Source organism: Lissotriton vulgaris, chromosome 2_1 (assembly GCF_964263255.1).
Source record: "Lissotriton vulgaris chromosome 2_1, aLisVul1.2, whole genome shotgun sequence".
NCBI classification, from domain to species: Eukaryota; Metazoa; Chordata; class Amphibia; order Caudata; family Salamandridae; genus Lissotriton; species Lissotriton vulgaris.
In genome coordinates this window covers 1,238,208,285-1,238,352,463 of record NC_141687.1, presented here as the reverse complement: position 1 = coordinate 1,238,352,463, position 144,179 = coordinate 1,238,208,285, and positions in this window count along the sequence as shown.

The following is a 144,179-nucleotide window of genomic DNA, read 5'->3' as shown; positions in this document are numbered from 1 at the left end:
GACCTGCACTAGTAAGGTGCTGTGTCTTAGTCCTGTTTATTAAGGTATCCACTGCATGTGGGACCATCACAATCAACGTATTATCCAATACCAGACCAGCAGACTGTTGGATAGAAACAGCAGCGGCCGCTGTAGCTCTCAGACAACTTGGCAACGCTCTAGCTACCGGATCTAACGTTGATGAAAAATACGCACATGGACGCTGCTTGTCCCCAAATGGTTGTGTCAACACTGACAATGCACAACCTTCTCTCTTGTGCATGTACAACGTGAAAGGCTTACTATAGTCTGGAATACCCAACACAGGAGCCGAACACAATGCATCGCGTAGTTCAGAAAAACTTTTCTGACATTCATCAGACCAAGGGAGAGGATGCGGAGTATCTTTCAGAGTCAATGCTAACAAAGGTTTCGCCAACAGTGAAAAATTGGGAATCCACTGTCTACAATACGATGTAATACCTAAAAAGGCACGCACTTCTCTCTGTGTGGATGGCACACTCATTTGCTCAATTGCTTGAATTCATTCTGGGGTCAAAATCCTTCCCTGCTTCGACAAGAGATGACCTAAGTAGGTCACTTCTTGGCGACAATATTGCAACTTTGAAGGTGACACTTTATGATGAAGGTCAGACAAATACCACAACAAAGAAAGAGTAGCCTCTTTACAAATCTTTTCATCATCAGCAGTGATCAACAAATCATCGACGTACTGAATAAGAGTAGCACCAACAGGTAACACAAAACCGTCAAGCTGAGTTTTCAACGCTTGACTATAGATGGAGGGACTTTCACAATAACCTTGGGGAGCTCTCTTAAACCGGAAGCTTCAGCCTCCTAATGAGAAGAAGCCAAAAATATCCCTGCTCTCCTCAGCAATAGGAATACTAAAGAAAGCATTCTTCAAATTGATAACAGAAAACCAAGCTGCCGAAGCAGGAATCAAAGTCAACAAAGCAGTGATATCAGGTACCACAGGAAACTGTGGCACGACAATCTTGTTGACCTCTCGAAGGTCAATCACAAACCGGTACACAGGTGGCTGAGAAGCATCAGTACGTTTAAGGACAGGCACAACCGGACTGTTACACACATTACCTCTAGTTTCCTCAACTACACCCTTCTCAACCAGATCATAGGCAACCGCTAAAAGCGCTCTCTCACCATCGCTCGAGGTCTTGTATTGTGGAATACGAGGCAGCCTAGCATTCGACTTAAGGGTAACAACATACGGAGGAATCTGCAAAAGACCAACATCATTTGGACCTGTATCCCAAAGTGTATCAGGAAACGAACGCAATTCCAGTGGCAGACAATCCTTAGACAAATACATTGGAGAAATCACTTTCCTACCCAGGGTAAGCTGTACTCCTGAAGGAGAACAATGCAATGTTGCATACAATCTTTTCAGCAAGTACAAACCCAACAGATTCTCACCACAACCAGTCGTTAGAATAAGTGGAGCTTCCAATTCACAAGGACCAATGGAAAGGGACAAAGGACTAGAAACCGGGTTACGAACTGGGGCGCCAGAAAATCCTACTAAAACATTGGTCAAGCCAGACAAAGGTGCGCCAGGAAGTTTAGAGTGCATAATAGAACTCTTCGTCGCACCAGTATCCAAAAGAAAAGGTTCTACCACACCTGATGTAATCACTTCAACATAAGGTCCACTCTGATCTACTGGAACTCACACTACTCCCTCACTTTGTCCTTGGCTGTCCTAGTTATCATTATAACCAGAACTCTCACCTTCGACATAGTAATCCTCAACATAATAGTGGGCAAACTGACCACTCGGAACATTCTGTTTGTCAAAATAATTCGCAGAATTCTGTAGGGAAGAGGAATGCTCATTTTGGGGATCACACCACGTCCCCTACCCCTAGGTGTCTGCTGAAAACTACCACAACCTCTCTGACCAGATAGACCATTTGCACGCTGTAACAAAGCCGGGCAACTATTCTTATAATGACCCTCCTCTCTGCAATAAGCACACTGATTAGGGCCAGGAAAGAATCGCGGAGCATAGGGCTCAGGCTTCTGTAACAATCTCTGAAATTGTGGAGGTTGCTGAAACTGAGGCTGATTCTGACGAGGCGGATAAGCTTGCTGCAAAAGAACTTTCGTCTTTAACTCTTTAGTTTTCTTCTCTACTTTATCCTTCTCATCTTTATCGCTATTCTCATCATATTGCGCAGTAGCCAATATCTGGGCCGACGAAGAAACAGCCCATGAACTCTCAGAGTCCTTTAACTTATTAGAAAGTTCGGGAAGCAAATTAAAGACAAATTTATCCACAAACAACCTTTGGCCACCTTCCGTACTCATATCCTGACCACTGTGATCAATAAACGTCTCTTCAAACCTAGTGAAGAAATCAGAGACACTCTCGTCTTTCTTCTGCTTACATGCTGCTAACTTATCCCAATTCACTCGTAAAGCGGGCATCATCGTTTTCATCAAATTAATAATTCTAACTGGTAATTCTGAAACTAAAGGTTCAGGTTTAGCACCTCCCTCCTGTCTACCATCTGCAGCAACAATATTCATCCAGGTATCACCTAATTCAGCAGCATGATTCTCATGACGAATCTTCGCCCACAAAGGTTGAGGGACGACATTACTCATCAACATATCGATGTCAGCTAAATTCATAATACACGCTTCAACTGTCTGGGACAACTCCTTGTAATAACCAGCAGGATTCTTACGAGGGTCAGGTAAGGTCTGCTTAAGAGCCAAGACCTCTGCTCTCTTCCAAGGGACATGTACCCATACTCGCTGAAAATGAGCCGGAGCCGCAACAATACCCTGATTTACATTAGCCTGAACTGCTTCTTTCCATACAGGAGGAACTTCTCTCATAGGGTACTGTTTCACTTTCCTCCTAACAGAGGAATCAGGTTCATACAATGTCTGAAGCGAAAGCCTGGATCTGAAAGCAAGTATCGTCTCTACGGTATCTGTAACATCAGATTCCACTATCATCCCTTTAGCAAACTCTGACTAAGCATCGAGCACATCCTGAGAAATCGGACCCACCTCATTATCTTCCCATTCCTGACGCAGAAAAGTACACATTACATCAAAACATACCTTTGCTTAGGCGGTTCCCACTGAAAGAAAACATCCATAATCGCTGGCAAATCATACCTCGGAGCATTTAAAATCCACCTACGAGCCAACAAATCCAACACTGTCCGTTCCTTGGAACTAGGAAGCTGACTACGACTCTGTTTGCGTTCCGAAACAGGGGTCATATTCAGTGACCCAAACAAAGGTGACAACAAATTAACAACAGTCTCGTTCATTCATTTTCGAGCAAAAGGGGAAGAAGTAGACATAAGAACAGGAGAATAAGTATTCTGAGGCAAAGAAGGTGTAGGAACAAGAACAGTAGAAGTCAAAGATGCAGAAGCAGAAAGCAAAGGAGTTTGAGGCAAAGCTGGTAGCAAAGCTGGCGACCCTAGAATGGGTTGCGCAGGAGGAGGCAAAACCATCTGTGGAGCACCGTTTGGCTGAACAACAGCAGGAAGTTGAACAACAAAGGGTGGAACAACCGGGGGTAATGGAGGTGCAGTAGCACCCTGCACATAGGGGGGTGGCAATCTCAGTAAATGAGAGATCAAAGGATCTTTTTCAGGGTCTTCATTCACTTTTGGAATGGAAGGCGGCAAGGCCGGATAACATTTATCGATAGCCATGCAACGCTGTCTATCTAAGACTTCACTCACACGTTCTTCTCCATCTTCCTTAAACTGCCTAGCAGCTTGTAATACTGACATATTTTTATCTTTCCGATCTCTTTTTGCTTGTTTCATTTCTCTCTGTTAGGCTTCCTTTCGCCAAAGGCGGAAAGAGTCAAACATTGCCGGCAGGGCTTTCTTCTTGAGCAGCACAACTTCTAGGTTATCTAAAATATTTGATTTGAAACTACCATGTTGGGGTGATCGTAAGACACCATCTTTCCTAGTATAGCGGATCCATATTTCATTATACGTAATGGGACCCACTCCGTGTTTTGAATAGCTCATAAGTTGGAGTTCCAACCGGAGGTATCGGACACAAATCCTCCAAACGGGAATCCTTGTTGCAACCACAACTAAACCATTTCCTAATTTTGATAAGACTAGGCATCTTATAGCTCACTAATCTAGCTTCAAACTTCAAGGGGTTATCAACTATCGATACTCTGACAAATATACGAGCCCCTCGGCTTCGATTACTGCAGTAGCCGAATCAAACTAAACCAAGATTCAAACCAAGAACCAAACAAAGAACCAAACAAAGAACCAAACAAAGAACCAAACAAAGTCGTGAGAGCGACTCACTTATACTTAACCAAAATATCTGTCACGCCACCAGAAACCGTCTATCGTCTTGCTCTACAAAGCATCTATCGAGGGTTCACGACAGGGCGACAGTCAGGGCAGCAGTCCTTCGTAGCCGTCGGAAAGCGGGAAGCCTCGCAGAAAATACCTTCGGTCCACGTCGACATGCAGGGGTCGATGAAGTGGCGGCCTTCCTCCAGAAAATGAGGTCCTCTTGTGTCCAGAGGATGTCAGGACTAATGTGGACTTCATCCCCCAAGCAGGAGGGCACCAGGAGGTGCGTTTGCAGAGTGGTGTAAAAAGGGGCGTTGAAGAACCGGGTTTTTAGAACCCAGCGGCGCCAGGGACACGCCCAAATTCTAAAGTGAAGGAACCACTCCGGCCGCAAGCGAAGAGTTAATTACATCCTGAATAACTGGAGAAACAGTCTCTGTGACACATTTAAGAATCGAGGGGGGGCGCGACATCGGCCCTGGATCCGGACTTAAGATTTCCTAGGAGACGCAATGCGTTGGATAAGGAGAGGGGGGTAAAAATCTCCAGCCTGGCGTATGGGAGAGGGGGAGAGGGTTGTACATCAACCTCCAGTTGTGGAAATAGTGAATAGATATTAGCGACCTTAGTCTTTGCAATTTCGTCACATCGCTTTTGTGCATTCGGGTCAGGAAGAGAACTAGGAGGGGTAAGATTTTAAAAATTTCCCTCAGAGAATTAGACACCAACCCAATCTTTTCCTGGTAGTAACTGGATTGAGCCGCTTTTATTTTGTTCTTGTACAACCTAAGTGCAACTCTATAGTCCGCCTTACTAGAATCAGAGAAATCCTTCCTCCATTTCCGGTCGGACTGCTTGCAAGATTGCTTGAGCACTCTGAGCTCCAGAGTATACCATGCTTTCTTGTTGTATCCAGCACAATGAGAAAATTCTTTCTTAGGAAGGATAGGATCCAAAGAGGATTCCAACCAACTATTGACATCATTGTTGGCTTTGATGGGATTAGGGCAAGGTACGGGGATGCAGTTATTAAGATTGATTGCCCATTCGTCCACTGGAAGTTTAGACCAATTCCGACCCAGTTTTTTTAGATTTAGAAGAGAGTTGTGGCAAATCACGAGGGGTCCAGATACAAGATAGTAGTGAGTGGTCTGACCAAGGGACAAAAATGTTTTCCTTCAAGATAATATTGTCCAGGTTAGTAAAGAAAGGATCAAGCAGATGACCACATTTATGGATAGGACCAGTTACAATTTGTCTAAATTGAAAGGCTTCAAGGCCTGCTACAAAATCTTGCAAATAGGTGGAATCTAGGTCGTCCAGGTGAATATTAAAGTCACCAAGAATTGAAAAATTTGGGGCAAATCTAGTCAGATTTACGGCAATACCTGGAAGATCATTACAAAAATTAGCATGTCCCCCTGGAGGGCGATATAGAAGGATTCCAGAGAGAGTACAGGTGGGAGAGAAGCCAATGGCAAAGGAGAAGCTCTCACAATCCAACACAGAGCACTTAGCCAATCTACAACTATAAATAGTTTTAAGAATAATAGCAATTCCCCCTCCGCGACCACCCTCTCGATCCTGTCTGACCATGGTGTAGTTAGATGGAAGAGCTTGGACTACATCAGGATCAGAAGCCATGTACGTCCAGGTCTCTGTAAGAAAGAGAACATCAGGACATCTCTCTTCAAGCAGCAGATGGATTTTGCTTGCATGCTTGGGCAGGGATCTACAATTGAGATGTAGAAGGGAAAAGGGTTTAGCTTCACTCGTATGTAAGGGAGGAGGCTCAGAAGGCATAAGTGCGAAAGTACAGTGAGGACAGTGATTAGCTTCAACCTCAAATGAAATGGGATGCGTACAAATATCCCCCAATGTATCTCTGACCCCCAAAAGCAGGTCCCTGCTATAGCAGATGCTGCCCGGGAAAATTCAGCCAGGGGTTCTAGCCCCTAGCCCCGTCCTGGCGCGGATGGGCGCAGACGGGCTTGCCTCTGGCGCACCCGCTGCGTGCGCTGCACGCTTGCATTTCTCTTGATAAATACACTACCAGAGAGCCCTGCCCAGCCACTAGAGTGCCTCCCAAAATGGCGCTGACTAATGGGCGAGTGCCTGACCTTTCCTCATCCAAAATGGCGCAGCCAAAGTGTAGGCTGTGATTGATCCCGCTTGAGCAGCGGGTGCAAGATGTAATTTTTACAGTGCGGGTAAGTGGGCGTATTAAGTTTTGCAAATCAGGTGAAATACAAAAAGATTCAAATGAGCAGACCGCTCGTCTGGAGCAATCCATCAGTCTGGGGCTTACTAGCGATAACAGGAGGACTAAATGGCCCCCAAGGACCCACAGGAGGCAAACGGACTTCATCTCCCAACCAGGAGCATGCTGGGAGGCGTGTTTTGCAGAGTGGTGGAGAAAGGGGGCATGGCCTGTGTCCACCTCTCAGCAATCCCACTGTGTGGGGCTTACTGGAGGCAACAGGTAGGCTAGTTGGCCCCTAAGGACAGCTACAAGCAAAAGGGACTTTGTTCCCCAACCAAGAGCGTGCCTGGAGGTGTGTTTGCAAAGTGGTGGGCAAAGGGGGTGTGGCCTGCTATTAGAACTTAGCAAACCTGTTGTGGGACTTACTGGAGGTAATAGGATGGGTAGTTGCCCCCACAGATGTCCTTGGGGGCCAACTACCCTTCCTGTTACCTCCATAAGTCCCACACAGAGGTATTGCTGAGAGTTCTTCGGAGGTCACGTCCCCTTTTCTCCTCCACTCTGCAAACGCACATCCTGGCACACTACTGGTTGGGGGATGAAGTCCACATTACTACTGAGGGACTTTGGGGGCAAGAAGCCCTCTTGGCGTAAGTCGTATGCAGTGGAATTCCTGAGAGCTGGTTGGAGACCCATACCTCTTTTTCCACCACTCTGCAAATGTGACTACTAGATAAATAAGCATTTGGAATGTAATAGGTCTCGGATTTGCAAACGTTACAGCTATTGGCGTAAATCTAAATGTTTTTTCCTAATGTGTTTTGGACTGGAGTGGCTATACGGTATATGCAGTGCAATTATGCTGTATCTTGGGCAGTGAAATCATGTTTATAGAAGGATGTGGTATTTAGTGTATAGGAATTATGTAGAGTGAGATTATGTGTTATGGAGAGTAATTATGTGGTATGGTAGTCTGTGTTGTGGAGTGGTAACCTCAGGTTTAGTCTTCCTCATTTCCATAGTAGCTAAACTATAAACTCAATGAGACAAAAAAAAGAAGAAACCACTGAGGAGCACTTATGGACCTAGTCGGAGGTATGAGCAGGGCCACTGGAATTATGCGAATGTACGGCTGCACTAATTATTACATAATGAGGCATTTTCTGCATTTGCCACATAATTCATCATCTGCTGCATCAACTGCAGATTTGAACAAAAAAAATTGGTTCCAGCTCAAATGGCTCAAATGTTACCAAAAATGCAGCATCAAGTGTTACAGCATGATGGAAGGCCCTTTGCAAACCTGGAATGGTCACCTGGTACTTATTGCTAAATGTGGGTGTAAAATAGATACTAATGGTGCACAAACCACTTCTTTGTTCACCTTTCTTCCTTTATCTGTACTTCTTTTACCACTTTCTGCACATCTCTTCCGCTTTCTGTACCTCCCTTATTTCTGCACCTCTTGTGCTTCTTTCTGCACCTCTCTATCTTCCTTCTTCTGCACCTCTCTTGCCTCTTTCTGCAACTTTGTTTCTTCTTTCTGTACCTCTCTAGCATCTTTCTGTACCCCTATTCCGTCGTTCTGTACTTCTCTTCCCTCTCTCTCTGCACCCCTCTTGCCTCTTTATACATCTCACTTTCTTCTTTCTGCACCTCTCGTTCCTCTTTCTGCAACTCTCTAGCCTCTTTATGTACCTCACTTGCCTCTTTCTATGCCTCTCTCGCCTCTTTCTGTGCCTCCCTTGCCTCCTTCTACAATTGACTTGCCTCTTTCTGCATCTCTCTTGAATCTTTCTGCACTTCTCTTCCTTTTCTCTGCACCTTTCTTGTTTCTTTCTGCAACTCTCTTGTCTGTTTCCTAACATCTCTTTATTCTTTCTGCACCTCTATTGCTTCTTTCAGCACTTCTTTTGCCTCTTTCTGCACTTCTTTTGCCTGTTTCTCTTTCTGTACCTCTATTGCTTCTTTCTGCACCGTCTTACCCTTTCCTGCACCACTCTTCCCTCTCTCTTTACCTCTTTCTGCACCCCTACTCCCTTTTTCTGAACCTCTCCTGCCTGTTTCAGCACATCTCATGCCTTTTTCTGCACTTCTCTTGCCTCTTTCTGCACCTCTGTTGCTTCTTTCTGCACTTCTCTTGCCTCTTTCTGCACCGCTCTTGCCTCTCTTTCTGCACCTCTGTTGCTTCTTTCTGCACTTCTCTTGCTTCTTTCTGCACCCCTCTTGCCTCTTTCTGTACCCCTGTTCCCTCTTTCTGCACGTCTCTTCCTTCTTTTTGCACTTCCCTTCCCTGTTTCTGAACCTCTCTTGCCTGTTTCCGTACCTCTCTTGCTTCTTTTCGCACCTCAGTTTGTTCTTTCTGTACTCCTCTTGCCTCTTTCCGCACCCCTCTTGCCTCTTTCTGCACTTCTGGTGATTCTTTCTCCACTTCTCTTGCTTCTTTATATACCTCTCTTGCTTTTTTCTGCACCTGTCTTGCCTCTTTCTACACCCCTCTTCCCTCTTTCTGCACCTCTCTTGCCACTTTCTGTACTTCTACTGTCTCTTTCTACACCACTCCTACCTTTTTCTGCACCCTCTTCCCTCCTTCTGTATGCCTCTTCCCTCTTTCTGTGCCTCTCTTGCCTCTTTCTGGACCTCTGTTTTCTCTTTATCCACCCCTCTTGCCTCTTCCAGTACCCCTGTTCCCTAATTCTGTACCCCTGTTTGCTCTTTCTATACCTCTCTTGCCTCTTTCTGCACTTCTTTTGCATGTTTCTGCAACTCTCTTGTCTCATTCATCACTTCTCTTGCTTCCTTCTGCACATCTGTTGCATCCTTTTGTACCCCTCTTGCCTCTTTCTGCACCCTTGTTTCCTATTTCTGTACCTCTCTTGCCTCTGTCTACACCCCTGTTCCATCTTTCTGCATCTTGTTTGCTTGTTTATGCAACTTTATTCCCTCTTTATGCAGTTCTCCTGCCTCCTTTTGCACCTCTGTTGCTTCTTTGTGCACTAATCTTCCCTCTTTCTGCACCCTTCTTGCTTCACCCGTTTTGCTTTTTTCTGCACTTCTCTTGATTCTTTCTGTACCTCTCTTTCTGCTTTCTGGACACCCTTGCCTCTTTCTGCACCCTCTTCCCTCTTACTGCACCTCTGTTGCCTCTTTCTGCACTTCTCCTGCCTCTTCCTCCATCACTCCTGCCTGTTTTTGCACCTTTCATGCCTCTTTCTGCAGTTCTCTTGCCTCTTTCTGCACTTCTCTTGCTTCTTTCTGTATCTCTCTTGCTGCTTGCTGGACGCCCTTGCCTCTCTCTGTACCCCTCGTCCCTAGTTCTGCACCTCTGTTGCCTCTTTCTGCACTTCTCCTGCCTCTTTCTACACCACTCCTGCCTGTTTTTGCACCTTTCTTTATTCTTTCTGTACTTCTATTGCCTCTTTCTGCAACTGTGTTGATCCTTGCTGCACCCCTTTCCCTCATGCTTCACCTCTCCTGCCACTTTCTGCACTTGTTTTGCATCTTTCTGTACTTCTCTTGCCTCTTTCTGCACCTCTGTTGCTTCTTTCTGCACGTCTGTTTGGTCTGTCTGCACTCCTCCCACTTCTTTTGGCACCTCTCTTGCAAATTTCTGCACCCTTCTTGCCTCTTTCTGCATACTTCTCACCTATTTCTGTACCTCTTTTGCCTCTGTCTACACCCCTGTTCCATCTTTCTGTACCTTGCTTGTTTGTGCAACTTTCTTCCATTCTTCTGCAGTTCTCCTGCTCCTTTTGCACCTCTGTTGCTTCCTTGTGCACTTATCTTACCTCTTTCTGCACCCCTCGTGCTGCAATTATTTTGCTTCTTTTTGCACTTCTCTTGCTACTTTCTGTACCTTTCTTGCTGCTTTTTGGACCCCCTTGCCTTTTCTGTACCCATGTTCCCTCATTCTGTACCCCTGTTGCCTCTTTCTGCACTCCTCCTGCCTCTTTCTGCACCTCTTTTGCTTCTTTCTGCACTTTTCTTGCTTCTTTCTGATCCTGTTTTATGGAAAGGGGTGAGCAACCCAATACACCCTTGCGGGCTTTTGTTTGAAAATTATCAATTACAGCAAGAAAGGGGGACTCCGGTTGAATGGGGTACCCACACTATCATTAGTTAGTAGCTGGATATAATTTCTCAGATATAGTTCAATGAAGTTACCACACTAACACAATAGATTGAAAAAATACAATGAATTGAAAAAATACAATAACCAGGTTGTTGATTCAAAAGATTATTCTTTTCTTTAGAAAAGGAAAATTTAGTCAATGTTAAAAATAGGGTACAGAGAGATGCATTTGGGACATAGAAGGAGTATCTTATATGCTCCAATCAAACATCACAAAATAAGTCTATGCTGCCAATAAATAGAAACACAATGATTTCAAATCAATACAAGAAAATCAATGATAACTGATAAGTAGGGAGCAGGATTAGACTTGGTAGTCGACGTTTCGGTCTTTTGGGAAGTCGTTTCATAAGACCATCATCAGGACAAAGATGTTATGCATTTGTAATTGATGACCCTGCAGGAAAATGAATTGAGGTAAAACAACATACACCTCCAAGAATGGTCAGTGATGCTTGGTGAAATTAATCGAAGTAACAGGGAAACTGCCAATTGTCAGGTCAGAAGTTGGAGCAACACAATTTCTTTGTGCTTAGAAATCTGATACACATTAGAATCATGCAGGTATCAAGAGATGATTTCAGTGGCAGCCGGCGAAGAGTCACAACTTGTATTAACGGAACGGAGCAGCAAAATTCACGACCTCGGCAGCAACAGCGCATGAGTTTGAGTACAGCTTTCTGATCCTGTCTTGCTTCTTTCTGCACCCCTATTGCCTCTTTCTGTACCCCTGTTCTGTATTTCTGCAGTCTCCTCCTACTTTCTGCACTTCCCTTCCCTATTTCTGCACCTCCCTTGCCTGTTTCTGTACCTCATTTGCCTCGTACTACAACTTTCTTGCCCCTTTCTGCACCTCTGTTGGTTCTTTCTGCACTTCCCTTGCCTCTTTCTGCACCCCTCTTGCCTCTTTCTGAAACTCTGGTCATTTTTTCTGCTCTTCTCTTCCTTCTTTCTATACCTCTCTTTTTGTCTGTACCCCTCTTGCTTCTTTGTGCACCCCTCTTTCCTTTTCTCCTGCTTCTCATGCCTATTTCTGCACTCTTGTGCCCTCTTTCTGCACCTTTCTTGCCTCTTTCTGCACACCGGTTCCCTTTATCTTCAGTTCTCTTGCCTCTTTCTGCACCTCTGTCGCTTCTTTCTGCACTTCTGTTAGTTCTTTCTGCACTCCTCTTGCTTCTTTTGGCACCTCTCTTGCAAATTTCTGCACACCTCTTGCCTCTTTCTGCACCCTTCTTCCCTATTTCTGTACCTCTTTTGCCTCTGTCTGCACCCCTAGTCCATCTTCCTGTACGTTGTTTGCTTGTTTGTGCAACTTTCTTCCCTCTTTCTGCAGTTCTCCTGCATCCTTTTATACCTCTATTGCTTCCTTGTGCACGTATCTTCTCTTTCTGCACCCCCCTTGCAGCAACCATTTTGCTTCTTTCTTCACTTCTCTTGCTACTTTCTGTACCTCTCTTGCTGCTTTCAGGACCTCCTTGCCTCCTCTTGCACCCTTTTCCCACTTTCTGCACCCCTCTTCCCTCTTTCTGTATCTCCGTTGCCTCTTTCTGCTCTTCTCCTGCCTCTTTCTGCACCACTCCTGCCTTTTTCTGCAGCTTTCTTTGCCTCTTTCTGCACTTCTCTTGCCTCTTTTTGCATCTGTGTTGCTCTTTGCTGCACCCTTGTTCCTTATTTCTGCACCACTCCTACCAGTTTCTGTACCTGTTTTGCCTCTTTCTGTACTTGTCTTGCCTCTTTCTGTACATCTGGTGCTTCTTTCCTCACCTCTTTTGCCTCTTTCTTTACTCTTGTTCCCTCATTCTGAACCTCTGTTCCCTCTTTCTGCATGTCTGTTCCATCTTTCTGCACTTCTATTCCCTGTTTCTGCACCTCTCTTGCCTGTTTCTGGACCTCTCTTGCCTCTTTCTGCACTTTTCTTGCCTCTTTCGGCACTTGTCTTGCTTCTTTGAGCACCCATTGTGCCTCTTTCTGTATCCCTGTTCCGTCTTTCTGCATGTCTCTTCCATCCTTCTGCACTCCCCTTCCCTCTTTCTGCACCCCTCCTGGCTGTTTATGTACCTCTCTTGCCTCTTTCTGCACCTTTCTTGCCTCTTTCAGCACCTGTTGGTTCTTTCTTCACTTCTCTCGCCTCTTTCTGCACCCCTCTTGCCTCTTTCTGTACCTCTGGTGATTCCTTCTGCATTTTTCTTGCTTTTTTCTACACCTCTCTTGTTTCTATCCTGCACCCCCCTTGCCTCTTTCTGCATCGCTCTTCCCTCTTTCTGTATCCCTCTTCCCTCTTTCTGCACTTCTCTTGCTTCTTTCTAGACCTCTCTTGCTTTTTTCTGTACCCCTCTTGCCTCTTTCTGAAATCCTTTTCCATCTTTCTACACCTCCCTTGCCTGTTTCTGCACACTTGTTCCCTCTTTCTGCACCTCTCTTGCCTCTTTCTGCATACCTGTTCCCCCTTTCTGCAATGTTATGTCCTCTTTCTGCACCTCTGTTGCTTCTTTATGCACTTTTCTTGCTTCTTTCTACACCTCTCTTGTTTATTTCTGCACCCCTCTTGCCTCTGTCAGCATCCCTCTTCCCTCTTTCCACACCTCTCTTGCCTGGTTCTGTACCCTTGTGCCCTCTATCTGCATCTCTCTTGCCTCTTTCTGCGCACCTGTTCCCTCTTTCTGCAGGTCTCTTGCCTCTTTCTGCACCGCTATTGCTTCTTTCTGTACTTCACTTGCTCCTTTCTGCACCTGTCTTGCTTCTTTGTGCACCCCTTTTGCCTCTTTCTGTATCCCTGTTATGTCTTTCTGTAGGTCTCTTCCTTCTTTCTGCACTTCCCTTCACTGTTTCTGCACGTCTCTTGCCTGTTTCTGTATATCTCTTGCCTCTTTCTCTACCTCTCTTACCTCTTTCTGCACCTCTGTTGGTTCTTTCTGTACTTCCCTTGCCTCTTTCTACACCCCTCTTGCCTCTTTCTGAAACTCTGGTGATTCGTTCTGCTCTTCTCTTCCTTCTTTCTATACCTCTCTTTTTGTCTGTACTCCTCTTGCTTCTTTGTGCACCCCTCTTTCTTTTTCTGCAACTCTCATGCCTATTTCTGCACTCTTGCACCCTCTTTCTGTACCTCTCTTGCCTCTTTCTGCACACCTCTTCCCTATATCTGCAGTTCTCCTTCCTCTTTCTGCACCTCTGTTGCTTCTTTCTGCACTTCTGTTAGTTCTTTCTGCACTCCTCTTGCTTCTTTTGGCACCTCTCATGCAAATTTCTGCACACCTCTTGCCTCTTTCTGCACCTTTCTTCCCTATTTCTGTACCTCTTTTGCCTCTGTCTACACCCCTGTTCCATCTTCTTGTACGTTGTTTGCTTGTTTGTGCAACTTTCTTCCCTCTTTATGCAGTTCTCCTGCCTCCTTTTGCACCTCTATTGCTTCCTTATGCATTTATCTACTCTTTTTGCACCCCTCTTGCAGCACCCATTTTGCTTCTTTCTGCACTTCTCTCACTTCTTTCTGTACCTCTCTTGCTGCTTTCAGGACCCCCTTGCCTCCTTTTGCACCCTTTTTCCCTTTTTCTGCACCCCTCTTCCCTCTTTCTGTACCTCCGTTGCCTCTTTCTGCTCTTCTTCTGCCTCTTTCTACACCGCTCCTGCCTTTTTCTTCAGCTTTCTTGCCTCTTTCTGCACTTCTCTTGCCTCTTTCTGCATCTTTGTTGCCCTTTGCTGCACCCCTGTTCCTTATTTCTGCACCGCTCCTACCAGTTTCTGTACCTGTTTTGCCTCTTTCTGTACTTGTCTTGCCTCTTTCTGCACCTCTGGTGCTTCTTTCTGCACCTCATTTGCTTCTTTCTTTTCACTTGTTTCCTCATTCTGTACCCCTGTTCCCTCTTTCTGTATGTCTCTTCCATCTTTCTGCACTTCTCTTCCGTGTTTCTATGCCTCTCTTGCCTGTTTATGGACCTCTCTTGCCTCTTTCTGCACTTCTCTTACCTCTTTCTGCACCTCTGCTGCTTCCTTCTACACTTCTCTTGCTTCTTTCGGCACTTGCCTTGCTTCTTTGTGCACCCATTGTGCCTCTTTCTGTACCCCTGTTCCATCTTTCTGCATGTCTCTTCCTTCCTTCTGCACTTCCCTTCCCTGTTTCTGCACCTCTCTTGCCTGTTTCTGCACCTCTCTTGTCTGTTTCTGCACCCCTCTTGCCTCTTTCTGCACCTCTGTTGATTCCTTCTGCATTTTTCTTGCTTCTTTATACACCTCTCTTGTTTTCTTCCTGCACCCCTTGTCTCTTTCTGCACCCCTCTTCCCTCTTTCTGTATCCCTCTTGCCTCTTTCTGCACTTCTCTTGCTTCTTTCTACACCTCTCTTGTTTTTTTCTGTACCCCTCTTGCCTCTTTCTGAAATCATTCCCCTCTTTCTACACCTCTCTTGCCTGTTTCTGCACATGTGTTCCCTCTTTCTGCACATCCCTTGCCTCTTTCTGCACACCTGTTCCCCCTTTCTGCAGTTCTATTTCCTCTTTCTTCACCTCTGTTACTTCTTTCTGCACTTCTCTTGCTTCTTTCTACACCTCTCTTGTTTATTTCTGCACCCCTCTTGCCACTGTCTGCATCCCTCTTCCCTCTTTTTGCACCTCTCTTGCTTGTTTCTGCACCATTGTGCCCTCTATCTGTATCTCTCTTGCCTCTATCTGTACACCTGTTCACTCTTTCTGCAGTTCACTTGCCTTTTTCTGCACTGCTATTGCTTCTTTCTGTACTTCACTTGCTCCTTTCTACATCTGTCTTGCTTCTTTTTGCACCCCTTCTGCCTCTTTCTGTATCCCTGTTATGTCTTTCTGCAGGTCTCTTCCTTCTTTCTGCACTTCCCTTCACTGTTTCTGCACGTCTCTTGCCTGTTTCTATATATCTCTTGCCTCTTTCTCTACCTCTCTTACCTCTTTCTGCACCTCTGTTAGTTCTTTCTGCACATCCCATGCCTCTTTCTGCACCCCTCTTGCCTCTTTCTGAAACTCTGGTGATTCGTTCTGCTCTTCTCTTCCTTCTTTCGATACCTCTCTTTTTGTCTGTACCCCTCTTGATTCTTTGTGCAGCCCTCTTTCCTTTTCTGCACCTCTCATGCCTATTTCTGTACTCTTGTGCCCTCTTTCTGCACCTCTCTTGCCTCTTTCTGCACACCTGCTCCCTATATCTGCAGTTCTCTTGCCTCTTTCTGCACCTCTGTCGCTTCTATCTACACTTCTGTTAGTTCTTTTTGCACTCCTCTTGCTTCTTTTGGCACATCTCTTGCAAATTTCTGCACACCTCTTGCCTCTTTCAGCACCCTTCTTCGCTATTTCTGTACCTCCTTTGCCTCTGTCTACAACCCTGTTCCATCTTTCTTTACCTTGTTTGCTTGTTTGTGCAACTTTCTTTTCCCTCTTTCTGCAGTTCTCCTGCCCCCTGTTGCTTCCTTATGCACGTATCTTGCCTCTTTCTGCACCCCTCTGGCTGCACCCATTTTGTTTCTTTCTGCACTTCTCTTGCTTCTTTCTGTACCTCTCTTGCTGCTTTCTGGACCCCCTTCCCTCTTCTGTATCCTTTTTCTTCTTTCTGCACCCCTCTTCCCTCTTTCTGCACCTCTCTTGAATCTTTCTGCCCCTTTTCCTGCCTCTTTCTATACCACTGTTGCCTGTTTCTGCACATGTCTTACCTGTTCTTCACTTTTCTTGCCCTTTTTTGTGCCTCACTTGCCTCTTTCTGCAACTCTGTTGCTTCTTTTTGCACCCCTCTTGCCTTTCTGTACCCCTGTTCCCTCAATCTGTATCCCTGTTCCCTCTTTCTGCACGTCTCTTCCCTCTTTCTGCACCCCTCTTGCCTCTTTCTCTGCCTCACTTGCCTCTTTCTGTACCTCTCTTGCCTCTTTCTGCACTTCTTTTGCCTGTTTCTGCAACTCTCTTGTCTCATGCATCACTTCTCTTACTTCCTTGGGCACCTATGTTGCTTCTTACTGTAACCATCTTCCTGTCTTTCTGTACCACTCTTGCCTCTTTCTGCACACCTGTTCCCTCTTTCTGCAGTTCTCTTGCCTCTTTCTGCACCTCTCTTCCTTCTTTCTGCACTTCCCTTCCCTGTTTCTGCACCTCTCTTGCCTGTTTCTGTACCTCTCTTGCCTCGTCTCTTTTTGCACCTCTCTTGATTCTTTCTGCACTTCTGTTGGTTCTTTCTGCACTACTGTTGTTTCTTTTGGCACCTCTCTTGTAAATGTATCCACCCCTCTTGTCTCTTTGCACCCCTAGTCCCTATTTATGCACCTCTCTTGCCTCTGTCTACATCCCTGTTTCATCTTTCTGCACCTTGTTTGCTTGTTTGTGCAACTTTCTTCCCTCTTTCTGCAGTCTCCTGCCTCCTTTTGCACCTCTGTTGCTACATTTTGCACTTATCTTGCCTCTTTCTGCACCTCTCTTGCTTCCTTCTACACTTCTGTTGGTTCTGTTTGCACTCCTCTTGCCTCTTTCTGCACACCTCTTCCCTATATCTGTACCTCTCGGGCCTCTGTCTACACCCCTGTTCCATCTTTCTGCACCTCGTTTATTTCTTTGTGCAACTTTCGTCCCTCTTTTTGCACTATCCCTGCCTCATTTTGTAGAAAATAGAAACCTTCTCAGGGGTCCAACTGATACTTGGTCCTTTTAAAGCAACAAAGAAGAAATTTGCATAGAAGCTGAAATATAAAAAGAACACATGTATTCACCTCAGATGAGGGAGACTGCGTCACACAGAAGGCTTAGCAACTGAATGAGGCAGTCTAAGGAGTACAGAAAACAGGGGCCTTATATATGCTTAGGGTTACATAGTCAGCTTAAGACTAAGGGGCAGTCTTGGCTCATGTAAGCATGCAAAATGCCTATGATGGGCATGCAAGATCTGCTTGCTCAACAAAGTGGGAGGAGGTCTCCATACAGCAGCAAAAATAGCCTGACAGTTATACTAGAGAAGCAGGTACATTCTACTAGCTAGGCCCTTCTGAGCATGTGCGAAGGTCGGAGATGCTAAATATAGTTAGTTTCTAGGCAGATTACAAGAGCAGTCAACACTGAGGGAGGACAGAGCACATGACGAGCATGTGGCAGCACATGGTAAACAAGATGGCTGCCAGAAATACAAAATGGCTTTCAGCTCATGCTAACAAATTCCTGCAATATTTAACAGATGGTCTTTTTAGCATGAGCTAAAGACATTCCTATGAACCAGTAAGAACACAGAAAATATTTGCACATAAATTTTCATAAATTTATCAATATCCAAATTCATTGCTAGGTGGGCATTTCCCATTATAAAAATTTCATTAAGCGGGTATATATAAATTATAAGCAGGAATACAAAGGGAACGGAGCATCGGGTCATCATTAACATACAGATAGCAGGAGAAAGTAATGACCAGTATTACAAATAGAATTATCATTTTTTTAGTCCTAAGCAAAAGCACATTGTAAAACCATCTAGTAAACATTTTCAGGGCGACTTGTCCATTTTCCTTTCATGAGGGCTAGAACATCAATCATAGCTGGGACCAGGAGGACGACATAGGGCCATAGGAATTAGAACGAAGTGCTGCAAAGAAATGCTCATCCTCAAAAATGGGATGACTAAAGGGGTACATCATTAACAAGAAAAAGAAGAAGTCCTTGGGGAAATTGAAGCTGCTGTACAACCAAGCCAGAGAGGAGTCTTCTCCCTATGTCCATTTGAGCCTCACATGCAGGCTCTTGTTGTTTCCACGGTGGGGCTGCACAACTCGCACCTCAAGAATCACAGCCAAGTTTCAAGGAAAAAAAGTCTCTTCTTTCAGGATAGGGCAGTCACCCACCAGGCAAATGCTCTTAGCGATCCGGTCCAGTGTCTCAGGCAGTGCACCAATTTTCTTCACTTCAATCTAACAGGCACCAGAGACACAGCACCTGTACCCTAATCTCAAGTCCTTCCCTAACTTCTATATTGCTCTGCTGGCGCACCGCTCATTCTTTGGACCACACATTGCATCCAGTGTACCCAGGTATCTCTTGACCAGCAAACAAAGAGGCAAACTTGTATTCACTTTGGGACCAGGATTCAGAGGCCTGGTGCTAGGATCTCTGAAGCAACCCTTGTTTCAAAAGGGGTCACCCCAAGCAAAGCCTCCTCGCCATTCTGGTCGGTCTGTGACTCTCAGCTGGGCATGATCCACGATTTCTCCTTTCTGATTTGTGACCCCGTCTTTCTCCCAAGACAGTGGCAGGGGTACACAATTCATTTCAGGGCTTCCGCCTTCACTGAGGTCCTAGTTGCCAGCAATGCCTGTGCTTGTTACCTTTACTTTGGATTCAAGCTGGACTGGTGCTGATGCTGACTCTCCAGGCTGAATCTAATGTTCGGGCCCCTCTAGCAATGGTTGTAAAGCAGCAAATATCTATTGGTGGACAGAACAAAAGGTCTTTAGACAAGGCACAGAAACTGTCTATCAACAGCGAGGATAGTGTCAGAATACTTCCTAGTCTTGGGACACCCCATATATTAGCAGGGCACCCAAGAACCACTTCCATCTATCTATGTGAGAGTAAAAAAAAAACAACAGCTTGGACCTATTAGCAAGTATAAAAGGAATTCTTTGGTGAACTGACAAGAGTAATACATCACCCAATCCCAAGCAGACAAGGAAGTCTGTATTAATTTACTAAACTCAGAGGAAAAAGAGAAAAACAACACAGACATACCCTAAATCCTTACATTGGTGTATTCCTGTGTACTAATCTGAAAACCGTAAAAAAATGAAATGTTCTACACTTTTGCTCATAAACTTTACATTACTTGTACAGAACTGCAGACACTTCTAAAATGATTCTTCTTAATAAATGTTTTAAGAAAAATGGTGAACCCAATATACCCTTGGGCAATAAAATCAATCAAAGTAAAAATGTCTACAAGGGATTTCACTTGTTTTCAAAGTATTTAAAGTTCCAAATTATTTATGAGTCAGTTAAATGGAATCAGACTCCTAGGTGTCCCACTAGGACAACCAAACTAAATATAATTAACGAAGCACAAAATAAAACAAAGCACACAGAAGATCCTAGTCGTAGAAAATGAATTTATCTGATTTTGGCATGTTTTAAAATTGAGAAGGGTACAGTTGAACAAGTAGATATCAGCACATAAAGTTATAACAAAGATGTACAAATGAGTTTGGACACACAATTCATAACATTCTTAATAAAAGCATCTACATTGTACGCCTAGGACCATGCTTTCATATTATAGGAGCAGCAGGAAAATCTAAAACCTCTAATTTAACAGGAGTTTCTTATCTATAAAACAACATTTCCTTCAAAACATTTTTTTTGCTAAGGATCACATGGGCATCTTCCTTGTGTTCTACTTTTCATGATCCAAACTATGCAACATCAGCTCTAATAAGGACTGTCAGTTTATTTACACAGACTAGCTAATAAAAAACTAGCAATGCCCTTACAAAACTATGTAGCATGGAATAACATCCAATAATGGTGTTATCACCTAAGACTTCTAGAACAAAAACCACCCACATCTAGTCCCCCTTAAAGATCAAAATAAGGAAACAACAATCTAGACTACTGATCCTGTCATAATTTCATCCAACAGGATGGGCAGTAACATAACACATATTTTTCTTCATTTTATTAATGATAACAATGTTTAAAACAGTATTACTGAATAGCCAAATAAGTGTCTCATTGCTATTTCACAGACAATTTAGACGGGCTAAAAATAATTTGAGAAAAGGAGAGAGCAACATACATTTTACCTAGCCTTAATTTGTAGAGGAGATAGCCTCCTTCCCCCATTTTGACAGTAGGAAACCTGAAACAGGTTTCACTTCTGTCAACACTATCAACCCCTATTTGTAGCAACTAGGCATAAACAAAGTTATATGAGGTAAATGTTAATTTTGAAGAGGTAAAAAATATGAATACCCAAACCCCAATCCTTTTAGAAAATGTACAAGTGAAACATGAGGGTGAATGAATTCAAACTAAATCCCATTGGCTCAGCCCTAGTAAGCACCAAACTAAAAGCATTAGTGCTGTATATATGGACGAGCTCACATATACAATTGTATTGTGGTATATTCATATGAGTGCATAAAAACTTGCTTTTGCCAACAAAAAATAAGCACAACTCCTCCTTCTTTTCCTGTGCTGCCATCTTGTCTTTCAAAAAGTTTCAGATGTCAAAATGTCAAAGCAGACCTTGCTCTGGTAGCCCTGCCAGGCTTTAAAATATAGAACTGCCTTTTATCTCTTCCCAGCTGTCCTATTCTGTGTGCAAATTTTCCATGCAGCTTCCCCTATTCAAAGTCACCCTGAGAACAGAAAGCTGACCCATTCCCCTGTTTGCCAGTTTAAAAACCTCTGCTTGTTTTTTATACATATTTTCAATTGTAAGCAGTGTGCAATATACTTATCTAACAATATAGAAGTCAGCTATTTGCATTGTACCTAAATGTATGCATTTGCTGAAGCCTAAGGCACTTTAAAAGCTACTCATAATGCAGAATTTTGTTTTTAAATTAGTGAATTTTGCCCAATTTCGACTTTGATATTTGGGGCACTTAAAAATGAATATGCTATAGTTTCTTTGCATAATAGTCATCCTCAGAATGTTCTCTACAAATCCCAGAGATTTGGGCATCAGAAATATAATTTATCCCAGAGCTTTCCAAACTGTGTGTCCTGACACAGTACTGTGTCGCCTGCAAATGGTGGGTGTGTCGAGGGCACTAAGCACATAATTGCTGCTAATTAAGAGGCATTCCTAGACACTCAGCTCTATGGGGGCTGGGCGATACACAACAAAGCCTCATTACAAGTAAATGGTCTTTTAAAGACCTGTGAAGTGCTCTGGTGCGGCTGTGCGTGTGTCCAGGAAGCTGGGGTGAGGTGACAGAGGGTGACAGACAGAGGGAGAAAGACAGAGGGAGAGAGACAGAGGGAGGGGCAGAGTGCAACAGACAGAGGGAGACAGAAAGAGGGAGGAGGGCAACAAAGGGAGGGAAACAGACAGAGGAAGGAGGGTGACAGAGGGAGGGAGACAGAGGGAGGGAAACAGAGGGGGGAGACAGCGGGAGGGAACCAGAGACAGACAGAGGGAGACAGAGAGGGAGAGAGGGAGCGAGGGAGACAGAGGGAAGGAAACAGAGGGAGACAGAGAGGGAGGCAGAAGGTGACAGACAGAGGGAGACAGACAGAGGGAGGAGGGTGACAGAGGAAGGGAGACAGACAGAGGGAGGGAGGGAGATAGAGGGAGACAGAGGGAGGGAGACAGAGAGAGGGAAACCGTGGGATAGAGAGGGAGACAGAGGGAGGGAGACAGAGGGAGGGAATCTGGGATAGACAGAGGGAGGGAGAGGGAGATAGATAGAGGAAGACAGGGAGAGAGGGAGACAGAGAGAGGGGAAGACAGAGAGAGAGGGAGACAAAGAGAAGGAGACAGCGAGAGGGAGGCAGAGGGAGACAGAGGGAGGCAGTCAGGGGAGACAGTGGGATGGAGAGGGAGACAGACAGAGGGAAGGAGACGGAGGGAGGGAGACAGAGGGAGGGAGGGAGATAGAGGGAGGGAGGCAGATAGAGGGAGACAGAGAGAGGGAGACAGATAGAGAGAGAGGGAGACAGAGGGCGACAGACAGAGGGAGAGAGGGAGACATAGGGAGGGAGACAGAGAGAGGGAGAGGGAGGGGGTCAGAGAGAGGGAGATCGAGGGAAGGAGACAGATGGAGAGAGACAGAGTGAAGGAGACAGTGGGAGACAGAGAGAGAGGGAGACTGAGAGAGCGAGATAGAAGGAAGGCGACAGAGGGAGAGAGACAGAGGGAAGGAGACAGAGGGAGACTGCCAGAGAGGGAGACAGAGGGAGGGAGACAGAGGGAGACAGACAGAGGGAGACAGAGGGAGAGTGAGAGCAAGAGGGAGACAGAGGGAGAAAGAGAGGGAGGGAGACAGAGGGAGACAGAGAGAAGGAGACAGAGGCACAGAGACAGAGGGAGGGAGATAGAGGGACGGAAACAGAGGGAGACAGAGAGAGGGGGACAGAGAGAGAGAGACAGAGGGCAACAGACAGGGGGAGACAGACAGAGGGAGACAGACAGAGGGAGACAGACAGAGGGTGACAGACAGAGGGAGGAGGGTGACAAAGGGAGCAAGACAGATAGAGGGAGACAGGGAGGTAGACAGACAGAGGGAGACAGACGGAGACAGACAGAGGAAACCCGAGGGAGGGAGATAGTGGGAAGGAGAGGGAGGGAGACAAAGTGAGAGAGAGGGAGGGAGAGGGCGAGAGAGGGAGGGAGACAGAGAGGGAGACAGTTAGAGAGAGAGAGAGAGAGAGAGTGAGAGACAGATAGACAGAGTGAGTGAGACAGAGGGAGACAGAGAGAGGGAAAGAGAGAGGGAGACAGAGAGAGGGAGGGAGAGATAGAGGGAGGGAAACAGAGAGAGAGCGAGAGAGAGAGAGAAAGATGTGTGTATGCCGGGTCTTGTAGCTCAGTAGATGAAGGCATCCCCTGCAGTGGTCTGTGATCAACCTCATGGTCAAAGTTTTTTTGCTCTAGCACTGACCCCACCCCTACCGGTGCGGCCCTCTGCCACAAACCACACTGTAAATTTGGCCCGAGTGAAAGTTTGTGATTACCCATGCTATAACGCAAGACATGTGCGTAGCTGTTGTGATGGGGTGTCCCTGCCATGGTCAAGCAGTACTCTGTGATAACGCATCACCTCACAGCTGGCTGTGATGAAGTGACACCTGTTTCTAGGAAAGCCGTTTCCCGTGTAAGGCTGGTTTGATATACAGATTCTCGCTTACTTACCTTCCTGATGCGGAGATGACAGGAGGGTGCCAATACACCATCTGAGGCCTGCTGCGAGCTGAGGTTTGTGCCTGCACCAGTGATGGTGGCCAATAGCTGGCCAGCCAATGTCAGCGCCCGGGAGAGCGTCGTGTACCACAGAGGGAAGGGTTGAAGGTAGAACACTGATAGATAAAGAGCAGTCTTATCGCTGGCAGGAAAAGGTGAGCCTGAGCTTCGGCAGGAAATGCTGGCCTTCAGCACCACTAGTGGAAGCTGACCTGAGTCAAAGAAAAAAAACCTATGCACTTAAAGAGAGGCTCCAGTATAGACTGAAGTATCCCTCCCTTTTGCAGCATGTGCCACAGTGTGGAACATTCTGGAAAGGTGCAGAGTAAATGTTTACCCTGTTTAAGTCTATCAGTGCACGCATTTGAACACTGCCAATGAACACTTCCTGTCTGACTTAATGGACAAAGCAGACATCCAAGTACATACGAAATCCGAGGACCATGACTCTTACTTTAAGAATTTATCTTTAACATAACTACAATTGGTTGCGGTAAATACTTTAATAAAAGCCGTCATCGCAGGGAATTAGAATGTCATTCTCAGAGTCATCAAAGATAAGCCCCTCATTTAATCTTGCATAGAAAAGAAAAAATGAAAAGATGTCCCAACCACCGGGTCAAAACTCCTTGGCTTGCCATTTTCACTCAGGACAATCTGATTAGTGATCACTAAAAGTAGCAGGGGGTAAATATTAGAGGTAATATGGGACTCAACATCCAGTCCTCGATTTTGTTTGCTGCAACTGTCAAGTACTAGTGAATGTACATATTCTAACAGAGTATACAACTTGTGAGTTGCTAGAATTTCTTCTTTTGCAGTATGATTCTTACCACCTGTTTGTATGTGCTTGGCACATAGCTGCTCAGGTTGCACAACTTCAAAAAACCAAGCACCAGGAAAAAGCCCCCAGCAAATTTACATTTTGTTTTATTAATGGTGGTTCCCTAAATCCCTGGGGCATGGGCCAATGTGTGCATGATTATATTCTTGCTTCAGGCACAAACCTAAACTTAAACCTAGTTTTGCCAGTCACTGTCTTTGTTAGAACAGATTCACAATTGCTTTATTAACCTTGTTGCGTTCTCAAATGTGCTTAAAAATGCACCATTTGTCCACTTTTTTTTCAAAATTTTCTCCGGGGGGAGAACCCCTTGAACCCCTCTTGGGTGGTTTGGGCTCACTCGCCAACAGGCTGACTTTGTGCATGGTTGAAAGGGTTGGCAGTGCGTGAACCAGCCCTCTTTGTGCCGTAAATCCCTGGGGCATGTGTCAATGTGTGCATGATTATATTCTTGCTTCAGGCACAAACCGAACCTTACACCCAGTTTTGCCAGTCACTGTCTTTGTTAGAACAGATTCGCAATTGGTTTAGTAACCTTCCTGCTTTCTCAAATTTGCTGGAAAATGCACAATTTTCCCACTTTTTTTCAAAATGTTTCTTCTGGGTGGATAATTCCCCCGAACCCCCCTTAGGTGGTTGGGGCTCGCTTGCTACGCTGCCTTACTGTGTCCAACAACATGAAAAGTATGGAAAGCTGTGATTTATACCATTATAAAAATGAGTTTTTTACGCCTGCACTGAGTGAAATTTCATATGCAAATATCCTCATTATGCGGTACAACACAACTTAAATTTAATTTTAATGCTAGGAGGTCACAGTATGAGTATTAAGCTTTATAAATATTAAAAAACAAATTTAAAAGCACTTATTTTTTTTGTAATTTTTTCATAATATTCTTTCTTTTTAATAAACCAATCATTTTGATAATTCCACATAAGAAAAGCAAGCTGCATCTCTTGCCTATCATATTGCCTATCATATTTAGACACATTCATTCATAAGCCTAAGCACAGAAGCCTAACTGGAAACATGAAACATTTTGTGTCACTTTTTTTTAAAACGACAGTCATTATTTAAAATCAGAACCACGGATATGCTTATGTAAAAAGGCTTTAGAAAAGGAAATCCTTACTTTAAATGTTTTCCTGTTATCCAAAATAATGAACCTGATTTTTGTAGCTTTTTTAAACAGCAGTCTGAAATGCCGGGTTTTACACCAGGTTCTGTAGTGACAAAATCCTGACTCAGTCAACATTCCTGTCTCTCCGTGGCCTACAATCAAAGCAACAGCTGCTGCTCAGCAGTTAAAACACAGCTGTTGTGACAGTCTATTTAAAACTGAGGCATTTCTAGTTCTAAAATGTGTGTAGTTCAGCAACATCCAATTTACTCAGATGATGTGTTTGCCTGTTTATATCTAATATAATGTGTCTAAGGAAAATGTTTTATAATTGTTTATGTATTGCAAAACACACAATTTCTTTTTTGAGGCCTATTTTATTCCTATTGAATGTGAATTATAAGTTTATCTTTTAAGCATTATCAGTTTGTACATGTGCATAGTTGCTTACTCTTATCAATTTAATAGTAAAATGCAGTTATTTAGCATATCATATGGTTCATTTCTGGATTTTTATTTAATTTTTATTTAATATTAATTAAATGACATGTTGCATAACAGACTGATGACAGCAAGAAAACACAAACACACACATTGAGCTCATTCCAGACATATACAGAAGGGGTCATACACTCAGAATCACATAATAAAGAACGCTTAAGGCTAGCAATCCTTACACAAAGAGAGCAATCAGTATTTACTTACAGAAGTATCATTAATGTGAAAACCACAAACCACATAGACATTTAAACACACATTTAACCCACAGATATTTACAAGAAGAGCATCTTAATAGTACTCCAAAAGACTTCAAAAAAAAACCAGCCCAACAAACTGTTTTATTTTCAAGAAGCCAAAATACACTCAATTCAGTAGCTTTGTCTGGCAGAACACCAAAAAATCGCTCTGCATATCTCCATTTATAAACGTGCACAGAAAAAGATCCTTGTTTGTATTATGTCCATATTTGAATTCCATGTGGATACAGAATCACAAAGGATGAAATATGTTTTTATACCTAAACCTATTTAGGCATTCCCTCAAGGGAGCCGGCTAATTCACTTCTCATCCCACTATGGTACCTCCAAAAAGCAACACATTCTTCGATGTGTGCTTGAAACAGGCATGCCAAAAATATTGCAAAATATGCTAATATTATAACCAAAGTAGCGCTTAAGGTACGCTTCGTACCTTGCGTCGTTCAAACAAATTCAAACAGAGAAAAATCTCCTCATTACCTGCCTACATAAATTGCAATTTACATATTACATACATACTAATCAAAAGTTGGCCAACGCAAATCTAAGCCACAGTAAGTGTTACTAAACTACCTTACCAATCCAAGAAATCAAAACCAACAGCAAGTGCCTTAGAACGACTCTTACCAATCAAATGGTTGTCCAAATTCTAACTGGCAAGTTCTGAATGACCTAACAGTAGTTTTTTAGAATACTCACGCCAAAAAGGGTCTCAGTCAGGAGTGAAATCATGTGGAGGATCAAAATCAGGAAGACAAGAACTATACTGGGCTGCAGAGACAGAGAATCCCCAGAATCTCTGTGCACAGAGTACCTCCTTAGTAGAGCCCTGATCTGTCCTCCACAGTAGATTTCCGTCTCCTGACAAGATCACTCCTTAGATAGCCACTTCTCTGATGAGCCCCATGTTGGGAGTCATTTGTAGAAAATAGAAACCTTCTCAGGGGTCCCACTGATACTTGGTCCTTTTAAACCAACAAAGAAGAAATTGGCACAGAAGCTGAAATATAAAAATAATATATTTATTCACCTCAGATGAGGGAGACTACGTCACACAGAAGCCTTAGCAACTGAATGAGGCAGTCTAAGGAGTACAGAAAACAGGGGCCTTATATATTCTTAGGGTTACATAGTCAGCATAAGACCAAGGGGCAGTCCTGGCTAATGTAAGCATACAAAATGCCTACGATGAGCATGCAAGATCTGCTTGCTCAACAAAGTGGGAGGAGAGTTACATCTCCATACAGCAGCAAAAATAGCCTGACAGTTATACTAGGGAAGCAGGTGCATTTTACTAGCTAGGCCCTTCTGAGCATGTGCAAAGGTGGAAGATGCTAAATATAGTTTGTTTCTAGGCAGATTACAAGAGCAGTCAACACTGAGGGAGAACAGAGCACATGGCAAGCATGTGGCAGCGGATGTATGACGTTACAATGCATACTTTCACAACGCATGCATTTACAACGCATTTTTAACAACGCAAGTACCATTACTACGCATGTTTTTACAACGAATACCATTAAAACGCGAAATAGTATTAGTGAAGGAAAAATGCTTTTACACAAAAACAAATACAACGCATACCATTATAACGCAAAAAAATACGAATTCTTAAATTATTCTAAAAATATAGAAAAATAAATCCTGGCACGGGATACAGGGAAAGTAGGGGTTTAGGGTGGGGAAGTGTATTAAAAATGTAGAAAGAAACTAAATGTAAATATTAACATTTAACATTAAATTTAGCAAAATTAATACTCAAGTATTAAAATCAGTACTCAGGTATAAAAATAAGTACACGTATTATAAAAAATTAATCAGAAATGTAAGAAAAAAATACATGTCAATAGATTTAAAAGGAAACAAGATAAAAATGTAATAATAAAACACACGTAAAGGTAACACATCTAGAAGAAAATGCACAACAACTACAGATACGCCACTTTAGAAACAAAGGCAAAACTGAGTCCTACAACAGTTTCAATGAAAATAACACCAACTAAACAAAGCAAAATGGTGGACGAAACGCAAATGAAAGTCGTGAATAACACACACATTAAAAGACGTAATTTAAATTATACGTTCTCACAGCAAATAAATCGTTTAAAAAATCAATTTCAAAAGATACTTTTACCAAAAATTCAGGTGAAATATGTAAAAAGCTATAAATACCAGTTAGACACCATTTTGAACTCAGTAGTCATTCTACTACCAGAGAGAGCAGTCGCAAACGATTAACCCTCTGACCTTTTGAGCTTATTGAATACTGATACCAAAAAGAGAGAAATCCAAAACATCAACCAAGTAAGTAATAATGAAAGCAAATAACGGAATAGCATAGAAATAACAAAAGAACTTTTTAGTAAGTCTTCTGAAACATTTTTTTTTACAGAAACGAAAATACATTTCCTTCACTTAAAAACAACGTTTGAAGCACTTTAAGAGTAGGAAAATTTTGTAAGTAAAATTTTTGATATACACATGTTTTAAAAAAAATATATTGATCATGTTACTTTTCAAACGTATTTTTACAACATTTAAAATTAAAACTTACAAACCTCTCTTTAAAAAAGAGATTAGGGGCCAGATGTAGGTGGCCGAAAATAGCCATTTACCGACAGGTAATGGCGGAATTTGGCCTTTACCGACCAGTAAATGGCCATTGACATGTAGGGGCCCTTAAATCTGGCATTTTCGGTAATTTTACCGATTAGCTACATATAGCCAATCGGTAAATTTACCAAATCGGTACTATTTACCGAATCGGTAAAATTACCGAAAATGCAAGATTGAAATGTGAGTAGCCAATTTTCCATTGGCACATGGCTTTCAGAATCAGTATTTTACCATGGAATACAAATCCATGGTAAAATACCGATTCCTGTGTACATGCACATCTGTGCATGTACACATGTGCCATGTTACAGACAGACGTTCCCTTAGGGCATGTCTGTGTGCCACATTGCACACATGTCCATTTTGGGGGTGCTAGAGGGTGTCAGAGTGACACCCCCAGCACCCTTGACAAATTCGGTATTTACCGATTCGGTAAATACCGAATCGGTATTTGAATTGAATCCTATGGGCTTCAAGGTAAAATACCGAATTTAAAGGAATCAGTAAAAAATCCAGATGTTGGTACCTACATCCCATTTACCGATTTTGAAATACCGAATCGGTAAAATTCGGTAATATTCGGTATTTCAAAATCGGTAAATGTGATTTACCTACATTTGGGCCTAGATTGTTTAGTAGCGGAATAAATGAAAGCATATTGGTAAATATACTTTCATTATATTTTTAACAGCAAACTGAATATTCGTAAAAAACGAGACATCATTTCTTAAAAGCATTTTACAAGAACAACCAGCAGAATAAATAATCAAGGAAAATAAGGTAAATAAAGCATACTAGAATATCTTTGATTTTAATAAAATTTGCGGAAATGTAACTTGACTTTGAAATTTACAAAGACATTATATCTATGAAAAGGAATTAAAGTATTTATCATCATTTTAATAAACACAGGTTAAAAACGAAAAAAAATTGAAAAAATAAGAGTAATTTTATTCCTCAGCCAAAAAATAGGGATTTGTTAAACAGTAAATAATATATTATATATATTTCGTACCCTCAACAGATAAAATTTCATATTTTTTTTTATTGAAAGTTCATAGCAATATAGTGTACATTAGGAACAACAGTGTATAATAAATAGATATATATATAAATATATAAATACGCATGATACAGAAATGGAGACAGCTGATAGCATGAAGTATTATTTACAAAGGAAGGAAATTAATGGGGAGAGAGAGAAGAGAGAGTAGAGGTCATAGCAGAGTCAGACAATTGACATAATCTATGAGACCCCACACCTAGACAACCTCCATATAGCCACGGGTGCCCATATCCGTAGCCCCATTTCCCTAGATTTAATTCCCTTCAGATAAAATTTCAATCGCAGAAAAAGAACCAAGCAACAAGACCATCAGAATACCAACAACAAATAACTGAAAAAACGAAGACCAAGAACCAACAGAGTGAATAAGCAAAGAAAATAAGGTAAATAAGCAATAGTAGAATAAGTATAATTTTAAAAAATAAGTGAAACTCTTGCTTGACGTTCACATTTTCCAAGCCATTTTAAAAATCCAAAGCAAAAGAAGAAAAAGTTTTCTTTTTATGAAAACCAGGTTAAAATTCAACAGCATTTTGAAACAACCCGGAAATTTTTCTACTCAACAAAATCATAGGGTTATTGAAAATGGAAAATATCATGAAATATACATTTTGTACCCACCACAGATAAAATATAAAGCACAAACAAAGAAGCAAAGCACTGAAAAATAACAAGAAGCCAAAGACATCGAGCCAAAGAATCATTTCTAAAGGTAACTCTTAATAATTATTTGTAATAAACAAGAAAACCTAACACATGTGTCAGAAAATAAGTGTAAACATTTGTAAAAAAAAGCCAGACAAATTTAAAAGAACTAAAAAAAAGTTTTCATTCTTTTCGTCAAATACAGAACAAAATTTTACAATTGAAAGACAGCAAAGAACATCAAACGAAAAATATCTTCAACCACAGAGAAAACCGAAACCCAAAAAAATAAGGTAAAATTATAATATGTAAACTTATACCTAAAAAGTGTGTAATTTACTACTTCTTCTCCAAAAAAGTGCAGCAGTAATGTAAGTATTAATTAGTGTAAAGTGTAATTTACTAATCAAACTTCAAGAAGATGTAGCAGTAGGATAAGTGTTGGATAATGTAAATGTGTAAATTACTATTCCAACTCCAGGAAGGTGCAGCAGAATGAGAAAGTGTTGGATAGAGAAAGTATGTAAATTATTATTCCAACACCATAAAGGTTCAGCAGTAGAGTAAGTGTAGGATAATGAAAGGGTGTAATTTCCTAATCCAACTCAAGAGAGGTGTAGTAATAGAGAAAATGTTGGATAGTGTAAGGGTATAAATTACTATTCTAACTCCAGGAAGGTGCAGCAGTAGGGAAAGTGTTGGATAGTGTAAGAGTGTAATTTTCTATTCCAACTCCAGGAAAGTGCAGCAATAGAAAAAGTGTTGGATAGTGTATGAGTGTAAATTACTATACCAACACCATGAAGGTGCAGCAGTAGGGAAAGTGTTGGATAGTGTAAGAGTGTAAATTACTATTCAAACACCATGAAGGTTCAACAGTAAGGTAAGTGTTGGATAATGTCAGGTTGTAATTTACTATTCCAAGTCCAGGAAGATGCAGCAGTACATAAAGTGTGGAATAGTATAAGGATGTAAAATACTATACCAACACCATAAAGGTGCAGCAGTAGAGTAAGTGTAGGATAATGTAAGGGTGTAATTTACTAATCCAACTCAAGAGAGGTGCAGCAGTAGAGAAAATGTTGGATAGTGTAAAGGTATAAATTACTATTCTAACTCCAGGAAGATGCAGCAGTACGGAAAATGTTGGATAGTGTAAGAGTGTAATTTACTATTCCAACCCCAGGAAGGTACAGCAATAGAAAAAGTGTTGGATAGTGTAAGAGTGTAAATTACTATACCAACACCATGAAGGTGCAGCAGTAGCAAATGTTTTAGATAGTGTAAGGGTGTAAATTACTATTCAAACTCCATGAAGGTGCAGCAGTAAGGTAAGTGTTGGATAATGTAAGGTTGTAAATTACTATTCCAAGTCCAGGAAGATGCAGCAGTACAGAAAGTGTGGGATAGTAAAAGCATGTAAATTACTATACCAACACCATAAAGGTGCAGCAATAGAGTAAATGTAGGATAATGTAAGGGTGTCATTTACTAATCCAACTCAAGAGAGGTGCAGCCGAAGAGAAAATGTTGGATAGTGTAAGGGTATAAATTACTATTCTTACTCTAAGAAGGTGCAGCAGTAGAGAAAGTGTTGGATAGTGTAAGAGTGTAATTTACTATTCCAACTCCAGGAAAATGCAGCAGTAGGGAAAGTGTTGGATAGTGTAAGAATGTAAATTACTATTCCAACTCCAAGAAGGTGCAGCAGTAGGGAAAGTTTTGGATAGTGTAAGGGTGTAAATTACTATTCAAACACCATGAAGGTGCAGCAGTAAGATAAGTGTTTGATAATGTCAGGTTGTAATTTACTATTCCAAGTCCAGGAAGATGCAGCAGTACATAAAGTGAGGAATAGTATAAGGATGTAAAATACTATACCAACACCATAAAGGTGCAGCAGTAGAGTAAGTGTAGGATAATGTAAGGGTATAATTTACTAATCCAACTCAAGAGAGGTGCAGCAGAAGAGAAAATGTAGGATAGTGTAAGGGTATAAATTACTATTCTAACTCCAGGAAGGTGCAGCAGTAGAGAAAGTGTTGGATAGTGTAAGAGTGGAATTTACTATTCCAACTCCAGGAAGGTGCAGCAGTAGAGAAAGTGTTGGATAGTGTAAGAGTGTAATTTACTATTCCAACTCCAAGAAGGTGCAGCAGTAGCGAATGTTTTGGATAGTGTAAGGGAATAATTTACTTTTCTAAATCCAGGAAGGTGCAATAGTAAAGAAAGTGTAGAATAGTGTAAGGGAGTAATTTACTATTCCAAGACCAGGAAGATGCAGCACTAGGGAAAATGTGGGACAGAGTAAATGTATAATTTACTAATAGAACTCAAGGAAAGTGCAATAAACGAAAAGGGAAAAAAGCATTAAAAATGTATAAAGAATGAAACAATTAAAATGTATTTCTAAAAGCAAAATAATAACCACATTTTTTTTTAATTCATTACAGAACATGTCTGCAGACCAAGCAGCAAAATACATTAAAAGCAGCAAAGGAAACCGTCTTCTGAGTTACATAGGTTACATTTATTGCAAGGAAAGAATTTCAGAACCAAGGAGACATTGGAGGTGCGTACAATATCACTCATCTCATTGCTTAGGCAGAGCGGTTACACTCGGAGAAACAGTTGTAAAAACATCTGAGTATAACCACTCTGCCTCAGCAATGGAGATTGAAGTAAGAGAAACCATCAACAAAATGAAAGACATTGCATGCACCTCCGATGTCTCCACTGGTACAATTTTAAGGGAAGTAGCACAACACGTACCTGATCACATTGCTAGCAGTATGTCCATAATACCAAATCTGAGATGAATAATTCAACGTAAAAGACAGGCAAGTAACCCACAACCACTCACACCACACATATTCTCTGACATTGTCATTCCTCCTGAACTCTCTCTTTCTATTTCTAATGAACCATTTATCATGCATTGAAACCAAAACCCTCAAAAACGAATAATCATCTTTAGCACACCCCGTAACCTTTTTAAGTTAGAAAACAGTGATATTTGGATGATGGATGGAACGTTTAAAAGTACCCCCCATCCATTCACCCAAATATACAATATCCATGCTAAAATTAACTATACAGTAGTACCCCTAGTATACAGTTTGCTGCCTGATAAGCAATCCACAACATACACTGAACTTTTAACAGTGATAAAATCTAAAACATCAAACAAAAGTCCTGGGAAGATAATTATTGATTTTGAATTCGCAATGATTAATGTTATAACCAAAACATACACGGATACCCAAATTCAGGGATGTTTTCTCCATTTTTCCCAGGCAATATGGCGTAAGATACAAAAAACATCCCTAGTTGAGGAATACATATCAGACAGAAAACTACAATTTGAACTAAAAAAACTAACTGCACTTTGCTTTGTGCCTCCCGAAAGTGTAGACGAATACTACACTGCAATTACTGAATCTGACTATTTTACAACAAATGAAGAAAAATTGGCACCTCTGTTAAATTATTACGAAGAAACATGGATTGGACATCTAAGCAGGTCGGGTCGCAGGAGGAAGCCACGTTTCCATGTGGAGTGGTGGAACTGCTACACGACCTGTTTAGAAGGAGAGGCAAAGACAAATAATGCCATAGAGGGATGGCACAACTCCTTCAGCCAAACTATCGGAAAAAGACACCCAAATTTCTATCATTACTTGAAAACTTTGAGGAAGGAGCAAAGTTTTCAAGAAATGAGAATTTCACAAACATTAACAGGTAGTCTGAACCCACGCATCTCTAAAAGATCTAAAGAAATGTCTGAACGACTATTGGCTATTTTACAACAGTTTTCGTTGTGCGTGGCTTCTGACTACCTAGATAATGTTGCACACATACTACACTACTAACTCCCAACCACATTATTACTTACCTGTTTTGCCCTAAATTAAATTATCTAATTACAATTGACATTTTTCAAAACTATTTTTTTCTTAATTTAAAGTCGGATCACCTTACCTTAGAAGTCTTCTTTTTTCAATCTTTTTCTTCTTTAATCCAAAGGAAAACCATGCTTGTATTGTAATCCATTGCAATACACAAATGTTTTCCCAAAAAAAGTATTCCATTTTGAAGATCGATTTACCACCATAAAAATCGCCATTAAAAAATCTTCTCCAAATCAAAACAAACAACAACTTCAAAAAAAAGAAAAAAGAAATTTGGTTCCATCTTCCCGTTTAGAAAAGCAGAAAATCCGGAAAACAGATGATTCGATCCATCTTCTTCTCTGACTCGTAATCTGCAGTCCATCAAAATACAACTCCAAAAAGCAAAAACCATCCAAAGCAATCCAAAAGAAATTTTCCAACGTATCCAAAGCACCCCATGTAAAACGATGAATTTTCTCCGTTCCAAAACCCATGTTCGTAAATCGATCTTTTTTATTCTTCCGAAGTAAACCATATTTTTCGATATCGCCTAAATACAAACAAAAATATATATTTTACTAATATAAAACATAGTTACTGTAAGCATTACTATAATGTTTTACATAAACATGGTCCGACGAAGACAAACAATAACAATGTGATTAGATGCAAACAATATATTATTTTAACTGTAAAATATAACTATGCTAATACTATGTTTTACATAAACATGGTCCGACGAAGACAAACAATAACAATGTGATTAGATGCAAACAATATATTATTTTAACTGTAAAATATAACTATGCTAATACTAACTATTCTTTCCTTGCAATAAATATCTTTCTATACATTATTTATAAATGAAAACCAACTATTATAAGTTTCCTACCTGAGCGCAGATCTTCATGCTTCTTCTGTATCCAGTGACGATCAACAATATGGCTGCTTACGCATTTGACGTTGACGCGATTACGTGATCAAAAGCTGCAAAAAAAGAAAAAGGACTATTACTTAACATTTCATGTTTATTTTATTTATGGTATTAATTATTTTTAAAACTATAACACAAGTTTCAATAAAATTTTTGAAAGTACAGAAAATGAATAAAAATTATTTTTACATTTCTAATAAATATTTTTCATATTAAAACAAAACAAAAATGTATCATGTGTATTATTTTTCAAAATGTATGTTTTAATAACAAAGACTAACTTATGTATTTTATATTTGATAAATAATTAAATATTGTACTTACCTTTTGCAAACTCCCATTTACCTGATTTATATGCCCCATACGTACTTCTTTCCTTACCACGTGATTCACATAGAGAGCAATAGAAATAAATGTAGGACATACCTTTATCATTGAAATCAATGTAAAAGCGTGGGAACTTTTTTAAAGTTGACAATTTCAATTATAATAAAATAATTATAATTATTTTAAAAAATCCAAATTTTCTAAAATAACACTAAATTATTATAATTACTCTAAAATTATTTTTTAGCAAAAAACCTATATTATTTTTATATAAATAATAAAATTTTAAAAATAACAAAATGTAAACTAAACCCTTTAAATTCCCCTTTACCCCATAACCCAAACATAACCTGAACCCTAAAAAATACTCCTTTACATCATAACCCAAACCTAAACCTGAACCCTAAAAATACTCCTTTATCCCATAACCCAAACATTGCCCTGTAACCTTAAAATCCCCCTGTACAACATAACCCAAACCTAGCCCTGAACCCAAAATAAACCGCCACACCCCATATCCCAAACCTAGCCCTGAACCCTAAAAATCCCCCTGTACCCCATAACCCAAACCTAGCCCTGAACCCTAAAAATACCCCTGTGCCCCAAAACCCAAACTTAGCCCTGAACCCTAAAAAACCCCTGTACAACATAACACAAACCTAGCCCTGAACCCTAAAAATACCCCTGTACCCCATAACCCAAAACTAGCCCTGAACCCTAAAAATACCCCTGTACCCCATAACCCAAACCTAGCCCATAATCCAAAACTAGCCCTGAACCCTAAAAATACCCCTGTACCCCATAACCCAAACCTAGCCCTGAACCCTAAAAATACCCCTGTACCCCATAATGCAAACCTAGCCCTGATCCCTAAAAATACCCCTGTACCCCATAACCCAAAACTAGCCCTGATCCCTAAAAATACCCCTGTACCCCATAACCCAAACCTAGCCGTGAACCCTAAAAATACCCCTGTACCCCATAACCCAAACCTAGCCCTGATCCCTAGAAATTCCCCTGTACCCCATAACCCAAACCTAGCCCTGAACCCTAAAAAATACCCCTGTACCCCTTAACCCAAACCTAGCCCTGAACCCTAAAAATAACCCTGTATCCCATAACCCAAACCTAGCCCTGAACCCTAAAAAATACCCCTGTACCCCATAACCCAAACCTAGCCCTGAACCCTGAACACTAAAAAACACCCCTGTACCCCATAACCCAAACCTAGCCCTGAACCCTAAAAAATACCCAAACACCCCAAAACAAATACTTCAGTACCCCAAAACAAATACTCCTATACTCACACTTTGTTTTTTAAATTACTTAAATTAATATATTTAATTTATTTAATAAAAGTACATACATTAATATATTTATTTATTTTTAATAATAAATAAAAAAATTAAAAATATTATAAATTAAAAAATTATATACTTACCTATACTTACATTGTAATGGCAAGCTTTGTAATAGCATCTGCTATATAATGTCATGCATTGTAAAGGCATGCGTTGTAATGGATCCTGCATTGTAAAAGTAGCGTTGTAATGGTAGTGCATTGTAAAAGTTGCGTTGTAATGGCTGTTTCCCATGTGGCAGCACATGGCAAACAAGATGGCTTCCAGAAATACAAAATGGCTTTCAGCTCATGCTAACAAATCCCTGCAATATTTAACAAGTTTGCACCTCTGTTTCCTCCTTGTGCACTTATCTTGCCTCTTTCTGCACCCCTCTTGCTTCTATCAGTACCCCTGTTTCGTATTTCTGCACGTCTCTTCCTTCTTTCTGCACTTTTCTTCCTTGTTTATACACCTCTCTTGCCTGTTTCTGTATATCTCTTGCCTCTTTCTGCACTTCCCTTGGCCCTTTCTGCACCCACCTTGCCTCTTTCTGCAGCGGTATTGGTCCTTGCTACACCCCTGTTCCATTTTTCTGTATCTCTCCTGCACGTTTCTGTACCCGTTTTGCCTCTTTCTGTATTTCTCTTGCCTCCCTCTGCACCTCTGTTGCTTCTTTCAGCACTCCTTTTGCCTCTTTCTGTAACCCTGTTCCCTCATTATGTACCCTGTTCCCTCTTTCTGCATTTCTCTTCCGTCTTTCTGCATTCCTCTTCCCTCTTTCTGCACCCTTCTTTTCTCTCTCTGTGCCTCACTTGCCTCTTTCTGCACCTTTCCTGCCTTTTTTTGCACTTTTTTGCCTGCTTCTGCAACTCTCTTGTCTCGTTCATCACTTCTATTGATTTCTTCTGCACCTCTGTAGATTCTCTCTGTACCCCTATTGCGTCTTTCTGTACCTCTCTTTCCTCTTTCTGCATCCCTGTTCCCATTTTCTGCACCTTCCCTCTCTGTTTCTACACATCTCATGCCTCTTTCTGCACTTCTCTTGCTTCACCTCTGTTGCTTCTTTCTGCACCTCTCATGCCTGTTTCTGCACCTCTCATGCCTGTTTCTGCACCTCTCTTGCTGCTTTCGTCACTTCTTTTGCCTCTTTCTGCACCTGTTTTGCATCTTTCTGCACCCCTGTGCCCTATTTCTGCACATCTCCTGCCTGTTTCTGCACATCTCTTGCCTCTTTCTGAACGTCTATTGCCTCTTCCCGCACCTCTGTAGCTTCTTTGTGCATTCCCCTTGCCTCTTTCTGATCCTGTTCCCTTTTACTGCACATCTCTTCTCTCTTTCTGCACTTCTCTTCCCTCTTTCTATATCCCTCTTGCCTCTTTCTGTGCCTCACTTGCCTCTTTCTGTACCTTCCTTGCCTCTTTCTGCACCTGCCTTGCCTCTTTCTGCATCTCACTTGCCTCTTTCTGCAATTCTCTTCCTTTTTTCTGCACCTCTCCCGTTTCTTTCTGTAACTCTCTTGTGTGTTTCATCACTTCTCTTCCTTCTTTCTGCACATCTGTTGCTTTTTTCAGCACTTCTCTTGCCTCTTTATGAACTTCTTTTGCCTGTATTTGCAGCTCTCGTGTCTCTATCATCACTTGTCCTGATTCTTTCTGAACCTCTGTTGCTTCTTTCTGCACTCCTCCTTCCTCTTTCTATACCCCTGTTCGGTCTTTGTGCACGTCTCTTCCTTCTTTCTGCACTTCCCTTCCCTGTGTATGCACCTCTCTTGCCTCTTTCTGTATATCTCTTGCCTCTTTCTGCACCCCTCTTACCTCTTTCTGCACCTCTGTTTGTTCTTTCTGCGCTTCCCTTGCTTCTTTCTGCACTCCTCTTGCCTCTTTCTGAAACTCTGGTGATTCTTTCTGCCCTTTTCTTCCATCTTTCTACAACTCTTTTTTTCTGCACCGATATTGCCTCTTTGTGCACCCCTCTTTCCTTTTCTGTACCTCTCTTGCCTGTTTCTGTACTCTTGTGCCCTCTTTCTGCACCTCTCTTGCATCTTTCTGCACACCTGTTCCCTAATTCTGAAATTCTCTTGCCCCTTTCTGCACCTCTTTTGCTTTTTTCTGCACTTCTGTTGGTGCTTTCTGCACTCTTCTTGCTTCTTTTGGCACCTCTCTTGTAAATTTCTGTACCCCTCTTGCCTCTTTCTGCACCCCTCATCCCTATTTCTACATCTCTCTTGCCTCTGTCTACACCCCTGTTCCATCTTTCTTTACCTTGTTTGCGTAACTTTCTTTTCCCTCTTCCTGCAGATCTCCTGCCTCCTTTTGCATGTTTGTTGGTTCCTTATGCACTTATATTGCCTCTTTCTGCACCCCTATTGCTGCACCCATTCTTTCTGCACTTCTATTGCTTCTTTCTGTACCAATCTTGCTGCTTTCTGGACCCCCTTGCCTCTTCTACGCCCTCAATCCTCACCCCTTTTCCCTCTTTATGCACCTCTCTTGCCTCGTTCTGCACTTCTCCTGCCTCTTTCTACACCAGTCCTGCCTGTTTCTGCACCTTTCTTGCCTCTTTCTGCACTTCTCTTGCCTCTTTCTGCGCCTTTCTTGCATCTTTCTGCACCTCTGTTGCTTCTTTTTGCACCCCTCCTGCCTCTTTTTGTATCATTGTTACCTCATTTTGTACCCGGTTCGGTTCAAAAAACTTTATTCGATTCAGAAAAGAATCATAAAAGTAAAACATTTTACAAAACATGATTTAAAAATATTTTAAAAGAAAAGCAATCTAAAATTACACACTAAGCAGGAAAGAAAACATTAATTAATATATTCACAGGTAGTTTAACATGGCAGAACATACAGAAAATAGGGCCCGTACCGATCACTTTAAGTCAACAAGCGATTATTTCATAGAGTATTCATACTAGAATGGCCATCAAAAGGAGCAAAAAGATAGAAAACACAACACAACATCCCACAGGAACGAAAGGTCTAAGGCCAAATTAACCATACCGTTTCCTAATCAGGAGAGACACTCGTACAAAATTTAACATGGCGCAACACTCTCCAGAAGATGACAATGATAACAGGTAGTCATAACCTTCTTTGTAGTTACATGGTTGCTTCCCCTTCAAAATAGGCTTAATAAACCTAGTTCTCGGATCCTTATATAAGGAGCAAAATAGGACAACATGCATAGTACTTTGACTAACTTTGTTATTACAAGGACAAGGGGGCAGCCTCTCACACCAACCCCCTTGTTTAGGAAAGGCAAAAAGAAAATGCAGGATGTTTAGCCTAAACCTTGTGAGATAAAACCGCCATTGCACATGAGTTGTGAAAGTTAAATAAAACTGGTGGTTTAAGTTAACCATACATCCAGATGGCCTAACCAGGGAATGAGCATGTGAGGATTTCCAATAACTTGTTTTAATAACGGATTTAATGTCTCCCTGGATTTTTTCAGGGTTATCATAGATATCACCCAGACCTATTTTATGAAGCATTTCATTAACATATGATAACCAAGGGATCTGCTTCCCATTCTCCAGGTTCAAACAGTCCTGGAGAATATCTCTAGAGAACTTAAGATCCTCAGATAACCATATTTTGCCCCATAATAATAAGGGTGAAAGACGAATGGTATCACTCACATAACTCAATCCTATTTCGTCATGAGCAAATTTATTTGATGAGCCTGATGGAATTGCTAGTACACGCTTTATGAATTTGTTCTCCATGACTTGTATTGAGGCAGGGCTTTCAATCCCCCAAACCCCTGCCCCATAGGTGGCCACAGACAAACATTTGGATCTATACAGGTTTTTAGATGTGTGACAGGTTTTTGACCTAACTTACCACAGAAGCGAAACAGACCTTCTATAGAGCGACTAGCGCTCTGGACTCGAATCTTCATTAATGGGGCCCAACTCAATTTATTATTAAAAAGGTTTCCCAGATAGTTAAAATGTTCTGCCTATTCAATGGTACAATTATTTACCATGAGCTTTCTAGATTTAGTCCCCTTTGGGCCACAGACCATTGCAAAAGATTTTGTGAAGTTTACCTTCAGGTCTAGGTCCAACATGAAGGTATTAAAGGCATCAAGACAGATCTGCATGGTATTTCCTGTGAGGGTCATAAGTACTGTGTCGTCGGCGTAAGAAAGCATTGGTATGCTCCTGCCATTAACCTTCGGGAAGTCACAACAATGGTCCAACAGATACTTTTCCAAGCCATTTGTGTACACAAGGAACAAAAAAGGGGCTAATATGCAACCTTGTCGTACGCCCTCAGTTGAGGGGATAGATTTTGTCTTTACCCCCCCTGGCCCGAACCTTATGGCTACAGTTGTCGCTTCATGCATTCTACGGAGCAATGTGACCAAAGGTTCCTCAAAGCACATATCCCCCATAATTTGCCAGAGCTTGCTTCTACACACAGTGACGAATGCACTTTAAAGGTCCATGAAGGCAAGGTGGATGGAAGAATTCCTTGCCTTCATGTACTTGCCTATAATTAGTGCCAAATTCAGACACTGTTCGACCGTCCCTTTTCCTTTTCTGAACCCGTATTGGGAATTCACAATGAGGCCCACCGAATCTGCCCATGTTTCCAATCTAGCTAAGATGACCCTACCCAACAGTTTACATGATGCATCAATTAATGATATGGGGCGATAGCATCGGGGGTCAGATCTGTCGCCCTTCTTAAAGATCGGCACCACCACTGCCTCCTTCCATGATGCCGGGATACGGCCAATAACAACTGCCCCAAACACATTTAACAGTAAAGGTGCCCAAACCTTGACGTTATGCCTAAAGAAATCCAAAGGTACTGCATCAGGGCCAGGGGCTTTTAGTAATATGCCTTTTCTCAAGGCATCCTCCACCTCTTGCAGAGTAAGCGAAGAGCTCAGAGACAAAGATGTCTGTGAGGCCGCCAGCTCCCTAGTGTCCTCCAATGATCCCTGAGATTGGATTGCATTTGGGTTAAAGATTTTTCCAAAGTGGGATTCCCATGATTCACCTGTAATCTGCATCACAATGTTATCCTTACCATCGTTCGTAAAAAGGGGACGATTAATTACTTCCCAGAAGAGCCTACTATCTTTTAATTCCGAGGCCTTCTCTAGATCTTCCCAAGCGAGGTTTTTTAGATCCTGCTTCCTTATTCTGATGGCCTCTTTACAGGCCATTCTGGTCGTTCTAACCAGCTCTTTATCCCTTGGTTTTTGTTTTAATGCCATTTTTAAGGATCTATGCGATGCAGAGCACACGGCATCAAACCATCTGGGGCCCTTTGGTTTATTTTTCCCAATTGGTTTTTTGAGACGCTCAGCTACATGCCCACATAAAATTTCAAAATTCCCTATGACCTTTTCAGGGTTGGCTGTAGGCAATAGACATGAGTCAAATTCGGAGCTATAGGCATTTAGGATCTCTGCCTCTAGGCCAACAGCATCTATTTTACCCCATTTAACGGTGATGCCTTGATTCCTGTTATACTTTATAGGTTGCTCCCAGACTGGATGTTTGGATTTAACAGGACAAAGCAGGGATAACATTAGAGGGTTGTGATCACTGGCAGCATTTGCAATTACCTCAAGCTTGTCAACATAATGAAAATAGCCACTAGACACAATTGCGAGATCAATAAAACTTATCGTGCCTCTACTTCCCTGAAAGGTTGGTATTGGGGATGAATTTGGGACAACCCAGGGCTCCACTATACCATAGGTCGTTTAAGATGATGATATTATTTAAAGCATCCCCCTGGGGTGTGTGTTTAAAGTGTATCAGGGGTTGTTCATGTAAGTCCTTCAAACCACACACGTTCGAATCACCATGTCTACACAATGAGCAATTGAAGTCCCCCACCCAGATGATAAAAAGTAGGGGCTGATCACAACGTGCCTTGACTATTGCTTCCTCCAAGCTCGATATTATAGATGTCTCATTATCATCAAAGATATTATAATACCAGTTGACCAATAACAGCGGTTCCGGAAACAGATTTTCCAACATAAGCAATTGATACCATGGGGTGTCAACTATCTTAGATGTTACAAGTTTACATAATTTGAGGGAAATTGCTGTCATTATCCCACCTTTTGCCCTCCCCGCTGGTGATGGCACCGCCAGGACGTTAAATGGTTGAAAGCCATCAATGTTCTGGGGCGTTCGGCTCCATGTCTCCTGAAGACACAGAATGTCATGATCACCCACATAATCCAACCAGGCCTCATCCTCCAATCTAGTAGCAAGACCAGCGATGTTCCATGAGATCAGGCACAGCCTTGATTCACATAGTTTATCTCCAACTAGTTCTGGTCGTGCTACCAAATCTTGCCTTAGGGTAGATAAATTTGATTCACTTTCTTGGGTGGTGCAAACCTCTGAGTGTTGGAGGTTAATAATCTGTTCATCACATACAGAGACATCCTCCGACAAATTATCATTACAACTTCCCCCATCCTCCCTCTGGCTCAGCTCTACTATTGGCAAAACATTTCCAGAAAAACTATGTAGTGGTCAATCCAACTCCTCCATACCCACAAGTGGATCAAAACGATTTCTTAGGGGAATATTACTTGGCATCCACCCTAGATAATCATCTCCCTGGATTCTCAGTCTTGGGTCGTTATAGGGTGGTTGCACAAAGTTGCTATTGTTACATGGTGGTCCCCTAAAGTAGCCATCACCCTGGTACCACATTCCCGGGTGATTTTGGGTCGGCCATGCAGCCATATTTCTCCGTGACCACCTAGGATATATTTCGCTCTGGAAGCTCAACCCAGAATTCTTATGGTACAGATTCGGTGGGACATAATTCAGATTAGGGTAAAAGTATTCCAAACCTATGCATTGGATATCTCCAACTCTGGCAAACCTTGGTTTACGGCAAATCATATCTTTCACCCAGGTGTCCCTGAAGTTAATCAGGATACAATCCCCCTCTAGATCCTTCTCGCTTGGGCCCACCCAGGGGACTCTTCGCACACTGAGTATTTTTGTTTTAGAGTCAGGGGGAAGTGACCTATTATTATTAAGCCAGAATGTTACTTTATTTTTAAGGTCCTGATTTGATTCCGATTTATTAGGCATAACTGCTGGGACTCCTGTCAGGATTACCATAAAAGGGGCAGAGTCTGGAGGCACATTTACAGGAGGTAATTTCTTTTTGGGTACTCTGTCACTATCGACTACAGTTCCCTGCGATGGAGTTGGTTTAGGCCCAGAGGTGACTGCCTGCTTAGATGTAGTTGCCTCAGACGTTGATGCTGTGGCTGCCATATTTTGGCTTTGGGACCCAACAGTGGCCACCACTGCAGGTTTAGTGCGTGCTAATGGTACGGGTTTAGTCCGTACTAATGGTACGGGTGCTACCTGGGGGTCCACAATTGTGGGTGTTTGGGGTACTTAGATTTTTCTGGCCCCCTTTTTTTGAGATAATATTATTACCCCCCATCTCAGGTGATTTACTCTTATTTGCCAATGTTTCAAGAGAGTGAGTATTAAGTGAGATGAGGTGTTCTAATTGATCTAACTTTAAGTTAACAATTTGCGTTCTCTCTAAGAGGGGCAACAAAAGGTTCTGCACCAATTTCTCAATTTTTCCCAATAGTTCCTCATTATTATTTTGGAAAGAAAAGGTTCTCTGTCCCACATCACCTGAATGGGTTCCCTTTTGCTTGGGTACATTTACCAAAACTCTTGGTGCAACTGTCTTAGCTAGCTTGGTTCTACTTCCCTTCCTATGATTCCCACCTCTTTTCCGTTTATTGGGTTGTGTGACTACTTGGTCACAATCTAAGACTTGGGATTGCGTAAGAGTAGAGCCATTGATGCTCAAATTACAGTGTTGGGTGCTATCCCCCGTAATACTTGATAGTATAGGGGCTTCATCTGGGCAGCCCCCTAGATCTTCAACCGTGGTTGGCTGGGAGTCGGAAATTACCACAAGAGTTGGGCTGGCTTCCAAATTATTTTCTGTACTCTTATCGGGGGTAATTGTTGTCTTATCGGGGGTAGTTGTTGAGCCAATTCGTCCCAAAGAAGAGCGTTTCCCTGTTATCAAGTCTAATGACAAACGCTTTTCAGTAAGGGCAATTTCTTTTTCTAAAATCCCCGTTGCCCGGGTAATAAAATCATCTAAGGTTCCAGTTGCTTTCCCATCATTCGTCTTTACAGTTACCTGCCTACCCTTCCCTGAACGTAAGGACATCATATGAATATAAGAGTACAATTTATAAAATCAGAAGGGACGATAGGTCTATACCAAAACAAGTACAAAACCTTAATACCAGTCAATGGAAGAAAGTCCTCAAATCCCTGATGAAAGAGAGTGGGCCCGACCCGACCTTGATCATCCTTGGACGGCCTTAGACGGTCCCGCCCTTGTCCCGGGCTTCTCCCGGGACGCTCCCGCGCGCTCCTGCGCCGCGGGTGAATACCTTCTCTTAAATAGGTGGATCTATAGGGTACAGGCGGGGCGTGGTGGACAGGGAGAGCGGCCAGGTGGCGTGAGGCGCGGGTTGCAGAGCCTTCTGGACCTTGAAGTCCAGCCCCACTCGCTCGCAGCCCTGTCCAACACACGCTTTGCAGGGGTGCAGTGTCCAGCCTTCCCAGGCGGCGAAAGTGCGCAGCGGGATCCGCGAAGCGGGTACCGCAAGTTGTGGTTGAAGAAGAGGGTCTGTCAGCGCCCTTAGCAACAGCAGGTCGGTTTGAATGTCCCACGGCGTCTTCTCCTCCCCAGCCTTTTCAGGTGTGCAGGTGGGGCGTGGTGGACAGGGAGAGCGGCCAGGTGGCGTGAGGCGTGGGTTGCAGAGGCTTCTGGACCTTGAAGTCCAGCCCCACTCGCTCGCAGCCCTGTCCAACACACGCTTTGCAGGGGTGCAGTGTCCAGCCTTCCCAGGCGGCGAAAGTGCGCAGCGGGACCCGCGAAGCGGGTACCGCAAGTTGTGGTTGAAGAAGAGGGTCTGTCAGCGCCCTTAGCAACAGCAGGTCGGTTTGAATGTCCCACGGCGTCTTCTCCTCCCCAGCCTTTTCAGGTGTGCAGGCGGGGCGTGGTGGACAGGGAGAGCGGCCAGGTGGCGTGAGGCACGGGTTGCAGAGGCTTCTGGACCTTGAAGTCCAGCCCCACTCGCTCGCAGCCCTGTCCAACACACGCTTTGCAGGGGTGCAGTGTCCAGCCTTCCCAGGCGGCGAAAGTGTGCAGCGGGACCCGCGAAGCGGGTACCGCAAGTTGTGGTTGAAGAAGAGGGTCTGTCAGCGCCCTTAGCAACAGCAGGTCGGTTTGAATGTCCCACGGCGTCTTCTCCTCCCCAGCCCTTTCAGGTGTGCAGGCGGGGCGTGGTGGACAGGGAGAGCGGCCAGGTGGCGTGAGGCGCGGGTTGCAGAGGCTTCTGGACCTTGAAGTCCAGCCCCACTCGCTCGCAGCCCTGTCCAACACACGCTTTGTAGAGGTGCAGTGTCCAGCCTTCCCAGGCGGCGAAAGTGTGCAGTGGGACCCGCGAAGCGGGTACCGCAAGTTGTGGTTGAAGAAGAGGGTCTGTCAGCGCCCTTAGCAACAGCAGGTCCCTTTCTCTGCATATCTCTTGCCTCTTTCTGCATTTCTCTTCCCTCTTTCTGCACCACTCCTCTTGCCTCTTCATGTGCCTCAATTGCCTCTTTCTGCACTACTTCTGCCTGTTTCTTTAACTTTCTTGTCTCATTAATCACTTGTCTTGCTTCCTTCTGTACCTCTGTTGCTTCCTTGTGCACCCTCTTGCCTCTTTCTGCACCCATCTTCTGTCTTTCTGTACCACTCTTGCCTCTTTCTGCATACCTGTTTCCTCTTTCTGCAGTTCTCTTGCCTCGTTCTGCACCTCTCTTCCTTCTTTCTGCACTACCCTTCCCTGTTTCTGCACCTCTCTTGCCTGTTTCTGTACCTCTCTTGCCTCGTCTCTTTCTGCACCTCTCTTGATTCTTTCTGCACTTCTGTTGGTTCTTTCTGCACTACTGTTGCTTTTTTGGCACCTCTCTTGTAAATGTATCCACCCCTCTTGGATCTTTCTGCACCCCTAGTCCCTATTTCTGCACCTCTCTTGCCTCTGTCTACACCCCTGTTTCATCTTTCTGCACCTTGTTTGCTTGTTTGTGCAACTTTCTTCCCTCTTTCTGCAGTCTCCTGCCTCTTTTTGCACCTCTGTTGCTACCTTTTGCACTTATCTTGCCTCTTTCTGCACCTCTGTTGCTTCTTTTTGCACCCCTATTCCCTCTTTCTGCACGTCTCTTGCCTCTTTCTGTGCCTCACTTGCCTCTTTATGCACCTCTCTTGCCTCTTTCTGCACTTCTTTTGCCTTTTTCTGCAACTCTCTTGTCTCATTCATCACTTCTCTTGCTTCCTTGGGCACCTCTGTTGCTTCTTTCTGTACCCCTCTTCCCTCTTTCTGCACCCATCTTCCATCTTTCTGTACCACTCTTGCCTCTTTCTGCACACCTGTTCCCTCTTTCTGCAGTTCTCTTGCCTTTTCTACCCTTCTGTTGGTTCTGTCTGCACTCCTCTTGCTTCTTTTGACACCTCTCTTGCAAATGTTTGCACCCCTCTTGCCTCTTTCTGCACACCTCTTCCCTATTTCTGTACCTCTCGTGCCTCTGTCTATACCCCTGTTCCATCTTTATGCACCTTGTTTATTTCTTTGTGCTACTTTCTTCCTTTTTTTGCAGTACCCCTGACTCATTTTGTACCTGTTTTTTCCTTGTGCACTTATCTTGCCTCTTTCTGAAATTCTCTTGCTGCACCCATTTTGCTTCTTTCTGCACTTCTCTTGCTTTTTCCTGTACCTCTCCTGCTGCCTTCTGGACCCCCTGTCTCTTCTGTACCCTCTTCCCTCTTTCTGCACTTTTCCTGCCTCTTTCTACACCACTCCTGCCTGTTTCTGTAGCTTTCTTGCCTCTATCTGCACTTCATTGCCTCTTTCTGCAGCCATGTTGGTCCTTGGTGCACCCCTGTTCCTGTAACTCTCCTGCCTGTTTCTGCACCTGTTTTGCCTCTTTCTGTACTTTTCTTGCCTATTTCTGTACCTCTGTTGCATCTGTCAGCACTCCTCTTGCATTTCTGTACCCCTGTTCCCTCATTATGTACCCTCTTTCTGCATGTCTCTTCCATCTGCAAACCTCCGGTATCATGGGCTGCAACAAAGACCATCATAGCATGAGTTCAATGATTAGGCCTTACGCGTTTCAGACATTCAATACTGTCCTTGATCACAGGCTGAGTGGCAGCAAGTAAATGGCAGAGACTAGGCATCACATCACCAGTTCTTTATTGCCCACAGCTGGAGGGCTCACATGATCAAAAATTGCCTTCTGGGATACGTAGTCTCTATAACACCAGAGTTCGTAATAAAGACTCACGCTGTCATCTCAAAATTGCTTAAAATCAATATCGCCATTAGTGGGCTTCTCATGCATTGAAGCCTCCGTTGCACATCAGTAAATGCCCAGCAGAATGGCCGATAACCAGGCTCTTTATGAAGGGCCCGCTGGGCAGCTGTAACTTCCTGCGGTGGTGCAATCCCCCCGGCAGAGCAGTTGGGTATTAACATACAGTTCCACAATGCTCCAAGCTTTAGGATGCGCTCCCCATCTCCAAACCTCCGGTATCATGGGCTGCAACAAAGACCATCATAGCATGAGTTCAATTATTAAGCCTTACGCGTTTCAGACATTCAATACTGTCCTTGATCGCAGGCTGAGTGGCAGCAAGTAAATGGCAGAGACTAGGCATCACATCATAAGTTCTTGTATTGCCCACAGCTGGAGGGCTCACTTGATCAAAAATTGCCTTCTGGGATACGTAGTCTCTATAACACAAGAGTTCGTAATAAAGACTCACGCTGTCATCTCAAAATTGCTTAAAATCAATATTGCCATTAGTGGGCTTCTCATGCATTGAAGCCTCCGTTGCACATCAGTAAATGCCCAGCAGAATGGCCGATAACCAGGCTCTTTATCAAGGACCCCCCTGGCCGCTGTAACTTCCTGCGGTGGTGCAATCCCCCCGGCAGAGCAGCCGGGTATTAACATACAGTTCCACAATGCTCCAAGCTTTAGGATGCACTCCCCATCTGCAAACCTCTGGTATCATGGGCTGCAACAAAGACCATCATAGCATGAGTTCAATTATTAAGCCTTACGCGTTTCAGACATTCAATACTGTCCTTGATCACAGGCTGAGTGGCAGCAAGTAAATGGCAGAGACTAGGCATCACATCACCAGTTCTTTTATTGCCCACAGCTGGAGGGCTCACATGATCAAAAATTGCCTTCTGGGATACGTAGTCTCTACAACACCAGAGTTTGTAATAAAGACTCACGCTGTCATCTCAAAATTGCTTAAAATCAATATCGCCATTAGTGGGCTTCTCATGCATTGAAGCCTCTGTTGCACATCAGTAAAAGCCCAGCAGAATGGCCGATAACCAGGCTCCTTATCAAGGGCCCAGAGTGCATCCTAAAGCTTGGAGCATTGTGGAACTGTATATTAATACCCGGCTGCTCTGCCGGGGGGATTGCACCACAGCAGGAAGTTACAACAGCCAGCTTCTTTTCCGTTGGCTACTATTCCTTTGGTGCAGCCTTCTCAAGGGCCGCCGCCTTTGCTACTTCCTTTGTCTGCTACTCGTACGCCTGCCTTGTATACTCCTCCTGCTATTGTTACGCCTTTGGTTTCCTCTCATTCTGCTCCGTCTCCTCTTCTTTTATCACCTTCTCCTTCTTCTCGACAGAGAATGACTGATGCAGTTGCTAGTATCTTTTCTCCTTTGTTGGGTTCATTGGGTATGTCTCCTATTGTCGAGCGTAGGCAATCGCGTAGTCAGTTGCCTAGTGCTGATGAAAGGACAGTGTTAGATAACTTGGCGCGTAAATGGGTTACGTATCCTACGCATTATGATCTTGAGGGTGTTATGGACGTTTTCCATCAATGGGAAGCACCAAAACAACGGTATGTTTTCGATATGATGTGTTCGTTCCTTCGTGAGCAATGGGAAGATAGTGAAGTAGGTCAAACTCCTTCTGAGTTGTACCGTATACGTTCTGAGTTTGCGAAAGGGACTGTTGTGGGTCTTGAGGTTGAGAAAGCAGTTGGGACGTTGTTGTCATTACGGAATGCATCTCCTTCTGACCGATTGTTTGAGCCTGATTCGTCAGTTAGGAGAAAGGCGCGACAATATCCGATGCGTGAGGTTCCTCCAGTTTGGAGGCCTGGTGATGCAGCTGCTAATCCAGCTATTCCGCCACACTTTCAGCGTGTTTGGGCACATGTTCCTTGGAAGCGTGCTGAAGTTTTAGCTACTAAGCAGTCTTTGCCTGATCCGCGCAAAAATCCAGCAGGGTACTATAAGGAGCTAACTCAGACTGTGAGTTCATGTATCATGAATCTGGCTGATATAAATATGTTGTTTGGGAATGTTGTTCCACAGCCTATTTGGGGTAAGATTCGTCACACGGATCATGCGCAAGAATTGGGTGAGACATGGAGTAATCTTAGAGATGCCGATAATAGACAAGTAGGTGGTGCTAAGCCTGATGATTTGATTGCTGATCTTCCTGGTAGGATTATTAATTATATGAAGACTTTAATGCCCAAAGTGCGTGTTAATTGGGACAAGTTGTCTGCATGCAAGCAGAAGAAAGACGAGACTGTGTCTGACTTTTTCACGCGGTTCGAAGAGACCTTTGCAGACCACAGTGGTCATGACTTGAGTACTGAAGGTGGTCAGAGATTGTTCGTCGACAAATTTGTTCATAATTTGCTTCCAGAATTGTGCAATAGGTTGAAGGATTCTGAGAGTGCTTTGGCCGTTTCCACGTCAGCGCAGATTTTAGCTACTGCCCAGTACTATGAAAATAGGAATAAGGATGAGATAGAGAAAGCGGATAGGAAGACTAGGGAATTGAAGACTAAAGTTCTTCTACAGCAAGCTTCTCCGCCCCGCAATAATCAGTGCGATTATCAGCAGAATCAGCAATAATTGAGAAGCTCGCAAAGGTTGGAGTCTTCTCAACAGCGTTTTCCCGTAGGTCCTAATCAGTGTGCGTATTGTAAAGAAGAGGGCCATTTCAAGAGTAGTTGTTCGGTTCTGTTACAGCGCACGAATGGTGCTTCCGGTGTGAGAGGTCGAGGTGCTCAACAAGCGCCTAGAGGTAGAGGTCGTGGTCAGAATGCTCGTTCTTTGCCTCCACAGAATTCTATGAATAGCTTTGATCAGCAGAATGGTGCATCTGGTAGGACGCCACAGTATTATACGTCGAAAGTGAGGAAGTGAATGGTAATGATTGTTCGGACAGCCATAGACAAAGAGAGGGAGTTGTTTCAGTTCCAGTAGATCAGAGTGGACCTTATGTTGAAGTGATTGCATCAGGTGTGTCAGAGCCTTTTCTGTTGGATACTGGTGCTGCGAATAGTTCTATCATGCACTCTAAACTCCCTGGCGCACCTTTGTCTGGCTTAAAGAATGTTTCAGTAGGTTTTTCTGGCGCCCCAGTTACGAATCCGATTTCTAGTCCGTTGTCTATTTCTGTTGGACTTTGTAAATTCGAAGCACCCCTCATTCTGATGAGCGGTTGTGGTGAGAACTTGTTGGGATTGGACTTGTTAAAAAGATTTATGCCACGCTATATTGTTCTCCTTCAGGAGTACATCTTACCTTGGGTAAGAGAGTGATCTCTCCCATGTATATATCTAAAGATCGACTTCCACCTGAATTGTCTTCTCTCCCTGATTCTCTTTGGGCTACTGGTCCGAACGATGTAGGCCTTTTAGAGATTCCGCCATATGTTGTGACGTTGAAAGTGAATGTTAGATTGCCACGCATTCCGCAATACAGGATTTCTAGTGATGGTGAGAGAGCACTTTTGGCGATCATTTATGATTTGATTGGGAAAGGTGTGATTGAGGAAACGAGAGTTAATGTGTGCAATAGTCCTGTTTTGCCAGTTTTGAAGAGAACTGATTCTTCACAGCCTCCTGTATACAGGTTTGTGATTGATCTCCGCGAGGTGAATAAGATCGTTGTTCCGCAATTTCCTGTTGTGCCTGATATCACTGCTTTACTGACTTTGATCCCGGCTAAAGCCGGTACTTGACGGAGGGGGACGTCGTTTCTCACGCTATCTTTTCAAGCCACGCAGGAACCAGGGGAGGCTGTAGCACGCTTTATCAAGAGTTGCTTGGCAATAGAACCATCATGTACTCTTCCTCTTTTAAAAAGAAGATTTCAGTAGATAATAAACGGAGGTCCCCATTACCCTTCTACTCTGGTTCCACTACTATTGGATTACTATCCTCATTTTTGGATGTGGCTTGAACACAAGATATTAAAACACCTCATATCACTGGTGCGATTCGATTGCAGTTGAATTTCTAACGCCTTTCATCCTATTGGATAGATGTCTAAAAGACATGATGCCAGGTGATCCATAATATAACTACTCGAGCATATTCACGCATCCTTTAACAATGGTTTAAGATCCAGGGACATCATCGCCATTGACTATCCTGTCCTGAAGAAGTCCCTTGTGGACGAAACGCGTCGGCTGTAGATCCTGTGTATATTTTTTTACCATCTGAATTAAATAAAGAACTCTCAAGAATATAAGAAGAAAAATTCTTTTGATGTGATCATTACTGTTTACCTTATTGAAGATAATAGTTTCTCAAAAACGTTTAAGTGGTGCACCTTGACCTTTTCTCAAATCTTTCTATAGTTCATGTTTTGAACCTACACTGTGACAGTGGGTGTTTTTTGAAGTGTGCACACAGACTGCCCATGTACTGGAGGGTGGGCCCAAAAGAAAGATATTTCTTGGAGAATATTTGACTAGGTGCTGTTCTTTTGGGAATCCTCCACTGTTGTTTTCCCTCTGAACTTAATGTGTGCAATAGTCCTGTTTTGCCAGTTTTGAAGAGAACTGATTCTTCACAGCCTCCTGTATACAGGTTTGTGATTGATCTCCGCGAGGTGAATAAGATCGTTGTTCCGCAATTTCCTGTTGTGCCTGATATCACTGCTTTACTGACTTTGATCCCGGCTAAAGCCACGTAGTTTTCGGTGATTGACTTGAAGAATGCTTTCTTCAGCACCCCGATTGCAGTGGAAAGTAGAGACATCTTTGGATTCTCTTTAGGAGGATGAAGTTTCCGCTTTAAGCGCGCTCCTCAAGGCTATTGTGAGAGTCCATCGATCTATAGTCAAGCTTTGAAGACGCAACTTGATCTGTTGGTTTTACCTGATGGTGCTGCCCTTATTCAGTATGTTGACGATGTGTTAGTTGCTGCTGACAATGAAGAGATTTGTAGAGAGGCTACTTTGTTGTTGTTACGTCACTTGTTTGATTTCCATCATATGGTTTCTCTTTCAAAGATGCAATATTGTCGACAAGAAGTTACCTACTTAGGTCACCTCTTATCGAAGGAGGGAAGGAAACTAACCCCAGAAAGAATTCAAGCTATTGCGAAAATGAGTGTGCCTACCACACAGAGAAAAGTACGTGCATTTTTGGGTATTACGTCGTACTGTAGGTAGTGGATCCCTAATTTTTCGTTGTTAGCGAAACCATTGATAGCTCTTACTGTCAAGGATACTCCAAATCCTATTCCTTGGACTGATGAATGTCAGAAGAGTTTTTCAGAATTATGCAATGCGTTGTGTTCAGCTCCTGTGTTGGGTACCCCCGACTACAGTAAGCCTTTCACATTGTATGTCCATGAGAGAGAGGGATGTGCATTGTCAGTCTTGACTCAACAGTATGGCGATAAGCAGCGTCCATGTGGTTATTTTTCGTCGACCTTGGATCCGGTAGCTAGAGCATTGCCGAGTTGTCTGAGAGCTACAGCAGCAGCGGCTGTTTCGATTCGACAGTCTGCTGGTTTGGTTATGAACAATACATTGATTGTGATGGCTCCACATGCAGTGGATACCTTGTTGAATTGTACCAAGACACAGTACTTAACTAGTGCTCGGTTGTCGGGTTACGAATTGAACTTGTTAGCGAGTCATGTGCATATTAAGAGATGCAACACGTTGAATCCAGCCACGTTGTTGCCGATTTCAGCTGAGTCAGATAACACAACACAGCATGATTGTTTCCTTAGAACTGAGGAAGAAATGAAAGGGAGGATAGACCTTAGGGATACTCCTCTTCCAGAAAGTGATGGTACTTTGTGGGTTGATGGTTCATGCTTCAAGCTTCCGAATGGTGATACGACTGCGCCATATGCTGTTACGACTTTGCATACGATTGTTGAAGCTGCACGTATCCCACATAAGTCAGCAAGCAGCAGAGTTGATTGCATTAACGAGAGCATGTGTGTTGGCGAAAGGAAAACGAGTGGCTGTGTATACTGACAGCCAGTATGCGTTTGGTATGGCCCATAGTTTTGGGCATTTGTGGAGAGAGCGTGGGTTCCTGACTTCGCATGGGACGAAAATCCAGCATGGCCAGTTGGTGAATGAACTTCTTGAATCACTTACTTTGCCGTTGCAAGTAGCGATTGTGAAATGCAGTACGCATAAGAAAGTTACAGATGATGTTGGTCGCGGTAATGCGTTTGCAGATGAGGTCGCGAAAGAAACTGCGAGAAATGTGATGAGTCGAATGTATGTTGCAGGTCCGGCGAGATGGGTTCCAGATAGAAGTATGTGTGAAGATACGATCGAGAGTGTGAAATCCATCCAAGCTGAAGCTACGGAGAAAGAGTTGAATGAATGGAGAGAGAGTAAGGGTAGACTGGATTCGAATGGTTGTTGGATTGATTTGTCAGAGCATCAGAGATGGTTGTTACCTGATGCGTATGTGCTTCCAGTGGTTACAATGGCTCATGGAATGGCACATATCAGCGTGAAAGGGATTTGCAAGTTGTTGGCTCCGGTTTGGCAGAATGCTGGAATTCCTAAATGTGCAGAGAATCTGGTTAAGAACTGTATGGTATGTTTGATGTACAATCCTGGTAAGGGAATTCCAACTCCAGCTGGTCATTTTGCTCCTCCAACGTATCTGTTTGAGGCTTTGCAGCTAGATTTCATCCACAAGGCGAGGTGCACCAACCTAAAGTATGTGTTAGTGGTTGTTTGCTCTTTTTCTAGATGGGTGAAAGCCTACTCTTTGAAGGACAATACTGCCTTGTCCACAGCGAAAGCCCTTATCAATGAGTTCTTCCCTAGGTTTGGCTTGCCGAGAATGATCTGGAGTGACGATGGGAGTGAATTTGTGGGTCAAGTGATGAAGAGAGTGTGTGATGGGTTAGGTATTCGGCAGAAGTTCCACGCTGCAAATCACCCCCAATCAGCTGGTTTAGTCGAGTGCTATAATGGCACTCTGAAATTAAAGTTGGCCAAAATCCAAGCGAGCTCTGGTTTACAATGGCCAGATGCTTTGCCTCTAGCCCTTTTGTCCACTAGAATGACAGTGCATTCACAAATGGGTTTGAGTCTGTATGATATTGTGTTGGGCCGCCCGGCGAACATTTGGGGTGTGCCAAGACCGACAAAATTTAGTGAGATTGAACATCCTGTGCTGCTTGATTACCTGTATGAATTGATGGCTAAATTGCGTGTTTTGCATCAACAGGTTCACGATACTCTGCCACAGGCTTCTGAAGATCTAGGTCACGCCATTGAACCTGGTTCCTGGGTTTTTGTCAAGAATTTTCAGCGGACCAAGAACGTGCAGCCCCGCTGGACTGGACCCTTCCTCGTTTTGTTGTCGACACGTTCCGCAGTAGGAGTGCACGGTAAAAAGAATTGGATCCACGGCGTACATTGCAGAAGGGCTCCTTTGCCCCTGCCGTACGACCAGTGGGTCCAGAAGGGACTTTCAGATTCTGAGACTGAGACTGTGCCTCGTTTTCTGCCATTCAGCGATGCCCGTTTGATTGGAGCGAACACTGAGAAAGAAAGTGACGATCTTCTTCAAGAAGTTGTGCCTCCAGTGAACCGTTTGAACACTACTGAACCTGAACTCTTGTTCCGTGAACAAACATTGCCTGGCAAAGACCGTTATAATTTGCGACCGAGAGTCGCTGTACTAATAAAATAAAGTTTTACTTTTTATGATTTTTGCAGGTTAACTCTCCTCTGAGGAACTACTTTGATTTTTGTTTTTCGAACCGCCATCCGGGTTCAGCTGTAGGGTCGCGGTTGCCGAAGTCTTTGTAGTGCAAGCCTGAAACACTAGGTTGACAGTTCTGGTTGGCCTAAGGGAGATGCCCTGGGCTGACAGAGGCATTCCTTAGCATAGAACACCCTACAACCGCGAGCAGCATATTAGTGAGGATGGAGTTTTTCGAGATGGAGAGACCTGTTGAGACAATAAGCTTTAAGAGCAAAATTTGCAAACTGATGACTGGAAAAAGATTTAATAATATTGTGTATCTTTTATGTTACTGAGTTTAATGATATTTTGAATTGGTTATGTGACATTCTCTTTTAAAGTGACGTTTGTGCCCACTGTGCAACCTATACCTCCTCCTACTATTTCTTCTCATTCTTTTCACCCTCTGCCCGAACATGAAATCGTTAGAAGACTGAAATTTGCTAACAATACCTTTATTCAACTTTTGCACCAACATCAGCTAGTTATGAACACGACAAATTGTTGGATTTGTGGCCTAATGCCCCATACGACCGATAAGGGTATTCCGTACTTGGTTTTGCCTTTCAGCCTTAATGGTTCTATTTGGGCATGTAGAACGATGTTCATTTATGCCCATAGTGTCTACCCCTAGCATTCTGTGAAAGATAATCCTAAGAATAGTGCTCTGGCCAAGGGTATAGTCGACATGATTAAAGGAACTAGTTCATATGAGATTATTCCGAGAGATGAGAGACAACCATACATTGGTTGGATCGCTACTGGATTTGGAGTTAGTTTGAGTGTTAACCAGCAAGCAAAAAGTTCTCCACCGATTTGGATAGTGCCCCATCAGGGTCGCTATTGTCTGCAAGGTAATGGCAAGAATCTGAGAGCTCAGTTAGTGAAGAGTGTCTACACTGAGACTTATGTATTTGCGTCTCAGACTTCCCCAGCGTTTCTAGCAGCTAGGGGTACCTATTTCATCTGCTACGACAAAGCGCATACATGGTTGCCCCCTGGCTTCTCGGGCACATGTTTTGTTTCTTTCCTGTTGCCTCCTACTTCTGAAACTGCGGCAGATTACCATAAAACGAGAGTTGCAATGGGTGTCTTCAGCAAAGGAAGATACAGCTGGGCAAGAGTTGGAAGATTTCTTTAAGGGTTTTCTGCCGTTCTGGGGACCGATGGATGACAGCAAGAACATTCGCCAGTTGACGAGAGTGGTTGAGTCCACCGTAGTCGAAACTGCCGGTGCCCTTAGTAAATTGACTGCTGAGCTTCAGTCGGATCGACTTATGACACTTCAGAATAGAGTTGCTCTTGATGTCATACTAGCAGATAGAGGTGGAGTGTGTAAACTTATTCAATCAAGCTGCTGCGTTTTCTTTCCAGACAACGCTCCGACAGTCTTCCAGGCCATTTCCAGACTACATAAGATCTCCGAGTCTCCTAGTCCTCCCTAGTCAATATGATTGAACATTATCCCTAAAATCCAGCTTCAGAGACTCTATGTACTATGGACGTAGAGTCTCTCTACACAAACATACCACAGACCTCTGCACTACTAGTCATTCAAAGAATTCTGGACTCACACCCTCGGCCTCACCCAGTGCCCAGCACATTCATCTTACAGCTCCTTGAAATATGCTTAACGCAGAATTTTTTTATGTTCAACAACAAATTCTTTCAACAAATTAAGGGCACATCCATGGGGGTGATTTTTGCCCCCAACCTGGCAGTGCTGTTTATGGACCAGTTGAAAACAAACGTAATTCTTACACCTTCCAACCCATTTTTCACTAGTATAGGTTTTTGGTGCAGGTATATCGACGACATTTTCATTATTTGGAAACAGGACGTCGATTGCCTGCACCAATTCCTCCACTGGATGAATAACAATTGTTCAGGGTTGTCATTTACTATCACTACTGACAATGACTCTGTGGCATTCCTAGACCTCACAATTTTCCATAGCGAAGGCCATCTACTAACACGGTTATACCGTAAGCCCACCGAGAGGAATACTCTTCTAGCTTACAGCAGCAATCATCCCAGGGCCTTAAGGGACTCCCTGCCCTATTCTCAATTTCTGAGAATAAGGCGCAACTGCTCATGCAAAAATGACTACTTTAAAGAAGCAGCAGTTCTTGCGTCCAAACTCAAAGAACGTGGGTACCCTAGAAAAATTGTTTAAAACGCCTCTAAGCGAACGTGGTACTGCCCTAGAGAAGTTCTGCTCACCCCCAAACCAAAAAAGGATTGAAACGCATTGCATGCGTCACCACATTCTCCCCTGTTTCAAATAAATTGAGAAAAATGATACTTAACCATTGGCCAATTATCAACTCAGGCGTCTTAGATATAGACAAACCTCTCTTTGCCTTCAAAAAGAGTAAGAACCTCAAAGATCACCTAGTGAGAGCAGGCCTACATTGCGCACCAACTGTTTCCACCCTTGATGTTGTATGGGGTCTGTCCACGATTGTGGGCCATTCTAAATGTGGAGGTTGTAAGAATTGTAATCTTACTATTGAAGGAAAAAGTTTTACATTTAACAACATTACTGTCCACAGCCATTCTATATATTTGATTCAGTGGCCTTGTCTGAAAGTATACATAGGGAAAACAACACAAAAGGTTAAGATCAGAATTGGACAACATAGGAGCCGTGTTTGATGCTAGACCATGAATGCCTCCTTGGTTGACCACTACGCAGCTGCCAAACACACTGAGGATGAAATAAAGTGGACAGTTCTCAAAGTACTGAAATTACCGCCCAGAGGTGGTAATATGGGACAATTGCTCAACAAAGAGGAGCTCAAGTCAATTATCCAGTTCAATTCCATACAGGACGGACTCAACAGATCAGAGGACTGGACCACCCTGCTGTAAGCTACAATCCATCCCATTTCTACAAGCTTGACCGGTGCCACCGTCAAAGCTAACCCTACGCTCCTGCATCTCCTTGAAATTTATGAACTTTGGCCTGTATAATTCCTACAACAGGCAACTGACTGTTCACTCCAACATGGAACTTCAAATGTTTTAATTCAGTGTATTGGCACACCAGTCTCCTCATGCCCGTTATGCTCGTGGACTACGTACCACAGTCACAACCCTGGAATCAGTATATTGTTATGCTTGCCGATACCTTGGCTCACACCAATGAATTGTTTACGTTACCAATAATGCCAGCTGATCGCTAGAACCTTAAAAATAATGACAATGGTTGTCGACAGTATGTGTGCCCATATGGGGTTAATGCCTTGGTTCCAATTACTGTTTGTGCGGCCTGATCACCAACGATATTGCACCTTAACCTGCACTTACACTTCACCTTTAACCTGTAAACCACTCCAAATGGCGCCCATAATTTTTGAGCCCTCTACGGGTAGTCCCTCGGTTGTTTCTAGTATTATTACCGGAAACGCAGCTTAAAAACTGCAAACACACGAAGCTCCCTGGAATCAGTTATCACGCTATTCAGGAAGGGTCTGTACAAGTCCGACCCCAGATCGTATCAAGGTAAGACCTTTCTGCCTGTACCCCTGCCTCCTAGGCCGCCAGATTGGTAACGCGGGACTGGAATGATCGATATAATTTGTTTCAGATCCTCACGGAACAGGACAGCCTTAATTTTGCTGCCGCTCCCCTGTAATTGCACCTCGGCAAGGAAGCCGCCCTTGGCCCCATCAATCCGTGCCAATTCCCATGCGCCGTTCACCTTTTGCAACCTTAACGGCATCACTTAACAAGTTGCCTTCTTTTCACAGGCTGGTTTTAATGTCTCAAGGAATTCTACCCGGACGTGCCTCCACGCCGCCTGCATTATCCCGAAAGCCTCCCTAGGTCCTCACATACCCTTGTTAAGGTAATTTTCACCGCTCTTGACCGCCGTCCATTCACTAACCCTGTGCCTTCACGTCACTTAACCAATTGCCTTCTGCCCTCAGGCGGAACACCCCTACTGTGAGGCACCATACCCAGATGCCTTGCTTCCCAATCTCAGAGGTAAAATGTCAGTGCACCCTTAACTCACGGTCTTATCATCACACCACCACTGTCACCACCTGCAACCATCCAGCCATGCTCTGCGGCAACCAAAAGTAACCACTTGACATGGAGCACCTTCCACCACTTGAGCACTTGCTCAATCAAGTTTTAATATGCAATTTCTCCGCTCGTTGCGCCGCTAACCGAAGCCATCACTCTCACACGTCACCCGCCAGGCATGACTCGAGCAAGTAGTGCACTGTTTCCAGTAGCCCTGGACAATCAGCTAACACCTATTCACTGATGTCATCGCTCGTACTGCACATAATACACACCACGATTGGTTACCTCGCCGTATTCGCTGAACCACCTTCCAGCTGTGCGTTAATGTGCTCTCCTCAATTCACCACTTCTGCATGGTTTTATCATCACTTTTTCCGCCACCGGCTCAGTGAGTCTTCACCGTTCCTGGTAATCTTAAAATCACATGGCACTTCATCAGGCTGTCACAGAACTTCATTGGTCCTAACCAACTTAAGTGCATCTGACATGTTGATTTTAACTGTACAATACATCCTCTTATGATATATTTTTGTCCCCTTTTCTCTCCCTACTCTCTCCTGTTTATTCCCACAGGCGTTTTAAACCACTCAGGCAATAGCACTATAACTAGTTCTGGAGAGGATCCCAGTTAATAATTGGAACTAGGGAACAAACGTCACGTCTACTGTCTTAACAGTACTGCATTTTTCAATTGTACAAGATGTGTTGCAGTAACTGTTGGTTTGAGCTTACGCAAGATTGTATTGTATTGTAAGCCACCTTTTGCTCCACTCTGTTTGCCTGTTATTTTTTTTCACTGTATTGTTTTCTTTCCCCTCTACTTGGTAAAGGCTTGTTCACAGTTCACAAATTGTTTCGTGTTTCACGTATCCAAGAATCCTTGTCAAATTTTGAAAATAAGTATTCCCCTGTCCGGCTGGACATTGGAGAAAAAGAGCCACAGATTTTATATAAGTCTTTGATTGCTATCCATAATTGTATTAAAAAGCTAAGGACCTTTGTTCTTCATAAAATTACTAATTACCCGAGGTCCACAGCTACCTAAACAGGTTCCCTTGTTGATTATACTGATTAGAAATTCTTGAGCATCCTGCTGAAGATTTTGAGAGAACACTACAGATGCAGTACAGTCATCGATGAGTTTTCTTATTCCAGTAGCAGAATGTGTAATACTTCTGTCACGTCTTTATTCTTCAAGTAAACTACATAGTGGTGAAGACACTCTTTCATCTACCTTTTCTTTAATAGAATTTCTAAAATGAGGGAAATTATATAGTTCATTTAAAACTACATTTGCATACCAATTCGCTCCAGATTTATTATTAAAGTGATAGCCTTGTTTTTCCTCATTGTGCTCTAGTTTTCTTTTTTTATTCCTTTTTGGTTTTCTTTTTGTTCCTTTTTATGTTTAACTCCGATAGACTGCTTTGATATTTTCTGCATTGCACACAGTGTAGCTTTTTAAACCACCAAATACTTGTCTAAATGAGGAGCATATTAAGTTCTTAACCAATTATACTCAGTTAAACAGCTCACATCAGCACTTACTTTCTTCTAATCAAAATCAATCAGAAATAAACCAGACAATGTTCTAATTCACGACAAAGCAACATATGAAATTCCTTCTTTGAATACACTACAACAAATACTAACCAGACCTGTATCTACACTTAAACCTTGCAATTTGTGAATAGATACTGAATATGCTAAAGACACTGGGACCTGATTTCTCTAGACATACAAGTCTGTCACAAGTAGGAAACGTACAAAACATCTACCAATCTGCTTAGCTTTAGCAATATCAGCAAATGTTATGGCTAACTATTCCACATCATTTCTGTAACTCCTTGATGTTCCATTTTATCATTTGCTCTAATTTTGACTATCTCTTCTTTTTCCAGTTACAATAATTGTTCATTAAATTGATTACAATCCTCAAGAGTTGGCATCAATCAAACAACAGACTTCTCTTCCTTAACAAAATTATACATTACTTCATAAGCTGAAACACTATTCGGAAACAAATGTTTTATGAGACAGGTTTGTAATACTGTCTTTACCTCTTTTGTGAGGAATCACACTCTTATATCCTTTAGTATATCTGTATAATGTATATCTGATGTTTGGTACATATTTTGGATTAACTCTTTGTATTGAAAGTGTTCCCAAATGTTTACATTTCCAATACTTCCAATAATTGCTTGTTCATTATGTAGTAGTTTCTTGAAAGCAGGTTTTCCTTTTACATGAGTTAGTTGTAGCAGGTCTCCAAAGACTAACAGGTAGATTCATGAAAGAAAAATCGGCTCGCAAAGGGCCAGATTCGGGGAATCTGGCCCTTTGCAAATGCAATTCATTAACCATTTTTTATTTGCGAATTTGCTATTTCTGGCCGCTACTTACCACGAGGTCAAACTTCGTGGTAAATAGCGAAAACTTAGAAAAATGCATTTAAATGCATTTTTTCTAAGTTGCATGTTACACACACACATGTCCTTTGGACATGTGTGTGCGCAACACCAATGTAGATTACATTTCAGGGGTGCTACAGGGTGTCCTTTGGACACCCCTGGCATCCTTGAAATCGCATCCTTATTTGCGATTAGCAAATTGCTAATCACAAATAAGGAATAACTCCCCATTCATTCCTATGGGCCTTAGGGCCATAGGAATGAATGGGGAGTTATTCCTTATTTGTGATTAGCAATTTTCTAATCGCAAATAAGGAATGTGTAGGAATCGCAATTTATTTAGCGATTCCTACATGAATCCCGTTTTGCCAGTCCTTAATAGCGATTCCTTAATAATCGCTATTAAGGACTCGCAAAACGGCACTATGATGAATCTAGCTGTAAGGGTTTTCCTCTCAAAAGTACATCATAGTCAGTTTTTAATATTTGCTGCATTCTTAAATGTATAAAAGCTAGCATTAGGATAGACACCCTGCTGACTCAATCAATAATTAGTAGCTTTCATTTATTTATTCCTCTTGCCACTTCATGACAAGCATCACCAGATGTTTTGTTGTAATTTGTTGTCATGTTCAACAGGCAGCATTAATAATCGATAAAGGGTTACTCGTTTAACATTATGAGCAGCTAAGCCTGTTGGTGCAGTGACTACACATGACAAATTGGAATTTGTTGACATCTGTAGGTAACTTGTCAGTTCTTTAATCAAGAAGCTTTTTTCAGTTCCAGCTTGACGACTTATGTACAATAGAACTGGTTTGTATCTACAACAAGCATACTTTTTTCCAATGTAGAAATCCATTTTCTACTTTACCTTTTACCTCTTTAAAAATGTATTTCTGATCTGCATTCAATTATTGTATTAGTAATTCTACATCTACAGTTTCACATCTTACTTGCTGCATTATATTCTCCACTTCATTCATAGTTATTTTAGCTTCATTTTCAATGATCGGCTGTCCAAGAGGATCTTGACTTCAAGGTGCCGAACTTTGGCTGCTCTGAGAACTTCTCTCTTGATATCTCAGCAGCAACTTTTTCCTCTTGTTCAATCTCTTCTCTCAATATTTGAAGATACACTGAAAACACACAGCACTCAACACTGTCTTTCTCAGCATTGAATGAGTCTTGATAACAGTTGAATTCTCCAAGTAGCTGACTTTCAGTTCTCCATGGCTTAAACTACTATAACAAGGTTAAATAGAAATATTCTCTTTTGTCTGGAGTTTGGCAACTTATCTTTTGATGGTTGATTAAATCTCCTTTGTTATGTTTCACCAAACAACCTTCTCACCCAGCCACAGCAAATTTACCTTCATCTATGTTTTCACTGACATTACTAAAAGTATAATGTTGAAGTATTTCATAGAGACACATCCTTACCAGATAAGGTCTTCTTCTTGGATAGTTCATATTCAGCATGTTACTCTTCAGAATATCAGTACTGCATGGCTCAAATTCTGCAAGATATTGAAGTTTAGGAAAAGACTCCAGTACTGTGTTACGAGTATTAACAATCCATGAACTCACTCATAGAACTCCTCTAGATTCAGAAAACAAACTAGCTGAGCTTAACCGGTGCACACATTCATAAGAGCCTATCTCTCTTTGAGAAAGCATTTTTAAACTAAAACAGTACAATTTCTTCGTAAGACTCTTTTCTGCTAAAATCTCCTCCCTCTTCTCCTTCATCACAGTTTTCTCTGACTTTGTTATATAAGATGTAACATACCGAGCAACAGCAATTACGTTGTCTGCAGCAAACTGTACATCCATGTTTGCATTCCACAGCTTTGAAATCACAGGGTTGTAGTCATTATTGTACCTGGAAGCCTAGGTTCTTCTTAGATTGATTTTATTTTTCAGTGATTTCCTTGTAAGTGTATGACTGACTGCAGACAAAAACTATTGACTCTTCTTTGTGAGATGACTGGTCGTAAGAATCCAAAACAACATCTTGTATAAAATCTCCCTTTTGCTCTGTATTTCCACTGACAGTATTTTCTGCATTTATGATTTTGGAATCATAGAACTTGTGGTCTAAATATGTTGTCATTACTTTCCTTTGGGATGGAACGAGTTACATATTGCTCAAGACAACACAGACTCATCACTGTCTGATCCAAACTTTGGGGCATCTTTTACCCACAACAGCATGTGAATATAGGGAGCACCGCTGGCTTGGCGCTCTTTACACCAAAATAAATCAATCACTTCACCAAGAGGAGGTTTTGTTTTGTTCAAGATGAAAGACATAATTGCTTGAATTCTGTGATTAAAATATCTGTAAACATTTGCAAGGTCTAGTGAGCACAGTTCTCCTGGCACTTTCAGATGAATGTATTTTATATTTGAATAAGTCTCCTGCAAGAATTCTAGCAGGTCATCCCATGTATATTCAGCACAACTCAGCATCAGGAACCAAGTAGGTGCTCCAAGGTTCCTCAACATGCACTTCAGTTCACCATGATGCTGACACTAATTTTCAATAGTCCCACGCTGACACACCATTTGGTTTATTAAATTGGGTTCCAAGTGCTCATCTTTTCCTTCAACTTTCTCCAAAAGTTCTCTTGCTGATAAATTATGCAAATTAACTCCTGTTTTTAGAATATGATTCTTGGCATATTAGAGGCCAGACAAGTCATTCTCAAATAATAGATGACAAATATATGGAATACACTGATGAAATCTAGGGTCTTCTGAATAAAGTCTACTACATCTATACTCAGCTGCAGGTATTGTCACAGCCCACTAATCATACTTGCCACCTACTCGAGTAGGAAAAAGATTTGGGAAACACAGAGCTTCTGAAAAATGCTCTCACACATTTAATGGAGCACCTTTTGTTTCTTTCACTTGAAACATCAATAACCTCTTTCGTATGCAATTTATGGATGCTATAATGTTAATAAATTTCTTCTCTTCTGGACTGATCCATCATTACAATCTGACTTCTTGATGGAAATGTATGATCCTCCATATGTGTGATATCTTGCATGCTTTCCCCATTTCTATAGTAAACATTGTTTTGTACCAGATATAAAGTTTTTAAAAAACTTTGGTAACATCTACTAACTCCTGCCATATGTTCTTATTCTTAGTAGGTGTACCATTTACAAGAATTACTAGTCCTTTCTCTAAACCTTTAACTGCCCCAACCATTTCAATGTTTTTCTTGACATCTTATGGCAAATACCCGATTCTACCTTTTAGACCTTTATGCAGCTCTGTTGGGGGTAACATGCCTGTCTTTGGCTCCATACATACTATAGTCTGAAATGGATGTATAGTTTGGATAGGAATGGACTCATAAATATTTAAACCTTGAAGTGCTTCTGGAATGGGAACCAGCTCTAACTTGTTATGCACAGCTGTAGCAGGGATTTAATAATCCTATAATTTATTGTAGCAGTACTTACATATAACTTGTCAGGTGGACAAGCCAAATTGTTTTTGTACAAATAAGTACACTGCAAACTTTTGCCAATTATCATGATTCTCTTTTTCACTTTTTAAATATAAGTCAACAGTCTGCATTTGATTCTTGTAGTGAGCGCGTCGACGACATATACAAACATACTCTGATTTTTCAGAACATATTGTCTTAATCTCTTCTTCAAAACTATCAACTGTAGTACCTGTGTGCTGTTCTTTAACTCCCCCTGTTATCAACTCTTCAGTTTCCCTTCAGTCCTGCTCTGGATGACAGAAACGAAACTGCACATCATCACAAACCTTTTCTGCCTCTGCCACAGTACCATGCAAAAGTGCCTATTAATTTCTCCTAAACATAAAGCAGGAGTTCTCACATAGTGCAGCCTCGTAACTAATGTTTCCATTGTTGAGTGGTGTATAGCTAACATGGTAAAATTATGAAAGGTGCTTTGGCACACTTTATTTGATAAACAAGCTAGTGAGTGTCCCTTCAAATTTGTATGCTTTCTCAGTTTGCAAGGATCCAAACCTTGTAAAGTACTTATTTTGCGTTTTAAACTTTGCCTTGTAAATAAATGTAGGAATTTCCCTAATATATCAATGGATAGCTGTCTTATACTACAAACACTACTACAATTTCATTTGTAGACAGGGTCCTGACCACACCTTCTTGTACCTCTTCTGCAATAACTTCTTCCTCAGTTCTAGGTACCATCACCTCTTTTGCAATAGGACTACCATTCTTCATTTCATAAAGTTGTCCTCTTTCAGCAATAGCATGAACTAATCTGTTATCCTTGAGATAGCTTTCTTCATTAAAGAAAGACTTTGTCCTAGAAGTATGTATCCATTCTCCACTAAAAAACTGTATAAAAGTTACTTCTTTCACTAATCTTTTCTTCCGGATTTGTCTCCTCATGCACAACACTATTTTGTCAAGTCTTCGTTCTATTTAGAATCAAAATGAAAAGCTTCCTCTTCAAAGCAAAGGCCTTATCAACTACTCTCTTTATTTGTTCTTTCTGCTTCAGTGCATATTGCCTTCTTCTATACTTTATACATTTTCTCAGTAGATCTACAACCACTCTACTATAAAATATCCTGACTCTAATTTCCTTAAACTGCTTCTGTCTCCTGGTTAAGGTGTCCATGCTTTTTACAATATTTTCTGTGCCTGCAATGTACACTTTGTCTACTCTTATTGCTTCCCATAGTCATAATCTCATTTTCTTTATGTTGTAATCTTTGCAAATGTGCACATACCTTTTAAAGAAATGACTTACAGGTACATGCATCAATGTAAGATTTTGCGATTCCTCAATTGCGATTATTAAGGAATCGCAATTAAGGAATTGCAAAAGCCTATGCATGTAGAAATCGCTATAAAATTTGCAATTCCCAAACACTCCTTAAATGCGACTTGCAAATTGAAAGTCGCAATTAAGGAATGCCTTCCTATTCATTCCTTTGGGCCTACAGGCCCAAGGGAATGAATGGGAGATTGCATGCGCAATTTACTCGCAAATTGTGCATGCAATTTCAAGGGTGCAAGGGTGTCAAAAGGACACCCTGTTGCCCCCCTGAAATTGCTCTGTGCACACATGTTGTGCACACACATGCCCCAAGGGCATGTGTGTGTGTTACCTACAACTTTGAAAAATACACTTTACTGCATTTTGCAAATTACCATCAACCTCAACTTGATGGTAGTTTGTGCCCTCTTGTAGCAAAATCGCTATTCCTAAGTGGTTCTTGCATTGCATTTAAGGAATCTCAAATAGTGATTCTTTAAATGCAATCACAATTTGAGAAATCACAACTAATTGCGAATTCTCAAATTGCGAGTGCCTTGAACCTTGATGCATCGCAAAAGCCCTTTTTGCCGGAGCAAACGGACGATTTTTGCGAATCGCACCGTTAGCGCTCGCAAAAATGGTTGATGCATGTGCCTGTTGGTCCTCTTACCAGTAGCTCTTTTTTCTTTCACCACTATTTCTGCATTTTGCCCCTTTTGTAACTCATTTCTGCAAGAATACTGTGGTTGCTTCTGTTGCTTTTTCATCCGAGCTCTTGTAGCCATTCTAACTGCATGTAGTTGTGTAGACATTGTTCTGTAAAAAAAGAGAAGTATATTTAAATTTTTACCATAGCCAATCTACCAACTACTTTATTACTGACTTATATATAATACAAAAACCATTTTCATGTTATTTTGCAGTCTTCAATCTACAGATGAACTTATATATATCACTTCATGCACTTACTTCAATATAAAAACCCAGAGCAAAACACAAAACTTTATTAGTTACCTTTTAGCATTTTAGCACCCTGTTACAACACAGATACAGCATATCTCTCTTCTCACTTATACATGGCGGATGAACAGTTTATCCCTTCTGTTGTAAATGTTAAAATGAACATCAAGGCAAGAAGGCATATTTACAAGCCCCATGCACTTTCCCGAGTGTCACTGTAACTTTGAATGGGCTTACCTGGATGCTCCAGATGTGACCTGATTTTCCATCGCTTGGGGAGTCCCCTGGACCTTGCTGGTACATCCTGAAGCCTTTTTACTCTCACAGCATGGGTTGCTGTTGCCATGGCTTGTTGGTCTCCGATCCGCATACCGACCCCCAGCAGTCGACATACTTTGTGGGACAGGTCGCCTGTGGACTCTGGTCATCGTCGATGTCTCCTGGTCCCCTTGGCAGTGGAGTCAAGCTTCACCTCATCGCACTTAAAACACCCGACATTGGTAGGGCACTGGTATACCATGCCCCTAGTCACCCTGAAGTGACCCAGATTCTGTCCCCTCTGCCTTAAGATTCTTCACATCCTCAATCCAGGATTGGATCACACTGTACACTGTTCCTTTCCATGGCAACAGCACTTTGCAGCAACTCGCCATTGAAAACAGCGACGATTCCTGACACCATTTGGCACCCAGCTTCCCGGTGCTCACATGGGTGCTGGCCTTACAACCTTCTAAGTCTAAAGGGGTTTGCTCCAAGTCCTCTCCGAAGTGTCCTTAATCTTTAATTTTCCAACCCCAACTTTCCCATAGGATTATTTGGAGTTTGCTGTGTGTTCTCACACTGCACGTGTCCCCCGTGGTTCCCTGTGTCACTACCTTGTGTGGTTCCTTGGAGTCCCAGCGATTCTACGTGCTCTAGGCACTGTGTCTAGTCAAGTCGTGGTTCTTATTCCACTTTTGTAATGAATGGTTTGGTCTCCCCCTAGGGCCCATTGTATATTGTGCTATTTACTGAAGTTCTATTGTGTTGATATTGTGTATCTTGTTCTCTAATCTCATAAAGAGGTTAGTAGAGAGTGGTTAGTAAGACATACATATATTTTATATATACCTTGTGTGGTTCTCCTTTCATTTGGTCGTTCAAGACGTTATAATCTGGTAAGCCAAGCTGCTTTACACATCTTCAAGACTTAGCCTGAAGGCTGTTCTCCATAGCTACCACTAGGATAGCTTTCAATAAAGGTTGTCTTTAAACCTATCATCAATAAGAGTTGTTTGGACTGGTGCAAGGTGCCCAATGTAACTAGTGAACAGCATATGCCAGGCCAACTTCTCACACTACACAACAGTTTATTACATAGTCTTGAGTTGGAAATTAAAGTGTGCCATCAATTAAATTGTGTCATCACTCCTCAATGTTTAAAACAATGTTCTGCCTCTTTAACACCCCCCTCAAATACACAATTAGCTCAGTGTACCTAGGAACCAAGTGGAACAAGTAGGTCACAAGTTCACAGCACATTCAAGAAGGAACATGCTACTTTCCAACAATATAGAGCAGGTGTGCTTTACTCCACAGATTCAAAAGCATATCGATGTCTGTATTACATTTCTTTTCTTAAACAACGGCCAATAATAAGACTTCTCGCTAAGACATTTAACACACTACCTAATTGTATTCATTTTCATGCTGACAGCATCCAATTAAATATGTGTTATTTTTTTAAACCTCCATATTAACTGCTTTGTATTTGGAAAACTACCTTATTCAGCTCCAATCTTCTTCTGATTGCTATTGCTCCTTGACTTCAAAATGCTCAGAGTATGGACTGTGGGCCAAAGTTATATATATTGGGCTAAAGAGGCTGCAACAAACTGAGGTATTGACAGGGATTTGGGTTTGCTAAATGTGCAGATTACTTGGTTTAGCCAAAAAAGGGCAATGTTTCATCAGTTGCTGGCTTTTAATAAATCTATTGTGGATTCCCAAGTTCTTCACCTCATTATTGTGCACAGTGGTGGCAATGACCTAGGCACTTTGACTGGGGTAGGGCTGGAAATCCTAATGAAGGAAACCATTGCAGAACTGATGTCGATTTTACCTTACACTGTCTTGGTGTACTCTAATATATGCCAAAGACAGAAATGGAAGTGGTCAAATCATTTCTGTTCAAAGATTGACAAAGCCAGGAAACATGTTAATAAAACTGTTTCTGCATTATTTAGAGACCATTGCATGGGCTGTATCTATAACAACAATCTGCATTTTCTTATGCATGGATTTATAGAAATGATGGAGTGCACTTTACAGATGAAGGCAACAGGGTGTTTCTAAGTTGGCTGAAGCTCTGCATCCGATCCTATGTGTAGCAGCCATATACACACAAACAACACAATGGCTCTTGTCAGAACCAAACTACTAACCAAAATATTGTGAAGTTTTTTTCTAAAGGGAATTTTTTTCTTTTATTTTTAGGGATCTTTGCGATGGTGTCGTGATCCCCGGGGACACGTCCCAAAAACAGAAAACAAAAGCAGACATTCAATTACCACCAACGCATCCAAAAATAATATGTAAAAAAATCCATTCTGAACATTGCACTACACATATTACTATGTACATACTTCTTTCAAAGCATGTTTAAACTAATATTTTTCTACTAAGTTTCTTTAAAAACCATCTTTGAGACCTATTTTCAGTTTTTTGCCGTTATTCGGGATGTCTAGATGACTAACTGTGATGATCACACCTTTTCCATAAAATCTAACACACATATATCCATACATAATCTGTTTATTTACACACTAGAGCACAGGTCTTCAATCTGTGGGGCGCGACCCCCAGGGGGGTCGTGGAGTCCTGGGAAGGGGGTCGCCATTCCAGGCCTCACTTCTGTCTGGAATTTAAAACTTGCTCTTACCTTTGAAAACCGGGACGCAGTCGTTCAAATGCTGCAGCTGTAGTTAATTGTCTTCTGTGATGTGAAACAAAGTGGCTGGGCCTGAAACAAACCTTCTTTCCAGGGTGCCTGCTAACTTGAATGAAATGATAATGTGTGTATTGAGGAAATCTGTAAATGTAAATGGTGCTTGGGAGCGCTTCTAGCTTTAAGTGCTTTGTGATGGCAAAGATTTTTTTTAAGTGGTAGTATGAAGACTTTTAACTGGGCTGTGAAGTGCATGCTTTTAATTGCACCGTCCCTCTGAGGAGGTGTTAAAGGGACAGGTATGCAACAAAAAAAATGCATTACTTATTTTCTGGTATTACTAAAATCTACACTTTGGAAGCTCCATATATCCTAAAACTATTTGCACAGTTTGTAGCAGGCTACTTTATAATGTATGTAATACAAGAATAAAATAATTGCTTACACTTTCACAGTACTTTTTGTCCCAGGCTGTGACATTGTAGCACGAAAAATCCCCAAGTCACTATTCCCCACTGCACCAACTAAATTTAGGGCCAGATTTACAAGAAACTGATGCATCTGCATAGGTGCGTCAGTTTCCTTGCGCCAGCGCAAAATGTCCTTCTGCCACCACGGATGCGTTGTATTTACAATACAGTGCTCCATGGCACAAGGATTAACAGATGCGTCAGAAAAACTGATGCATCTGTTGGCACAAAAGTGACGCATCGCTGGAGTTGCTCATTAAAGTGTCACAACTCCAGCAATGTGCCACAACAGATAGGTGAGTCTCACACAAAAAGCCCTGCGTCATTCCTTACGCCTGGTCTGAGCAGGCGTAGGGATTTTGAAGCAGTGAAGGCGTAGAGTGACGCAGTAAAATGTTGTAAATTTCACTACGTTAGTTCTACATGGCTTTTTGTGTGGGAACGCCTAGCCTGCATATAATGTGACGCAATGCTTTACAATGTGGCGCATCTCCCTACATGCGTCACATTGTAAAGTGGCCCAATTGTTAGTGCCGTTGTTTCGTCAAAAAAAGTGATGCAATGGCCTCGCAAGTATGCAAACATGGCTTGTAAATGTGCCCCAAAATTCTGTGGCTCTCTGATTACACACAGACCTCTGCAGTGTGTTAATTAACAGAGGATTCCTAATGTACTACAGTGCATTTCCTACTCATTAGCAACTTTTATTAACATTATTTTTCATTTAAGCTACCACTTATTTTATATGTAGCTACCTGATGGTGAAAGACCGAAAAAACTAGGAAAATATTTTTGGGCTGATTTATTAATGGCTTGAACCGCTGGAGAATCATTTTTTTTAAAGCTCCGGCAGCACAAGCGTGCAATCGTATCTGTGAGGCGACGCAAAGTCACCCTGCATGTCTATGAGTGCACTCATACATATGGAGTAAGTCGCTGCCTTGCCTTAATCTGTCAAGTAGGAGTTCCATGGGCGTTGCGGTGAGTGTTCCCACTCAACAACCATGGATTTTGACATTGCCCCAGATTTACCAAACCATGCAAACCTGGGGCAGCGCCAAAACCATATGCCCCCCCACAGCAGGCGTAATGAGGAGAAATGTTTTCATGTCTCCTTGTATTTTCTCTTCTTTCCATGTGTGCTGCATTCTGCAACTCACATAGAAAGAGGAAACTCCCTCTCAGGGCACCTTCCTGCACAACAAAAATCCTGCCTATATTGGCGCTAGGCAGCAATTTGTGCACCAAAGCAATGGGAAAGGACAGGAATGCATCATATTTCATAAATGAGGTGCATTCCTGCCCTTTCATATTGGCATAGGGCAACACAGCAAGAAGACTTGCGGCGCTGCCCTACGTGAATTCCTCATACATGAGGTCCTTTGTTTATAGCTACACCTCTGACCCCCCCCCGTTCACCGATCTTTCATTTGATAAACACTGTTTAATATTATTTCCCCACTGCAAAACATTATTTGCTGTCGAAATTGGGGGTGTTTATGGTTGTAGATAGTTGTCAATGTTGAGGAGTACCAAGTTCTAGACATTTTTGTCAAGAGGGGGTCCCTATGCCTAAAACATTTTGACAGGGGGGTCTCGGCATCAAAAAGTTTGAAGACCTCTGCACTAGAGGGTTCGTTCATTATTCTCTAAAATCATGTTTTTCTAGAGAGTTTCTATAAAAACCTTCTCTAAAACCTATTTTATCTTTTCGCAGCGACTCCGGAGACCGCAATGACGTCGGTAATCGTGATTCCTGTGAACACGTCACGAAAAGGAAAACAAAAGCAGATATTGAATGACCATCAACACAGCCAAAAACTATATGTAAAAAAATCCATTCTTAACACAGCCCTACACATATTACAACATACATACTTCTTTCAAAGCATGTTTAAACTCATATTTTTCTACAACGTTTCTTTAAACACAATTTTTCAGACCAACTTTATGTTTTCGCGGTTATTTGGGACATTACGATGAAGTCGTTAACTGTGACGATCACATCTTTTCCATAAAGTGAACACACATATGTGAACACATTTACATTAATTCACACACTAAGGGTTATTACTGTACACTTCACATTCATGTTTTTCTAGTGTATATCTAGAACAACCAGCTCTAAAACCTATTTTCTGTTTTAGAGGTGAGGCCAGAAATCACGATGACATCAGTAATTGAATTCCCAATGGTTACATCGCAAAATCGGAAAGCAAAAGCAGGAATTTAATAGCCACTATCACATAAAAAAATGATACCTATATAGTTAATTCTAACCACCACAGTACATAACTCATTATATAAATAACTATAAAAACATTTATCAAAATATCAATTTCTCTATAACAATGTGTATTACTGATTCACTGATGTTTTTTTAAATATTTCCACCAATATTTGCGACAACGTTGAAAGTCGACATTTGCCCAAGATGATACATGGGGGGCTCTGCTGGTGGCCATGGGGTCATCAGGAATATTGCGCGTGTTTAAAAAATCTTTTTTGGACACACTTTTTGTGTTACCAAAACCCCCATTCCTCAAACATGAGGCCAGAGTACCTCTACTCTGACCCATTATGTTAGCTTTATCTGAACTTTTCAGCTCCGGGAACCGTTCCCGAGCAAAAAAATGGCAGCCCAACTTTCTGTTCAGGTTCCGTCCAGCCAATCACAGAATTCCCATTGACGCGTGCATTCACAATTAATCGTGAAATCACTGCGAAATATCCGTGGCCAGAGATATCACTATAATTTTAAACTTACATTTCTCAACAACTACTGGTTGAATTTACCCCAAATAAGCATATATATATTTGTTTGTTTTTACATTAGTGAAGGATATAAATATCCTAAAGGGGGCCACAGTTGGATAAAAAACATATATCCTTATATTTAAACTATCTCACTTCTCCCTGTTACAAGCTCAGAGCTGCCCAGGTTTCAAATCAGACCTTGCCTGGACAAGCTTCAGCAGCTGTTCATAACCACCCTAGAGGTCACTTTGCTTGTCTTGACGTCCAAGTTAGTTTGCTCATCAGGTTGTTCATTTATGCTTACGCCATATGTCTGTATTATAAGTGGCATGGTGTATAATTGGCATGGTGCCAATCTTGCATTTCTCTGTTGCCCATATTTGGCACTCTGCCCTTTTTTCAGTTCTTTTGAAGTTGCATTTCTAATTCTGTATATGGCCCAGAAACAAGTAAGAAAGGGTGGCAGCAGACTGATGGCACCATTGTGTGCACTGACATCTTCCTTGCTTGCGAACAAGAATAGATAGGTACCAGCAAACAGATTTCATTGTGTACCTGAGCAAACTGCTATATTTTTTGTTTCTTTCATTGCTCCTGGGAGGGTGCACATTCATTTCCCTAACAGTGGCTGTCACAGGTGCAGAGCTTAGCCTCTCTTTGTGGAGTTCTGCTTTGTCCTGGAAACATGTCTCATCTTGGTATCACACAGAATATGAGGTTCTAGTGTCAGGGGTGCCCCTTAAATCCTGAATTAGGGAGGTCTTAGTGGGTGTGAAGACTAGTAGCTAATGGGCATCTAGTCCTGCGGCTTATCAGTCCTTGTAGTGGCTACATCTGGTGGGTGTATGTCCATAAAACTAGTCATAACCTGCTCTTTAGTCTAAATTCATGATGGCCAAGACCATCCTCACCTGTACACCTCAGCTGCAGCCCCCAGTGGTGTAGTCAGCCTTGTGGAGGTGTATGGCTCCTGAATAGGTAATTTTCTTGCCTTCTCTCTGAAAAACAGTGCCTAGGGTAGAGGGAGGCTTTGTCCTTGCGTTGGAGCCAAATTCCTTTGTCCAACAGCACCAGTAAAGCCTTTGAGGCTCACCGCCGTGAAAGTCCATTCACTGGCCAACCTGTGTGGGTATCACCTCCTGCACACACAGTTCTTTGTATCTGACCTCTGGGAGCAGCACACACTCCCCAGCATGAGGTCAGATTTCCGTGTTGGCAGCAAACCCAAAGAAAAGCCCGCCAAGGCACGAGAACAAAGGGTTTACTTGGTTGGGCACTGTCAAAAGTGTCACCTATGTACATGCTGGTTAAACCTCAATGTAATCATCATGTCAGGGGTTAAAAAGCACAATGTTTGATATCAATCACAAAAGAAATTGACTGTTTCAAAATGGAGCTGGACATCGGGGGATGTCCAGTGTCCAGCCTATGCTATCCTATGGAGGGTCAGTCACTCGCAGTAGAATTACATTGAAAATGCTACCACGACGCAATATATGCTTGCTCATATATTACCACAAATAAAATATACTGCATCCTGCCTCCTGGCCTACAGGAGGCCTACCTTAGGAGTGACTGACATATATTAAATTCAGTGAGGTGACCCTGGTGTGTGCAGGGTCAAACATGAGGAGGCAAGCTGCTCATGCAGGGCTGACATGGCAGGCCTGCAGCCTTTAGTTTCTCTTAGGTCACTAAGGATGGCACAATAACTGCTACAGCTGTGGTGCCCTTTTACATCCATGCCCTGAGTAACACTGGTATCATACACCAGGGCCTTACAGGGGTGTAAAAGTACTTTGCCTATTGGGTACACCAATTCAGTTTCAATTTAAGGGAAAGTGCACTGGTGCTGGGCCTGGTTAGAAGGGCCCAGCACACTTTCAGATTAATTACCACAGCACCTAGCGGAAAAAAGTGGGGGGCCTCTGCAAAAAGTCCTATTTACTACACAGCTGTTCCCTGGTAACTTTCCTTCTATCCGACATGAGCTGTAGACTCCCAGACATTGAGTGTTTCAAACTGTGTAGGTCTAGGCTGTAGTTTTATCTCCTATAAAATACTCTACAAGTTTTCAATGATTCTCACATTAAATGTACCATAACATGGAAATGCCAGTGCACCTTCTTTCTTAGTGATCTTGAGCCATTTTGTAAGCCAAATACAAATGTGTAGCCCTACTTTTATCACCATAGAAGGACCTGCACTATCTTCAGTTGGTGTTTCTTCTCCCTTCCTAACAGGTGTCACATCACATCACATCTCCCCCAATCACATTTTGTATGGCCTTAAAATATTTCATTTTCCAAGTAAAATGTCAATAATCACAATTAGAATTGTTTATTTCAAAGGAGGACCCAATAATTAACTCACAATTCTTATTCCAGATCAAAAGCCAATAACATCACGGCACTCCAGGACATAGACAACCAATGGCAGCGTGGCTTTACACCTACTGACCAATCTCAGTGCAGCATACATTGACATCAGCCTCACTCCTTGCAGTGGTTCACCTTCCTTTACCACACACACACTCTCCTTGATGCATACAAACAAATACAATGCAAAAAATAACAATTGACGCTTTACTAAAAAATTCAACAGAATTCAATCACCCAATAAATCATTCAAAACAATGCTTTCCTATCTACTCTGACACACATTCAAATTGAAACTCGAGCAGAGAGGATCACCCTGAACAGTACAGTTCCCTCTGCACAAAAGGTCAATCACAATAATCATACCTCACTCTCACACATAAAGATAAATGTCCCTATCTCAATTGGGCTATCGACATCTCACAACAGACCCTAATAAACCTCAGCAGACAATTACGATAAAGTGTATTTTACACCTTTTAATATCATCCGGGGATCTTAGGCCACGTTGGACCCATTAACTTCACATTTAACACCACATTTACGCAATATTCAAAATACCTCCACCAAACATCACACAACTGCTATAACACCGCAAGCTGAGCATAAGCCGTACATGCACAACCCTATTAATACTCACTCCTCCGCTGTTAACACACCACCACAAACCACTGGAACTCCACTGATCTTCTGAATCTAAACGTCCTCTGAGACTGGGACTGAGATTTTTACTAACTCCTAACTCCCTATCTCAGGACCTATCTGTCCTCTGCTCCATCTGACATCACATAGAATGTGGGCTCCTTTTCCCTTGCCCCTTGCAATGGAAGGCTATAGGTGCCTGAAGAATAAAAGGAGTTATAATCAGCTACAATTTACCAAATACAGTGTAAGTCATTTGGACGCATAGTAAAACTCAGGGTCAATTGTTGGGATTAAGTATAGAGTTATTACAAAGCCAAACTGATATAAACCAGTTACAGATACATAATATAAAAAATACTGAATCACTAAGAGATATCTGAAATGACATACAATATGTATCCTTGAAACAGAAAGCAAATAAGGAATTCAGTAGCTGTTATACAAAGAATGACAAACACAGTCTGGTAATTAGATTGAAAATGTTGATCTTCCTGCCTATACACAATGTTGTCTAAGAAAACTATTAATCCCTATTGTAAACTAAAAATCAGGAAACCCTGTTTAAGTCAAAGAAGCAAAGAAAGGTGTCAGCATAGCAGAACCTTTGTCAAAGTTCCGAAAGGTAAAAATATTGTATAGCGTAAAGCTTCATAATAGAGATTTTGCAAAGAAGTCTATACCTTTAAGGGAATCTGAATAAAGCTAAAGAAGGATCCTCAGTTATACCTACAACAGAACCTTCAAGAATCCCAAAGAACAAAATGTAGCCATTACACTTGAGATTTCTTTCCTTTGGTCCACACATTAGAAAGTCTTTGTATTCCTCCGGTCTCCCTAGTCGAAAATTAGTCTTCCTTTCATTAAAATTCTTGTCCCTGCCAAAAGATGCACTTTTTAAGTATCTCTTTCAAATGGTTAGAAATCTGAACCCATGTAACACTCTGAACGAGGGCCCGATTCTAAATCCTGAGATTGGATTACAGAACACATTTGCCGCTCTGTCGAATTTGGAGGCCTGTGATTGACTAACGCCCCCACCTACCCCATCACCTACCAGGCCTATTAGGCCAACTGCCACAGCCCCGTAGACCGTGGCTCACTGATGTTCCCACTCATTATATCACCTTCTAAGGCTGCAACTGAAGTTGTAACTCTAGCCCCAAGTGTACAGGGACATGGGCAGACTCTATCATTTATGATGCGTAATAATGAGTAATTAGGGCGAACCAGGTATCCTGGAAAGTGGCAGGTGTAGCCGCCAAGATGGATGACTTAAACTGGCTAAACGAGTGCCAATCTATGGAAATAGTACTGCACATTCCAATCCACAGCGATACCCTCGGTTTCAGAAAGGGCGAAGGTGGGACTACTTGCCTTAATCTCAAATCTGACCACACTCCAAGTTAGGCAAGTTGGCCCCTCACACACTCAATTTCGAAAATTGTTGAGCTTGGGACCAGGAACCAGGCCACTTGTATACTAGTTAACTTTTATAATAATGAGTTTGGGAAGAACTCGAGGGAAGTGGCAGGTGCCTTAGCGATGGAGATTGGGAAATTACACAAAGGGAAAAAAGGGGACAATACGAGCATAATCTGGGCGGGATCACCTTTGCAAACTCAATGAGACTAGGGCACTGTTCTTCAATCTGGGGGGCGCAACACCTTCCCAGGGGGGGTGCACACTCCACGCTGACCTTTGTTCCCTGCTTTCCCTGTCTTCTTGGAGGACTCTGGTATTTGAAAGGGGGAGGGAGGGGAGATCGATGGCATCTTTCGTGTTGTTAAGTCTCCCAGGAGGGGGTTAATTTGTAGGTGACATGCTCGAGCTGCAGTGGGAGGCAAGGAGTCTCCTCTGCTAATACCGAAAGAAAACAAACATACACGCTTTTAGTTTTAGCAAAGGAGATCCCTTGCCTCCCACTGCAGCTGAAGCATTTCAGCGCAATGAATTAACCCCCTCCTGGGAGAGTTAGCTCTTCGCAGAAAAGTTTACGGCATGGGCCCCAGCCTTTCAAAGAGGGTGTGAGGGGGGGGGGGTTGAAAGAGCCAGCTCTATTCCAGTGGCGTCACTATGAGGGTGCGGGGGTGCGGACACAGTGACAGTTCCACAGGCCCACACTAGGAGACAGAAACACTTGCAGACAGACACACAGGCAGTGGAGGGTCACACAGATGCACACATGGTCACGGACATCTGCTTCCATTTCCAAGTTCCTAGAAAGACGGTGACAGAAAAGCAGTCAGGCGGAAACTCTGGCTGCGGAACCCCCATACAGGGTGAATTGACAGGCAGACACCCAACAGATGTCATGAAAACATAAGCATTTGATAATCCTTTTCCTCCTGTATGTAAAATGTATGAGAAACATTTGGGTTTAGCAATGCTTGTTGAATAATGTTAGCTCCAAGTACTGCTGTATAGAAACATAATTGGTTTGAGCAATGCTTGATGTCTAAGAACGGTAGTAATCCTATGAATATTCATAAAGGCACACGTGGAGCATGTGCGCTTAACTGACGGTAATTCACACGTGTATTGCCAAAGCTCACGTAATGAAAAGCCTATAAAAGGCTTGCCGGCATTCAGAGAGACGCTTAGCTTCTCAGCTAAAGCGTCACTTCAAGAGCTCCAGGACTCTCGTTCCAGCTTTCCAGTACCCAGCCCCGCCTGCTTCCCCTCGCTTCCTCTTACCTCGTTTCCCTTTGAGGAGCCCAGCAGCTGAAGGATTCTTCTTCGCCTTGGCCGTTCGGAAGACTTCTCAAACTCCGTCTTCAACGGGTGTTCCGACTTCCGGTTTTTGCATCGGAGCACTTTTCAGGTCGGACTCGTTCTTGCCCATTTCGGTCCCTGCACCTCGAGGTTCCGGTCACCTGCAAAAACAGTAAGACCATTTCGTTTAACAAGAAGAAACAAACCTTGACAAAAACAATTATCGAACAGCTTTTCTTAGAGCTGAAAGTCATTTCAGAGACTGTGGAACTTTGATTCAAGGACATTATTGATGATTTTAGACCTTATTGTTGTATACAAATGTGCATATATAAGAAGCAGAGACTTTTAACAGCAGGACTTATACTCATTGTGGTTTACTCATATTTACAGAGTAATTGGGTTCTAGGTGCCTTTATTTTTGGCTTGTGCTCTCTTGTTTCTTTTAATTCACAGAACCCAATTAAAGGCAAGCGAATTAGAATGCAAGGCAAGAAAATACTGTTGCATGCATGAAAGTTTAGTTATTGTTTTACTACCAAGTTGATCGGTTCTGCGTCAAGCTCATGTAAATGCAATATTTGACTTTGTGGGTTTATATTTCAAGGTGACATAATACTGTATGAAGCTCCATAGACCTTGCACATTTTGAAGTATAGGAATGGGCTGTTCTAATTGTTGGTATGTATGCCACTAGTTTTAAGAGTCATATTTTTTAAGCAACATTATAGAACTGTATGCAATCGTGCTAATCAGTGTTGAGTTTTAAATACAGCTACAGCATTTAAGAAACGCAACTGCTTAGAGAAAGCCCAAAATACTTCAGGAGAAACAGAGACAGTCATCTCAAGAAGAGATCCTGTGTTTTGTTTGTTTCTCTCTCTTCCACTTCCCCTTCCCTTGTCCACTTCCCCTTCCCTTTAGGGGCCAATTGGTTGTGTCAAGTGTTGAATTCCTTGGCACGCTTGTTGGTTCTTGAAGGAATTGGGACTAGTCATCTTCAAGACGGAAATACCTGGACTCTTGTGGTGGCACGCCTGACAGAAAGCGGAGCTACTATCCTAATTTCCTCTTGAAGCTGACTATCCCCATGGATCTGGTAAACATGAATGTTACTCAGTTGGCATAGTGAGTGCATAAAATGAATGATGAAGTACAAGAATTACGTTTAGAAAATCAATCCCTTAGACAAGAATTAGATCATACCAGAGAGGAACTAGATAGTACCAGAGATGGTTTTACATCTTGGAGAGACAAAGGGGAACCTAAACGACCAGTCTTGTCACCACCTAAATTCGGGGTCCCATTTCAAAATCAAGCTCAGGCGCCAGGTTTTGGTCAAGGTCAGCCAGCCCAGATAACAGTTGTATCACCACAACCAGTTCCTTTAGCTAATCCTGAACGCTTTACCGGAGACAGTGCACATTTTAACACGTTCATGAGTCAGTGTCAGTTGCATTTTTTATGCAAACCTCACATTTTTACTTCAGACACTACTAAAGTAGCCTTTATTATTTCTTATTTAGGAGGAGTGGCGGCAAATTGGGTCATGCCCTTAGTGGATAAAAATGATCCATTGTTGCATAATTTAACTCACTTCAAAACAGCAATGTCCAGTTTATTTGCAAAACATGTCTTTCTACAAGCATCCGATAATGAGTTATTAAATTTGCGTCAAGGCTCACGAGACTTGATTTCTTATGTGACCACCTTTAATCGTTTGTTAGCTGAGACACAATGGCCTGAAGATAAAAGAATATCCTTGTTTTATCGAGGGCTTAGAGAGGAGCTGAAAGACTCTCTGGCACATATTGTAAATTTACCTGACGATTTCACTGAAATCCAAGATCTTGTGGTCAAGTTGGATCATAGGTTAGGTGAAAGAAGGACTGAAAGATCAAAATCAGATTTCAGAACTTTACACTTTAAAACAGAAAAGAAAAATAGTGAAGATAAAAATGCCCAGGTAGAACCAATGATAGGAGGTATCAAAGGACCTTTATCACAAGATGAAAAGATAGAAGAAGAAAAGCCAACTTATGCCTATATTGTGGAAAGGCTGGTCATTTTGCCAAAGAGTGCCCTATTAGGCCAGTTAAGAAGACATTTTTGGCCACGATTCCAAATCCCCCTCAAGAATCGGAAAACTAAGTGTCTCGAGGGAGGGAGAGATCGATTCCTCTGGAAATAATAAATTAGAGATCTCACAGTATATAACTAGTATTACGAATCATGTACCTCAACACTTCACCATAAGAGTGATCTTAATTCTAACTAACCAACAAAAGCACAGTATTCCAGTACTAATTGACTCAGGTGCTACTGGAAACTTTTTTGATCTAGGATTTGCTAGGAAACTAAATCTAACTCAAATTCCTAAGAAAGAACCAGAACCTGTGCGGGCTGTAGACGGTTCAGCACTTTCGTCTGGTTTGATCAGGTTCCATACACCACCTTTGCTTTTAGTATCTGATAATGGACATACGGAACTGACTGTTTTTTATCTCATCGATACACCAGCTTTTGGGGTTATTTTAGGCATTCCATGGTTAGAGCTCCACAATCCGAAGATTGACTGGGTAAAACGCACAGTAACATTGGATTCGACACACTGTAAAACACATTGCTATCAAGAACATAGGGACCCAAATCTACCTCTTACCTGTGCTGTCACTCAATTAGACTCGGTAGAACTTCCATCTGAATTTCAGGATTTTTCTGATGTTTTTGACCCTGTAAAGGCAACCAAGTTACCTCCTCACAGGGTTTATGACTGCAGAATTGATTTAATTCCGGGAGCGGTTCTACCCATCAGCCGTATATACGCACTTACTGAACCTGAAAATCAGTATTTACGAACATATCTTGACGAACTTTTGGAACTTGGCTTTATTCGTCATTCCACCTCTCCAGTCTCGTCTCCATTATTTGTTGCAGCAAAAAAGACAGGAGACTTGAGAGCCTGCATCAACTATCGTGCAGTAAATAAGGCTACTATTAAAAACCGATATTCACTACCGTTGATACCAGTACTTTTAAATCAAGTAAAAGGGTCTACAATCTACACTAAATTAGATCTTCGCGGAGCATACCACTTAATCCGCGTAAAAGAAGGAGACGAGTTGAAAACTGCCTTCCGCACAAAATTCTGACTTTTTGAATATACAGTGATGCCCTTTGGTCTTTGCAATGCTCCAGCAGCATTTCAATATTTTATTAATGAGGTGTTGCATGACCTTTTGGACATCTGTGTCATTGTATATATCGATGATATTTTGATTTTTTCAAAAAATCCTGAGGAACATGTGGAACATGTTAGATCAGTTCTACAAAAATTACGAGATAACTCTTTATTTGTCAAACTCGAAAAATGTGTTTTTAACACTTCCAAAGTAGAATTTCTTGGTTACTGGTTATCTCCAGAAGGCATTGTTAAGGACCCAAAAAAGGTTAAAGCAATTTTAATTTGGCCAGCTCCTACCTCCGTCAAGGAGGTACAAAGAATTTTAGGGTTTGCAAACTTTTATAGGAGGTTCATCTCAAAATTCTCAGAAATCGTAGTACCAATTACTAGCCTGTTGCAGAAAGGAAAGAAATTTCAGTGGAACGCTGAGGCAGAACTAGCTTTTAACATCCTGAAAAAGGCATTCACTTCTGCTCCTATTGTAAAACATCCAGACCCTGACAGACCATTCTTTGTTGAAGCAGATGCTTCACAAACAGCAATAGGAGGAGTTCTGTTAAAAAAAGATATAAATTCAGGGAATTTTCATCCAATAGACTTTTATTCTAGGAAATTATTACCAGCAGAACAGAACTACACTATTGCTGAGCGTGAACTTCTAGCTATTAAGGCAGTCTTTCTTGATTGGAGACATCATCTCCTGGGAGCTAAGCATACAATAACAATATTTTCTGATCATAAGAATTTACAGTTTTACTCTACAGTGAATGCCTTCACACCACGACAGATGTGATGGTTACAATTCTTTAGCGAATTTGACTTCATTATTACTTATCGACCAGGGACCAAATAATTGTTGTCAGATACCCTTTCACGTTTGGTTTGCAATAAAAACAAAGAGCCTTATAAAGAACGATAGAGTATTATTCCAGTAGAAAAGATTTGCGCAGAAATTACACAGGTGGATTTTTTATCCATACTCAGAGATCAGACTAAAGATTTAAATCAAGAAGATTGGCTTTCACAAAAACAAACTTCAATATCTGATGGTTTGTTTTATCTTAAAGATAAAATATTCATTCCTAAAGAAGATTTGAGAGAACAAGTGATAAAATGGAACCATGATTTAGCTATTGTTGCTCATCCAGGAATAAACAAAACAGTAGAATTATGTCAAAGGTATTTTTGGTGGAAAGGCATGAAATCAGACGTACAGCGATATATTCAAACTTGTCCTGTGTGTGCTCGACAGAAGACTTCTCACTCATTTCCTATGGGTTTATTGCAACCAATGGAAATTCCTCCAACACCCTGGCATACTATCAGCTTGGATTTTATAACAGATTTATCAAAGTCGTCTGGAATGACTACTATCTTAGTAGTAGTAGATCTGTTATCAAAGATGGGCCTTTTTATTCTGTTACCAAAACTCCCTTCAGCAGTCGAATTCAGTAATGTGTTTTTAGCTAATATTGTTAAATTACTTGGTTTGCCACAAAAAATTATTTCAGATAGGGGTCCACAATTTCTGTCTAAATTTTGGAAAAAATTAAGTGACCAGTTAGGTATAGACTTAGCATTATCATCAGCCTTTCACCCTCAAACAGATGGTCAAACAGAGAAAGTAAATCAATACCTAGAACAGAGCTTGCGTTGTTTAACCACTACTTTATCCTCAGAATGGATAGAGGCTCTGCCTTTGGCTGAATTCACATATAATAACACAGTACACTCAGCTCTTGGTTGTTCTTCGTTTTATTTCCTCACTGGCCAACACCCCAGAACCCTGCCAATAATATTTCCAGAAAAAGTAACCAATATGCCAGCAGTTTCAGATAGACTAGCCAGTTTGCGTGAATTTCAAGAAAATGTAAAACAAACACTGATAAAGCAGAAAAACAAAATGAAGCTTTATGCTGATCAACATAGGATACCAGCACCTGTTTATAAACCCGGAGATCTGGTTTGGCTATCAACCAAGAACATACAAATAGAGGGAACTAGGAAACTCAAACCCTGATTCATTGGCCCATTTTCCATTGAAAAAGTATTAAATCCAGTCTCCGTAAAATTGGACCTTCCCCAAGATTACAAGATCCATCCAGTATTTCATGTATCTCTGATCAAACCAGTACATCCAAACACCCGTCCTGATATACCACCTCCCCCAATCATAGTAGGAGATCACATAGAATATGAGGTCAAGAAAATTCTGGACTCAAAGCGTGTTAGAGGTCGTTTGTATTACTTAATTGATTGGAAAGGCTATGATAATTCTGAAAGATCCTGGGAACCAGAGAATAATGTACATGCTCCCCGTTTGATTCGCTCTTTTCATGCATTGCATCCTAGTAAGCCACGACCCTTGAGAAGACCTTTGGGGGGGGGGGGGGACTGTCATGAAAACATAAGCATTTGATAATCCTTTTCCTCCTGTATGTAAAATGTATGAGAAACATTTGGGTTTAGCATTGCTTGTTGAATAATGTTAGATCCAAGTACTGCTGTATAGAAACATAATTGGTTTGAGCAATGCTTGATGTCTAAGAACGGTAGTAACCCTATGAATATTCATAAAGGCACACGTGGAGCATGTGCGCTTAACTGACGGTAATTCACATGTGTATTGCCAAAGCTCACGTAATGAAAAGCCTATAAAAGGCTTGCCGGCATTCAGAGAGACGCTTCGCTTCTCAGCTAAAGCGTCATTTCAAGAGCTCCAGGACTCTCGTTCCAGCTTTCCAGTACCCAGCCCCGCCTTCTTCCCCTCGCTTCCTCTTACCTTGTTTCCCTTCGAGGAGCCCAGCAGCTGAAGGATTCTTCTTCGCCTTGGCCGTTCGGACGACTTCTCGAACTCAGTCTTCAACGGGTGTTCCGACTTCCGGTTTCTGCATCGGAGCCCTTTTCAGGTCGGACTCGTCCTTGCCCATTTCGGTCCCTGCACCTCGAGGTTCCGGTCACCTGCAAAAACAGTAAGACCATTTCGTTTAACAAGAAGAAACAAACCTTGGCAAAAACAATTATCGAATAGCTTTTCTTAGAGCTGAAAGTCATTTCAGAGACTGTGGAACTTTGATTCAAGGACATTATTGATGATTTTAGACCATATTGTTGTATACAAATGTGCATATATAAGATGCAGTGACTTTTAACTGCAGGACTTATACTCATTGTGGTTTACTCTTATTTACAGAGTAATTGGGTTCAAGGTGCCTTTATTTTTGGCTTGTGCTCTCTTGTTTCTTTTAATTCACAGAACCCAATTAAAGGCCAGCGAAATAGAATGCAAGGTAAGAAAATACAGTTGCATGCATGAAAGTTTAGTTATTGTTTTACTAACAAGTTGATCGGTTCTGCGTCAAGCTCATGTAAATGCAATCTTTGACTTTGTGTGTTTATATTTCAAGGTGACATAATACTGTATGAAGCTCTATAGACCTTGCACATTTTGAAGTATAGGAATGGGCTTTTCTAATTGTTGGTATGTATGCCACTAGTTTTAAGAGTCATATTTTTTAAGCAACATTATAGAACTCTATGCAATCATGCTAATCAGTGTTGGGTTTTAAATACAGCTACAGCATTTAAGAAACACAACTGCTTAGAGAAAGCCCAGAACACTTCAGGAGAAACAGAGACAGTCATCTCAAGAAGAGATCCTGTGTTTTGTTTGTCTCTCTCTCTTCCACTTCCCCTTCCCTTTAGGGGCCAATTGGTTGTGTAAAGTGTTGAATTCCTTGGCACGCTTGTTGGTTCTTGAAGGAATTGGGACTAGTCATCTTCAAGACGGAAATACCTGGACTCTTGTGGTGGCACGCCTGACAACAGAGGCGCAATGAAAAACACACACTCATGCACAAAGCGAGCCAAACTCTGGAAAGGAGGGGGGGCAGACCAGCATTGCCTCAGTGTTTACTTGTCTTCCGGTGTCGGTTCATTCGCCTCATCGCACGTCGGTAGAGACGAGCTCCATACCAGGCGACCCAAGCTCTGTGTCCCCGTGTCTGCGACCACTTTCACTCTTTCACATTTATTTATTTAATAAATTTCTATATAGTGCGGACTTTACTCAAAGGTGTCAGAGTGCTTCACAATAGAAGCATGTGCGTTACATGACGAACATTTACATATTTACATGTTACAGATACAAGCGAAATAGATGAAAAAGTAAAATAAAACAATAGGTGGTAGTCACATCAAAAAATAAAAACACATTCAGATTCATAGTAAAGGCTTAGCCTGTGTCCGGGGTAGGCTAGGATGCGAGCCAGGAAGACCTCAAGGTCAGGCTGGAACCGTGCAGACAGGGGTCAGACATGTACAGGCATACTTTGACCCCCCCACCTCTCCATGTTTCCCTCTGTGACTCCCTGACTTATTCCCTCCCTCTGTCTCTCAGATTGTCTACTCCGTATCCCAAATTCAGATCTTCCCTCAAAACTCTTCTTTTTACTGAATCCTACAAATAAATGTTCTCTGTCGCTCCCTCATCTGCTCTCTTCATTATGGCGCCAAGAAACCTAATGGTGGTAGTTGCGCCTTACAAATTTGTTTAACATAACATAACATAACATACTTGTATGTCTCTCTGCTCTTATTGCAGCCTCTCTACCCTGGTGTCTCTCTTTCGCTCCCTATCTGCTCTGTTCTCGTCTTTATTCACTTTGCCCCACTTCTATGTCCCATTCTTTCGCTTCGCCCTTAATCTGGAGTAATCTTGACAGTTTTGTGCCACTCTTGTCACGTCTCTTAGTTGGCAGCCAAATAGTAGAACGAGTTAAGTGATAAGCTAGCTGTGTGTGAGTTGGAGGTTTAATTCCCGCTAGTATTGAGTCAGCTCCAGTCAGAGGTCACTGAAATCAGTATTGTCTTCGACTGAGGCAAAATGATGTATATAAAAATAACAGTGGCGTCACTAGGGGGGTGCGGGGAGTGCGGACCGCACGTCACCTGAGTTACCGCACTGGGTGACACCAACCCTAGTGACGCTGCTGCTCTATTCAGACAGTCTTGCCCTCATGACCTTGAATCCTTTTTAAACACAATGTTGTAAATAGCGTTTTTCAATCATTCATTTTTTATGTGTAAAAGTCTATTACAGACATTTTGCAGACAAAATGTGTTTATGCGTCATGCGACACCCATGTAAAAAGTTTATTTTTGATCAATACATTACCTCACATATGAGAAATAGAAGGGTGTGACAGATTATTTGCAGTAATATTAGTGAACTGCTGTTGTGTTACATAGTGAAAACACACATCACTATCCCTGAATATCCAATGTACACACATTTAGTATCTGACCAAAGAAGGCATGAAAGAGCTGAGACTGGATCATAAAATCAAAGCTGGTCTGAACAGGGGCCCCAAAAATACATTTGGCCCACAGGCCCCAAAATCCTTAAAACGTCCCTGAAAGTTTTTTTTTAAATTACACAGACAGGCACACAAAATACCAGTCAGCCTTGTGTTGTTTAACCCCTTGCATGCTGGTGACGAACCCCATCCATCACGCTCCGCGCTGCTTGTGTGCTGATGACGGCTGGGGTTCGTCACGGCCCCGCCCTGTTCGTTCCTTTACCACACAGCGGCAGAAAAGGGGCCGCAGCGAAGGGGTTAAACAGCTTGCTAGTTGCTAAATTGGTTCTAAATAAGAAGTATGTATTCATTTGTAATGTTAACAAGCTCCCGGTCCCACCTTCTTTTTGTTGATTCTTTTGTAATGTGACTTTTCTATATTTGTTCCCTTTTATTATCAGTCATGGATCATTCATGCAGCTCTTGAAAACAAAAGTTCTTTCTATTTATGTTTGCTGTTCAAAGTATGCACAGACAAGTGCTGGAAATAAATCTTTAGGTGACTGATTATTTTATACCATCTGTGACATCAAAATAATGAGCTGGCAACCCTAATCATAAGACTGGAAGTTTGTTGAGGGATCAGCAGATTATTTATTTGCTCCACCCTCACCCCTGGTTACTGCCATAATAGCAATAGTTTAACACATTTGAAACCCTACGCTGCAGTCAATAACATGCTGAGTTACCTTAAGTGTCTGGGAATGCACCCTGCATTCAGACCACTCACTCCTCATTCTCGCCCTTCACTTTCACTCTCACCCAGCACTCACACTGACCCCGATGCACTCCCACCATTCACCCACTTACCCTCCACTTACAGTGATCACTCTGCACTTACAGTGATCACAATGCACTCACACTGATCACCATGCACTCACACTATTCACCCACTCACCTTCTCACCTTGCACTCACACTGATCACCATGTTTTCACACCGTTCACCCCCTTACCTTCCACTCACAGTGATCACTCTGCACTCACAATGCACTTGCGCTGTTCACCCTGTACCTCACCCTGCTGTCACACTAGCACACTACTCAACCTGCACTCGTGACACTTCACTCACCTGTCCCCCTCACTGTTCAATCTGCAATCTCACTCGAATAAGTCCACCACTAACCATACATTCATTCGTCCCAGTCTGCACTAACATGCGCATCCAAATTCATATGGTCGCCTCACTCACCCCTGTACACAAGTATGGGCATGTCGTGCCCCATTAAGGTTTTCGTCCTAAATTACAAAAGGAGACATCTAAATGCACTACAATCCAGCCTTCCAGGGGCCCCTTGATAGAGACAGTTCTGTTTTTTCCCTGATGGACTGGAATAATTCCTAAACAAATTCTTGTAAATACTGTTTTGTTTAATTTCTTTTTAATGTAATTGATGTGAGGGCATCTATTACTATTTGTAGAGAAATGTTTGCTTCATGCAACAACCATAAAACACGTATTGTATTGAATGTTATTCACTGAATATGCCCGGAATGTGCGCGTGCCGGTCGAGTCCAGAAATTTCTGTCAGGTGGTGGGGGGGGGCCAACATCTAAAAAAATTCAGCTGGGGGGCTCAACCTACAAAAGTTTGAAGACCTCTGGACTAGGGTATGTGGAATAGAAGACGTTGATGTCAATTCCCTCTCACATTTCTCACATAATAGGTATGGGGAGACCCTGAACGCTTTGCTATTACAGTGGAATTTAACTTTATTGGATGTGATTAATGAGAGAGGGCAGGGGACTACCAACTTTAGAAGGGGCACCAAAGAGTCCACTATTGACTTAGTGTTAGTGTCCGGACATTTACTCAAGAAAGTGGCCCTTATGAAAATATGATTCTCACTCCATAGTGACCTTGCCTTACTATTGATCCATTTAAACATTTTATCTAAACCCAAAGAACATAATCAGGTTGTAAAGGATGTATACCTATCCAGGAAAAATGGCTACCAATTGAAATGGCTACAGGTACAAAAACTGAATCTGGCCTCTGAAATTCTAGCAATGGCAAAGGATGATATAATAGCATGTCTGGGAGAAAACGTACTGGCCACAGACTTAGTTATCAGGTTCACTGACCTATGGGTAAAAATAAAAACAGCACTTACGCGGGTGAGGTCCTCATATGCTACTGTTAATAAGGGGTGGTTTGACTCGGCCTGTTCAAAAGCCAAAACAACCCTAAAAACCTTTCCTAAAGATTATCCCAAGATTTGCCTACTACGGGATGATTACAAAGTAGCCAGGAGAGAGAGAGAGAAAGAACTTAGGGTACAGGCATGGGAAAATCTTCAGCAAGCAGCTATTTCTGGTAGCAGCACAGATTTCTGGGAAATTGTGAATGCCCCTCATTTTAATGATACTAATGACCTTGCACTAGATGTACATGTAGATGAAGAGGCATGTGTGAGACATTTTGAAGGCATATTTGGGTTATCAACCTCCCCACTCATCCCAGAATGCTCCTCAGAACCATTACCTCACAGGGGGTTAATTTTCTTCTCTGTATCTGAGGTTCAAAAGGCACTAGAATCCTGTATCCCCGGCAAGGCCCCAGGACCAGATGGAGTGCCAATTGACCTCTTTCATCAGAACTACGAGCTGTGGGCCCCTTTACTCGCAAATGTTTTTAATGGCATCCAGATAATGGGACCACCTCCTTCATGGAATAAAAGTGTAATTGTGACAATTTATAAAAAAGGGGATAGAGGTTCTCCAAAGAATTACCGTCCTATATACTCAGACACAATGTGAGAACCTAGGGAGACATTTTACCAACAAAATCGATGTGATCTATTGTGCCTTTGGCCCTGAAGAGGGCGGGCATGGCAATGCTCCCCCTCAGGAGGATCAAAGTCCATCAATCTTAGAACTCTTTCCTAATGTCACAGGGGAAGAAGTCAGCTCCCTGTTAACGCAAGTGCAATCTGGTTCCCCATCAGATTTGGTGCACCCCGCTGTTATGTCAGCGATATCCCCTGTTCTTTCTGAGGTCCTTGAGGAAGTCTGTAACATCTCGCTTGCCACTTCCACTGTTCCTCGTAAATGGAAAAGCACGTGCATAAAACCCCTGCTCAAGAAGCCGTTGACTGACCCCACTGAGCTTCAGAATTTTAGACCCATCTCTCTTCTCCCTTGTTGCGCAAAAATCATGGAGACAGTAGTCAATCGGCATCTCTCCCAGTATCTGGAAAAGAATAACATACTGGATACCTCTCAGTCCGGATTCCGTGCCTCTCATGGCACGGAGACCGCACTGCTGGAGGTTACGCATACTTTAAGGATGTCCCTGGACAGCGACATCACCATCATGTTGGTTTTGCTGGATTTGTCAGCGGCCTTTGACACCATCTCTCACCGGATCCTTTTGGACTGGTTGAGAGAGATTGGTGTCGGAGGTGGGACCTTCAATTGGATCTAGAGCTTTCTGGCAGGTAGAACACAATGTTTCCAGCTGGGCTCATTCGTCTCTCAAACCACCAGTGTGGATAAGGGGGTACTACAGGGCTCGGTTTTGAGCCCAACTTTGTTTAACATATATGTGGCCCCCATAGACTCAATAATTAGAAACTGCGGGTTTGAAACCATATCCTATGCGGATGACACCCAGCTGATAGTCCCCATTGAGAAGAGCCCTGGGGTTACTAAACTTAAATTTAGACACTGCATGACCAGCATAGTGAGCTGGATGAAGAAGAACTTTCTCCAGCTCACCTCCTCTAAGACGATAGTGCTATTTGGTAAAGCGGAGGGGTTGTAGTCCCCAGATTGGTGGTCACCCGAGCTAGGAGATGCGCCTGCCCCTAGAGGATAGGCCAAGAACTTGGGCATAACAATGGATAATACTTTATCAATAGAAGAGCAGGTAAAATCGGTGACTGGTACCTGTTTTGGAACCATGCGAATGCTCAGAAGGATCTTTCCGTGGATTCCACTTTCGGTCAGACAGACTCTTATCCAGTCGCTCTTGGTTAGTCGACTAGATTATGGCAACTCACTGCTGGTCGGGATGAGAGAGGATCTGTCTTCTAAACTACAAGTGGTTCCAAACACGACAGCCCGCCTTGCCCTCAACAAGCCGGTACGGACCCCCTCCCTACCCCTCCTGCACCAATTGCATTGGCTCCCTATTAGAAAGAGGTCCATCTTTAAATTGGTATGTCTGGTTTTCAAATATCTCCATGGGATGGGACCAGCCTACCTCACGAAGAAGATCGAGCGGTACCATCCCACACGACTGCTGAGATACAGCAGTCGTAACCTGCTCTGTGTACAGAGAATCAGGAAGGCAAGAATGGGTGGTCGGGCATTTTCGTACTCAGCCCCCACCCATTGGAACACCTTGCCGGACGAGACCTGCGCCTGTACTCATTCCACAATTTTAAAAAGCTTCTTAGGACCTGGCTAATCAAAGGATTTCTCTGCAACAGTGTATGACTCTCCCAGATGCCGAGAGATCCCCCTGGGGATGATTCGTCGCGCCATACAAATATGTAAATAATAATATCCCTCCTCAATACAACTGCCAAATTAATGGGAGGGGTTCTCCTGGCCAGACTGGAGGAATGGGCAGAATCGCATAGTATAATCATGAAGGCACAATATGAGTTTTGCAGAGGAATGGGGACGGTTGATCAGTGCCTAAACCTTTCCCTACTTTTAGGGAAGTACTCGAAAGCCAAAAGTGGGAAACTATATATGGCCTTCATGGACCCAACATCAGCCTTTGACTGTGTGTCACACTCTAGGCTGTGGTCCATGATGGAGGGTATGGGTATAGACCCGCCAATTATTGGATTCATTCGCCAGTTGTACGCCAATACCACTTCCTGTGTAAGGTATAGAAGGAAGGGTGAGTGCACTCGCCATTTTAAAATCGAAAAGAGAGTAAGACAGGGGTGTGTCCTCGCCCCGTTCCTTTTTTCTATCAATACAAATGGGGTTGAGTCCTCCCTGTATGACCTTTCACTGGACATGTCCAAATTTGTTCAAACCCCCCTTCCGATCTTGGCGAACGCCGATGATGCGGTATTGATGGCTATATCAGGGTTAGCACTTAATGAATCCAAGTCATTTACAATCGTGGCCTGAGCGTCTAAAGGCAAAAAACATCCTCTCTTTAGCTTGGCTGGCAAGAAAATCGAGGTGGTAGACTCCTTTTCATACCTTGGAGTGCTCTTCGATAAAGACCACTCATGGCCCACACTGATGGAAAAAAGAGGCCAGGGTATTGAAAGGACCCCTAATGCTGTTGAAAGGTTTACTAAAAAACTGGGTGGAGGCCCACTGGATGTGATTAAGAATATTTATTTAGCAAAAACAAAGTCGGCAACAACATATGGGGCAGGTGTTTGGGGGATAGCTAACGTGATCTCGTTACAGCAAATGGAAGATTCTTTTTTCAATATGTTTGTGTCCTTACCCCAATCAGCCCCAAATTACATTTTACATCTTGAATTGGGGTTTCCCAATTTGATTGACACCATAAGGTTGACCCCAGTCCTACTGTGGCTCTCAATATGTTGGAGAACCACGGTGGACTTGACCCAAACCACCCTTAGGGAATGCTGTAAATTAGAATACTTTACAAGGATTGGGTGGGTAAACTAGGTTGAGTCTGAATTGAAAGCCCTAGGGCTGGTAAAACTTTTCCAGGACCCAGATTCATGTAAAAAGGACACAAAAACATGGCTAACGGATTTGTATACAAAAAGAAGAAATTACATGCGAAGGGAAAAAAATTGTACCCTTTGTTCTTCCATTGCTCACGATCAGGTACCGCCAATACCAGGAGAAGGTTTTCATGATTTATCATGCATAAATGACACGCAGCATAGATTTATTTATTGCGTTTTTGAATGAATAGGATTCTGTTACTCCTGGGTTACCCACAAAACATGTACAGACTATTAGATCTTGCTCCCTGTCCCTGTAATAATTATGCTGCACACACAGACTTACACATCTTTTTATTCTGTTAAAATTACTCTGAGGAAAGAAAAATATTTATACTCCCAATCTTGAGGCGCCAACATTTTAGGCAATGCCGGGTCGCCATATATTCCCTAAAAGGCCATATCGGACCCTTTTGTTTGTTTCTGTGTTGCCTCATTTTTATGGGTCTGTTCAAGGAAAAGGAAAAAGGCGGGTCTACTTTCAAGTAGCACCGTGTAGTTCTACTTATTAAACTGTTTTAAATGTTTTTAAGGATTTATTTGGTCCACAGAAAATGTGTTTAATACTTCCTTTAACTTCACATATATCCATATTTATTGGTGCAGAAATTTTATATGTACTGTTGTGCTTTTATAGTCTGCTTGCAAAAGTCGCATAAAGCTGTGTGAACTGTGAAGTATCTCTTTCACACAATGCGGCTTTCTTTAACCTTGAGTTCATGTAAGTGTACCTGCAGAGGTCGAGAAAAACTTTGCATCCAAAGAAAAACTCACATTAAAAGTTAAACATTAAAAAATCCCAATGCTTAAGGCCTTTGGTCAATTTAGTGCAGCAAGCACTTCAGTACACGTTTAAGGGCATGATTACAGATACATATATGGTTACAATATAGATGTAGAGCTCTATTCAAATTGATACATTTTCAGTTATCAAAACAAATGCAAAGTATTATTTAAATGAATATGTGAATATATAAGAATTACAATTGTATTCAAGTGGCACAAATGTAGATAAATTTGAAAACACCAACTCATTTTTACTTTATGGAAGACGTTAATGTGCACACTCATATCAATGTCAAGATTACACAGTAGATGCACTTTCGATCAGTGTTCAAGTGCACTACATTACTTTAATAATGTTACAACATACAAGTACATGAGGCCATATGTACACATATATGTGGCCAAAATAAACATAAAAGGATGCAGTCAAAATTACTCTGCTCCAACCCTCTCTAGGACTTTATGCAGACTCGGCTTTGGGACAGAAGCCAGAGTCTGAGGCGAATATGTTTTCACAAAATCTGGGATGAGATCCTTTCTAACTCACCCAGACCACATCAGTGAAGGTAGTGACCCAATTAGGGTCACCCTCGTCACTCACGACCACCTCTCAGCCTTCCACACAAATGAAGAGTCTGCCAGAGAGTAGAGAATACAAACTAAGTAATTTATTAGTTTGTGCTTGAGCAGAGTCCGGTCTGACCAGCCCCTTTATATTGCTGCAGAGAGGACTGCCCCCCACCAATACAACACCAGCAGTTATACCTTTCCAATACCCAAGGAGACCTGCCCCAACTGGAAATTTCCAGTTGGAGCCGGTTACAAAATGAAGGTAAAGAGGGATACGTTTCGATTCTGAGACTGAGCACACACTATCTGTGCGTCAAGGTCATTTTGCCTGCCTCCATAGCTGAGCCAAAGGGAGCAGGCTTCTATCCTATGGGAAAAGTATGCAGAAGGACAAAACAATGTATTCTTTAGCACAGCGAGGCCCAACTTTGAGAGACACAGAAAATTCAGCATGGCTACTACTTGCAGAGCCAGGGAGCAATTGATTGTAATCATGTGCTAGAATTGGCTGCTAAGTATGAAATGGTGTCGCAAAGGCTAACATAAGCATCATTACGTATGGCAGCACAGATCAGACTTTTAATTTAATTCCGACTCCAGTCCAGCGTTAGGTGTACATGCTTGCATGCCTTTGTACTCTCTGGGGCAGCTGCAGGCCTTCCCTCACCAGAGATCTTTGCACACTTCACAAGGTTGCCTTCTCTACTTCGCGCACATCTCCCATGGAGAACGGGTCATGCGGTTACTCAGAGGACACACAGATGTTGCTCTCAGAGTAGCTTATATGACGGACATCAATTGCCAAGTTGTAGAAGATTTAATGGAAAGGCGGACATGCTTGAAACAACTCTGTCATGAGTCCGCGACCAACACAAATGGGGCTAACGTCACAAGACAGTTGATTTAGCAATGCATACAATTACCATATTCACACACTCTAATTTAATTAGTTCATAGAATCTGACTATCCCAAACTTTTCTCAGCAAGGAAGGCTTGCTCGTGACTGAAAACATTTCTGGAAAAATATTGCAAAACTGACGTCTACCGTCACTGGCGTAACGAAAAGTGAGGAGGCCTCCCTGCACGGTATTTAGGGGGGCCCCCTCCGGGCTCAATCAGGAGCTCTCCTGGCCAGAGTTCAGTGCCCAGGGGGCCCTTGGAGCTAGGGGCCCCCCCGCAACGCGTGGGCTGCGGGGGCCTGTACGCCCCTGTCTACCATACCTTCCATCCCGAAGAGTCATCGTGCATACAGAAACTCTTTTTAAAGCCTAAGTTCAACCCCTCCCAGAGGCGAGTCCTCCTTACCCCCCTCTTCCCACATAAGTGCATCCTTTTCACCCTTTAATGACTCCACTGACAACATGATTTGGTGCCTTAAAAGATCACAGTTTATTCAACACATAACATGGTTGTACATTTCGCAAATCCTCTGGTCATTCATAAACCTCCATGATATTTCATACTTTTCATTGTGATGTACAGTCATTGTCGTTGTTCGCTCACAGACCATGGGCCTCATTTATGAAAAGTGACGCATCGCTGCTTGAAAACAGCTATGCGTCACTTTTCACTGCGCCCTCCTTGCACCACCAATGATGCGTCATATTTACAGTATGACGCATCATTGCGCAAGGAGTTACAGATACGTCAGTATTTCTGACGTATCTGTATGGCGCAAAAGTGGCGCATTGCTGGAGTGTATCACAAAAGTGACGCACCTCCAGCAATGTATCCTTTCACATGGGGCAAGCCCGATGTGAATGGGCCTGAATCAGTCTTACGCCTGCTCTGAGGCAGGCATAAGAAATGGACGCATTTGTGTCCTAGAAGTGGCGCAGTGAAATCACATAGATTTCACTGCGTCACTTCTACGACATTTTCTTGCGCCAATACGCCCCTTGCATACATTATACCTGGCGCAGGTATAATGTGGCACAGGGGTTTACAAAGTGACGCATCTACCTAGATGCGTCACTTTGTAAATATGGCACAACAAGGCGCATTTTTTAGGCCACTGGTGCGTCACAAAAAGTGATGCACCAGCGGCGTAAAAGTGGCGCATGGCCTCATAAATGAGGCCCCTTATATTTTGCGAGGTGCCCCTTTTGCTGGGCCTTTGTGTCTGCAGTTCCAGGCTTCACCTTGCTACCGAATTTTGTGGGCGTCCATCAGGACCTGCCCGGGCTGCAAGTGCCATTCTGCTTGCCCTGGACCCTTTGCTGTCTGCTCACCTGCTCCTCAGGACCCCTGCAGTGTGGCATCCCAAGGAACCTGTGTGAGCATTTCATCTACTCTGCCTGTGTCCTGACATTTAGCTCCCACAGTACCCATGTTGTGAGGCATCCCAAGGGCCCTGTGGGAGCACCATCTACTCTGCCTGTGGCTGCGTGCCGTCATTAGCTCTCTCACTGACCCTGTTGTGAGCCTTCCATCTTACTCTAGTAATTCTTCTCTCATTTGTGTATCTTTTGCTTCTTTTTGGAGTAGGTGGGTGGGATTCTGTGTTCCTCTTGCAGGTGGGGGAAAGTTGGGTTATGTGCTATCTCTGGGCCTTGTGCCCCTATTTAAATCCCCACCTTCTTGACGCCTTGCCCCCTGATTGGGGCAGCAGTTGGCTACCTTGGGGCGACCAATCCCGGTCGCCCCCCTTTTTGTGGGCCTCTGCGACAGGGGGGGAGGGCTTACCGCCTCCGTGCGGCATTTGCCCCGGGCCCTCATTGGGTCCAGCTACACCTTCCCTGGTCTGGGTTTCAAGTCCTCCCGAATTATTGTGCAGTATTACCACCCAAGCAAATACAGATATTATTTTATATTGTAGAATTCCAGGATCAAGTGCAAACGGATCCCAATATTTCACCACATCTCAGAATAAGCCCTTTCTCTCTTTAAATGGTACAGTTCATGAAAGTTTTGAGTATTAACAATATTTCAGTTTATCTGGTTCAAGCTGTTCCTTGAATTCTCTGCCCATTTCCTACTGTACTCTCTTTTTAATTCAGCTTTCGCCTTCTCCTTCTACACCTCTCTGGCACTATTTCTTTCCTGTCCAACTGGATTTTTTGTATCCAGCAGCACAGGGGCTCAGCTAGAGATGTTAGTTCATGGTGCATAGTGCTGCAAGAGTAAAGCAGATCCTTATGCTTTGTTACTGTGTTTTTGCAGAGCACAGGCTTTGCCAGTCACTTGGCCTTTCGGGGTTTTGAGCATACACTGGTCTGCGCTTGTGATTTATCCAGCAGCGGCTTTTCGCTGGGGCTTTTCTCCCTGAACCACCTAGCATGATGGGCGGTCTTGAGAGCAGGGCCAGAATGGCCCTAGCAGGCACCGGGCACTCCCCCAGTGCGCCGAACGGGTGGGGGTCAGTTTTGGGCCCCTGGGGGCCGTTTTTGTTACAGGGCTGTTTTTGCAAAATCGGCCCTATACCAAAATCGGCCGAAAACTGGCCCCGGCAAAGAGCTCGGTGGAAAATCCAACCCTAATCCCCCCCCACCCCCCCGATTGGGGAGGGGGGGGCGGCCAAGCACTTTGCCAGGGCCGGTTGCGGTTCCCAGTCCGGCCCTACTTGAGGGCGTGGTTCATCCTCACTAAGGTGTTCTGTAAATGTAGAGGGGGAACCATGCGTCCTCCCAGTATAATTCATGGGAATGTGTGGTGGCTTAGATGTGCATGGTATCACAGAAGGAGTTCTTCCAGTCTGGAGGGCGTGGGCCTAAGTCATATCAGCTCCAGCATGCTGTTGCCTAGGACATTGGGTCTCGTGGCCATCCAACAACCTAGGTGCACCCGTGGCAGTCTTTCTAGCGCAGTGTTTCTGAATCACCTCTTTCTGAGGTGAGTGAGTGTATTGTTCTTGATCTAGGTTCTAAATTCCACCCAGGAATCATGTTTCCCTGTCTCTTTGAATTTGAAAAGTCTGCTTTTATATTTCACTTTTGCTGTTGCTCTGGTGCATCTGACATTTCATGACCCACTAACAATCAGTTGAGAGAATCTGCTGTCGATGTGCCCCTGCACACGTTTCTGTTCACCTTGGTTTCCCTGTATCACAAGTCACCTCTGAATGTTTTCTTCTCCACAGTTGTCTCCAAGGTTCTCTTCCCAAAGGTACCTGCTTCTGTGCTCTCTGGTTCCACAAGACAAACAGAACAAATAGATAGGAAGATAGATAATCAGACAGTTGGGCACTTAATCAGAGATAACTCACCAAAGCAAGGCGTTTCTGTTGTTTACAACTAATGTGTTCTAACTCCTGCTGCCGGTGACTGTGACCTGGCCAGTGTGTCTTGGGCCCAGTGCAAGGAAGTAAACGAGTCTCCTGTCAACTGTTTGAACTGTGAACTACAGACAGAATCATCAGGGTTCAGTGGGCCTGTTTACTTCAACAGGGAGTATTACTAATGAGCATGCATGCCAAAGGCTTGGCTGTATCCTTTCAAGGAAGTAAACCTGGCTCGCCCTCTGTTGCCTGGGTTTAAGGAGTCATGAAGGTAGTAAAAAGAACAGAATGTTTACAGGTCTGGTAGAACCTTGATTGCTGATTTTCCGCCCTTTGCCCTGGCCTCACATCAGTCAAATGGACGGTACGTGTTTAGAGTCTACCGGTTAGACAAAGGGTTATCCCTGGGTTTACATCGGGGGTCAAAAGGTGTGCAATTCCACTTCCCCTACCCCTGGCATGTTGATGAAAGGACGCCCCGGCATTGTACCGCGAACAGCACAAAGTGCAAAGCTGGCGCCTAACAGGGGAGAGAGAGGGTTATCATAGCCCTTGGGCAGAAGGCACCGTTGTATTAGATTGCACTGTAATTATATAGCGCTTACTACCCCGAGGGACGCATTGAAGCGCTTTACGCATTGCTATGTTATGTTATGATAGCATTGTTGTATGAAGCCAGGGTTATATGTTCTAGTATATGAGTTGCAAAAGTTGTGTGCCTGCCAATCACGCTAGGCACTGCCATCACGCCAAGGGACAAGGTCACTGGCGACGTTTCTTGTGTAATCAACGCGCGAGAAGACTTTACGTGATATCACGTGGAATGGAGAGCAGTGGGTTCAGGCGGCAGCGGAACAGGTTGGTCTGCATTCCTTGTCAGACCTGTGCACAAGGGCCCGACAAGCGCTGATCATTAACTGCTCTCAAAGAGGCGATGAACACAACAAAGTGCGTTTGCAGGAGAGTCAATATATGTCCTGACTGGAAGACAACAGCTGCACAAAGTGCTTCTTTTATTTTTAAATGTAGATATTTATTTCTTTATTTATTCTCGATTTCTCAGGCATACCGCAAGCAAGCCAGTTCAAATCAACTACTGGTTGCCTAGGCAAACGGAGAATAGGCACATTGCGACATCTCCTGTAGTAAAAGTAAAGTCATTCTGGGGAAGAGTCATTCGTATCTGTAAATGTGAAAATATTTGTTTTACTATCCATTTCGGAGATCAATGGGAAAGTCTGAAGATAGTGGAAGCAGTGACATTTTAAGGATTTGGCGTTCATGTCCAGGGCCAAACGTAGTCTGGGGCCAGTTCAGGACGATTTTGAATTTATTATCCAATTTCAGCTCTTTCGTGCCCTCTTTGTGGAGGTCACTCACAGTGCACAGAGACACTCCTCAATATTCTAAATGAGTTTAAATCTAATATTCAGAGATAGTGATGTGTATTTGCAATATTGTAACACAGCAGCAACTCCCTAATATTACTGGAAATGTATCTCTGTGACACCCTCTTATTTCTCATATCTGAGGTCCAGTTTTGCTCTAAAAGAAACTTTTTTTTAAGGATGCTGCATGAAAAAAAGACAACATTTTTCTGCAAAATGTTTGTAATAGACTGTCACACATCACCCACATTAAAAGTAAATTAGAGGAAAACAACATTAAAAAAATGTTTTAAAGAATTATTCAAGGTCATCAAGGCAACACTTTCTGCATAACAGAGCTGGCTCTATCTGGGGGTCCCTTGAATAGCTGGGTCCCTGGACCAGAGCCCACTTTGCCCATGCCTTAAAACGTCACTGAGGGAAGCCAAATATGGCTTTTCAAATTTTTGTCAAAATAGTGATGTTTTAAGACACTTTGGGGCATATTATCAAGAAAGGTCGTTACATTATCGCCGCTTTTATCGGCAGGAAACTGCCGATAAAACGGCGATAATGGGCTTGATAATATGCTCTATGCAATTCCAATCGATGCCCATGTTAAATGTCTTCACATCTAACATGGGCTTCGATTGGAATTCTTAGAGCATATTATCAAGCCCATTATCGCTGCTTTATCGGCAGTTTCCTGTCGATAAAAGCGGCGATAATGTAACAACCTTTCTTGATAATATGCCCCTTTATTTTGTAAAACGTAAACTTGTAGAGAATAATTCTCGACACATTTGCCGCTGCATAGAAAAACCTTGCAAAAGGCCACATTGTACCAAAAAGTTTACACACATTTTCCATCTTTGCTGATTTCGATTAGAGTGAAAACTATCTTGATTTGTGCACAAAAAAGTTCTAAAGGGGAAGAAGGCAAATCTAATCTGGACAGGTCTCAAAATGTGCAAAGGGCAAAACTCGCAAATCTTTCCACAGAAAAAAAGTCACACACTCCATCATTTAACCACTTATGTCTCATCTTCTAGACTTTGTTTTATTTTCTTTGTTGTATGATGTAAACAATCAGTATTATATGTTGCCAGTGACATTATCATTTGAAAGAATGAGAATTTAGAATGCAGCCCATGCATAATAGCAGCGTTGTTCACAAACAATCATATGCTTTTCATACAGCACTTAATACAGCAGGTATATCTTTTTGAAGCACTGTAAGTAAATAGTGTTTGTTAGACCTGGCATCCTTGGCGTGGTTCCCCTGAGTTTTTTCCTTTAAACCTCATGTTTTTGCTGACTTTGTTTTTGCTTGCTTTAGGACTCTGGCACTTGACCATTGCCAACCAGTGCTGAAATGCATGTGTTCTCTACTTTAAACATTGTAACATTGGATTATCCACAATTGGTATATTTCATTTACTTATAAGTCCCTAGTAAACTGTACTACATGAGCCCAGGGCCTGTAAATTAAATGCTACCTAGTGGGCCTGCAGCACTGATTGTACCACCCACTTTAGTAGCCCTTTAAACATGTCTGAGGCCTGCCATTGCAGAACCTGTGTGTACAGTTTTAAACTGCCACTTCGACATGGCAAAGTAAACCTTTTTCCAGGCCCAATCTTTCCTTTTTAATGCATATAAGTCAACCCTAAGGTAGGCCCGGTACAGCCCAAGGGCAACGTGCAGTGTGTTTAAAAAGTAGCACATTTACTTTTAAGCTTTACATGACCTAGGAGCGTGGCTTATACAATACCTAAGATGGTCGCTTGACCCAGGAGCTCCGCAGCATGTTTAAACCTTCATCGCGTTTTTTTTTGCGACCTTAACTATAATTTGAGGTGGCAAACCGTTTCCCCCTGTCATCGGATCGCAAGGAGCATGAAACTATTGGTTGGACGGCCGGGTGAAGGCCTTAATGCTGTTCCCTTTGTTGCTGCTGCTGCTGAGGTGCCTGCAGCCACCATTTTGATTTTCCGCTCCTCACCTGAATCATGCTGCACGCTGATACTGTGGAGCGTCTTTTTACGTCATCGTGGTAAACGCTCTCTCCTCCTGATAATATGGTTGTTGAGAGCAATTTACGTTTACTGTCCGGCCATACTTTTAATATATTGTGAACTCAACCTGCACTCTTCACTGCATGGAATCTCTCCTACAGGTCATTTCATTTAAAGAGTACCAGGTATTTAGTGCGTTTTCTTTCACAGTGTTTTCCTTGTTAAAATCCTGTCGTTTCGTTCTACCTCTCACCTATGAAGGACTGTTTGGCTATTTTTTTTATAAAATGTTTTCAATATTCATTACAGATGTGTGCTAATAATTAATTATTTTACACATGCTTTGAAATGCTCCCTCATTCAAGGGTTTAAATGCTACCAGGTATTTTCATGCTCATTCCAATGTACTGCTCCTTCTCTAAGCATAATGTGATGGTGATACTTCAAAGTTGTGTATAACAACTTTGGTGCTCTCTCATTAAAATTGTGGGATACCTATCACCAAAGGGCAAATTTAACAAATAACTCTCTGTACAGCTGTTGAATGGGAAGACTTATAAAAATGTTATTTAATATCAGCTCCAAAGCCCAGTCTATCCCCAAATTACTTGCACAACTCCCCTCAAAGAGCTCCTTGATGGATATTCTGGTTTCTTCCGTTGAAATGGCACAGTCAGTTATCCTCCATCTGCATAAATATCTGTTTCTTCACTGAAGGCTCATTCTCCCTCCTCTGCAACCAAAAGACTGAAACAAGACCCTCCTTCACCTGAAAAGCCACCATATCCTATATTGCCGGGGATCCTATTGGAAGAAATTCGAGCCCTTCATCCTTTCGTTTAAGAAACCAACAAACGCAACCAGCACCTTACTGACAAATAGTCCCTTATGGAGACCTGAATGTCTTTGGTGGAGCATTAGGTCAGCGACTTACAAGATGTAACCAATAATAAGATGTAACCAATAAAATTTAAATGTTGGAGAAAGTGGTCATTCAAATAAAGACACACTCTAAAGACTTTGACAACAGGAAAAGATGCAATAATCGGGGGCCCCATGAAGAGCCAGCGGGAGACATTTGCACTATGCTGGCGGTGATGGAGAAGGTCCTGCAGAGTAGCCTCTCAGTGCTGGGTTCGAGGATGGACTCTCTCTCCTACGGCATGGACAGAATGTCCGAATGGCTGGACAAGCACGCACAAGGATTGGATATGGTAGAACGCTATACCACAGAGGTCGAAGAAGCGCAAGTAACACTTGATGTGGGCCACAAGCAGCTGGGGAAAGTTATGCAGGTCCTGCAGGGCAAGACAGAGGACTTGGAGGTGCGCTCCAGGCAGAGCAACCTTAGGATCACAGGCCTTCTGGGGTCCACCCCAACTGGAAACATGGAATAGTTCATAGAAAAGTTGTTAGCTTCACTTCTTGGGCAAGAGACCTTTTCATCCATGTTTGTTGTTGAGCGGGCACACTGCTCACTGGGCCGGCGTCTGGTGCCTGGGGCACCCCCGAGACCCATCATTGCGAAGCTCCTCAACTACCGCGACAGAGACTCTGCAATTCGAGCGGCCAGGAACAAACAGCCACTTCCATTTGAGGGCTCTACCATCTCTTTATACCCTGACTTCAATTTCAAAGTCCAAGAAGCACGTCGACAATTTGACCCCTTGAAGAAGCTGCTAGGAGAACACAATATTGACTATGCAATGCTCTACCCCGCCAGACTCCGAATTAATTGCCAGGGTCAGTCACACATTTTTTACAGACCTGAAGACCCTACAGAGGGCCATGAAAGACTGGGCTAGAGACAACCGAAGCAGCCCGCCTCTGCCTCTGTTGGATGGGGCATCGGGAGGAGATCTGGACGAGCAGGACTGATGAGGCATCTCTGATCCATGCAGATAAGATGATTATTGCTGGGGTTGGGGGCGGGAGATTACAAGGTATCTTAGACGGTTTAACTGAAGTGCTGTTTGTGCATACTTGATATACATGGTACTGTCACTGTCCAGGACTGAAGGGCACTGTGGTTTGGAGCGGGAGGGGGAGTTCACCAGATTTTGCTTCTCTGTGGCAATGATTGGTCTTCTAATACGTTGACGGGAGGGTTTTATTGTATAATTTTTGCCTCAGGAGTTCTCAATCTATAGGTGGTATGAGGGGCGGAAACCAGTTGTGGTTTCTTTCAGTTTATGTATAGGAAGCATGCCACCTCTGCCCACGTGTGTTCCACACAATGGGGGTATTGTTTTGGGCGGATTAAAGAGATTCGTCCTTCTTGTGTTCTATCGAAACTGCTGTATTGGTTGTTATCCTATGATGTTACACAGGAGGTCTGTTTGCCAGATAATCATCTAGGCTTAGTTGGGTTTGGCCTGGTTGGGGGGGGGATGGGGTTGGAAGGTGCCTGAAGATGCGCAACACTGCTAGTAGACACTGCACACATTACACAGGAATGATGCACATACCGGTATTTTATGGCTGACACTTGAAATATTGATGCAACAGGGTCACATTTCCAGCAGGGTTGAAACACTGGGAAATCTATGTGCGCTCACATGGAATGTGCACAGTCTTAACGGCACTTCATGAGGCAGGTGCTGGTACGTATGGGCTTAGGTCCGGTCTTTCTGCAGTTGCGGGTAGTGCTCTACAGCTCGCCTTCGGCATGTATTAAAATTGGTGACTTGGTAATGGAACCAATATTTATTTCACTGGGCACGAGACAGGGCTGTCCGCTCTCGCTGATTCTGTACGCTCTAGATGCGGAACCCTTAGCCTGTGCGTTGCAAAGGTATCATGGACATAAGGGCATTCGCATCCCAGGATATAATCTCATAGTTTCGGCCTATGCTGAGGACACGCTTCTATATGTGCGTGATCCTGAACGACATCACTCCTCTGTATTACGTGAGGTGGTGCTTTTTGGGGGAGTCTTGGGTCTTCAGGGTAATTGGTCCAATTCAGTCCTCACCCAGGAGGGAGTGGAAGCAGAAAGAGGGGGGAAGCCAGATCTCCAACGGAGCACTGGAAATGGCTTCCCAGTATGTTAAATGACAAGCAGAAGAACTGACCGTATAGAGATAATGCTAAGCAAGAGGAAAAAAGCGGTATACACGTTCTATCATGGAACATTGCCGGAGCTAAAAGATTGCTGGAGGATGGATTACCTTTGGATGAATGGGCAAATTGCGATATAATCACTCTACAAGAGACATGGCTGCAAGAAGAAATTGCGTTGGCCGGCTTCACACACTATTCGGTACCCGCTGAAAAATGTAAAATCTATGGCAGAGCCATTGGTGGTCTTTCCGTCTACGTGTCATCAGCTTTAAAAATTAACTAAGAACAACTCAACTCTCCCGATCCAAGTATTCAATTTATCAAACTATCAGGCCCAATTGCAAGCAATAATTTGACAACTATCCTGATTAATTATTACACGCAACCCAAAAATCGGGTGAAAAAGATAAAAAATGCCTTACTGTGTGATGTAATAACGGACCTACGTAGCACCAAGCCATTGTGGAACATAATAACCGGTGACTTTAATTCCAACCTGATATACTCCGTGGAGGAAGATGAAATATTAACATCAGATAACATGCACTAGAATGTTCCGCAACAGATACAAGGCGGGTCAAGGACCCCTATGGATCGATTAGGCACTCAATTGGTGATTGAACTAGAGTATTTGGGCATGCGCATCTTGAATGGAAGGACTGATGAAGATAGACCACATAAAAAAAACTTTTATGGTCCACATGCCCAATCAGTATTGGATTATACAATCGCAAGTCTTTCACTGTTTCCCCTATTAGATCGTTTTTACATAGAGTATACATCTATGAGTGACCATGCAATGCAACATACTATATTCAACTTGTGTGTGGAAAGATTCCAATCATCATACATACTTGAGGGCCAATTATGCACTATCAAACAAAAACGTATATTCTGGTCTAATTCGAATAAAATCGAGTGGTTCTCGATAATAGAGGAAACAATGAATGATTTAGGTGACATGCCAACGAATAGTATACAAGCATGGTCTCTCTATTTAGAGAATCTAAAGCTCAAAATGAAATCGCCTAATGTGAAGGTCAATGGGCGCGGTTTAAATAGCAAACTGCCAAAGGAACTGAAAGATCTAAGAATGGATCTGCGAAAAACACATAAGAAGTTGCAATTAAATGCCAAAGACTTAAGTCAATTGGACATTTTTCTTGCTCTAAGAAAATTGTATAAAAAGAAGGTCTGGGAGCATAAAAGAGGGATAAATGAGAGTTTTTGGACTAAATTGCTCTTCAGTTCCAAACTTCCTAACTCAATTACTTTCTGGAAAATTATAAATCAACTAACAAGACCTCGGAATGTATTAACATCAAATGTGCAGGAAAGCGCATGGGCTACTTTTCTTTCATCAAAATTCAAAGAAAATACAATAAAATCTTTAGGGGATCAACTTATTCCGCAATATCATCATAAAAGGATAAATGAGGTGGAATGCTGCAGCCAGCCGCTCATAACCTATTCAAGCAAAGGTTCCGCATCGGCTGCAACGCTCGGACCTTATACTGTGGAGGAGATAATAAAAGTAATAAAAAGGGCAAAAGCAACAGGGCCCCGGGTCCAAATGGCATCCCGCAAGCTGCTTACAAACACGCACCCGAATATTGGAGCACACCTCTTGAGAACCTCTTTTCAGATGTACAAACCTACAATCAAGTGCCGGAAAGGTGGAAAGGCTCCATAATAATGCTCATATATAAAGGTGGTGAAAGATCTAATCCACTTAACTACCGACTAATAGCACTGTAGGACGTGAAAACAAAATATTTTGCATCACTGCTCTTAAAAGATCTGGTAACCTTGTCTGGAGAAAGAGAACTGATCCCAATCAACCAAACAGGGTTTAGAGAGGGGATCGGAACTATTTCAAATATTTTATCCATCACCATGATAGCTGAAAAATGTCAGCGCACCAAACAGGAGTTGAACTTATGTTTTATAGATTTGCAAGCCGCATTTGACAGTGTGTATCGGGACCTACTATGGGCAAAACTGAGAGCATGGGCTATACCGGAGAGTATATTACGGGGCCTGCTACTATTATACTCAGACACTTGGACACGGGTAAAATTAGGGGATGGTTCCCGTTTATCAAGGAAAGTGTTCACAAGAACTGTTTTAAAGCAAGGCTGTGTCTTGGCTCCACATCTATTCAACTTATTCCTCTCGGATCTCTCCGGCAAGTTAAACACGTGTAACGCTCACTCACCGAAATTAGGCAATTTCCAGCTCACTCATCTTGCATATGCTGATGATATCGTGCTCATGATCTTAACAAAAGTTGGTATTCCAGGTTGCTACCTACACTTTCTGTTTTTCTGTCCGTAAACAAGCTGTCTCTGAACTTATCTAAGACTAAAACAATGTTAATTACCAATCAACGTTCAACCGATTGCAACATCTGTTTTGAAGGAAAAAGGCTGGAAAGGGTATCAAATTATAAATATCTGGCCTACTTCATTGATGATAAATTAGCGTTAAAAGACCAGAAAAATTACTTGACACAAAGAGCTGGAGCCTTAATTTTTGCATTTAGTACCCTGTCAAAAAAATTGGAGGGTCCATCTTTTAAACCATTACTATCTGTAATTGCCAGCAAAGCACTTCCCACCTTAGCTTATGCATGTGTAGCAATGCACGGTAAGGATTCTTGCACAATTTAATCAACAAAATATACAAGAGGGTCTTTCAACTTCCCAGCTCCGTTTCACCAGCGTATATGCGCTTAGAATTTGGTCTTATGAACGAGACAGTGGGAAGACAGTATACATGTATTAAGGTATGGTACCGGATTAAGATGAATGTCATCGATAACAATCTAAACAAATTTCTATGGCAGGAATTTGAAACACAAAAAAAATCTGGAGCAAATAAATTTGTGTCCAGCGCATTGGAATTAACATGTATTGCAGAGCTTTGGGATAAAAATTTGCCATTTACCTCATTCAAACAGGCAATAAATAAAGCTGCCAAATTTCATTCATTGATAACTGATAAGGAAATCTTTTCCCATCGCTCTCACGCTTGGGCCGTGATTAACAGTTATAAATCACTTACTCCAGCGTTTTACTTGGCTTCTACCTATTCAGTCTTTATTTAAAAAAAGGTTGATGGCCCTAAGATGTGGTAAATATCCAACGTTGGCAGACGAGCCTGCCTGGAAACAACTACTATCCGTTGCCTGTCGGCTATGCGGTCATATCAAGGAAGACTTAATTCACATTACATGTCACTGTAAGAAGCTGAATCAAGAGCGAACGCACTTCTTAAAGAACTGCTTTCTGGCTAAGAGACTACGAACATGCAGGACAGCGGTCATTTTCTGTTTGGATTCAATGGACCCACAAATAAACGGCAAAATGATAAAGCTCCTGCTTGCTTTTGAAAAACACCTGAAAGCAATTTAATATTTTTAAAAAGTATTATGTTTAATGTTTCCTTATGCCTTGACATTTAAAGTTTTATATTTTTCTGTTTTTCTTATTCTCATGAATATGATTACTTGGATTTTATTTTGTTGCAATTTAATTCTTGATTATTTCTCTTTTATGCAAATTTTATCTTTAAACATTAGTTTGTGAACTGAACAGGAAACTTGTTATGGTTTTAATTAATTAAACAATAAAGATTTTAAAAAATGGTCCAATTCCCCCTCACGCCATCTACGACACAATTTGACCTGGACTACCCACTCCAATGGACGACTACTCAGTGAAGTATCTTGGAATACATGTGCACTCCGACTCGGAGGTGGTCTTTAGGGATAATTATGGCGTATTGGTGAGCAAGCTGGAAGACGATATTGATCGTTGGATTCGATTACCATTGTCGCTGCTAGGTAGAATTTCAATAATGAAAATGGTAATTCTCCCACAATTCCTGTTCCTTTTTACAAACATCCATATGGTCCTCCCTGGCATATTCTTCAAGACAATCACGACTCTGATGGTCAAATTAGCTTGGGCCGGCAAACAGCTGAGAGTCAAATGGCAAATTCCTACCCTACCTTACCACATGGGTGGATTGGGAGCGCCGGACTTTGACCTTTATTATAGAACTGTGCAAGGCGCCCACGCTCAACTCTGGATATACATCTCCCCTGATATTCCTCAAGCTGCTCTTCGCGCCAACAGATCATGGGACTGGCATTCTAGATTCGGATAACAGAACTAATCATGCCTGGCATCATCTTCTGAAGTTGTAGGCTGGGGCTCTGCTGTATTCACCTTTGGCGCCCCTTGATTGGTGCCACTGGTTGTCGCCATGTAGAGATGGGGGTGTCGTCCGCGCGCTTAATTCCATTGGGGTCCATACTATAGGCAACTTGTTTGATGGTGGAATCATGGAAGACTGGGGCTCCGTTGCTGAAGGGGGAAATATGCCCTCACTCCTAACCAAGTTTCAATATCATAGGACAAGACACGCATTACTGCAACTGCTAGGCACTGACCTGCCTGAGCCGCCGGAGGTGTTGGCTCTCTCCCTGATCATAAAAACGCAAGACACAATGGGAATGATCTCTAAGATTTACAAACAAGCTATGTCATATAGAGAGAACCACTACACTAAAGCTTGTTTAGCCTGGCAACTCGACCTGACTGTGGAAATAGACGACGACATGTGGTTATACTGCTGCTCACAAAAACAAACAAGGACACTGTTCCAGAGGTAGGGTGCACATAGTCACCCATACACTTTCAAACAGAAAAGAAAGAAAAAAAAGAGAGTCCTAGAGGGGAATGGGGCCCACCAATCAGGGGGAAAGAACATGTCTTGCCTCCAGTTGCCCTCACACACCCCGAGAGGTGTCATGCTTCATCATCGGGGCAAAAGCTCCTCGTTGAGCCGGCGCTGCAATTCCCAACTGGTCTCCCTAAGGGTCACTTTTTCGGTGAATCTTTTAAGGCATGCTGGATGGTGAATGAGGGTGTATGGGTCCTATCTGAGGGTAACAAGTTGTGCATAGTGATAAAAACTGACACAGGGTGACCTTTAAAAAGGTTTTGAATGTAATGGCACCCCTGACAGAATAAAAACTCATTCATTGAGTCTAATCCCAAAAGGCACATAATGCCTGAATATTATAAAACGGTCAACATGTTTCGTGCCTTTGTTGCCGCAAGGGTTTTTGGCGCTTCTAAAGGACCAGAATCAGAAATAGTGAAGGGCAAGTGAATAAAGTATAAAAAATAGATACCCTTCATAAATGTCAGGGTGGGCCATTGTACTGCTCCTGATCAAAACCTAGGACAGAAAGGAAAATAAAATACAAAAAATGTGCATTAGACTAGCTTAATGCAACATAGTGTGCCACAATCATGTGCACAACATACCAGTAAAGTGAAAAAAAGAACAAGTCTCAGGGCCAAAGTGAGACAAATACTCTCCCTATTACATTCATGACATGTGGGGCAGCCCAGGTCCATATATCAGCAGGCCAAATCCTCAGGGGGCCTGATATGTAGAGAGGATGTAATACATCCATAGTCGTAATGTACTGCACTGCCACATAGGTAACCCCTGAGCACACCAATCCCCAAAGAAAACTGCATCATTCACCTAAACCTGTGCAAATAAGCGTACATGTGTCACAAGGTGTTCTTACCTCCTAATAAAATGAGAGTCAATTCCACAGCTATGAGCGGTGGATGCCCGCACCTTGCCGGACCAGTAGAGAAGACAAAACAGAGGAAGGCATAAGTAAACACAAACCAAGTTATAGTCGTCATCTAAAGGATATAGTCGTCACCTAACGGGCCAGTTGCTCCGATTCCTTATCCGCATTCCGCATTGTGTAATCACAGTTGTATCCGGTGCCTAAGCCCTTTCACCTATCGTGTCCCACTGCCAGCTGATAATGCAATAAAGGCAGCGAGACGGGGGTTTAAATGTAAATAAGCGCGTAGGTGCCTGGGCTGTTCCTCTTTCCGGGGTGTGTCACAGTCCCAGTGGAAAATGCACCTGCATGCAAAATAGCCCACAATGCGCATGCATGAAGCGGGGAGAACTACTCCCCGATTCATAAACATACCAGAGGCGGCTCATTGTCATGGCAGCCAAAGACTGTAGAATAAGCCACAACCCAGTATACATATGCTGGTATATACCGGGAAAGCGTGTGCTAGTATGTTAAGTGGTGTTAGACCTGGCACCTTGGCGTGAGTCTCCCTTCCACTTTTTGCTGATGTGCCTCCGATGTTTTGCTGGTTTTCCGATACTCAGGGCCCTGCGCCACGGCTGACCCGTGCCGCAGTGCAAGCGCTCCCTACTATAAATTGTACATGTGATTGATGTCCATGATTGGTTCATTGGATTTACTGTTAGTCCCTAGTAAAGTGCACCCGGAGTGCCAGGGCTTGTAGATGCCAATACTGCTGGTGGGCCTGCAGCGCTGGTTGCGCCACCCACCGAAGCAGCCGTAAGATGTGTCTGGGGTCCGCCATTGCAGACCCCGCGTGCAGTCACGTACTGTCACGCTGGCTGGGCAAGTGCACCTACTCGCCAGCCGCCAAACCTTCCCTTAACTTCATGTTAGTCACCCCTATGGTAGGCCCGAGGGCAGGGTGCATTGTAAGTGTAAGGTAGGACAAGCCCTGATGTGCGTGGCATGTCCTAGTAGTGAATTACAACTAAATTTCGTATTTCACTATTGTAAGGCTACCTGCTTCCTTTAGGCCAGAACGAGCGGCTGGAATTATTACACCCTATAATCCCAACCGGCTCGGGGAGCATGGTAGAGAGTCATGTTTAGTATGCCTGAACTCAGAATAATAAAATACTTCTTTTAGTAAAGTTTATTTTAATATCCTGTGTTTGCAAATGCTACTTTTAGAAAGTTAGCCTTTGCTTGCTTAACCATTTCAGCCCGCCTCTGCTGGTATGTGTATCTGACTGTCTGGGATGTGTGAGTGACAGGGCTGGGGGATGACAGGTGGTGAATACGTAGATTGCACCTTAGTGGGAGGTAGGAGTGGCTCTTGACTCTAAATCTTGCTGTGCTCTGCCACCACAATGCTGGCTCCACCCTCCTGGGGAGCGACTGATGACTCAGCCGACACCTGGCCCAGGACGGGCAAAGCCCCATCAACAAGGTACTTGTGGCTGCCCCTGTCCACACAATGGTGGCTCCACCTCCTGTGGGGCGTCTGATGCGCCTGCCCCTCACACTGAAAGCAGAAGCCGGAGTACATCCACCAGAGTACTCAAGGACTGAAAGTGGCTATGCAAAGGCCCCCCTGGCCTGCGAGAACAAAAGAAATGCAGTATAAAAGCAGGAGCCCTGCTCCTTGTAAATTAGATCCTGTTTGTGCTACAGAAGGAACTCTGCCCGACGAGAAGGACCTGGAAGGACAAGGAGGAGTACTGACTCTTGCCTGTGTCTGGTGCCTTGCTGCAGAAGGAAAGGAAAAGAAAGGACTACAAGAGGACTTTTGCGTTGTGAAACTTTGTGCCAAACTCTGCTGAACGATCTCCAAGGGCTTGCTGCTGAACTTGCCCCCTGACCAGCGCCCCAGGACCAGTGGGCGCTACACCCTGAAGAAAGCGACTGTGTGTGCTGCTTATCGCTGCAGTACTGACAGAAGGGTCTGGGAGCGCTGGGCAAGCCTGCCACGCTCCCCGTATCCAAGGCATCGACATCCCCCCAAGCACCGTGACCGGGGCCCAAAGCAACGGCGAGAGCAACGTGAGGTCCAGCCGCCGCTGGCCCGAACACCGTGACTGCACCTGCGCTGGGAGCCCGAGAGCAAAGTAAAGGAGGACCCGTCCGGTCCAAGCTCCCGGATTGACTGCGTCAAGCCACCTGCAAAGACGGACAGCTGCCTATGATAACCCCCCTCTGGTCGGTATCCTGCCCGACAGCTCAGCTGTGAGCGCACAGCTGCAAACCGGCACTTGGCTGGGTACGTCCTGCACTTGGGGACCGTACTGCCACTTGCCACCACCACACAGCCACCGCCTCCAGGGTCGGAGCAAACGACGAAGGAAGGACCCTGCCGCCATAGAACACCGCCGCCCCGGGTGCACCGTGACCTGCCCGGCTGAGAGCCGCAGCGAACAACGACCCCGGGAAAGCAACGCAATGTGGGACAGCTCCCCTGGAAGCCGACCGCTCCAAAAGAATCGAAAGGTACTGTGTTGTATCCTCACGGTGCGAGCGTCCTGCAATCCGAGCTCGCACCGCGCCATCTACTCCCCACACGAGCCTACCCTGAAACCGAGGCTCGCACGGCGCCCGGTCCCCGGGGCCCATGTGGAGAGCGCATTGAGGCGCTACGAGACACTGAACCTTGTCGAACCTGGGCAGAAGGCCCAACAGACTGCGTATTGCTAAAAGAGAACTCTGGCAACCTGAACTTAAGTAACCTGGAACCGATATTGAAAGTTTGATAACTGTATTTATAAGCCTGCTTGAAATCTATATAAAGATATATATTTTTACAAATACAGTTTGGTGTCATTGTGTGGTGGGTTGGTTGTGATGGTGTGATATTGCAAATGTTTAACCCTATGTGCCCCAAAGATTAGCCTAAGACTGCTTAAGCCACACTACCTAGAGGGTAAGCAGAGGTTGTCTGGAAGGTAACCCTCAGCCCTGACGAGGAAGAGAGAGTCCCTGCTTGTCGCTAGTGCTACACTGCGCCAACTAGAGCCTCCCCCTTCCTACATTGGATGCAGCGGAGAGGATTTTCGAATTTACATTTGCAGTGTCTATACCTTAACTTCTGACCATTGCACAGTGATTTCAGTCCAGTTACTTAGCCACAGGTTTTATCGTAATTTTGCCGAGAGAAGATCCCTAGCGAAGAAGCCATGCCGGGCGCGAAGAGCCTGGATGGAGCGGAGTCCACGACCTCTGAGATGTTGGAGGTGGAGTGGGACGCCGCAAAGCTGGACAAATACTCAAAGAGTGAACTGAAGTTTTTTTGCAAGAAACTCAAGGTTCCGCACGCCGGTTGCAAAAACAAGCCAGAGCTCTACAAGGCCCTGAAAGCCTGGATAGAGTCCAGAAAGTCCCCGGAGGATCTAGATGCCCTTGAGGATCAAGATGCAACTGAGGAGCAGAATGCACCTGTGGTTCTGGTGGATTTCGAAAGACAAGACAGCGTGCACAGCTTTGGTAAAGGCCTGTCGCCAGAGGAGCTGGCAGACAGGAAGGAAACAAGGGATCATGAAAGGAAGCTGGCAGAATTAAAAATCCAACTGGAGCTTGAAACCAAAAGAATGGCGCTGGAAGAGCGAAAGCACCAAATGGATTATGAGTTGGAAATGAGGGAGATGACTCTGAAGGAGAGAAGCTTGGAGAATCCTCCCTCTGGTGGCAGCACAACGCCAGTGCAGGTAGAGTCAAGAGTGCACATCCCCAAAGATGTAGTTAAAGAGTTCTTTAAGGGGGATGACATAGGACAGTGGTTTAGGGCATACGAGGTAGCCATGTCCTCCCACCCGATCCCTGACAAGGATTGGGGAGCGGGGTTGTGGGGAAGGTTCCTTAGCGAAGGGCGGGAAACCCTGCTAGATTTGCCCGTTGAAAACCAGAAATCCTATTCCCACATGAAAGAAGCTTTAATGAACAGGTACGGGCTTACCCCTGAAATGTATAGACAGAAGTTTAGGGGATGTACTAAGCGGCCTGGGAATACGTATGTGGAGTATGTGACTTATTTTTGCAGAGCACTGGATGGTTGGGTGAAGGGTAGCAAAGTGAATGATTTTCAAGGTCTCTTTGATTTAATTGCATGGAAGCACTTGTCTGATCACTGTTTTCCTGAGTTACGCCAACACCTGATCGATAGCAAGCTGTCCAACCCGAGAAAGCTTGCTGAGGAGGCGGACCGCTGGCTCAGCACCAGGGTCCACAAGGGTCCAGTGGGAGACCCCGCCAAGAGTGGGCAGGGTCCCCAGCAGAAGAGTGGGGGGGACAAGGGAAAACAGAAAGGGTTCCAAAAAGGCCCCCAAAGTAATCCCCAAGGGAACCAGCAGCAAGGTTCTCAGCCTCCCCCACCCCCAAAGCAGAATGGGGCCCGACAGGTAAACCTGTTCCAAAGGGGCCCTTCAATTGTTTCAAATGTGGTGAGCCGGGGCACATATCCAGTGACCCCAAGTGTCGCCTGTTTGGAAAACCCGCACCCACTGGTGCTCCGCCCCGTCAAGTGACTAGTGTTCACTTAGGAGAAGAAGTGATGGTCCCGGGGGGTGGAGATCCCGTTCACATGACCCTAGTCTCGCTAGGAGACAGTGAGATGATCCCTACGAGCTACCTGCCCTCTAACACTAAGAAATATGGGCAGGTGGTGATCATCAATGGTAAGGAAGCTGAGGCTCTTAGAGATACAGGAGCCAGCGTGACTGCAGTGAGGCAGCACCTGGTGTCTCAAGAGCAGGTTGTACCCCATGCCTACTGTAGGGTTATCAACGCTGATAATTCAGAGAGTCAGTGTCCGATGGCTCAAGTTCCCTTCGAGTGGGGGGGGTCTCTGGTACTCTGCAGGTCTGTGTGAGGAAAACCATGCCTGTTGACTGTTTGCTAGGGAACGACTTGGAGCACTCCCCTTGGGAAAAGGTGGAGAAGACGACTCACCTGAGGATGGTGGGTCTGCCTGACTGGGCGTGCGTGACCACCCGGTCGATGGCAGCCAGTAGGGGTGATCAAGAGGTCCTGGGGCCTGAAGGAGAGGCCCAGGAACCGGCCTTAGGGAGAAGGCGCAGGGGGCGCGGGAAGCCGGCCCCTGAAGTTCCCACGGTCCAGGAGGAAGCAGACCCTGAGGGGGATGCCCTGGAGCCTACAGGGGAACAGATTGCTGAACTGGGGGACCTGCCTGAGCTGACCCATTGGCAGCAAGAAGGAGGACCCTCCAGGGAGGAATTCTGCAGGGAGCAGAAAGAATGCCCTTCTCTCGTGGGTATGCGGCAGCAGGCTGCAGACCAGGCCAATGGTGTTCAGGCCAAAACACATTACGTGTACTGGGAGAACGACCTCCTGTATTCAGAGCCTAAGGCTGCTGAACCTGGGTCAGCTCGTGTGCTGGTGGTACCCCAGAAGTTCAGAGCCTTCCTACTGGGTCTGGCTCACTATGTGCCTTTAGCAGGACATTTGGGGATGGACAAGACCTATGACAGGCTTGTCACCCACTTTTACTGGCCCCAAATGCACAAGAGCTCAGATGCTCATTGTAGAACCTGTCCGACTTGCCAGGCAAGTGGGAAGAGCGGAGGGAGAAACAAGGCTCCCCTCCAACCCTTCCCTGTGGTCGGTACGCCATTCCAACGAGTGGGTATTGACATCATTGGGCCTCTGGACCCCAAGACAGCCATGGGCAACAGGTTCATCCTGGTCTTGGTGGATCATGCCACCCGGTACCCTGAAGCTATCCCTCTGAGGACAGTGACGGCCCCCGTGGTGGGGCGTGCACTGATGGGAATTTTCTCACGAGTAGGATTCCCTCTAGAGGTGGTGAGCGACAGGGGGACCAACTTCATCTCCAAGTATATGAAGTCCCTTTGGCAAGAGTGTGGCGTAACGTACAAGTTCACCACGCCTTACCATCCACAAGGAAACGGGTTGGTTGAAAGATTCAACCGAACCCTGAAAGGCATGATCATGGGCCTAGAAGGTCCAATGAGGCGTAAGTGGGACATCCTCTTACCATGCCTGCTCTTTGCATATCGCGAGGTACCACAGAAGTCCCTAGGGTTCAGCCCCTTTGAACTGCTGTACGGTCACCCCGTGAGAGGACCACGGAGTTTGGTAAAGGAAGGCTGGGAGCAATCTCCCAGGAAACCTCCCCAGAATGTATATAGCTACATGCTGGCCTTCAGAAACCAAACCAGGCACTTCAGACAACTTGCCGAGGCAAATCTGGAAGCAAGCCAGGAGGAGATGAAGCGGTGGTACGACCAGAATGCCACTCTGGTCGAGCTTCAGCCTGGACAAGAGGTGTATGTCCTGGCCCCAGTGGAACCCTGTGCCCTTCAGGATAAGTGGACAGGTCCATTTGAGGTTGTGGAGCGCAAGAGCCCAGTGACATACTTGGTGGACATGAAGACGCCCAGGAACCCTTTGAGGGTCCTACATGTCAACCGCCTCAAGCCCCACTTAAGAAGGTCCGAAGTGGGCATGTTGTTGGCAACTGATGATGGAATGGAGGAGGAGTCGGAGCCTCTTCCTGACCTCTTAGTGGCCTGTGAGAAAGATGGGTCAGTGGATGGAGTCAACCTCTCACCCACCCTGACCCCCGAACAACAGGAAGACTGCCGCCAGTTGCTGGGGCAGTTTCCAGATCTGTTCTCCCTGGTTCCTAGTGTCACAGATTGGTGCGTCCATGATGTGGACACAGGAGACAGCTTACCTGTGAAGCATAAGGCTTACAGAGTGACTGACAGGGTCAGGGCCTGCATCAAGGAGGAGGTCTCCAAGATGCTTGCTCTTGGGGTGGTTGAGTCTTCCAGCAGTCCTTGGTCCAGCCCCGTGGTCTTGGTCCCGAAGGCTGCTGCGCCGGGAGCCACACCCGAACTCCGGTTCTGTGTGGACTACAGAGGACTCAATTCAGTCACGAAGACTGACGCGCACCCCATCCCCAGAGCTGATGAGCTCATTGATCGGCTAGGGGCTGCCCGGTTCCTCAGCACGTTTGATTTAACGTCTGGGTACTGGCAGATCGCCTTGACCGATGGGGCAAAGGAGAGGTCGGCATTCTCTACACCAGATGGGCATTTCCAGTTCCGGGTTATGCCATTTGGGATGAAGAATGCCCCTGCCACCTTTCAGAGATTGGTCAACCAGGTGTTGGCGGGGCTGGATGAGTTCAGTGCCGCCTACCTGGATGACATCGCAGTGTTCAGTGGCACCTGGCTAGAACACCTGCGACACCTCTGGGAAGTGTTGATGGCCCTGCGCAGAGCAGGCCTCACAATCAAGGCAAGCAAGTGCTAGATTGGGCAGGGTTCCGTGGTGTACCTAGGACACCAGGTGGGGAGTGGCAAGGTGGCACCCTTGCAACCCAAAATCGAGACCATCCAGGCTTGGGAACCCCCCAAGACCCAGACTGCAGTGAGAGCCTTCCTGGGGCTCACTGGGTATTACAGGAGGTTTGTCAAGGGCTATGGCACGATCGTGACCCCCTTGACAGAGCTGACTTCGAAGAAGCAGCCCAGGAATGTGATTTGGACTGACACCTGTCAGAAGGCTTTTGACACCCTGAAGACTGCCATGTGCACGGCGCCCGTGCTCCTGGCTCCTGATTTCTCTAAGGAATTCATAGTGCAAACAGACGCTTCAGAGCATGGTGTAGGGGCTGTTCTTTCACAGATGACTGAGGAGGGCTTTGACCAACCCGTAGCCTTCATAAGTAGGAGGTTACTTCCACGGGAAAGTAGGTGGAGTGCAATAGAGCGTGAAGCATTTGCTGTGGTCTGGGCGCTGAAGAAGCTAAGACCCTACTTGTTTGGGTCTCACTTCCGAGTTCAGACGGACCACAGGCCCCTCAGATGGTTGATGCAAATGAGGGGTGAGAACCCAAAACTGTTGAGGTGGTCCATTTCTCTACAGAGTATGGACTTTACGGTGGAACATCGCCCTGGCACCGATCACGCCAACGCTGACGGTCTGTCCAGATTTTTCTGCCTTAGTGATGTGGAACTCCCTGGGGAAGGGTAGTTCCCCCCACATTTCAGCTGGAGGGGACACATGTTAGACCTGGCACCTTGGCGTGAGTCTCCCTTCCACTTTTTGCTGATGTGCCTCCGATGTTTTGCTGGTTTTCCGATACTCAGGGCCCTGCGCCACGGCTGACCCGTGCCGCAGTGCAAGCGCTCCCTACTATAAATTGTACATGTGATTGATGTCCATGATTGGTTCATTGGATTTACTGTTAGTCCCTAGTAAAGTGCACCCGGAGTGCCAGGGCTTGTAGATGCCAATACTGCTGGTGGGCCTGCAGCGCTGGTTGCGCCACCCACCGAAGCAGCCGTAAGATGTGTCTGGGGTCCGCCATTGCAGACCCCGCGTGCAGTCACGTACTGTCACGCTGGCTGGGCAAGTGCACCCACTCGCCAGCCGCCAAACCTTCCCTTAACTTCATGTTAGTCACCCCTATGGTAGGCCCGAGGGCAGGGTGCATTGTAAGTGTAAGGTAGGACAAGCCCTGATGTGCGTGGCATGTCCTAGTAGTGAATTACAACTAAATTTCGTATTTCACTATTGTAAGGCTACCTGCTTCCTTTAGGCCAGAACGAGCGGCTGGAATTATTACACCCTATAATCCCAACCGGCTCGGGAGCATGGTAGAGAGTCATGTTTAGTATGCCTGAACTCAGAATAATAAAATACTTCTTTTAGTAAAGTTTATTTTAATATCCTGTGTTTGCAAATGCTACTTTTAGAAAGTTAGCCTTTGCTTGCTTAACCATTTCAGCCCGCCTATGCTGGTATGTGTATCTGACTGTCTGGGATGTGTGAGTGACAGGGCTGGGGGATGACAGGTGGTGAATACGTAGATTGCACCTTAGTGGGAGGTAGGAGTGGCTCTTGACTCTGAATCTTGCTGTGCTCTGCCACCACAATGCTGGCTCCACCCTCCTGGGGAGCGACTGATGACTCAGCCAACACCTGGCCCAGGACGGGTGAAGCCCCATCAACAAGGTACTTCTGGCTGCCCCTGTCCACACAATGGTGGCTCCACCTCCTGTGGGGCATCTGATGCGCCTGCCCCTCACACTGAAAGCAGAAGCCGGAGTACATCCACCAGAGTACTCAAGGACTGAAAGTGGCTATGCAAAGGCCCCCCTGGCCTGCGAGAACAAAAGAAATGCAGTATAAAAGCAGGAGCCCTGCTCCTTGTAAATTAGATCCTGTTTGTGCTACAGAAGGAACTCTGCCCGACGAGAAGGACCTGGAAGGACAAGGAGGAGTACTGACTCTTGCCTGTGTCTGGTGCCTTGCTGCAGAAGGAGAGGAAAAGAAAGGACTACAAGAGGACTTTTGCGTTGTGAAACTTTGTGCCAAACTCTGCTGAACGATCTCCAAGGGCTTGCTGCTGAACTTGCCCCCTGACCAGCGCCCCAGGACCAGTGGGCGCTACACCCTGAAGAAAGCGACTGTGTGTGCTGCTTATCGCTGCAGTACTGACAGAAGGGTCTGGGAGCGCTGGGCAAGCCTGCCACGCTCCCCGTATCCAAGGCATCGACATCCCCCCAAGCACCGTGACCGGGGCCCAAAGCAACGGCGAGAGCAACGTGAGGTCCAGCCGCCGCTGGCTCGAACACCGTGACTGCACCTGCGCTGGGAGCCCGAGAGCAAAGTAAAGGAGGACCCGTCCGGTCCAAGCTCCCGGATTGACTGCGTCAAGCCACCTGCAAAGACGGACAGCTGCCTATGATAACCCCCCTCTGGTCGGTATCCTGCCCGACAGCTCAGCTGTGAGCGCACAGCTGCAAACCGGCACTTGGCTGGGTACGTCCTGCACTTGGGGACCGTACTGCCACTTGCCGCCACCACACAGCCGCCGCCTCCAGGGTCGGAGCAAACGACGAAGGAAGGACCCTGCCGCCACAGAACACCGCCACCCCGGGTGCACCGTGACCTGCCCCGCTGAGAGCCGCAGCGAACAACGATCCCGGGAAAGCAACGCGACGTGGGACAGCTCCCCTGGAAGCCGACCGCTCCAAAAGAATCGAAAGGTACTGTGTTGTATCCTCACGGTGCGAGCGTCCTGCAATCCGAGCTCGCACTGCGCCATCTACTCCCCACACGAGCCAACCCTGAAACCGAGGCTCGCACGGCGCCCGGCCCCCGGGGCCCATGTGGAGAGCGCATTGAGGCGCTACGAGACACTGAACCTTGTCGAACCTGGGCAGAAGGCCCAACAGACTGCGTATTGCTAAAAGAGAACTCTGGCAACCTGAACTTAAGTAACCTGGAACCGATATTGAAAGTTTGATAACTGTATTTATAAGCCTGCTTGAAATCTATATAAAGATATATATTTTTACAAATACAGTTTGGTGTCATTGTGTGGTGGGTTGGTTGTGATGGTGTGATATTGCAAATGTTTAACCCTATGTGCCCCAAAGATTAGCCTAAGACTGCTTAAGCCACACTACCTAGAGGGTAAGCAGAGGTTGTCTGGAAGGTAACCCTCAGCCCTGACGAGGAAGAGAGAGTCCCTGCTTGTCGCTAGTGCTACACTGCGCCAACTAGAGCCTCCCCCTTCCTACAAGTGGAGACTATGTATTCTAGATGGGGGAACCCCTCTCTCCACAGATTTATCCCCAATTATATTGTAATGTAAAACCTCTACTAATAAATTAAATTAAAACCACAGTATTCTACTAAAACCTTACAAAATTATAAAATAGATGGGTAACTCAATCATATTATTTCTATTTTTCAGGGACGAGGTGGGTGGGGAGGAAGGGCCGTCACCACATGTACACCAAGAATGTGTTCCTGGAAAATGTTCCTGGAAAACCCCCATCTATGGGGTCTACAAGCGGCGTGTGTGAAAATAAGAAATTGAAAACAGAAAAGATAGAAAAGACCTAGGTCCCTTGGCTGTGCCGTTGTGCTACTACTCTATCAACAAAAGAAGAAGGGGGACCATGGAGCCAGTTAATGGTCCAGTGTCCATGCTCCCTATAAGTGCATCAAAACCAAAAAAGGACACTGTTCCAGAGGTAGTGTGCATATATTCACCGATAAACTTTCAAACAAAGAAGAAAGAAAGAAAAAGAGTCCTAGAGGGGAACAGGTCCCACCAATCAGGGGGAAAGAACACGTCTTTCCTCCTGTTGTCCTCACACACCCCAAGAGGTGTCATGGTTCATCATTGAGCAAATGCTCCTCGTTGGGCCGGACCTACAATTCCCAACGGGTCCCCCGAAGGGTCACTTTTTCGGAGAACTTTTAAGGTATGCCGGATAGTGCATGAGGGTGTGTGGGGTGTGGGTCCTATCTGAAGGTAACAAGTGCGTGCATAGTGATAAAAACTGACACAGGGTGACCTTAGTGTACACATTAGTGTAGCTCTGCCAGCTGCAGTAATTATCCTGCAGTGATCCTTTCCCTGGCCGCGCAATCAACTACTGCACGGAGCGCGAGTGCATTGCTGGTACTGTGGGCAATTCAATGCTGCCTTTATCAGTGCTCATGATTACCCAGCTGAGCGGCAAGTTTGGCAGAGGGAGTGGACCGCGCTGCAATGGCAGCCTCGTGAGGCGAGCTGCAGAGGACCAGCGCCAGCCGACGTTGTGGCTGCCGGCTCAGTTGTGCGGTATCGAGAGGCGGAGACACAGCGGGCTGATAGCGAATGGCCCGGGGAGCGCTGCATACATCACTGTGGACGCTGGAAGGCCCGCATCGGAAGGAGCAGCAGCAATTGGCGGGGCTCCTCCCGAGATTCATCTGGCAGCGGAGGTAACGGGAGGTGCTGGCTCCGACGTGCGCAGTGGGCCGCGGGCTTCCCATCGGGAGCTGGGCGCGCCTCCTGAATGCTCTTCGTACGGGCCTGTATAGCTCTGCCTGAACGCGAGGTGAGCCTCTGCCTCTGCCTGGCATTTGGATGTTCTCAGGACATGGAGGCCCTGCCTGAGGACTACGGTAAGGAGAGAATGCCCAGGCGTCCTTAACTGTACAGCCCCGTGGTGTGAGATGGGAAGGAGGCGCTGACACCCGTGTGCAGAGGCGAACTCCAGATGCTGTAGGAGCTTATTTTCTTTGTGGACATGATCTTTCTGTCCTCCCCACGCTATGAGTTAGCCGTTGGCACTGTGACCGTGAGAGTGAGTGGCATTTGACCATTGATGACTGTGGCCCTAGTCTGTTGGTGGACACACATTGGTACGGCGAAGCATGATCTAGTGGAAGCACAAGGGTACAGCGCTTGGCACCACTTTAAATGATGACGCTCCTGGATTGTAGGGGACACACAGATTGGAACTCTAACTGCAGAGTACGGCACCACTTGCATTCATCCCTGAGGGTATCCACGTGGTGAGATCTAGTGTCCTCTAGGCGCAGGGAGTGGGCCATCTGCTTTGGACGTGTTTGCTATGGTTAACATGGGCAAACCCGACAAAACCCAGCCGCCGGTCACATTTGAGCTACGCAAAGGAGGCAAGTCATCGCAAAACGCAGCTGACTCTAAATTAGACACAACGATGCAGCCCCCCACAGCACTGGAGAAGTCACTGGCTGCCATACAGGTTAGCCTGCAGGCGATTGACGGGAAGATAGAGGCATTAAATGGCAGAATGGAGCACTACTCCTCCAAGCTCGACAAACAGGAGGCATGACTGGGGGAAGCTGAGCAACGTATTTCTGATGCAGAGGATGGTCTCCAGCAAGTTGCCATGAAGATGTCTGGCATCACGAAGTTGCTTGCCGTAATACAGGCCAAAAACAAGGACATTGAAGCAAGTTCGAGGCGCAACAACGTGCGCATTTTGGGCCTTCCGGAGTCCACCAATATCGGGCGGCTTGAAGATTATGTGGAGACTCTTTTACGTGATGTTTGCGGGGCGGATGGCCTATCTCCCATGTTCACAGTGGAGCGGGCGCACAGATCGCTCCTGGCGATTCCACCTCCTGGCGCCCCGGCAAGACTGATCATTGCAAGACTGTAAAATTTCAGGGATCACGACACTGTCCAGCGCGTCACTCATCAAAAGGGAACGATTAACCTTCAAGGGAATGTGCTCACATTCTACCCAGACATCACAGCTACAGTCCAGGTGGCCCGTAAAGAATTTCACGGTGTTAAAAAACTGCTCATAAAGAAACAAATTCCGTACGCCATGCTTTACCCAGCGCGGTTGCGCATTGGTGAGAGAGACGCGGCAAAGATATTCACGAATCCTAAGCAGGCCATGGAACATGCCAAATCCCTTTGCCATCGGAGGAGCTCTCCAACTCGCACTCCAGATGTTGATGACTGAATAATATGGAACTGAGAGTGCTGTACATAAGCCTACCTTTTCTTGAGCCTAGAGGTGCCAGTGGGTGTTTGAACGTTGCGACAGTATGGCACATGGATTATATTCTTGTACAGTACATCTGTCTAGGGTGGGAGGAAATGCCCCTCTCTCTCCACCCCTCTAATGTCTGTGTGCCACAGGGACTAGTTATGCAAAGTGATTGTTGAACTGCTTTGAGCTGGTGTACTTATATGTATGCATGACATGTTTTCTCTCATTGCATAGCTGAAAGGGGAGGATGCTGTGGGCAGTGATATTGTGACCCTGAGGTCGGAACCTGACACGAGATCCATCTGTTTTGGTTGTGTAGGATGGCTGCTGTTTGGGGGTTGTAATAGCCACTCTGTAGCCCCTCCGTATTAGATCAGGGAGTGTATTATGCCGCTACGTCCCATCATGGGTATTCCCCATTCATTACTTTATTTCCATCTAATTTTGTTGGGTACTGCCCAGCGGGTTTTCTGCCTGTTGCGATTTACCGGGTTGGTGCTCTTGAGTTACGGGAAGCAGGAGGGTGCGACCTTTAGAATTTTGGGGCTGCTGAAGTGGGTGGGGGGAGGGAGGGATTGTTTATGTTCTTCAGGCCGCTGGTACTGTGATTGGTATGTTTACGATGCAGACGCTTACTATGTTTGTATGTACATGCACTATGGAATAGCTACTTGTTCTCACTATGCTGCTTACTGTCATACATGAGAGGTGTTACATTTAAATGTGTGACCTGGAATGTCCGAGGACTAAATACACTGAAAAAGACAAGGTAAGTTCTAGAGTACTTAAACAGACATGATGTGAAAATTGCTTTATTCCAGGAGATTCCTCTCAGCAAACACACTGAGTGTAAAATAGCTAATTGGTGGGCTGCATGCTGGCTGGCTTCTTTGTACTCCACCTATGCACGGGGATGCTTATTCTTATTAAGAAAGGAGTGCCATTTAGGGTCATGCAGGTCGATGGGTTATGGTGCAGGGCAAGTTGGGGCTGATGGTGGTAACCATTGTAAATACATATGGCCCTGTAGTAGATGATGCCGCGCCCTTCTTACATATGCTTGATGGGCTGCGTACTTGGCCGGAGGCGGCCCTTCTATTGGGGGGTATTCTTAATACCCACCTTGACCCTCTAGTGGATAAGTCAGACCCGACTGGGGCTCGTATGGTTAAAGCAGCACAGTGCATCAGGGGGGCCATGGTGGAACTGGGGTTGATGGATGCTTGGCGCTTGAGGAACAGGGGCATTCTGGCAGGCACACAGCTAACACCAGCGTTTAATAGCAGGTCTCGGCTGGATTACTGGTTGCTCAGTCCAGAAGCAAACACATGGGTAGAGAAAGCAGTCATCCTCCCTCGGACTCTATCCGATCATAGCCCAGTTATCATTGAAATGTCCCTGCCTGATACTCCACATAGGCCCTTCACATGGCGATTTAAAGCAACAGCATGTTGACAGTTTTATAATATCCAGGCATTATGTACCTTTTGGGATTAGACTCAATTTATGAGTTTTTATTCTGTCATGGGTGTCGTTACATTGATAACCTTTTTAAAAGTCACCCTGTGTCAGTTTTTATCACTATGCACATACTTGTTACCCTCAGATAGGACCCACACACCCTCATGCACCACCCGGGACCAGTTGGGAATTGCAGCGATGATGAAGCATGACACCTCTCGGGGTGTGTTGTAGTGTAGTTCCTTTATTCCCAATAGGCTCTGCGCATTGGAATAACATAAACGGTAGTTTAGACGTAGGACTGAGGTCATCTAGGTCTCTACTGAATATGTTAGACTTAATTATGAATGCCAGCTAGCTCAGAGGTCATAAGAAACTTTCTCGAGTGAACAGGAAGGAGTTAACTTTCCTGAATAGACAAGAAGGGATTAGTTTCTGACAACCGCATAAACATGACAACTTTGCTCCCTCCAGAATAAGGAGTATATCTCCAGAGTCTTGTGAAAACAATAGATAGCTATTTCACTCAGTCAATCGTGCATGCTTAGTTTCACCAGAGTGCAGAGAAATAGAGAGACAGCGTTTTCAATAAAAGTTGTTATTTATTGAGCAGTCTTCTTTCTCATGCAAGAGAAATGAATTGCCACAATTGCAATACTTATCATGAAGTAAATTGTGTACAGTAAAAGGAGTATTATGAAATAATGCTGTGAAAGCATTTATATGGTTTCTGAGCCATATGATACTTAAAAAGGATAAAATATATACAATACATACAATGATAAAAGTTGACTAAACGTACTCAACTGGTGCTTCTAAAATACGCCTACCCCGGTGTACCTAACCTAAGCCTAGTACGTGGGAAGGAGTAAGTGAGCTGCAGTTTAAGTTAAGTTAGTTTTTGCCAAGAATCTGAATCAAGAATTCTCTAAGGACCTAATCAGCTCTGTACCTTGGTTTTAGAATGAAGGAGGTCCTGTATCTCTTTCTCAGGACTCGATCTCCCAGCAACTTGCAAGGGTGACTGGAAACACTGGAGCTGGATTGCTCGGCAGGAGAAAAGACAGCATCTCTCTCAGTGCATCAATGGAAGGGCCGGCTTCCTTCAGCACGCGCATCAGCTTGGCTTCGGATAAGTAGATAGCCGATCTGCTCCAAACCACCGTGTATTTGCTTAAGGCAAATGCTGGTATAGGTAAGGTTGGACATAAGACGTCACTAAGAACTGTCACTAAGAACTGGCAAGTTCTTTCAGGACTCTCAGGAGTTCTAGGACAAATCAAAACAGAAGCAGGGGGAATTCCCAGGCTGCTGGAGGCTTGGTTTGTTTAAAGAATGCGTTGTACTTTCTAGGAGTCTAGGGAAGTAGCATTGCCATATTTGGACTGCATTGGCTATGACTAAATATGGATATGATTCTTATGCCTTTATAAGGATATGATTTGTTATACCCACATAAGGGCATGAATCGGGAATATTTAATTAGGGTCCTAGATACATTCACAACACCCACTCCACGTATAATGTCCATCATTACTAAATACTAAGCAATATATAAACATATAAGTATGCATGTGTTTTCCAGCCCACTCCAAAATACATAAAATGCATTTGAAATGGTATAGATACATGAAAAAATGAGTATTATACTGTACGTTTTCAAGCAGTGGTATCATTCAGATAATATTTTTTTAGTGCATTATAATCTTCACCGAATGAATCACGAAATTTACATTTATGAAATGGCTCTTAATAAAGAAGGGAAGGTTGAGACCATTTCATCACATATTTATGCAAGACTGTACATGTGCTAGAGGCTGATTCTAAATATTGTCTCTAGAGTCTCTAAAAAATAGAAGTTCTGTTCTCTAAGAATAGTTCTACTTTAAGCAGAGTACCATGTGCCAAAAAAAAGGCAAATATTTTGGAAATTGGGAAAAATAATTTCGCTTATATGGGAAAAAATAGTTCCAAATGTTTTCAGTAATGGTGTTTATAAAAAACTGAAGGCCGAATTCAGAGTTCATGGAACGCTGTGTGCTCGCTGTTTCAAAAGTTATTCTCGTTGTTAGGAGAAAACATCAAATCAGATAGGCTGGTGAAAAATTTGTCTACATCAGTAGGTGAAAGTTCTACCAAGTTTGAAAAAGCTGAAATAGTACATATGTGAGTTTCATTGCCATCATCGATGTCAAGATCAGCAACGATCACAGAAGGTTGTACCTGTGTGGTGCCGCTTTCATCTCGTACTTCACCGCCACCTATTCATAATGGTGAGGTCTCAGCGAATGCCGACATCAGAATAGGTAGCCGCTGGGGACAACACGTTGCATGAGCCCGTTACCGAACCAAGCAAAGCTTTGATATCCATTGGTACTGCTGATGGTAGTATAAGACAGACGTCCAACACGCATTCTTCTCCGCATAGCAGACATCGAAGCACAGGTAAGATGCAATCTTGCCAGATTGGTCTGAATTAAAGAAACCAGGGAGCATTCAGATCTCTTAGCCGGGTCAATCCGAGGACTTTAGTGATCCGTTCTCGTTATCATATTGCTAGGATCGTTTCTTCCATTGTAGCATGAGTTTTGTCTGTGGCTTGGCTTACCATATTGGAGCAGAAGGAACAAAAATAAAATTCCTGGTACGAGTCCCAAAATAAGAGGCAGGCCACCAAATAAAGAATGCACAAAATTCGGGAAGATGCCCAGAACTGTTTCAAAAGGTGCTAACAGTTCCGAAAAAATTGTCTTAAATACATGTGCGATGCCACTGGTATCTGACATGTTTAAGATTTGGCTTAACATTTCTACAAAATGCATGGGGCAATTTGTCGATAATAGGGTATGTATCTCTCCCGCTGTCCTTGCAACTTGCAGATCATACGTCTCTTTGGACGAGGTTAAAGGCACAGTTTTCTGTAAAAAAATAGACTTCATTCTGCTTAAAGTATCAATCCGAATAGAAGAGATATTCACATAAGGCCATATTGCCGCCTCCTTGTCTGGATTGTTGTTTGGATACAATACCTGCATACAACAAAAGACCCTGGAAGTAATGCTCACGAGATAGGCTTTTCCTGGCATCATGCCACAACAGCTGTGGTCACTTATTATAACTCAGCTACAGTTGGAAAGTTGTCTGAAAAAGGGCTCTATCTGTGTAGCAGGGGTGCCTTGCAGATGACATGAAAGGTTGTTTGATGAACCTTCGCAGGCTCCATGCAAATTAATTCCTTGACACAGAAGTGTACCGCTTAGTGATTTTTTACAATTGTTAACACTAAGAAATACCTCTTTTTTCCCTTCACTATAACATCTATGTGTATAAGGTAAATTCCAAGTTGACTTGATGTATCCTTTACCCAACCTTTCATACAGGCCTGCTGGTATATACTTTTGGCAGTATTGAAACTGAAAAGTTATCGGATTGTAATGGTGACATGTATTATCCATTCAATGACAGGTCTTTCTGACATTGTCAATGGTAATCTTTCTAGTTTTTCAATGCTCAGCACTGTATAGTCTGCTCCTTTTTGTGCCAACGAGATTTGTCTATCAGTAAGGTTAAAGATAGAAAATAATGACGTTGTGTTGATTAGACGCCATGGCACGTAGCCTGAACTGAGGTTTTGTAGCGTCCAGCCTAGCTGTACAATAGACCGTAATTGGGACTGGCCATGTTGTAACATTAGCATATTCTGTTCTATTATATCTATAGCAGATGATTCAATGCTGTCCAGTGAATAAAGTCTGGAGGACAGAGTCGTTTAACCCATTGTCCACTACAGAAAGTGATTTTTCCAAATGAATACGATTAATTTCTTGTATTTTTTCTGCAGTTTCAATTTGTGTGATTTTCCAAGCTTCATTGTAAGCTGCGTATATACCGGCGTATATGAAACGTTTTTGATGCTGTTTGCGAGGTCCCAGTAAGAAATCTCGAAAGTCAGCACCTTCTTTAAGTAAAGTCAAGTGTTGCTTAATTTTGGGTAGTGTGGATTTCTGTAGCCATTCTAGGCAAAGTTTTCCTACACTGTATGTTGTTATAATCCCTGGATGTTGTCTCTGGGAATATCTTGGGTCTGGCCTATTCTGTTTGAACCCCTGTATTTTGTTCAGGAATCTATCATGACAGTTATTAGTGTCTGTGGGCCAGATCAACCATTTGTTCCAATCAGGAATGGTTCTGTTTTCTTTCAAAATATAGGACACGTCTAATCCCTCATCTGTAGTGGTGTTCCTATCAGGCATAGTGTGAGAAGTTGGTCTGAATTATGATGTTTCCAATTCTGGAACCACCTTGTATCAGTCCAAACAATCCCTTATGGTGTCTGGTTGTAAGTCAACCTTATAGACAAGCTATCCTAGTGGTAGCATGGACTAAGCAGCCTTAAAGGCTACACTCAAGAGGTCGTGTTAAGCGAGCTGTTTTACCAATCACAATCCTGTAATATCAAATGAAAGGACACCGCACAAGTATATATTATAAAAATATAAGTATTTATTACTAGAATAATCCCCAGTACTCTTTATGAGCAAAGGGGCACAAGCGTTTAAACAAAAGCACAGTATAACATATGAAAGTTGCACAATTATGGATGAGGGCGGGTGGCCACTCAAACCATATATTAAGAAAGTGGTATAAGAGATACCAATTGAACAGTGGTTAGGCTTAGGGCCTAGGGAATCGCTGGGAGCAGTCAGGACTAGCAATGCTGAAGTCGGGGAAAGCCCGCGGGATTTGGGTGCAGCCCTTAAAGCACACGCATGCACCAATGCAATCAATGGTGCGTAAAAGTTACAAAGTTACTGTTTAAGGACACTTCCGCTTAACCTAGAAGGACGAAATTTAAGACACATACACTAGAGGTGTGTACCAGTGTGGGAACACCGGCGTTGTTGAGTTACCTCACCCACAGGAAGCGGGTGCATAGGGTCGAAGTTGTGTCGGGTTTCGTCACGCAGGTTGTTGGTGCTTGAAGCTGAAGATGCTGTAGGCGATGTGAAGGAGAAGTGTTCGGTGTGATCCAAGGGTGGATCAGAGTTGTAGAGTACCTGAAAGCAGAGGGGACAGAGTCTGGGTCACTCAGCAGTGACCAGGGTGGAACCAGGACGGAACCAGGCAATGCCGGGCGCAATCAGGTGGTTATCGAAGAGCTTCTCTCCGCTGCCAAGTGGGCTCTAGTGCATCTGCGATGTCCAGGAGTGGATCACGAGCTGTCCCACGAAGGCTCTCACCGTCGGCGCTGTCGGCTTCTGGATTGGAGCAAACAAAACTTGGCAAGAGCAATCCACGCAGGACTAAAAGATTGCTTCTCACTCGGACCAGGAGGGTCAGAGCGGGTGCTCCTTTTCAGAGGTGCGAGTGCAAGTCTGGAGCAACCAGAATCACAAGTTAGATGTTGTAGTTCGTCGGCACAGGGGCCACAAGCCAACGGGCAAGTGACCAGGCCAACGCGTTGAGCCAAAAAAAGCAGAAGGGCCCCACGCAGCACTCGGTGAGTGTAGAGGGGTGAGCTTGGGTGCAAAAGTGGCTCAGGGCTGGGGCTTCCTAAACCCCAATGTACAGCTTTGAGTGTCCATCGTGGGCTGCACGGTCAGCGTCTCGTGGTCTTTTCAAGATGGCCGGCCCCACGCTTCCGGTCGCCTCCACGGGTCTCAGCTCTGCAGGGACTGTGGATCCGGCTGTTAGAAGGCAGGCTCGCTTGGTCTTGTCGGACTCTGTCGCTCAAGTTCCAGCGGGAACTGCAACAAAGCAAATGTCGAGGTGCTGGATGGTGCCTGTATGCACAGGGTGGAGATTCTTCAGTCTTCTACGTCCAGTAGGATGTCGAAGGGTCCAGAGTTTCGTTTCTTATGTTTCCTCAGGATAATCTGAGTGCGTTGGCACTGCTCCCATTCTTATACCAATCTAGGGGGCTGGATTACCTGCTAGGTCCCCTCCTATGGGTGGGACCCAGGAAGGGGGTGGTTACACCCCTTTCCCTTTGTCCAGGTCGCGCTGGGACTGGGGCTGGTGTGCCCCAGAACCGGTTTGACCGGATTATGCAAGGGGAAGCCTTGTGCTCCCCAGGCAGTGTCTGGTTTCTTTCAAACCTCCCTGCTACAATCCACTATCTCCTGTCTGGGGTGGTGTGACACCTCCCTGTGACAGGAAACCCTTTGTCCAGGCCTCCTTGGCTGAGTTTCGGTCAGCAGCAGGAGGTCAGACCCGTGTCTGTGGCAGAAGCATCCATTTTGTGGATCTGAGGCTCTTTTAAAATCAACCGCGTTTAGCAAAGTAACATGTCGTCTCCCTCTAGAGGGGTGGAATGCTATCCCCATCTACAGGACTGTCGAGGGGATAATATTCCAAATCGTATGACACCTTACACGACATGTTTTGATAAAGCCAAACCAAAGTTAACATATAACCGCCAGGATTATAATGCACTTAATAGTATATGGTATGGCATTATCCCGGAACAGCTTAGGGAATTGGTCCCCTCTGCTGCAGACAGGTTCAGCTCATGCTAGAGCACCATCTCACATAAAACCAAGCACTCTGCCTCCAGGATTGTTAAGGCCTGCCATAGGAGTGACTTATAGGTTTATATGTGTCCAGATAGGTTTAGATATAGGCATACTATATCTAAGCAAGGGGTGATTACACCACCTTGCCCCAGCTGAGTGATCAGCCAGTTGTGTCAATTTTAGATAGCCAGCCAGGGGTGGCAAAAGATATGCTGCAGCCCCTGGTAGGCCTTAGATGCACCTATGCCCTGGGCACCTATAGTGCTCTTTACAGGGGCTGGTAAGGTGACCCAAGCCAATCTAGTTATGCACCTAGGGTACATGGAATCCATTTTACAGAGAGAGCAGATAGCCTGGGGCCCTGATTAGCAGGGAACCAGGCAAACTAAGTCGAAAACCAGCTAAACACTAGGCAAAAAATCTGGGGTAACCATAGTCAGGTAGCCACCTTCCTACACATAGACTTTGGTATAGACGGGTTGTTTAAATCTTTAATCTTGGCTAGTCCAAGACAGGTTGTTTGCTGCATGGTATCATTCAGGAACATTATTTGTTCTGGGATCATACAGGCTCTAAATAATGATTCTAAACCTTGTACCTGCCATTCTTTTGTACCCCAGACAGTTTTTGTCTCAATGTTGTTTTTCCAAAATTCAAAACCAAATGTAGACATTTTTTCATAAAACTTATTAGAATAAATCAATTTAGTATTTGTCAACATGTTTTCACACTCCTGTCTTATTCATAATTTTAAAATAAAACGTTTCTGGATTAGTGATATTAAACCCTGAGAAGTATGGGAATTTCTCATAAAATGTTTTCAAACTGCCTTTTGGCGGAGTTGGACAATGTTCGACCTGATTATAACTGAAAACATTTCTAGGATTAGCAGATTTATGCAGATAATGATGCCCAAAGTGATTGAAGCAATACATTTCTTCATAATTCAAAGAACCCTGTAAATAATTATGTTCTGTAAATTTTGCTGACATTTCTACATCTGACATCATATTATTAATATTTTCAAAGTCCCAATCATCAGAGAAAGTGCTAGGTGATACAAAGTCACTTAAGGAAATCTTGAACTGGTGTGGACATTTCAAGAGTTCAACCGGGCCATAGATTTCGTAATCAGTTTTGTCCCATGCTATACCACCAGGTATAGGATTTGCTGTGATGTTCACAGATGATAGTTCTCTTTTTTCGATGTTAGAAGATCTGTGTGGTTTCAGGACCAAGTTGATGTTCTGACTTGCTGGGACCATTGTACTATATTTTCCATCAATAAATCTACCCAAACTTAAAACCAAGATGAGCCAGAGAAGGAGGAAAAGTACACCTAACACAATCCATAGTTCAATCCAAAGTGAAATCAGATATGTTTCTTCAAGTTGATGAAAAAGGTCTTGAAATTTTTCTCTGAAAGTTTTTGTTGCTGGCTTGTTTCCATGTTCATTTGGATCATCGGAAAAGTCATCGAAATTGATAAAGTAGCCAGATGCAGTTCTGTCAATTGTTTGGATGGCATCAGGATTGTTATTAATCTTTGGATTTGCTTCTGTTACATTAGTATAGTTTGAGGCTACATCATTGTGGACAGGTGTGTCTTGACGAACTGTTGCCATTTGGGTTTCAAGAGGCACAAGTTCCATGGCTTTTTTTGCATAGTCCTTTTTTATTCACTGCAGGTTTATCAAAAGTGATTAGTCTTTCAGTTTGAACCTCTTAGATTGTAGCAAGATTTGGTCTTCTGCTATTTCTTGGGAGTCCACTGGGCCTACTACTTATTATTGGCCACATGGTTATGGTTTCACCAGGTCGATTGATACAACTCGGTTCTCCTTTTTACCACCAAGGGGCGGTAGTACTACTGATCTTGTTCCGCTTACAGCTCAAATAGGTACTGATTTTCTGTAAGAAGGCCCAAATTCCTTCTTCACTGCGATCTTTTCTCTGACCAGATCCCCAATCTTTGGAATGCAGACAGGTCTTGCTGGGACAGGTGGTTTTTCTTCAGTGGTCGTCGGCTTTAGTTTTTAATTACTTAGACTTTTTCTTGTTTCATTCAAGTCCTGTAAAACAGCCAAACGATCTTTGATATCAAAGGTTTTTTGTTTCACCACTGAAGTGTGACAATCGAGATCATGAATAATCATTCTTGTACCAAACAAAAGTTCGTACGGAGTGATACCTCATAGAGAATTTTTTGGCAGATTATTAAGACTACGTTGGACACTTATTAGATGTTTGACCCACCCGTCGCCCGTCACCCGATCCAAATACACTCGCTGTTATAGATTGCTTTATGTCACGTTTTTTTCTCTCCACTACCGCATTTCCCTCGGGATGGAATGGACTAGAGTACCGCATTGCAATGCCCATGCTGGCCATGGCCTCCTTGTAAGCCCGAGAACTAAACGCAGGACCCTGGTCAGAATGTAGCATGCCAATTGCGTATGTGCCGATAAAGACTCGCAAATCTTTTATAACAGTTCTGGCGTCAGCCGAGCGCTGGGGCCACATCCAAATGAATCTTGTCTTAATATTTATAGGATTGCATTTGTTCGGTGGGACTCCTGCGTGTAGATAGTCTAATGCTGTCTAATAGAGGTGTCTGGGCTTGTTTTACTGTGCTATGGTCAGATATCTGGTCCGGTTCATCACTGCGATCTCTATTGCAGTCCTGACAACCCATTGCAAATTTATAAATTTGCACGTTCATTCCCGGCCACCAGTATCGTGATTGTAATTCTATTAGAGATTTGAGGATCTCTTGGTGCCTCAGAGCCAATCCCATTTGTGCTTCTTGAATCAAGCAGACTCTCCGGTTCGTGTTTGAAATTACTCTATCCCCCACTCCAGGGATTTGAGCAAACGGAACGGAGTTCGCATCAATTATGTATTTATTTCCGAGTGGATAGTTTAGAGGTAACACCGCATATTTGCCTTCCATTGAGGCTTTTACTGCTAGCAGCGTTTCACCGTCTATTTGTTTTTTCATACGCTTTTTTGTAGCTACGGAAGCTGATTGAACAGCTGCCGCCGTGGCTCTGTTAGCCAATGAATTCCCTGCAACGTGAACGCCATCACTTTGAAGACTCTGCGTATGTATCATGGGAGTCTTTTGTCGTTCTTTCTGCAAAAGAACTACTTGTTCCCATAGTTTTTTTATATTTTATTGTGCCACCTGTCTCATCTTTGTAACCGTTTTCTATCCAGGTCTGCATGGAATTATTATAAGATTCAACGCAGTAATGCGAATCGCACACTATTAGTGTGGGGAATTCACGATCGGCATTTTCAAGCGCCATCTACAAAATTAGTAGTTCAGCTCGCTGAGCTGTACATTTTCTGATTGATTCAGGTTTAGTGACCATCGGTCTGAATTTACCTAAGTGCCAGCGACCTTTAACAATCGCGCACGCAGCATTGTAAATTTGTTTTTCCACATCGTAGTGTTGTGCAAATCTGTCTGTGTAGATTACACAGGTGTACTGTTCGAGAGGCAGAATTTCGATTGACAGAGGACATTCATGTTCATATTCCAGATCTTCTAATTTTTTCATTTTCTGATCAAATGCGTGTTTCAGGTCTTCTGTAGCAAGAGAATTTTCCCATTGTATCCATTTTGGATCTAATGCCACAGCATTCGGAATGCCTTGTCTTGTTACTGCCTCCAGAGCTGATACTGCTGTTAAAACAGATATGCTCTTGCCATGGGCTAGGGCTCTTTCTTTTGCTACAGCAGTTTGAACCGCAGTTAGAATTTTTTCAGTAGAACTGATTTTCATTTCAGCATGTGTGCACAAGTGTGATTTATAAGCTATTGGTACCGTTTCTCCCTCATTAGAGGTCAGGTATGTGAATCCGCATCTTCCTGAGATGACTCGGATTACAAGGTTGCGTTTGTATGAGCGTGTTTGCAGTTTTGTTTTAGTTAACATGTCTGTCTGTAATGATCTTAAAATTTCTTTGTGTTTTTGAGTCCAATTAATTGGTTTAAAATCAGATTTTATTAATTCGTAGAGTGGTTTAACCCTCTGTGCATAATTTAAAATGTAAGTACTGCACACTTCTCTAAGAAGTTGTCTGCTAGGCTTTTGCCTTCACTTGATAATTCATATCCTAAAAATAGGACAGTTAGATGGGCAATTTGTGATTTTGTAAAGTTGAATTTGTACCCTTCAGATGCGAAACCAAGTATAATGATGTTCACTCTTTTCAAGAGTGTCTCCAGGTCATCGTCTGTAAGATAGATATCATCGACATAAGATAATGCCTCATCATCATATATTTGTAGTAACTCTGTTACCCTGGCTGAAAATAATCATGGGCTGTTCTTGAATCCCTGTGGGAGATGACAACATTGCTTTTGGGTCCCCCATGCTTGAGAATGTGGTCAAATAGCTGCTTTCTGGTGCTATGTTTTGAAGGAAGAAACCATTTAAAATATCTAATGTCGTTTTATATTTTTTGTGCACAATATTATTAATTAGTGCTGCACTGTGTGAGTTTTGTACTGCAAAAGTTTTACAGCAGGGGTTTAGGTGTCTGTAGTCCAAAACTAGACAATATGAATCATCTGGCTTGGAGACAGGAAACAAAGGATTGTTTATTTGTGAGGTGCATGTTTCAATCACCCCCTGATATTCAAGTTGATCTAAGATCTCTCTGACTTGTTGTTTAGCTTCTTGCTTAACAGGATACTGTATTTGTGCAGTAGGTTGAATTTTTAACTGGATTTTATTGTGAGGAGAATCCTCATCCCATCCTACATGATTTTTATATAATGCAAGGGCTTGGGCCACTGCCCATTTTCTTGCATATGTGTATTTTTTATGAATTGGAATGTGATTTGAGAAGGCAGGCATAATCATTTCTTCGCCATGTGGGCACTCCCTGACAACCTCTGGTGGCCAGACTTTCTCTGCTAGAAGGATATCATAGCCTTTAGATAAGTTATCCCAAAAGAGACCTCTTATTTTCCAAGTTTTGTCCCCCTCTATACGCAATGTTATTTCATATAATTTATGGGGTATGCTAACTCTGGTGTCTGCAGTTTCTACTTGAATGTATTCATTCGTGTCCACTGTCTCCAGAAGATTCATCAGGATCTTGCGAGCTACGGTCACTTCTGCGGCGCTGTCTAGCATTGTCTGGGCCCACTCTCCGTTTTTCAGTTGTGTCCTCACAATTCTCGGCATGTTTTACTTTAATACTGGCTACCTTCTTTCTGGGAAATTGTAATGTTTTACTTTGATGAGCAGGTTCCTTGTCTTTGGACTTGATGTGCTCTTCTTTGTGTTCTGACCGTCCTCTTCTTTCCGATTTCTGTGAAGAAATGTCTGAAAAGATCGAGTGGGACGTGTATCAATATCTTGATATCTGTCAGGTTTTCTCAAATTGTCCCTATTTCCGTCTGGGAGACATGCCTCCTCTTCTGGAGATCTATCTCTTCGTTGAGGAGACCTTCCTCTGGACTGAAACTGTTTTTCTCTGGGAGAGGTTTGTTTATTACCCTCCCACTTCTTCTTTTGAGTAATTAAATTATTTTTAATGAAAGTTTTTTCAGGATTTTCAATTAGTGTTTTTAGTCGGTAGGTTGTGCCGTCAACTGTTAATTGAACTAAATCTCTATATGCTTTTGTTAATTCTTTTATTTTAACTAAGAGTTCTTCGCTTGATATTTTTTCAATGTCTGGATGTGGTGTGTAGCTGGCTAGAACCGGCCATGTGGCTCCTGGTCTACCTAGTGGACCGAGCCTGGTAATGTGATTTTGATGTTTTAGGGCGCCATTAAACCAGAGCATGTGCTGCTAGAAAATGTATCCAGGAATAGAATACCTCTGTCTGCCGATATTCATGGGCCTCTACCACAAATATGACCGTACCACCTCTTGATGATACTCCATTTTCTATAAGTTTCATAGTTATAGTTTTTCTTATATTGACCGGGATGAGTTTTGCATTCGGGTCGTAATTGTGGATAACTGTGTCATCCACTAAGAGTTGAGCTGCCAATTTAACTCTCTCCCTTTCTTCCTCACTATCTGTCATTTTACTGACTGAAAGTTTGCAGAGCAAGTTTCATAGAAACAAAGATTAGGTGCACAATATTTTGGAACACTGTATCATTGACTAAAACAAAAAATAATACATAGGATTCTCATCCTACTAAGTACTGGCAGATATTAACCTTTTACCCACTCCAGACGTCTATTGGAGTTTTTACAGGAACGACTGAGTTACTCTAGTATCTTGCGTTAGATTATTGCCTTACCAAACATTGGGCGCCAGGTAGTGTAGTTCCTATATTCCCAATAGGCTCTGTGCATTGGAATGCCATAAACGGTAGTTTAGACGTAGGACTGAGGGTATATAGGTCTCTACTGAATATGTTAGACTTAATTATGAATGCCAGCTAGCTCAGAGGTCACTAGAAAGTTTCTCGAGTGAACAGGAAGGAGTTAACTTTCCTGAATAGACAAGCAGGGATTAGTTTCTGACAACCGCATAAACAGGACAACTTTGCTCCCTCCAGAATATGGAGTATATCTCCAGAGTCGTGTGCAAACAATAGATAGTTATTTCACTCAGTCAATCGTGCATGCTTTGTTTCACCAGAGTGCAGAGAGTTAGAGAGACAGGCGTTTTCAATAAAAGTTGTTATTTATTGAGCAGTCTTCTTTCTCATGCAAGAGAAATGAATTGCCACAATTGCAATACTTATCATGAAGTAAAGTGCGTACAGTAAAAGGAGTATTATGAAATAATACTGTAAAAGCATTTATATGGTTTCTGAGCCATATGATACTTAAAACAGATAAAATATATACAATACATACAATGATAAAAGTTGACTAAATGTATTCAACTGGTGCTTCTAAAATACGCCTACCCCGGTGTACCTAACCCAAACCTAGTACGTGGGAAGAAGTAAGTGAGCTGCAGTTTAAGTTAAGTTAGTTTTTGCCAAGAATCTGAATCAAGAACTCTATAAGGATCTAATCAGCTCCGTACCTTGGTTTTAAAAGAAGGAGGTCTTGTATCTGTTTTTCAGGACTCGATCTCCCAGCAACCCGCAAGGGTGACTGGAAACACTGGATCTGGATTTCTCGGCAGGAGAAAAGACAGCGTCTCTCTCAGTGCGTCAATGGGAGGGTCGGCTTCCTTCGGCACTCGCATCAGCTGGGCTTCGGATAAGTAGATAGCCGATCTGCTCCAAACCACTGTGTGTTTGCTTAAGGCAAATGCTGGTATATTTATACCTGGAAGGTGCCGAGTTTTACGTAAGGTTGGACATAAGACGTCACTAAGAACTGTCACTAAGAACTGGCAGTTATTTCAGGACTCTCAGGAGTTCTAGGACAAATCAAAACAGAAGCAGGGGGAATTCCCGGGCTGCTGGAGGCTTGGTTTGTTTAAAGAACGCGTTGTTCTTTCTAGGAGTCTAGGGAAGTAGCCTTGCCGTATTTGGACTGCATTGGCTATGACTGAATATGGATATGATTCTTATGCCTTTATAAGGATATGATTTGTTATAACCACATAAGGGCATGAATCGGGAATATTTAATTAGGGTCCTAGATACATTCACAACAGTGTGAGGGCAACAGGAGGCAAGACATGTTCTTTCCCCCTGATTGGTGGGCCCCATTCCCCTCTACGACTCTTATTTTTTCTTTCTTCCCTTTTTGAAAGTGTATGGGTCTCTATGTGCACCCTACCTCTGAAACAGTGTCCTTTTTTGGTTTTGATGCAATTATAGGGAGCATGGACACTGGACCATTAACTGGCTCCCTGGTCCCCCTTCTTCTTTTGTTGCTAGAGTATACTGCTGCCAAACCATAAAATGAGTTTCCCTTAAGGGTAGGCACCGTCTAATTCACTTTATGTTCCTAAATAGGGTCTATTATACACCAGAAAGTCTATGTAGATACGGGCTCCGTGACAGCTCGCATTGCACACGATGCAGTGAGCAAGTAGCTGATTTTGCACATTTAGCATGGCCCTGCCCGGGAGTGGCTTTGTTTTGGAGACCGGTGTTCTTGGAATTGACAGCTATATATGGGCGGGAGCTTCCACTGGACCCATCTCTAGCACTTTTGGGCTTCTCGAAACCTTTGCCTAAGGGGCTGCGCAGGTTAGTTGACATGGGACTACTGAACGCAAAGCGAAGAGTGGCCATTTGCTAGTTAAAGGGCCCTCTACCTATGTTGACCCAATTGGCTTCTGACATGATGTATTGATCTACTCAAATGGAAAATTTCAGCGAACTCTTCCTCCCCGGCAATAGACCCAAGAATTTCTGGAAACTGTACAATACGTATAGAGTCAAAATACTGAGGGAGGGGGCAAGCCGGGTGATGTCCAGATGTAATTCTTTTGTCTTGATCCATCTTCTCCTATGCTATAACTCAGAGAGTGTAAGTTGGCTTGGTTAAATGCAATGAGGGCGAGTAGGGGAGTGAGTTTTAGCTGTTGGGATAATTACAATATGTATACCCAAGAACTGTCCGACTTATTCCTGCCTGTAGGTATATTCTCCTCGTATCAACTACGTTTTTGATAACAGCCTGGTGTATTACCCTGTTGCACTTTGAACATTGAGTGACTTATTTTTTTCTTTTTTACTCAACTGTCATTGTGTTGCCATGATAATTATAATGTGTTTCCAGCCTGTTGTACTGCTTACGTCTGATGCTCCTTTGTTCTTGTTTAAATGCAATAAAGAGATTAACACAAAAAAGATGCAATAATCCATGCATTTATGATTCTCCTGATGGTACAGGAAGTGATGATCCTGTCTCCTTTTTTGTATCATTTCTTCAGTATGTATGGATTTGCCTCCTTCCACCAATCTTAATATATAATATATAGTCTGGGGCCTCATCTCTCTTCTTCTCTGCCATCTGCTAAACAGAAAGGAGGGATTCTATTCTTTTTGGAGTTCACAGACCTTTTGAAAGTCGTAAATGCTGCCAAATCCGACAAAGCAAATCCCATGGTTGGGCAGGAAGATTTTTTTTCACAGGATGTTTCCGATGCTATGGCCAACAGAAGAAAAGATTTTCTTATTCTACATCCTGCTTTGGGTGCTCGTTATGGTCTTTTTCATCCTTGCATCTTTAAAGTCACCTATCAGAATAAGACTACCTAGTACAAGGATCTGGCTGAACTCTGAAATGTATTAACTCCCATCTTGTAGATACTATAGATATGGCTGGACCCTCTACATGCAAAGCTCTTCTGAAATATTTTTGACACTGCTTCATCTTGTGCCTTTAGATAACATGTTATGTCTATGTTCACATTATCATTCCTTTTCCCTTACAGATTCACAGTAATTGTTTGCCTTTGCTCATCCCCTTCCTACTTATATATTCTTCTGCTGTGGCCATGAGCCCCCCTTGCCAGATGTGCCATTGTCATCTGTGTTGTCACCACAACATTTTTCCTTTTATCGAATATTCAGGTATGTGTGTTCAGTCATCAGTTCTTGACAAGTACTGTCTCATTTTACTTTCTTTTCTTCCTCTTCTTTTCCTTGCCCCTTCCTTTTTCTCTGTTTATCTTATCCCTCCTGTATTATCATATATAATTTTTCGTATTTTCCCATTTCTGTATATTGTTTTATATGCTCATTGCAGAGTTGTGAGATATTTGTTAGTTCTCAAGGTTTATTTGATTTGTCTTTATTGTAAAGTTCAGAGTTACTAGATGAAATATAAAGGGATTCATTGATCTTGTAAAATGACAGGGAGTTTTATCCCACTTGGCCAAATCTGCTCCAGATTTACTCTTGTTTCAAGATAACCACCTTACCGAACCTAAAGTGTTAAACCTCAAGGGGGATGGGTTGGCTTTGTATTTGTGTCTCCCACCTCCAATAAAAATAATTGGTTTATTGTTTTATGTAAGAAATCCTTAAATCTTATCGTACTCTTACAAAAAAAGATGACTTAGGCAGATGGATTATTGTTAAGCTTTTAATCACTAAAATTCCTCTAACTGTTTTGCATATTTATGCCCCAACACAGCCAGAGTACACTTTTTTGGTCCGCAGTGGCACAAAAATGTATGCAATGTAATGACACATACTCTATTCTAAGAGGAGATTGTAACCACATAATGGATCCATTTTTAGAAAGACAATCCCTGGTCCAGTGTTTGCCCTTATATAATGCACAACAAGTTCATACCTCTCTCTCTCATTGTGCTTTGGTTGATTCTTGGAGACTCTCTAATCCCTCTTCCAGAGACTGTGCTTTTTATTTTGCTGCACATGGTACCTTTATAAGGTTAGATCACATTTTTGTTCCACACATCTAACACAACGCATAGTATAATCCTCAATTAGACCCATGGTACTCTCAGATCATGCCATGGTTATCACAGATTTGGACTGGATTCCCCCAATCTGATTCTCACAGATGAAGATTTAACAACTCATTGTTAAAGTATGCACAATTCTCCACCTCTTTTATCTCATTCACTTCTGAATTTTTCTCAATTAATGACTCCCCCAGCAACCTTCCTTCTTTAGTATGAGACACATTTAAAGCCGCTATGCATGATTTTATAATTGACTATATATGCAAGAAAAAGAAAGTTTAAAACAAAGAACATACATCGTTACTATTCTCCATTAAGATCTTAGAGCAAAAGAATTTCTCCTCTAAATCTAAC